Source organism: Nyctibius grandis, chromosome Z (assembly GCF_013368605.1).
Source record: "Nyctibius grandis isolate bNycGra1 chromosome Z, bNycGra1.pri, whole genome shotgun sequence".
Taxonomy (NCBI): Eukaryota; Metazoa; Chordata; class Aves; order Nyctibiiformes; family Nyctibiidae; genus Nyctibius; species Nyctibius grandis.
Window position 1 is genome coordinate 18485123 of NC_090695.1, and position 144179 is coordinate 18629301.

Here is a 144179-nt window from a genome sequence, read left to right on the forward strand (position 1 = left end):
AATTTAGTCAAATAACTATATTTCAAACACTATTTAAGATGTGATTGCACTTCTAGGTAGAAAATGGTTCCCTTAACTCTTTCTGCCTAGCTCTAATTAGCAGTAATGCATAGCATATATGTGAAAATCATAGCTTCAGATTAACTATGCCCTACATAGCATATAACATGGATGTTTGTACTTCTTGCTTTGGCTTTTTCCCTGTGACAAAAGAGGTGTCTTCCCAGTTCTAATAAGGCATCAATAATAAAATGAGTCTGTGGTACCTTTCCTGTCATCAGATCCTTCTTGCAAGTTAGTAACCTTTAGAAGTACTGAACAAAAAGGTAAGACAAAGGTTTGCAATTTTCTCCCTTTTCTTGCAAAGGGAAAGACAAATACCAGAATCCAGAAAGGAGTTAGGTATCATTTGTAACAGGAACTCACCTTCTTATTCATCTGTAAAACTGAGTTAATGACTGCGACCTATCCATAAACTGCTTCAGCATATGCTTATACATAATACAAGACTTAACAAATATAAGAACCTATTAATTCCTCTCCTTCCATAACAGATGGCCTGCCATAGCAAATCAAGCATTTCTATTTCTCTGAGATGAAGAATTTTACTAACTTGGCAATTCTGCAAGATCTCATCCATTCTCACGCCTTTTTTTCAGCTACTACAGGCCAATCCAAACGTAAGATCCATTGCATTCACACAAAGTTTAAAATTGCAGGACTGTTGAAATGTTGTTTGGAAGGGGTCTCTTGATATTATCTTGTCCAACCTCCTGCTCAAAGCGAGAGTATTGCCAGCATTAAATCAGGTCAGTTGTGGTGTTGTCTAACTGAGCCTTGGAAACGTCCAAGGATGGAGATGTCACTACATCCCTCAGGTTCCAGTGACAGAGGAAGAACATTTGATAGAAAAAAATATCCACCAGCAGCCCACTACCTGATAGATCAATGTTAGGACAGCATTACTGAAAATGTAAGCTAAGCTTATCTCTGCACCCTGAAGGCTGGATGCAAAATGAGGTGGTGTTTCAATACAATAATTTGTATTGCTTCTTGCTGTTTGTTAAATTTGTTGTATGCTTACACTTTGGCTGATTTATATTCTGCTATAGCACTGTATTTTGGCTGTTAGATGGTTTATTTATCATCTGAACATAACTTTGGAGTGAATTTTCTGTGGCCTGACTTTGATGGAGGAAGAGAGGCTCTAGACATTTTACAGATGCTTCCAACAATTTTTGCATGGCAAAAAGTAAGTTCTAGGAGATGGAGCCTCTGTTACAAGCTAACATTGTATAAAAAACACTTTAAAATACACCAAATAAGACCTATTATTTTGTATTTTTTTCAAGTTGATTGTGATTAGCATGAAATCACTGGTACATCATTACAAGTTTAGCAGAAATGTGATCCTCAAAGCACAATCATGGCAGAAAATCTTGGAAATCCCATGTGGTTTTGTGGCTGAAACATTGAATTGGGCAGACACAGGTTTTTATTCCCAGCTTTCTACTTGCCCACAGTAGGGAAATAATTTCGTCTGTTGCCCAACTGCAAAACAGAGTAAATAGCAGTGACCTACTTTATAAAGTGCTTTGAGATCTATTGATTAAAAAAACTAAATGAGAGACTTTGATGATACTAAATAAAAGGTCTTCTTTCTGGGAATTACTTAGAAGGGCTCCGAGTCTTCACACATGAGGATTGCTCTGATGTAAACATGTTCCTTTAGGAACCGATTCAGTTAAATCATTGCTACTACGTGGTACAGACAAGACCAAAGGAAAAGCCTGAGGCAATAAGTACAGGGGAAAGGGAATGTATTTGTAGGTCAAGTGCAGAGCAAAATTCTCTGAAGCAAGCACTTCGGTTGCAATCAGTTCTCACTAGCTTTCACCTCCTCCTGTTTTAACTTGGGATCACCCTATACAAATTAACAGAATAACAAACAACATCCAGCCCTTTTACCTGAAGTTCAACCACACATTATTCTGTACTGCAATATAAACTGTACTTGCAACTTTCAGTAAATAGTGCAGCCACGTACAACAATTAAAAAGAACTAAGGAACAACCTGTGCCAGACATGGACTTCCTAGTATATTTTAATGTAGAGATGATTCATTTTGGCAGCAGTCCAAAGCCTGGGGGAAGGACTTAGCCTGAAGGATAGATGGTGTTGTTGCTGTCATCCTTCCTCATAGTTTTGTCTGGAGCAGCTTAAGAGCCTTTTCAGCAGAGCATGCTGAATCAACTCATTCTTGGCCAGCTCAGTTTGCTTTTTGCTGAGCCCAGTGCAGGCAAAGAGGAGGGCGTGACCACAGCAGCCTCTTTATTCTGCAGACTTCCTAGCCCTTTTGTCATGGTTTCTGCTACATGGACCTAGTGAAAATTGAACAGTGTCCATTGTCCAATGTGTCTTGTGATAGGAGTTGTAATTTTTGTGCATGTTCTTGAAGCACAAAAAAGCTGTGTGATTCACTACAGTGCTGCCACAAATCCCCTTATCTGACTCATGTTATCAAAAAACTATTAGAGTTTAAAAATATTACTGTGGGGTTTTTTGACTGTAACAAGAAGAGGGAATAAGTGATATACAATGCAATGGCCTAGCTGAATTAATTAATCTGGGATTATGATGAATTTAATTCAATCCTGGATTACTTTCTATTAATTTGTGGGAGAAGTACACGTGTGTGCAGCAAAGAGAGTTAAATATATTCTGTTTTAGATGATTCTGTAAGGATTCCAGTAAGGGTATTTTGATGCTTGAACACAAGAGAAATAGTATCTAGCCAAACTACTATCTTGACTGCAGTCAATGGCATTTAGACTAAGAAGCACTGAACAGAGCACTATACCTCTCTCTTCAAAACATTAATTGCTGAGCCCAAGCCATGACATGGAAGCCCCATAAATCCTTTCTTTTTCCACAAGGAGAGATGTCTGTGCTTCATGACCAGAGCAGATGGTCTCATCCGATTTCACTTCCAGCTTAGGCCATGAGTTTTCCATGTAATGGTAAGTTGTTTCACTTGTCTGTGCTCTAGGAATTGCTGTTATACAAATAAAGTCTGGATATTCAAAGAATTACAGTGTTAAAGGTGTGGGGCAACCTTGACACTTTACCTTGTAATGCATGCTTTGCTTGAAGAGATCTTTGTATCAGTATTAATACAATATGCTACACACCTTTCATTAGACACATGGGAGGATGACACACGATATTTTGATTTATCTTTGCCTCATTTGGATAAAAATACCTTTAATTTTTTAAGAGGTGCTTCTAAACTTGAACTTCTCATGGGGGCAAGATCCAGAACCCTTAAAGATGAGCTCTGGGCAAGAGAGGACTTTAGGCAAATGTTGCCTTCACTGGGCCCAGGGACCTTAGCAGTAATGGTAACAGCATCCTTCCCCCATCACTGGAGTTGAGCCATCTGGACTGTGACTGGTGCCCTACAAAACTTAGCTGAAATTGCAAGGAGAAGTGGACAGATTTTGTTTCTTCTCTGTAATTTTGGAGCCTCCATATATCCTCTTCTAGACCAATGAATGTCAAAATACTCAGAAAATCATATGGCAAGTTTGGGCTTACTAGCAAAATTCTCATTCATACTTTCCCATCTCCTGCAGCAAGACTAGAATGTGAGACATCAATGGAATTCAGACCTACAACCTTACAAATATTCACAATGAACCCACTTTGAAAGCATCATACACTTCAATCTCAAGACAGCTTTTGTTGTCTTTGGTGTGGTACAATTACTAAAATAAGATGGTTGGAATGCCTTTCCATGTACCAACACAAACTACAAACACCCTCACACAGTTCTGCAACATGCATCTGACACTATATCTACTTTTGGTTGTGGTTTTAAACAAATTAATTGACAGGCTTATAAAGCTAGTCTTAAGTCTCATATATGAATCTTTATTATTCCAAATAGCAGCTATTTATCTCATGCTTTATTAGGGGCAGGGGAAATAGAAACATTTTCTTTTTATAGCTACAACTTTGTCTTTCATGACATCATCAAAATGCATTGGAATTCAGCTTCTCTTCTTTCAGTACTTTAAAAAAAGAGGGAAGGAGGAAGGAAACAGGAGTTTATGCTACATACCTTTCTAATATGCTGTCATTAGTAATGGCTTTAGAAAGCAAAATAAGAACTAAAGACAATTTTAAGGGGAAAAAAATTACATACAAAGAATTTTGCATTCATTGAGTGATTAATGCACATGTTCACATGAGTTAGAGAAATAGTCCTGTTTTATTTTAGACATACGTAAGTTGCTTTAAACCACTCATATTAGGGGAAATTCTGGGTTTAAAAAATAGGATTTCATCTTCCTGCAGGCATTTCCAGTTGGCCACATTCTTCCTTCATAACTTTCTCAAGTGATACTTTTCCAATAATCTTCAGCTTCCTTCAAACATTGGATAACTTAGAACGGTGAAAAGATCAGCTGTGATGTTCTTTGATATCTAGACTCTCATACAGTAATCTATATACTACCCCAAATCCTTCAAAATCTGAAAGAGAATCTTCTGGTGGACATGTATAATGCTCTATAGAAGTATGTATCTGACTGTTGTGTTGAGACTGAAGGTTCCCATAATCATAGTTGAGTTTCAAAAATCTGGGGGGATTTTTGAAAATGTGGAAAAGAACAGGGACTCTACTGGTCAGGGTGAGAAGAGAGCTATGTACTGATTAATGATGCAGTGAATGGAAATCTACTCTATTAAAATCTAATTGGCAGGATAAAAAAATAAAGGATTAACATGAACTATGAGGCTGCTTTAATACATTAAAAGTACCTTTTCTTAGGGTTTAAAGAGTTTAATGTCTGCCTGTAGCTTAACTGACATGGAGAGCTGGGCTTTCCTCATACTTAAAATAAATATTGCTGCAGTTATGTGTAAGTGCTTCCAGTGAAATAAATCCAAATAAATCTGAGTTCTCTGAGAAAAAGAAGTAATATATATTGTCACAATTCATAGTAAACCTGGGGAGCTGGAATATACAAAGGAATCTGGGAATAACTCAGAAAGTTTTGGGTTCAGGAACTTAAAAAATAAGAGGAGGTGTTATTTTCATTATTTAGCTTCTTCACGTCTCATTTTATTTTTACATTTGCTGTCTCTCCGTACTTAAAATATACATGGGTATGATCCAGAGGGTGAAAGAAATTATTAGAAAGGGGCTTGCAGTAGTTCTTACTGTAGACAGAAAGGTATGTTACCATTCTGAGAAGGATCCTTTGTTCTGGTTAAATAGAGCAAACAAACAGTTTTAATCTCAAGACTTCTGTGACTAATGTGTAAATGTGTTAATACACATTCTTATCTTGGATAGAAATTAAAAGGAGGATTGTTCTTTTCAACATAAAGCAGACAGTTCATGCAGCTTTATGATTACAATGTTAGAGACTACCTAATGAAGTTAATATAATGAAATTGGTGTTAACATTTGTAAATAAAATAACCCCCAAATCTTGTGTCTAGAGGATGGGAATCTAAAAGCAGCAGCTCAGTGGTGTTCATTTGTTAATGAAATTAAAGAAAAAATAATGACACGTATTTCTGAAGTGATCTGACTTGCACTGTTAATATCGTGCACATTAAACTTGATTAAGGCACCATCCTTGAAAAGCAGCTACACAACTCACTGGAAGTGGTTTGCGTGGTTAATACCTTCAACAGTAAGTGGTCAGTTGTGCTCTTGAGACTTGCAAGCCTTTGTTCAATTGAAAAGTGTTGGCTTAAATCACAAAGAACAAGGAAGATAGTCAATCTGTGAAAATAAATCACGTATCCTACCTTGGCAAGCAATAAATTAGTGCACCTCCCTTGCCAAATCCACATAAACATAATCTGCCGAGGTCGTTCTTTGCTTCTGGAGTCCTTTCACAGTGAAAACATGCAGAGCATGTGAAGTCAGCTCAGTTTTGTACCTTGACAATGTTTTTATGTTACATCAGCAGGATGAAATTAAATCATCAAAAGAAAGATTGCAAAATATAAACCCCATCTATTAAAGAAGCAGCATATATATGTTATACATATATTTATAATATATACATGTATTCATATCACATGCAAATTAACTTTGCAAAAGTCAAATATGATCAACAAATACAACATTTATTCTCTGTGATTTCAAAATCTAAGAGAAGGAAGGTAAGTATTTAGGAAGCAGAGGATTTATCTACTGATGATTTCTTGATAGGAGAGATTCATTAGTCTCTACAAACATCATAAGAAATGTAAATGAACTGGGTGTAGTAAAGGAAGCTATGATATAGAGCAGCAAGAGCCCTATGAATGATCAATAAACTCCAGGAACAGCAACCAAATTCAAGGAGTAGGTTTATACAGTGGAATAGATAGAATATTTTTTTTGAAATATCTTTTTATCAGTAAATCAGATCTCAAGAGAGGCAAGAAATTTGTTATGCAAAGACATACTTTATTTCATCCTATTTCTTTCGGAGCCAGCTGCTCATGCGATATAAATGTAAGATGTCTGGTTTTAATACCAACCAAACAGTAAGACTGAAAAGTTACTTTCCTCAGAATTCTCCAGTGCAATCTTTCTTTTTCCAGAAAACTCCCGGGAAACGTTTCTATGACTTCTGGGCTCTTAATTATTTACGTATGCACAGAAGACTGTTGAAGCAACACAATACTGAAAATATTTTATCTCAGGGTAGGCAAATGCCTACTACTCATGTTCAGATAATCTGGCTTTGGATGATTTTTAGTTTAGATGATAGCTTGGGACACTGTCATTCAGTGGCTTTGAAAACACCATTCTCAGGGACCGTCACTGGCACACAAGCAATAAAGTAGTTTTGCACTACTATAATTGCTGGAGGGAATAACTTAAATTTCAGAGTTTAGGAAAAAAGGTTATGCAGCCTTTTCTAAAAAGGTGGGTATGATAAAGATCTAACTGTTTGGACATAAAAGATCCTATAACTATTTTTAAGATCTGTGGACTCCCTGCCATCATTACAGCAAAAAGCTATTTGATTCACTTCTGCCATGGTGCCAGAAAATTGACAGGCTTGGCATAAAGGGATCACATGATGAACTAGGCATTAAAGTAGCTGCTGAGTTTTCTTATTTCCTCTGACAGCTATGAGGGCCTTGGCAGGTTCTGCCTGCTGGATTTAGGAAGAGGAACAGCACTGCCACCACTGCTAGCCATCGTGAACGAAAGCAGACAGTGTTACTACAGGGGCAGGGTGGGATGAACAGAAATCAAAAGGAAGGAGAGAATGTGCCAGGCTGGATGCCATTACTGCACCCAGAAATTATTATTCAGATATGCACTGGCTCTGGAGAAAGCAAGCAGGGTATCCTGTGGAGGGTGTTCTTGCCAGTTCCTTGCCCTTGGTGATTATTTAGGGAGGCAGTTATCCAGACGTAGCTGTCAAACTTCTTCTACAGGATCCTCGAATATCTTGTGTGGTACGCGCTGGATATACTGATCACATGAGACTGTTGGTTCGCAGCCCACAGCCATGCTGAGACACACCAGCAAGACTTGGCCTTGTTTTTATTTTTGCTGATGGTTGAATGTTTATGCTGTTGTCATGTTACTGTCCTCTCATAACTGCAGTTTATTGTTGGTACTGCATGATTCTGCTGCTGGCAGAAGAAGGGTGACAGAGCAGCAGGCAGAGGAAAAGAATAAATGTGGGGTCCTCTTTGGTAGAAGTGAGGAAGTGGTCTTCTTCCATCCTGACCCTTCACAGTCCCTTTTAGTAGGTTGTTCTGTTGTCCTTAGAGACAAAAATAAGACTGAAAATCTTGCATCTGTTCCCTTGTCATTCGGAAATCTATAGCTTCCAATGGAGAAAAGTTTCCACAGTTTATTAACAGCTGTGCTTATGCCCCATGTCTTTCTCTCACAGAATGGAAGGAATAATAAGTGCCTAGGCTGAAAGAGACATACCAGCCAGTAGTAGCAGCAGGGTAAAGGAAAACTAAGCTATTGCTGGTCTCCCGAGTCTGAAATGGTACAGCTGCTTTCTCCTGGAGAGGGAACAGATAGTGGTGCTTACAATAGATGTAACTGTTGATCCAGGTGAGAGCTATGTTGTTAATTTAGTAGTCTAGAAGAATATAAGAAAAAGAGATGACATTGCAATAATTTTGATAGCTCTCCACAAGTGATATAGGAGAAGAGGTTGAACAGGTCTTGCTCAGTTCATTACTATACTTCCTTTGAGCAAGGGTTCACCAGGAAACTCAAAACTATTAAATCCCTCGGCCTTGTGTCAGGCCTGAGGTAGGTAAATATATTTGTTATTTGTTAAATGTATTTGCAGTAAGGACTGCAACCTAGCTTGCTGATTGCTCCATTCTTTGTCTGTCTTTCATACTTAAATTGCAAGCTCTTTGGGGACAGATCACCTTTTTGCTTTGGATCATATGGTGGATAGACCAAAAGGCTCCCCAGTTCATGAGTAGATGCTACATGAAGAAAACTGATAACGATGATGAATGTGACTAGACAGTACAGGGCTGTTACAAGAAACGTTTTTAACAAGAGTTCAGTTCTGTGTGAACTGAAATGTGAGGGAAGAAATCTTTAAACACATTTTCCATGGAAATCAATGCTGAAATTAACAGGTAAACCAGTAAGAAAAACACTTAAATAACAGTGAGACTAGACATTCCCAGTGTCTGAACTAAATCCACAGAACTCCCTGTAATAGTTTCTGGTTTTACCTGGCTTTCTCTCTTCTGAAAAGTGATATGGCATCCTGATTTTCTGAGGTGGAATTGCTTCTAAAAGGCACACCTGTTAAGCTATGATGCAAGAACTGAGCATCAGCAAGATGGCAAAGCATTTCTACAGGCAACAGAGACACCAGAAGATTTTCAGCAGGTCCTAGGAAACAAGAATGAAAAGGACCTCAGACTCTACGTCCTCATTTAGTTGCTTGACTTCTCCATTACACAGAGGAGTAAACAGGACCCTAAACCTGGCTTAGGAGCAGGTTTGCATTGCATTAAGAGTGCGGATTGGACATTTGCCTGACAGAGCCCCTACAAGTACTTTCACCGCAACAGTTTCACGAAGTTGGAAATAGATAATCAGCATTTGTCTGTCAGAGCCCTCTCAAGGACTTTCACTGAAACAGCTTCGCAAAGTTGAAATAATGATTTATTAAAGCAACAGATATAATAAGTTCAGAACTGCCATTGATAAATACAATCACTGCGTTAGCGCTAAATATCCAAAGGCTAGACAATAACTAATTTAAGTTATATTAACAATTCACCCAGGTATCACCTGCAAAATAACGGACATGCAATTTTACCGAAAGAGGTGTCCCTGCTAACAGGGAAAGGAGAATGAGTCAGACCACCAGCTAATGGAGTGTCTCCTCTCTATGAGGTGTTTGCAGGGGACCAGATTTATACTCTTGACGAGGTGGGACTGGGTCATGTGTCATGTGCTGATAGGCTTCTAACACGGCTTGTTGTGTTGTAGCCAGTGCAAGATAAGCACGTCGCTTAGCTCACGTTCTTGCAGCAGCTCTGTGCCGACTCTGTATGGTCACTCTGTATTTCCACACAGCAAGCCTGGCAATTTCCCCCAGTTTTCTTTCCCTTTCTCACAATGGAAAGAATGAATGGAAGATCAAGATGGGGATAAGTCTTTCTACACAGAAGAACAAGATGGGGAGAATCTAGTTTGTATACAGTATTAAATCATTTTTTGCATGTTTAGTCAAGACCAGAAGCTATGGACTGTGTTATCTCTCATATTTACTCTGTTTGTGGATTATGATGCCTAGGTTATGTATTCAGGGGCATGGCAGATTCCTATCTCTAGCATGTTGAAAATTGTTGGTTATTCATGACACCATTACAGGTTTCGTGCAACAAGGAAACTCCTTGGTTTGCAAAAACTTAGTGTGTTCCCAAACAGAAGTTTCTTTGTTACAACAGTTGATGTTCCAAATGTTGCCCCATGCTAATTTGAGGCCAAAGGCTTCTGTTTCATAATAAACCCTGGGTGCTGTTACTTGTGACTTAGGGGAAACAGGCCCACTAAAAACTGCTAAAGTCTCATGTTACCCTCCAGAGCTGTATTTTAGATAGTCTGCTGAATAATACGTGCAAGAGGTAACTGAGTATCTTTCTGAGCTCTTCAGTAAGTTTTATGCTTTTTACAATGAGGTCAACTCACATTAAGTGCAAAAGGATTTTTAAGAGCAAATCATAAGAAAACAGAGACATCAGTCAGCATGTTCAATTACTGATATCAGAATTTAGTACTTCTAGTAGAGTCTCTATATTGTGCATAAATCTATGTTGCATACAGCCATTGCATTACCTAGCGTTCTGGACTGAGGCACGGCAGGCATTTTCTTGTTTGCCGCTGTGCTGCCCTGGTCAAGGCGGAGTGGAAAAACATCCATTTGAAATAATAAGGTGAATGTAAGGATCATAGGCAAAACGTAATTTATTAGAGTTAGATTTCAGCCAATAATCAGGGGCTAAACAGCCCTTATAAGGCATGCCATGTATTCTTTAATGACTATATAGTGAGTTTTTTCAACTTTCCATCTTATCCAAAAGTAACTCAAACCCTTGACAGTGCTGGCCTTACACAAATGGCAAAGTCGTGCCTTAACAGGGATGGTGACAGCACTTGTCCATGCTTAATGATTTCTTACAGTGGTGCCTCCCACTGTCCCTGGATTTCATGTTTTGCTCTGTTCTTTGCTGCTTTCCAGAAAGCATTTCACCTCAGTGCACATGCACATTCCTCAGAATCCCATTGCCACTCTGACATTTTGCCTTGAATTTCCCAAGTTTCCTTCTCCTTTAAGCCTTGTTGGAGCCTTGGCACTCTGGGAGAGTTGTCCTCTAGGAGTCTTGTCAGACCAAAAGGATGTGTACGCACACTTATCTCCTCGATTTACTTTTATTAGAGATTTGCTTTTTCTTCTCTGTATCCTTTTCTAACCAATTGTTATTCAAAGCTGTATTCCTCCTTCATGTGACAAGTGTTGAGTAAATTCCTAAAGCTGTTTTTTTTTTCTGTTTAGAATACTTTAAAAGCATAGGGTTGTGGGGTTTTTTTTCCTGTGAACATGATTTTATGGCAGAGAGGAATATTTGAAAAGATACAATTGTTCACTGTTCATTTTTTTTCCTATTGAAGACTAGAGGATCCTGTGTACATGCAGGTTACGCTGCAAACAACTGGTAATAATCTGAGTTCATTTCAACCATCTGCTTCAGAGTTTGCATGCAACTAATCTCATGCCACTTCTACAAAGCACATACTTCACTGTGTTCTTCCCTGTATTTAGTAACATGCTCACTTCGACAATAAGGCTTAGTTTAGGAATCTACCAGAAAACTGTTCCTAATTTATAGTAGAGGTTTTAAATAAGTGTCAAATACTATCTTTATGGAATTCAGAATTAATTTCTCTTTAAATCTACATCCCTGAGTTGCACGTTACAAGAGGATATTTAGATGACCTGGTTATCCCAAAGGTACCCAACGTACAAGATGACAATGAATGCAACTGACTTCCTCACAGCATCCTTCATTGAGAAACATTCATAAGGGTAGTTACAGTGTGGCATTTTGAGAAGCCACCTAAGTGATTCATGTAGTATGACCTTGAGGTCATGTGCATACTGATACTATTCTGCAATTATATGGAGTACCATTTGGAACAGTCTCCTTGGGCTTTTGTTCTTGCCAGTGTAGAGGGAAGGACCTCTTCTAATCTGTTCGTCACATCCTTCAGTGAAGACTCTACATTTAAGTCAGCATCTGATCACATACATGTAAGGCAAGAAAGAACCTGCTTCTGTTAGGAGTTACTTCACATTCAACCAGTGCTTCAGATCAAATCTGATCCCACCAAAGTGACCATACTAATAATTATTGTTGAGAAGCTTAGTTAATGTTGGAGGATACATTGTAACTTCTGAGAAATAAGCCTAAGACATGCAGCTAAAAAAAAGTGCTTTGTACTGTGACTTCTACTGTATCCAAATTCACACCACCCTGAAAACAACCTGGTGTGCATAGCGACATTTAATTTTCCTTTCCTCTTCTCAGATTAAATCAGCATTCAAATAGGCAGGCTTGTTTAACAGCCGCAAAACAGCACCTTTCTGACAACTACGTACGCTCTTCTGTTCTTGCAGAATTTTAAGTCCCTTCTCTGCAGCTCAGAGGCTGAAAGCAAAACCACCCAATTGTGGTCGAGTGGAAATCTAGACCAAGAGTAAATTTTACTTGGACCTCCCCAAGGTTCTGGTCATGTGATGTCTCCTGCCTTTCTGCCCTCTCCCAGCCTCTTGGGAAACAGCCGCAGCGGTAGGTACATGTGGCAGGCCATAATCTGAACTAGATGTGCGAACGTAAGCACATGGAAAAGGGTGTGCTCCGACAAGACATTAACGCTTCTAAGTAGTTACAGACATGGAAAAGCATCCGAGGACGGGTGAAGCGGCACCTGGCAAGTGAGGGCAGCCCAGAGAAGGACGCGTGAAGGCTGCAAGCAAAGATGCGCATTGAATTTCGTACTAATCGCAGAGAGGGATGAGCAGGTAAGCTCGGGCACAGCAGCGATTTCCCGGCGGCTGGCTGCAGCACAGGCATTTTGCTCCCTCCTCGGCGCCCTCCCGGGGCGGACGTCGCCTGGGGAAGTTTTGGGGGTGCTGGGGAGAGGGGGCGCACAGGCGGGGTGCTGCGAGCTGGAGCGCGAACCCGGCCTGAGTTTCGGGAAGGGCTTCACCGCGCCTCCGCTCCTCACAGGGCGGTAGCTGGCCCGCGCCGCAGCCCCACGCCCCGGGGCCGCCGGAGCCCTCTCTGCTCTCCCACATGCAGGAAGGGCCTCGTGGGGGCAGGGACGCCCTCCCCACCCGGCGCCTCCGCCGGCTCCCGGGCGCGGTGCGGTCCGGCCCGGCCCGGCCCAACCCATCCGCGGGCAGCTGGGCCCGGCCAGCCCCTGCCCCTGACAAGCGGGCGCGGCTCCCTCCACCCGCCAACACCTGCGCGAGGGCGGGCGGGGCGGGGTGCGGCCGCGCCCCGCCCGCACCTACAGGCCCCGCCCCGCCGCACCTACAGGCCCCGCCCCGCCCGCCGCCACCAATCCGTGCCCGCCTCCCGCCCCCTCCTTACGCCGTTTGCGCAGGCAGCGCTATTTCCGCAGTGGGTCGGAGTGCTGGCTTCCCCCGATGTGTGGGAGCCCGATGTGACCCGCCAGAGAAAATGGCGGCGGCGGCGGGGAGTCGCGCGTCGTCCTCGGGATTGTCCTCGGGCAGCGGCGCGGACGCGGCCGCCGCTGCCGCCGCCTGCGGGAACCTGAAGGGCGGCGCGGTCGCGGGGAGCGGCGCCGGCAGCGGCGGGGGGCTGCTGCGGGAGGCGGGCGGCGGCGGCAGCGTCTGCCGGGAGCAGCGCTCTGACTGGAGACGGAAGCAGCTGCGCAAAGTGCGGAGCGTGGAGCTGGACCGGCTGCCCGAGGCGCCCCTCTTCCTCGCCGCCGCCCCTGCCGCCTCCTCCTCCTCCTCGCCGGAACCCCCCGAGACGCTGCTGCTCCACTACCTGCCTGGGCCGCCGCGGTCCAGCCCCGCCAGCCCGGCTGCCTCCCCCAGCCGCTGCGCCGAGCTCCTGGAGACGCTGCCGGCGGGGAGCCCGGCCGGGACCGACCCCGCCGCGAAGCGGAGGATGGAGCCGTCCCCCCCCGCGAGGTGAGGGGGCGCCGGGGTCTGGGGGGTGAGCATGGCTCGACCCCGGGCGGCGGCGGGTGACAGCGGCAGTGGTGGGGCTGTTTCCGCGGGGAGGGCTCGGGGTGAGCTCCGGGCCCCCGTTTCACCCCGCGGGCGCCTGGCCGCCGCCTGGCCGCGGGCCGGCAGCGGATGCGGGGGTGGCGGGAGCTGCCCACGGAGCGGAGGGCTGGGTTGCGGTGGGCAGCCCTCGCCCGCCGTCTTCTGCCGGGGTGCGGGGGCACCTGGTGCGTGGATGAGGGAGGGGTGGCTGCCGGGCCGGGATGCCCCGCCGGCCGCCCGCAGCTGTCAGCTGCGGGGGGCCGGCAGCCGGCGCCGGAGGTGCGGGTCGGGCTGCGAGGGGGCCGAGCCGCGGCGGGTGGTGTGTGTGTTTGCGGGGGGTGCTTTTGTGTTTAACTTGTGCCGGAGTCCCGAAAGGCTTTGAAGTGTGAGCCCGGGGTGGTGGCGGGGGCCGGACGTGCCAGCCGTGGGGTCTCGGGGCGAGCGGAGCGCGTTGTCTCTGCCCGCGGCTCGGCGGCGGCGGGGCAGGGCGCGGGCTGCGCCGCGCTTCAGGCGGCGGCTGTGCTGCGGCTTCGGGTGCTCGCCGGGCACCTCACCGCTTCCTGCGCTGTCCTAGCAGTTTGCTTCACAAAACTGAGCGGTTTTGGTTTTTTTTTAAAAAGGACTTTTCCGAAGTCTAGTTCCAATTTGCAGCATAGTGATATTGCAGAACTGATTTAATTCTTAGTAAAGGGCGGGGGGGGGAAAGGCTTTCGAACGTAAATGTCCTCGTCTCTTTTTCCAAGAGAAAGTAATTTTGTGGTGGTTTAATCTAGGTGATACATTTTAGTGGTTTCATTTAGTGCCCTGGTATTTATAGCCCATATTTGCCTTCTGTATGTATTATTTGATAATTCCCTTTTCTTGAGGTTTTATAGAACTGCCCATATTTGACGTGTGTAGAAGTATTCAGGATGAAAGCGAACTCATGTCCATGGTGAAGCAGTTTAAGTACTTCAGAGCACATTTCAGCTTTAACATGCGCTTCCTGGGTCTAACTGGTATGTGTCTGGGAAGGCACTGCAGGTAGTGACGGTGTAATTTTGGTGTGCAGTTGACAATTTCATACGGATTTCTTGTGAGGTTTTGTATGATGTGGACCGTGTAGTTTAAGGAATTAGTATTAACATCCAAGGACCTGTTTTAGTGCTGCCTTACAGTTTGTCTGGCTAATTATTTAAACCTCATAAGAAATTAGTTCCAGTTTGGACACATGACTCGTGTATTCTTTTCAGTTGTGTTTTGTGTCAGTTAAACCTCAAGGATATTTTTTAAAGGTTGACTTATCTTGGGACTACTGTAATAAGAACTGTCTTCTAGACCAATGTCCTGTTTATATGAATTCTCAGCAATTCAGATGGATTTTGGTCTATTTTTAGGGCACTAAAAATACTTGATACAGTGTGGTCGTAACAGATAAGAAATGCCTCTACTTACAGAAGGATTAGTGGGAAATCTTAAGTGTTTTGGCAGGGGAAAATAATGTATGAATTTTAGCGAGTAACTTGTCTTTTTATGAATCTTAGTACCACCTTTGTCTTTATCAAGTAACAAAATTATAATGTAGTGTATCTCGTAATAGGATTCTAATCAGTTTCATGGCTTTCAAGGAAAATAAAGAATTGGTGTCAGAACATGTTTAAAACAACTCGGAGCCTCATGGTGATAGCAAATGGGAGTTAGGCTTGATATTAGAGGTTCAGGAAGGTCAATATATGTCGCATTGATGCTGAAACACTGAGTCCACCCTTGCTGGTCAGTCCTACAGCAGCAATGACAGAGCAGCTGTGGAATTTTTTCCTTTCACATGGACAGTTTTGCTCACTTTTAAATACCTGCATTTGGACAAGTCAGTGTTTTGAGTGTGTCTACAAGTTAAAACCCTTCTCCTAAATGCTGTCTGACATTTGACTAGGAATGTTAACAGATCATAGAATATACTAAATGCCAATTGCTTTTCTCTTCAGTATTTTAGTGAGATAGTCTACTTTGAATTTGTCATAAGTACAGTTGAAAATACATGGCAACATGAATAGTGATTGTTCTTCAGAAATATCCTATAAATGCTCATGTAGAGTATTTCAGTAATTCTGTATAGTGTGTTACCAGTAAACAGATGTTAGACAAAGTACTACTTTATCAGGCCATATCAAGAATTTAAAACATCAGGCCATATCAAGAATTTAAAACATCTCTCTGCCCTTATTGTAATATTAATTGACTTGTTCTAGCCAAAGGAGGGAGGTTAATTTGTATGTGAGTAACAGCGTGTTACACATTAAACTTGTGCATGCAGCTGTTGCCCAGACATTTTTTAAGAGGCAAACTGAAGGACATAATCAAAACAATGTATTATGTGGAGGTTTCCTATTCTGTTTTTAAATACGGTAGTTGTACTTTTCTGTAAGGATCTACTGTTAGTTAAAAGATAACAGTACTTGCTCCAAAGTCCCCCTATCAGCCTCTTTGGTATTACAGTTACTTTCTTTTTTTTCTGTTTATGCTGGAAGACCTGCATGAGGCTCGAATGAAGCTGAGTAGCGAAATTGACTCTGATGTTCAGTCCTGAATGTAAATATTACCTTTTTTCTTTAATCTTGTAAGCATTCTGCTTGTCATGGCAGTAAAGCAAATATTTTCACTAAAAGCTGTGAACATTGTAAGCTATCTTTTTATATCGCTGGAGGAGGAGGAAGTTGTTTTACTACAAAATGCATCTTCAACATAAAGCACTTCAGACCTCTTATCCCGTATCTATACTGACAGTGTATTGATTTGGTTTATATAAAAAGATCCAAACAGTGAGTTCAGTGGTAACTGTGGAATGGTTTCTTGTAACTTGAGGGAAATCCATGAAGGCAAAATGCACCTCCTTCTCTGTGACCTTAACAATATTCTTTTAAAACATTCAGACATTTTAAGTGATATTTATTTGTGTCTGAAATTGCTGTAGGTGATTTATTACCCCCAAGTACAGGATTAATTATACTGCCATAACCATGTTTGTATAAAAATGAAAAGCAGAATATGCTGCAATTCATCTCCGCTGCATACAGTAACCATGTAGTATGTGACTTGTGTGAAAATTAAGTGTTTGAATGTAGTTGTGGATGTAGTCTATCTAGACTTCAGTAAGGCATTCGACACTGTCTCCCACAGCATCCTCCTGGACAAACTGGCTGCCCGGGGCTTGGATGGGTGGGCTCTTAAATGGGTTAAAAACTGGCTGGCTGGCCGAGCCCAGAGAGTGGTGGTGAATGGGGCAAAGTCCAGCTGGCGGCCGGTCACTAGCGGTGTTCCCCAGGGCTCAGTTCTGGGGCCGGTGCTGTTCAATATCTTTATAGATGATCTAGACGTAGGGATTGAGTGCACCCTCAGTAAATTTGCAGATGACACCAAGCTGGGTGGGAGTGTCGATCTGCTGGAGAGTAGGAAGGCCCTTCAGAGGGATTTGGACAGGTTAGGTAGATGGGCCGAGACCAACGGCATGAGGTTCAACAAGAACAAGTGCCAGGTCTTACACTTCGGCCACAACAACCCCATGCAGCGCTACAGGCTGGGGGAAGAGTGGTTAGAAAGTGGCCTGGTGGAAAGAGACCTGGGGGTGCTGATCGACAGCCGGCTAAACATGAGCCAGCAGGGTGCCCAGGTGGCCAAGAAGGCCAATGGCATCCTGGCCTCTATTAGGAATAGTGTAGCCAGCCGGTCTAGGGAAGTGATCGTCCCTCTGTACTCGGCACTGGTGGGGCTGCATCTTGAGTACTGTGTTCAGTTCTGGGCCCCGCACTTCAAGAAAGATGTTGATGTGTTGGAGCGAGTCCAGAGGAGGGCGACCAAGCTGGTGAAGGGTCTGGAGTGTCTGACCTACGAGGAATGGCTGAGGGAGCTGGGGTTGTTTAGCCTGGAGAAGAGGAGGCTCCGGGGTGACCTTATTGCAGTCTACAACTACCTGAAGGGAGGTTGTAGTGAAGTGGGAGTTGGCCTCTTCTCCCGGGCAACTAGCGATAGGACAAGAGGACACAGCCTCAAGCTTCGCCAGGGGAGGTTCAGGTTGGACATCAAGAAGAATTTCTTTACAGAAAGGGTTATTAGACATTGGAATGGGCTGCCCAGGGAGGTGGTGGAGTCACCGTCTCTGGATGTGTTTAAGAAAAGACTGGACATGGCACTTAGTGCCGTGGTCTAGTTGACAGGGTGGTGAAAGGGCAGCGGTTGGACTCGATGATCCCTGAGGTCTCTTCCAACCTGGTTGATTCTGTGATTCTGTGAATTTGAAAATGTATATGCTAGATATGGCAGACTTGTCAGATAGTTCAGGTGCAAGACAGCCTTTGTAGATAGATATTTACACTCTATCTTCTGCAGTTGCTGTTTGATGCCTGCTAGAGACACCAAAGATACACAGTGAAACTGAAGTTTTGCCTGTATGTACAAGTGTCCTAGTAAAAGCTCATCAGTTCTAGCTCTGCTTAGCGATTTGTAGCACCTTTGACTTTCAAAGGAGGGCATGAATGCTTTAACAGAGCACTGGCCTGGGGCAGTGGGGTAGGAACGGAGGGAGAGCATGTACAGTGAAAGCACAGCGTGGCCAAGGTTTGACTTGCCTTTTTTTTTTTTTTTCCCCAACTGAAATGATGATAACTTTCTCTGTCTGTGTTGTCAAAATGTAGCTAAGGTAAAAAAATATAGTTTATTATTGACCTTGGCTATTCTTAGCTACGGTAAAATGTAATGTTGTGTTTTTTAACCAAGTCCATAATGCTGGATATTTTTAACTGTCTACTTAAATAAGCCACCAAAGTTTCTGCTTCCAGTTTGAGCTGGATACTACTGTGAGAGAAAATTCACTTCCTACTTCTTCTGTGCTCTGTGGCTTGAGAGTACTTTTGGAAGAGGCTCACCCTCTGCTGTGTCTGATTTTTATCACTCTTAGTTATTGCAAGTGGTAGGGTTCTGCTTAAATGGTCTGATCTGGTATGGCAGTTTCTTTGTTCCTATGCAAGGTAAATAGATTGTAACTAACTAATCTGGACCTTTCTGTCTCATTGGATTTAGCGATACTAAAGGTTCAGTCTCCACTGTCACTCAGTGGAGTCTAAGTACTGCTCAGTGCAATACCTGTGTGTAGACATGTGCAATTGTGCCTTACCCAAAGGTCGAACACGTGGAGTACAAGGTTTGAAGATCAGTTTTTCATTCTGTGTGATGGATTTGAACTTCACGAGATCTTTTACTGTGCTAATGCATTTGTTGTCGTATGAAGTTGGAGTGAAGGTAATGGTGCAGCTGTGCGAAAGTTTATCCTGGTGCAGGAGCGGATGAGGCGGGAGTTGGAAACAAGCGGCTGGGGTGGGGTGGCTGTGGGAACGCTTCTGTTGGCTTTCCCTGGCTTCCAGTATTGGTGAAACTTGGCTTGAGCTTGTTTAAAATAGAAATTATACATTGCTGTGTAGCTGTTCTTTAAACAAACTTGTAAAGCTAGTTTTCAGCAGCAGTGGTGATAAGACCACAGGATCTGGTTTGAGTTCTGAGTTTCTAATGCTAATCTCGGTGTTCTCGGAGGATTCTCTGCAAAGACCTGAGGGTTGTCTTATTTTACTTTTTATCTGCTCTGGTCTCACTTAGAACTCTAGAATTACAGTTCATTCTTTTGCTTGAGGCAAAGTGGACAGAAAGCCATTAAGAGGGCTTTATTACTCGTCTCTAGGTGACTGGGAGAACGTGGTTAAGTGGAAAGTTGCTTTCTGTTGCTTCCCTCCCTTTTTATCTTTATCTGGCGGCTGAGTCTGTTGCCTGCAGGACGCTTCTGATTTCCTGTCTCACCCTGCTGCAGAACTGGAGAATCCTGCTTGGTGGTGAATAGTCTTGATTATTTTTTTCCAATGAGATATGATTGGGGTTTTTTTTTTGTTTCTTGGTTTGTGGGGTTTTGTTGGGTTTTTTTGTTTGGTTGGGTTTTGTGGGTTTTTTGTTTTTGTTTGTTTGTTTGGGGTTTTTTCCGTGTTTTTTTTTGTTGTTGTTGTTTTTTGGGGTTTTTTTTAAGAACAGTTTTGTTGGATCTTGGCTGAAAAATGTCCTGGAAAAACAGCAGCTCTGTTTACTTGATACTTAAGAGTCATTTGAAATTGGGAAATCTTTACCTTCTGTCTGGAAACTGATGAAATACTTTTCAAATTGTCTTAATAAAAGCTGATAGAGACATCAGTCCCTCTCAATTTTGCTCAGAAATGTCCGATTTTTTGATAGTGCTCAGCATCTGATGACTAAGGATATGAAGGTGTTTGCAAAAAGTGTTTTTTTTTCCTTTAAACTTAGAATGTCATTGAATATTCTTGTTTCTCTGCCATGAGATTAAACTGGAATTCAAGCCACTCTATCTTTGTTTCACACTGCCTCCATACATATATTTCGTGTCCCTGAAGTGTAAACTTTTCACATAATTCATGGGAATATAACATAATACTGTTAGTTCTCATCTCTCTTGTCCTAATATTCTAATTTGTAGTGGAATGGCTGCTAATATACTTACTATGCCAGGTGACTTCAATTCTTCCCTAGTGTTTCCTATCAATAGATTTCACACTGCTGTTGATACTGCTGCTCCTTGTCACTTACCCAGGGTCACTGTGGAAGGTGGGAGTAGAGTGCTGGAAAAATGAGTTGCATTTGCTAGGCCACACTGACATCTGACCACATCTTGCATCTTGTTTTCTGAGCTCTTTTCCATCCTCTTCTTGAGCATCCAGGCATCTTGCTTTTGAGCAAACTGCAATGAATCTTTGCTCAGCTGTCAGCAATGATGATCAGGTCCTTTTGTGAGCTGATAGTTAACCTTCAAATGTATGCAACTAATACTCCTTGTTTTGGCCTTTGTGTATGCATTTCGTTTCACTGGTTATTTATCTCAAATACCTTCTTACACCTTGAGGACTTTTTGTATGTACTGTATGATGATCATGCTTCTATCTTCAGGATTATTCCTTTCAGATACTGAAAGGGCTTGTTGTAAATATTTTAAGTGTTGGAAAAAAATCTGATTTGTAATAATACCAAATTGAGAAACAGTTTTGTTTTTTTTAAACAAATTGCCAGTATTGCCTTCAATTCTACTGCCAATAAATGTCTGCAGAATTTTATTTAATAATTCTTTGTATTCTTTAAAAAGGGAGATTCAAAGCTCAGTGGAAAATAGGGTCTCCCCATTACCTTCAGGTAATATTTAACTGTTCTGCATCTGGAGAGGCATACAAAATGCAAATATCTGAAATGTGTGGTGAAACTTGCAGTGACCTCCAGTTTGCATTTCATGTAGAGTTTATTGAGCTTGTCATAGTAATACATTGTAGCAGGCAAGTGTTTGTTTTTTGACATGGTTAAGACAATATTCTTATTGCTTTGAATTATTATACCTTAATTTCTCGTTGCTGAATATGGACTTTGAAATTTCATGTGTAGTCAGTGACGGTTTTCTCAATTTATCAGTATTTTACACTTTTTTTTTTTACTTCTTCCATGTTAGACTGAAGAGTTGCCAGGTATGAACTAATACTCCTTTCAATTTCTTGTTGCAGATTTTAACTTTACCACCAGATATGTAATCAGTATCTTAAATGTTCCCATAAAATACATCTGAAATGTTTGTTATTTCAGTGAAGTAAATCCCTCTACAGATGCCTAGCCTATGACTAAAGACTTGTTTGCTTAATGTAGGAAAATATTGCAGTTGTGACTAGCATGGAAGCTCACTGAAACAGTGCTAATGTGTTCTTAAAAGTTTGGAAAGGATCTCCCACATTAAGGATCCATATTGCTTATTAATTTTGTTGGATTATTCATATAAATAAAACATAGGTGATGGCTCCTGTAGTTGTGTAAAGTTCTTAGCTAATTCAGACTTGAAATGGAAATGTGAACAGCTGGTTTTTAAATGGGGTGGAGCTGGATAGAATTTCTCTTAAAACTATATTAACATGCATAAGTTTATTTTTAAAAAGCTATTTCAATAATGTCTGCATGTCATTCCAGAAAATTAGCTCGTCTGTAAATATATAACAGACATTAATTTTAACTGTAAGTTCTGCCTTTATTTGTAATGAACTGCTCAATACAGTAGGCTTCCTGATCTCTGCAGGCACATGGGATGCACCAGCCTTTAAGAAGCACCTGGGCACTGGGGTTTCTATTAGATTTTCCACGGTAAGTGTGGAAACTGGTTCTTCTATACCGCCCAGCAGACACAGCCAGGCTCTTCAGTGCCTGCCCTGCAGTGGTGGCCGCTGGCTTCTGGCAAGGTCACTGTAACCAGCAGAATGAGCCTTCTCTTTGAACCGCCAAGGTTAGGGCCGGGGTCTCCTGCACCGGTACGTTCTGCTCCACACAGCCTTGTTCACACCTCCTTCAAACATCTTCCTAAAATTATCTGGAACTCTCAGTCTCTTGCCCTGACAAGAATTTGCTCTGAGTTGCAACTGCATGTTTCTTATCCCTCCCAGAGACCGTTGGGAGGAAGAGCACGGGTACATGGGGAAGAGGCCTTAAAGACGTGCAGATTGTTCTCTGTATTTGTTTTGAGCTGGTATTACAGGAAGAGGGAGGAGAAGGAGTCCCTGCCCGCCCCCACAGCCAGCCTTGTGTACAAGAAGGCATGAAATGAAACTCCTTAAGCCGTGCAGATCTCCGGCAGAGAGCAATGCAGATCATCGTCAGGGTTGTCATTTTAGACGTGAGTTGTGCCAAACTGATACAGAAAAGATTGACTGATCTGTTTGGTTTCTCTCACTGTGAAGACTGACATGCAGGCTGATGGTCAGACTGCCTTTTTTGTGGGAAGAAGGCAGATAATCCCCATCAGGGAACCAAGTAATAAAATAGTTTGGAGTAAACTAAGACATCTTCCATCTGTGCAAAGTTGTAAGGTACTTTTGTGTAAGGATGTGTGCAGTATTGTATACCAACATACACTGATACCCTCAGCAAGCTGAGTGAGGGGAAATATTAATGATTGGCAAAGTGTTTGGCTTAGGTGATACAGGACAATTTAGAGTTGCAGCAGTGTAATGCCTGACCATTGCTTTTGGCTTCTGCTGCAGGTCAGCATGCTTCCATTCAAAATGGTTATTCCAGACATATTGTTGGTAGTGAAGGATTCAATTCTTAAAAAGGAAGTTTTTGCCTTGTATAGCTACTTCAAAGCCGTATGGGTCCAAGTGACTCTCTTGGGAATGTAAAACATGGGGGAAAGGTTTCGAAAGCAGCAGATCAGTAAAATAAATATGAAGTGTTTCCTTGTACCTGGGGTGCTCATCATTTCAACCCCAAAGAATTTCTCAGGCTGAGCTTTTTTCTATCCATGAAAGAAGAGAAGACAGGGTTTGCAGACTGCACTCCGAAACTCTCCTGCAAATTCTGTTTTTTTTTTTTCCTGCAGTGGAAGGTGGACTTCCCTTTCTGAAGGAAAAAAAAAAATGTTGGAAGGCTTTGAGCTTAAAGTTGCCCTGAGATGTCTGTGAGAAAGGTCTTGATGGCATCTTACTCAAATATTTACTGTCTGTACAAAATACATCAGTGTCAGTAACTTTCCTTGGCTGTTGCTCTTAGGATAGTTTGTATAATACAAGTTTACTAATAACATCACAAACCTTTGTCAAAACTCTGGCACTTCTCAGAAGGGTACTGTCTTTAACCAAATCTGTCCCCTATTTTCTCTAATTAATGATATTAAACTAGTAAAACTGTTTGATGTTCAACTTTCTGCACTCTTTTGGAGTATAATTATACTTGGTCTTGAAATTACGTTATTTACATTGAAAATTTTGAAGTATAGATTAGGTCTTTAAAAAGTTTTGTGTACATATGGTAAGAGGAACAGAGCTGCTGTACCTTCAGTTTTGTCTTTTAAGCATGTGGTTAAGTTCCTGCATGTTCAGGTACAATGGTAAACCATCTTGTCCTGGTAAATATGCTTAAGTATATAATTCCTTTTAGTACCTCAGCAGAAAATTAGTATGCTCTTCTGTTTGCTTGTTCTGACCTGCTCTGAGCTGCATGTTTGTGGCAGTATTTTACAGTTCTGCCACTAGTGAGGATGCTTAGCAAAGCTGAGTGGGGAACGACAATTGTTTCAGCATTTTGAAATCAGCTATGTATGAGTTACATTTCTGTATTTTAAAATTGACTACAAATGGCAATATAGGTCCAGTGCCAGGGCAGGCCACTTGTAGACCCTGGGAATCAAGACTGCAGGGGAGAGCACAGCCAGAACTTCTAGGCCCTTGGCTTCCTTTCAGCCCACAGGGTGAATTGCCGAGGAGCTAGCAAGGGGAACTAGTAGGAAATCTGCCAGCTTCTACCACGTAGACAAAGTTCCACAGGAGCTTCATCAAAATGGGTCTCTGACTTTTTCTGAATTGACAATTTTTTTTTTTAAAGTATTTCTTTCCAGGCAACAGCTTAGCTGTATGCATAAGTATTTCCACTGTCTTTAAAGTACTCGCATGTGCATTAGCAGTTGAGACCTAAATAACCATAAATAGCTGGGACTTAAACAAAAATACAGCTTTTAATCTTGTGAGTGAGCCTCTAGTAAAACCCTTATGCAATGGTGGAACCTTACAGGCTTTGTTGGTGTTCTTTGTGAGCAAGTAGGTGAAACTTCTCTAATCTGTGTTTCGTTCAAAACCTGAATCCCAATTCAGAGGAAAATCAGGACCCAAATTACTTCTCTGCCCACCTTGGAGGTACAGGTGACTCTTGTAGGGGTTCTGAGTGAAGCTTCTCTGCTTGTCAGCTCTGTCAAGCTACTGGCAGCAGGGCAATACTAGAATAAAACCTGTTGTGCTTATAAAGACTGGGTAAGTGCTGTGCATCTTGTGGCCCTCAGCTACGTGAAACTTGGTATGGGACTCAGCAGGTTGGTGAGGTGGACCATCTCTGAATCTTCAGGCAGCAGGTGCCTATAGAGCTTGGGGAAAAGAGAAGGATGCAAGAACTGCTAGTGTAGTATGTGTTACAAACTGCAAGACCTTCTGGTTATAACAGAATCTCCACATGTAAATGTGTTTCAGTTAACATATGTTTAGCACTTTTAGGTTGCTTCTGCCTAGGCCGTGCTGGTAGTATTTTGGTACATGCTGATTTGTGAAATATCTAAAAATGGTGACTTTCTGTCATGAATAAAACTCCAGCTCAAAGGATATAGCAGTAAATGTTGTCTAAAAGTAAGAATATGATTGTTTTTCTTTTTTCCTTTTTTTTTTTCTTTGATATACCTAGGACCTTTTTAATTATAAATAGCTAAAATAGCTATACTTAAGGAGCCATAAGATTTTGAAAAAATACTCAGTTTGCATCTTCCAGTTTATTGGGAAATAATTAAGCTCTGTTCCAATTAATGTTTGTAAGGGGAAGACTACTGAACAAATTTGCCTTCTCTGATTGCCATTGGTATAAAACGTACATTAAGTTTCTCTGATTGTAGAGCCAAAGGGCTACACATCTCCCTGATTTGCACAACCAGTAAGTAGGTAAACTGCATTGGAACAAAGTCAAGAACAGATGGAGGACTGATTTACGCAATTGCAGCATTTTCAGATCTGTGAAACGTTGTCTGTGCAAAAGAGCTCTACTGGTTATACTAGTTGGGACCAGCTGTGCTCTGTCTCCCCTCTGTGGGGAGAACATGGCTTGTGCTATGGGAGCTGGTGCCTTAAGGACAGGCTCTTTTTTCCGTTAAGTATTTTCAGTTAATCTCTGGGTTAGAAGATACCATTGCCTCCAGTTTTCAAAACACTTTCTTGTGCAGCAGATGTGATGACAAATAAAGTTATGATTTGCTGGAGGCACAAAGCAGGCCTATGAATTTTGCCCTCAATAAATTTTTAAAACTTTTTTTTTTGCTTGAAGCAACAAAAAATTAGTATGTAACCATACGTGCAGTCAGGGTTTTCACTGTAGTTATAATTGGGCAAGGTTTTGGCATTTGTCAGTAAAAGTTCATCTGTCCAATCTTTCCTCAGGTTTCTCTGCAATCACTTTTGGAAAATAAAAAATACAATGTAAACTCACCTTCTCCCTCCTCTAAGTTCACTTTAGAGAACCAACATCTCACTTTCTCTCCTGAAAGCCCAATGTCTGCTTCATTGCATTTCTGAGCCTTATTGTGACAAGGCCTACGTTTTGATACCTAAAAGGAAATGGGAAATGAGACAATGCGGGTCTAGCACTGCTACTCCCTTTCCATGTTCAAATAAATGGCATGTTTTTATAACTGGGAGGGGATAAAGCTGGCTCTCACAAAGGAAGTGGTAAGTGTAGCTAGTTCTTGCCATGGTGACTTTTGATAAGGATTTGTTGGGTTACTGTATACTAATTTGCTATCACTGAAATAATTTATAATTACAGGATTTAAAATGTTTAACTCTTTCAGTTTAACTACATTTGTCCTTCAGAAGCTGCGAATGGGCAGTCAGGGTATAAGAATTGATAACAGTGCTATACCATATTTGTACAGCAGCTTGCTTCTAACTTTGTGTAGATGCGTGGCTGCTGGGTAATACTTAACCAAGACATATTGCGCAAGAAGATGGGAAGGCCGTCTTCTGAAAGTGTTGACCTTTCCTGTCTGCAGCATTCAGAGAAATACAGTTTGGGTCCTGTATCTGAATGGTCACATAGTATTTGTTGTTAGAAATATGACTGAAGCTGACTATGCAAATACTTCTTGTTTTCCAGGGTAGGATTACATCACAGTGTGTTCTTCACAGGTCCTGTGCAGTTCAGGCTGAAGTTAGCCTTGTTCCAACTCCATTTCAAAGGCTTGCCTTCCTGACATCTGCATGGACTTGGGGCTCCATCACCCTAGTCATAGATTGCCTGTCAGTTTAATGTAGTAATGAATTCAATGGGTGACACCAGTCTGCAGCTTCTAGTTCACAGTCAGGTCACTTCCAGTACCTAGTATAAGATTAACTTGTTGAGAAAAGTATTTCCATAAACAGTCCATTAGTAAGACACAAGGGCATGACTTGTTTAACACACAGACTTTCCCCCAACTATAGTTCTACCAGTGTTTCCTGGAAACTAGCTTTTATTTCTCGTCTTTTATATATGTGTTGTAGTTCCATAGTGATTTGAAAAGCACTCACCTATTTAAAGAAGTGAGACTGCTCTCTCAGTTACTGTCCCATTTTTGAGAGGCTGCTACTGTGATACAAGTCCTCATGGTAAGAAGTAAAATGAGTGTGATATCTTTAGTGATCACAAATGTTTGCTTAATCTTTGAATATTTTATTAAAATCTTATAAGGAACTTATCTCTGTGTTAAAGCAAATGCTTTTTTACATCCTCTTTTCTTAGGCATTTGTCTTGTAAAGGTCTGTCAGAATAGTATGGTTTACATTGACCTTGAAATTGGTGTATTGCAAATGTGTTTCAGTGATGGTAGTTAAACTTACGAGACATCTTATCATGCAGTGATTTGATGTAAGAGTCATTTTGTAATCACTTAATATGTGGCAATGCCATTAAACTAGAGCACCTTCCAGGGTTGTAAGAGGTGTGGAATTTTTTTCCCACTTTTTTCATTCTTTCAAAGTAAAACTTATATTGTGTAGCAAAGTAGAGAAAATTAAATTGGATTATGAATTTGTAATAATCAGACAAATTCTGGGATAGCTTTCTTACCATATCGTGTTAACACAAGTTGTTTTTAACTAAGGTTGAAAGTCCATTCAGGAGAGTCATAACACATAGTCATAACACAGTAGGGTGGTCACAAGCGGGACTATAAACCAGTACAGCTGCCATGCTGGTCAGACTGCTTGGCAATCACCTGTTTAACTTGTTGCTGCTTTATCCTTTCATATACTGAACCACAGCTGATGAGTAAAAGCTTTCTTGGTAGCACCTCAGGGAATTACTTCAGATTCAGGTGTTACCGGTTGCCTGTGGGTGAAAGATTTCCTCTGTAACAAAAGGGATAATTTTCCCTTTCTTAAGTTGGTTCAGTGAAATCTTGCATTCTTATTTCCCACATTTTCATGACTATTTCATTACTAGAGTAAGTATTACTGCTTCAAGTCACAGTCCTAGTTTGTGTTTTGTGTTTCTTGTCTTTAAATGCGTTGCTTAAAAAAAAAACGCACTCTGCTTTATATTATGACTGATTTTTATATGGATTCTGATTTTAAATCCTCAAATAGATTGTGGAAGTGTGGACAACATGCAACTTACTGAGATTCAGTTATGACTGTTTGTGCAAAAGACACCTGTGAAACTTTTAGAGGAAAGCTTTGTAAGGCAGATTCGACAATTTGATCTTTCCAAATAAGAATAAATGTTCTTCAAGATAATTAGCTCTTGATTTTCATTTAACTTAATTTTGAGTAAGATAGTTATGGCTGCTTGTAGATAAATGTAGTCAGTTTAAAAATTGTAGATTGGTCTAATAAGTCTGGTACAAAGAATGAGCAACTAATAACGCCTCAGAAGGAAGAAAAAAAATAAAGGCACAAAGATAGACACTCTTTTGAGCTGTGCAAGTTTAGACTTTTACAATGTGAAGATACTTTAACGTGAGTGTACAGAGAATTAAAGAAATCAGTTCAAATATAAATGAATTGTGCTTCATCAAATCCAAAAATCAAAAAAGGATTAGGTGAGTCGGGCCTCACCTGTGCCTTAAGTACATGCTGGTACTTGAATAGGATCGCAAACCATAACAGAACTTCTAGCTAGCAACTTCTTTGTTTATTTTTTTTTCATATCCATTTGGATTCTTATTCGTTGTAATCTCATTTTTCTCATTATTAGACTTTTTTTTTCCAAGTAACTATCATATCCCTTATTCAGTCATTTTTTTAACGTTGACGTTTTAAAACACATTCTTGTCTTCTGTTGCTGCTTTCTAGATTGATATACTTCTGTCTCAATGTTCATATAAAAAACCACTTTAGTTACTCAAATGTCTTAAATTTCAGTTAATAGTTCTGAATTTCTCTTGTTTGTATTTGATTTATATGTTTTCTGGAGATGAATGCATCTTCTGTTGTTTTCAGTTTACTGTGCTCTCTTTGATTAGAATTGCTTGTGCAGAAAGTGGAAGTTGGATTTTAAATACAGCTGAAATATAGAATTAGTTACTTAATTGTGAAGCCTAAATTTGCTAACAGGTTTGAGAGGCTTGGGATTTTTTTTAGAAGACCAAATTGCTCCTATGTATACTTCCATATAAATTGGGAAGCTTTTTGAAGGCAGGGAGGGGAAGAATCCAGAACAGCAGTCACTGATAGTCTTTCACCTTCTTCAGAAATGTAATGCCCTCTTTTTCTGAAGCTGGCAGTGGGAACAAGTTAACAGAAGAGTATGTTTATCAGCTACTTTGCTCAAAGTGATGTGGCTTATTCTGACTTTTTTAGGATTGAGTGCACAATATTAAACGTTATTCACATTATTAATTTCAAGTTGGAAGTGGTTAAGAATCTTCCAAGAATAATGCCAAAATTTTAGTTTTCTCGAATACGTAACTTGCTTGAGGTACTTTTTGTTAAATGTTTTTGAAGAGACACTAGCTGGCTTTTATCCACCAATTTGAAAACCAATAAGGTTTTTTAAGGTCGTCATTTTGATACACCAGATTTTGTTGTTGTATGAAGAAATTATAAAATGGTTTTGAACAGAAATACAAGATTCAGTCAACGTTAGTTTAACCTTCCCTTAGACCACTGAAATAAAACGAACTGGAAGAGCTCCGGAAACCAGATTAAGACACACTTGAAAACACAGATTCACTCAGTGCCTTTCTTATTTTAGGACATCATGGTGTTCAAAACTACTGGAGAATCTTCATGAGATGATAATAAATTGAAGTAAAAACTTGCTGCAGGAACGTATGCATTAGTTTCAGAAATTCCTGTTAAAACTGCAGTGCAGAAAGAGTATCTCAATTGGTGAATTCAGTGCTGTGAAGCGACTGAGGAACTCTCTTCTGGGTTAGTCCCAAAGTGAAATGGCAGCCCTTGCAAATGATCAGGCTTTTGGGCCTTTTGTAAGAGAAAATGATTTCTCAGCCAGCCTCAAAACTTGTAGTCTGTGTTGGTAGGGATTTGTGTCTGACAGTGGGATGTGGAGAAGAGAAGAGACAGGTCTTGACTTTACTGAAACTCTGGAGCTGGTTCAGCATTGTCATTTATGGCCTATTCTTCTGGGCTTGCCTTTGTTGTATGCGTATGTTTCAAGTATTTTCCATTTGTTGTTCTTCACTGTACTAAAGAATAAAGTGGAATTTAAGGAAAAAATATTTCTGTAGTTAGGTTCTGTACTAGATTTTGGGAGGTGGATTTCTGATTTTGGCTTTCTTCCTGAAAGCACAGACACTCAAGGAATGCTAATTTAAATAAAGCTGTTGTAGGTGCAAAATTATATAGATGGATTTCAAACATAGATTAAAAAATAAAGCACATTTTCTTCCTTAATTACACTCATATCTAGGTCTAATACTGTTGTTTAAAACCCCTTACATTTATGAAATATTTTTGAATAGTGTCTACTACCAAGGAGGTCCTACGAAGTAGGTTTTTTTCTTTTCTGGGATATTTTCTTAAGGTTTTAAAATTAGAGAAATTGTAGAATTTTGCAGTTTGCTTTCATTGCAGATGCACAAATCTTAACTTGCAGATTGGTATGAAATTTTCCATCAGATAACAATTTACATTGCATTTCATCTGTGAGTTAGAAAGGTGTCCTAGATACACTAGCATAAAAACACCTCGCAGGATTTGCTATGAAGTGAGAAATCTCCAAGTCACCTTTAAAGAGTAATAGTTAAAAAAAGTGGGAAACAAATATGGAAGTTATAATTTAAACCTGTTCCACAGATTCAGTCTAGTATTTAATCTTTTTTTTTTATCTTTGAAGTGCTATATTCCAAATGAAAGGGGAAAAAAATTGAAGCAGATCTCTCTTGCTCCCAGACAGTGACATAATCAATGTCAGTCGGGAAAATTTTGGACCCAGCAGAAGTAAGGATGCCTTTCAGCCTGTCATATAGATTGGCTTCACAAGTGAAATATTGCTGAGTAGTGTAGTTCCAGCTCATGGGAGTGAGGAATAGTGTAAAATTATGATAGTACAGCATAATTGCCCATATCAGGAATTACTTCACAAGAATGCCTGGATAGTGTCAAAGGATCATTGTCATGTCTGATTTTCATCGGTTCCTGGAAAAAACAGTGCTTCAATCTCCTGCCTCAGTTTATTTCATTGCCTATTAATAAGCAAGGAATTTACCAGCAAACTTGGACACGTACCTCTGTGGCACAAGTGTCAGTTATGAGATACTTGAAAACAGGGAATAAAGTGCAAGGAAAGAATATGTAGGTTGGTTTTGGGTTTTTTTTTGGGCAGGAGGGCATACAGATGTTGGAGTGATTTCTCTGATGTTTCAAGACTTTTTTGTTTGTATTTTTTCTTCCAGATTTAGTATTGTTTCCTTGCTTAGATGGAATTGCTTGATTGATTTGTGAGGCTGCCATTAATACCAGCATAGCTCTAATGTCTTTTGATCTGATGGCAAGGTAACAGTATGTTTCAGTGTGTTTTACATAGAAACCTTGCTTTTAATGATCAAATCAATTTGTGAAGCACTGAAGGGGTGTACAGTGGAATATTATCTTGTTTGCTTATAATTGTGCTGACTGGTGAATATATGAAACTGGAAAAAGATTCAGACAAGGATAACTGTTCCTCCCACATGCCCCTCTGCCCCCCACCACTAGTGGCACTTGTGCGTTGTGTTAAACTAGGCATAGACAGTTTTGCTTATTGTTCTCATACATTTGAATTCTACTGCCCTTCATAAAGGAGGAAAACTACAGATATTTTGCTTGATTTAAATTAAAATAAAAACTCCAGATAACTAACTTGTTTCACACATTGATTACGTTTGTTGTTGGCAACACTTTTGTGCATGGCCTAGGTTTCATGCTGTTCTTTCTTCTCAGTAAGAACACTGCTTTTAAATTAATGCTGTTACATAGATGTGAACACCGCTCTTTGCTTATTGGGTCCTGGACTGAGGGCAGAGTATGGTATGCTGTCCTATGGATAAGAGATTCTTCATATCCATAGGATATGGGTTAGTTTACTCTATAATGCACTGTGAAACTGAAGCTGGTAAGTTGTAAATGGAACAGCCAGCTGCTACTTATATAGTAACATCTCTCGTATTAGCTAACGTTGTCTTTACTGTACCACTTCCGACTAGATGTATTATATGTGAATGACACAAGATTTCTTTTGCTGTAAAGAATAATTTTATGAGAAATATTTGCATTTTGTGAAGTGTAAAACAACTCTATCTAAAAAAAATGGCTGACAAGAGTTTGTTTCTCCTAAATGAACTTTTAAAACTACTGCTGTAAGTCTTCTGAGATAAATTGCAGGTAACAAGTGCCTTGTACTTTCTTTTAACTTAACTCATGCTGCTGAATCTTTAGCGGATAGTGACGTTGCTGTGGACCTGACGCAAAGTGACCAAATGCTTACTGCAAAGAATTGTCCCAGCGAGGGTGTTCTGCAGTGCGAGGAAACAAAGTCCTGGTCTCCAGCGAAACGCTTCCTGTTGTGTTCTTAACAGCTCTGTCATAGTAAATTGTTAATTACTTGAACAAGTCGTCTAAGGAGAAGATGAATTGCAACACATCACGTAGTAAAATTCAGTTCTCTGCTGATCATACCTATTAAGTTTATTTAACTATTATGTACTTTAAATTGAGTCAACTGCGTACTGTGCTATTCATAACAATTCAGTGCAAAAGTCACGTAAGACACACATTTCCCTCTTCATAATTGTTGAAACAAACAGCTGTATTTCTACATTGTCCAACCATTTCGGTTTTTTGAATGTAATGATCCATAGAAAAGGAATTGCTTCATAAAACTTACTCAGCTGTTAGAACAGCAATTGAAAAATAACTTGTTTTCCAGATTTCTACCTCCTATGAACTGAGTTTCACAGATTTTTGCGTGCTACAACAGGAAAGAGGATGGTTTTTTCTTAGCCAGATAAGAGAAACTGAAAGTGTGCAGCTGACTTCTGCAAAATGTTTTTTCATTCCCCACTTCTGCAAGGGAAGGAGTCCTTATGAAGCCTTCTTTAACTTCCATTAGTAACTACCTTTGTCTTCATGCCATCTGTCTTATGGCAAATATAACTTTGTGTGTGTTGAAATTTCTGTCCTTTTTGTATTTATGTTTCAGAGAGAGCATGAGAATGCATCTTTCTTGACTTTAGTCTTTCAAGACTAAAGGCCTTGGGAAGAGATTGCCTTTTTGTTGTTGATGCCTTCAGGAATTTGAGGTTGTTTTCTGTTCTTGTTTGTCCTAAATTCTGCTGCCAGCTTTCTTTCATAGCTGAGGTACCATTTTCAGCATGCTATGAAACATTATCAACATCTAAGAACAGTAATCTGTTCCTGTCTGCCTGTTAAATGTTGAAAAAGTGACAGTCATTTTGATAGTTTTGCAAAGCAGGAAATTACAGACTACTTACGCTTTGTCAGAAACTTCAATGCCTAGAGCAGGAAGAGCTGCCGAGATCCCTAAGAATATGTTTCATAACAAACACACAGTGTTTCTGATTTAGCTGAACACTTTTTCTTTTTTTTTTTTTTTTGATAGCTTGTAGCAATTGATAATCATCTTCTGATTTGTTTAGGTATGATTTAAATTAATTTTTTAACAGGCAGACCTTGTGGTGCAGTCAGACCTTATTTCTAAGAATTGATTGCTACTATAGTTATCCCAGGGAAAGCCTTCATGACGTGTAACTTGCCTTCCTTCCTCTCCTCTTCTGGGCTGTATGTATGCAGTAACACCGACAGATCTGTTTGCTGAATGCCTGCTTGCATGGACTGCTTCTTTTAGAGTTTTAACAGAAACCATAGTTGTATGGTGTCTCTTTCTTCCCTCCCCAAAAGGTCAAGTAGGTAATTTTGAGATTTTCCATCTGCCAGTTTGATTTGAGTGAAACTTACTCAATGAATACATAAAGCGTTTTATGGCAATATGGGATGTCCTAACCTTAAGTATTATTTCTCTGCTTCCTCATCCATCTCTCTTCCTAAAGGGGAAAGAAGCTTTAAGGAAAACTAAGGTAGTAGGTTACATATATTGCTAGGAAATGCCATCTGTGTAACTCATGGTAATATATATTGGAGTCTGTAGTTCTCGGCATTGGGAGAATTATTTGGTTTTTGTACTTTAAATGCAGTTGCATATAATGACATTTCTGGTGTAAGATTTTTCTGAACATTGAAACAGTGGGATTTCTTGTATCACTCTTGTGTATTAATGCTGATAGTGTGACATGCAATCAAGGACATGTAATGTGTTCAACGTAGAGGAGTCAAAGACCTTCTTAAGATGAACTTATTCAAAGCAAAAATAAGGAAAGCAAAGCTTGTACTTTGTGGACCAATTAGTTTTCTCAATACTCGGGAGGGTACCTGAGTACCCTCCTGCTTTTTGACTTATCTACAGGAGCAGATTTGATGATTACAACTCTTTTAAACATGCCACAGGATTTTAAAAGAAAGGGGGGAGCTCAAGGGGGATGTGTGTGTATGTCTTTATGGGAATTCTTTTTTATGTTACTGCATTCCCGGGCCTTCAATTTTTCTGTTTTCTAACAGCAGGTTTTTTTCCCTGACCTTTTGTACACAAAGGTGGCATATAAATTGGAATAAGCAATGTGCATTTACTTCTAACATGTATCTAACGTAACTTTCTGTACTACAATTAATTTCAGCTGCCATCTTGCCTGTTTGTTGGGGTTTTTTTAGTGTTGTGGTGTGCTGAGTAAACATTTTTTCTTTTTCCCTGAGGTCAGCTCAACTTTTTTGAAACATCTTGGGTCATTTCGTGTGACATGCCTTTGGTTTCTTGAGTGCAGTATACATACAAACCAGCAGATGAAAGCTTACAGCAGATCAAAAAACAATTGGGCAAATTCATGCGGAGGCATCCTCCTCTGATTCCTCCCTGAAACCACGCATTGCTGGTGAATGTGGGGAGGAGTTGCTCAGAGGTTATTTCTGTAGTTTTACCACAGCATGCACAGGTAGTTGCTGTTTGACATAGGATACTGGGCTTGGTGGTCTTCTAGTTTGGTCCTATAAAGATGCTCTTACAGGGTGATCCTGTGGAGTGACAGACGATGCAGCTGGGAGCATTGTGAATGCACAGGGTCTACAGTTGCCTGTAACTATTCTTGTATTTATCTTCGAGTCATGCTGCCATACTTCCTATCTGTCCTGAAAATGTAGCATTTTCTCCATACCATAAATAGGAAGTAGTTCTTTTTGGAGAGTAACCTCTTGAACAGAAAAACAAAAAAAAAAAAGTAGTATGAATTGCTTTCAGAGTGTTAAGCTTTCTAATACATCTAATCTCATGGCTGCATGTCATAACCCCTGCTATCTTGCTGACTAAATTCAGGTTGAAGGAGAAGAAACTTCAGATTTTGAGGGCTGTAGTTCCTACTTCTGCAGCTTCATTTTCATAATAAAACTTTCTTCGTCCTATGAAACTGTGTAGTCTCCTGTGTGGTAAATTCCATTGCTGCATGTGGGGTATCATCTCTACTGGAATAAATCTGTATCACAGTGTATGTGTACCGTGAAAATGGAAGACCTTACTGTTATGTGGTAAAAGACTGACAAGCTTGTTCAGCAGAAATGTCATCCTGGAAAATTGTTGCAGGACCATGTTATGAATTGGATTGAAGATCAAATCCAGTTCAACAGTTTCCATTTTCTCCTCTCCAACTTCAAGTTTCAAAATGTGTGGTATTGTTTATTTGGATTTTTTTTTTTTTGTCAGATCCATGTCAGTAGGGAGGAATAGAAATGAATAATTGAGGTGGGGAGCAGGAACTCCTCAAACTGACATCGCTGCTGGGAGGACGGTATATGGAACTGTTTCAACAGGTTACCTACCCAACTTAGGGTAGCTTCTGGCCTCTTCTTCCTCTGTAGTGGCATATATAGCTGTTTATTCAGAGCCTAGGTATTTAAATTACCTAAGATGTTTCTAGGCTTGTTATCACTCTAGTTCTCATGTTAGTACTTGATCTAAGAGGATTCTAGCAGCAAATTCAGGAGCCTACTTACATGTAAATATTTTATGGACTCTTTGCTGTTTGATTATTATTTTTTAAATACTCAGTGTATTTTTTTCATACTTCAAAGCATCTTAATCTATAAAGCTTAAGTGTTTATGGCTGAGATTTAGATCCATAACCAAACTGAAAAACCCACAGCAGCAGTAACATGGCTTTTCTTTAATGGATATGGAATGGCAGATGGGGGAGTGATAAGAAATGAAATTTGGATGTCTTGCTTAAGGGGGTTTGCTTTCAGATGAATATTCTGAAAAACTTAACTTTTTTGCTTTTCATTCCTCATAAATTTTTGAAAGCTGCTTAGTAAAGGAAAAAAAAACTTGCAATTTTTACTTTTTTCTGTGTTGTCCCATGGAATAAATTTTCAGTAATCTCTCTGAACCTCCAGAGGTTTTTACATTTTACAAATGTTAACATTTTACATTTTACAAATGTTCTATATGACCTTCAGTTTGATAGCATCCCCTGGGATTCAGTTCAGCTTTTTTTAAAGACTACATTATAATGCTAAAATAACTTAGTATCTCTGTCACATACTGCTAGGAGATTGGAAGATTTTAGAACTTTGTTGCAGCCTGCTGTGAGCTGATCTATGTTGCAAAAAACCGCAGTACTTCTGATTTTTCTGGTTTATGATCTAATTCAGCTCTGGCCTATAGAGTAGACTTTACGTCTATATTTCCCTTTTGTTGTAGGAGTATATCCTTTAGTTGGAATATTAAAAATAAAGTTGTTGGCTTTACTTGTTTTTTCAAGTTAAAATTCAACAAATCTATTTAATTTATTTTGTGTTTTCTAATGAGCTAACTAGGGAAAATGTCACATCTTGTGTTTATCCGTGACAGGTTTTAAAACATGAATTACACAGGGTTTTTTCTTAATAGCCTAACATCAATATTTCTTAATAAATTAAACTTTAGGAAGTCAAATTTAAAAATTGCCATCAGGAAGTAGTTATTTTGGACCGAATAGCATAGAAAACAAAGCTTTCAATTGAGGCTTCGGTTTGAAATCTGCGTCTTTCGTGTAGTAGCTAGCTCTGTGCCGACAATATATCATCTCTAACTGTGCCTCTTCCCTGAAAAGGGGAGCACAGCAGTCTTCGTGAGTCTAAATGCCAGTCACACACTGCTGTGACTGTGTTTTCTCATTCTAAAGAAAACTTCTAAAGAAAACTTAATTCCTTGTAATTTTAATTTCAATATGGCCTTGCTTCTCCCCTGTAATAGTGGAAATATCATCTTCCAGATGGATGGTAGGAGGTTTCTTTTCTGTTTATGCAACTTTCTCAAACAGGTGTCATAAGAAGTTTGAGAAAACTAGAACTTTTCACATGTATGTGTAACTAAGTGATTGTTCAACCTATCAAAAATGTTCTCAATTATTTTAATTTTTTAATTTTGGCACATGGGTTATAATTTTTCTTTTATGTGTACCTTTTTCTGGTCTCAAGGAAGCAGTACACTGCTTTCACTTCACTGTAAAGCTCAGGCAGGCATTAATGCTTCGTGCTGGCCTGACCACATGTTTTATATAATTTTTTTTTTAATTAGTTCCTTTGGGTGGGGAGGCAGGGATGAAGGGAGGAAGCCTTGTCATTGCTGTACATGAATACTTAGGCACTGTGAACTTCATGTAGGAGCATCCCAGCACTCTTATATTGGGAATATTCATGAAGGGGCCTTGGTATTATTATTTTAGATTTCTTAATGTAAGTTTATTGATAGTGTCAGAATTCCAGAGAACTGCTCCATTAAGTTTCAGACTTGATTTGTAGAGGGCGAACACAGTTGTGGACAGAAGATGGATGTTTGAGGATTGCATTGATGAGCTTACATGAGTAGTCCACAAAAGCCTAGTGTATAGTATTGCAGAACAAACACAATCTTTGTCTTCTGGGCTATGTGGGAGAGCAATTTAAAAATCTGAAAGTACACTTGTGTGTTAATGTGTTTTTCTTTGAAGCCATGGACTTCACTGAGTGCTGCTATCTCAGCTGAAGCAGTGCTTGAGGGTACTGCACAAGTGATTATAACAGCTTCCTATGTATACCTTTCAGGGTCCTTTAGCATGAATGAACTGCATGGCAATTCTTAACTAAATTTTCCTTGGCTGCTGGTTCATGACTTGGAGTCTTTCTGGCAGTTCTGCTTTGACTATCTTAATTGAAAAGCTTGAGTGGGCCCCAGGTTTATTCTGTCAGCTACCTGAAGGATGTTCTGAGTAGTTGTAGGTCGTATGTGATTGAAGAAAAATTGCTATCACTGGTCTTAAATGGTAACTGGTATCATAACTGGTCAACAATATACAGGAAATCAGAACCTATGAGCTTGAATGCTGACAGTCAATTTCAGATGAAGAAGCTTAAATGGACAGTTTAAAAGAAGGATCTGACATCGTGCACTTGTAAAATACTAAATACTCTATTCCATTTCTGACGATTGTCAGTATTAAATATTTAAAACAAGTCCCAAATAAAGCCAAACTCAAATTTTAAGTCCATCTTTGTAATTCCATTTCTTAAGTTCCCTTTTTAAGGGAATCTTATATGTGTGTGAGAGAGAGATCTTGTCATTGAGAAGATGTCTCTTCTGCCTGAAGTATACTTATATCTCTATATTCCTGTGTTCCACGTAATTATCTTACAGATGTGCTTGGCATGCATACCACCGAAAATACCGTTGGTGCTTATCTTACAACCAACGCTGTTGAATACGTTTCTCTCAATAAGCAAGTAAATGCTTTTTTTTTGTATATATATACTAGATACTTACTTTGTAGCTTCAGCGATGTAAGACTACTTCCTCTTCTAAGACAATGGTAGTTTCTTTTTTGTGCTTATGTGTTAGGATAAATGAAGAAGCTTTCTTACAAGTCACTTTGCCATTGATAGGTATCACATTAATAAAGAAAACTACTTGAGTGCTGCTGTTGATATTTTTGAAATAAGTGGGTTTGAGATTTTTGACAGTTTCAATTGTTTGACTTTTTATACTTTTTTTGAACTCCCTGTATGTCCACAAAACTTGTGTACCGTGATTGCCTGTGCTTATTCCCGTTTATAAATTTCATGGTTTTCACAACTTTTTTCCTTCTTCCCTGATTCTTTTGGATCAATAAAAAGATGGCATTGGTAAATTTAGCTACTCTGATTTTGTTTGACAGTAGTATATGAAAGTTTGAGTTACTGTTGTAACTCCTTCCCAGACAAAACCCATACAGTTACCTTGGGGAGGAGATCTCAGAATGGAGTTATGAACTGGAATTACTCTCTTACTCAGTTATGCTGCTGATTAGAAAGCACAGTGAAAGATTAACTTTCAGTTCTGGAAAATTTTCCTCCATTCCTCTTCAAAGAGGTTTTTAACAGCAGTGAGTTGTTGTTCATTGTTCTGCCAAACAAGTACAGTTGGCATGATCATGGCAGAGTTCATTACTTACAATGAAAATAAGTAGCAATATTTTTAAATATTTTGTGGCCTCAAAGTCCCACACGAGGTTAGAGACAGATTTGTTCCAGCTACTGTATAAGTACATATACCAGAATATTTGAATAATGCAATAGTGGAAGACGGGTGAGTATCAGTGTAGATTTGGGGTCATTCAACAATGTGATTTATTTTGTCCCGTTGGTCATGTCTTTTAATCTTTCTGTACTTCCTTAGAATCAAAATTGCTTTTAGTGTTCAAAGTGGCATGGTGGCATAATCAGTACAGTGATGATATTTTACAAATTTTTACAAAACAATCACTTCATACAATCTTAGAATCATAGAATCATAGAATGGTTTGGGTTGGAAGGGACCTTAAAGATCACCTAGTTCCAAACCCCCTGCCACAGGCAGGGACACCTTTCCTCTAGACCAGGTTGCTCAAAGCCTCATCTAACCTGGCCTTATACACTGCCAGGGAGGGGGCATCCACAACTTCTCTGGGCAACCTGTTGCAGTGTATCACCACCCTCACAGTGAAGAATTTCTTCCTAATATCTAATCTAAATCTACCCTCTTTCAGTTTAAAACCATTCCCCCTTGTCCTGTCACTACTTGCCCTTGTAAAAAACCCCTCTCCCGCTCTCCTGTAGACCCCTTCAGGTACTGGAAGGCTGCTAGAAGGTCTCCCCAGAGCCTTCTCTTCTCCAGGCTGAAGAGCCCCAACTCTCTCCACCTGTCTTCATAGGAGAGGTGCTCCAGCCCTCTGATCATCTTTGTGGCCCTCCTCTGGACTCGCTCCAACAGCTCCATGTCCTTCTTATGTTGGGGGCCCCAGAGCTGAACGCAGTACTACAGGTGGGGTCTCACCAGAGCAGAGTAAAGGGGCAGTATCACCTCCCTTGACCTGCTGGCCATGCTTCTTTTGATGCTGCCCAGGATATGGTTGGCCTTCTGGGCTGCGAGCGCACATTGCCAGCTCATGTTGAGCTTCTCATCAACCATCACCCCCAAGTCCTTCTCCTCAGGGCTGCTCTCAATCCATTCTCCGCCCAGCCTGTATTTGTGCTTGGGATTGCCCTGACCCACGTGCAGGACCTTGCACTTGGCGTTGTTGGCCTTCTTGATGGAAGGAAAAGATGTCTTGTAGCATGGGAATCCTAAGAAGTGCTATCCGTGAATCAAAAATTGCTGTTTAATTTCAAAAATAAATGCAAGAAATGAGAAGTAGCCAATACATTTTCTGGTAGACTGCTGAAAGGCAGAATTGAAGGTACCACCCCCAGCTCCTCCATAGCGTTTACTCGATTTGAATTCAAAATGTTATGTGATGACTTGTTCGCAGGAAGTGTAGGTTTGCTTTTTTAATTTTATTTTTCACTTCCTACTTTCCCTGTAATGATTACCGAAGCCATTGGTCTAGAGAACTCGTGAGTGTGGTCAAAGTGGGGTTCAGGGAGCTGGCGTGTGGAGCTCTACGTGCTGAGCACTGGTTTTAGTAAGCAGAGAGATGTCAGGGTGCTTGATGGCCCACAAAACCTGCTGAAGGTTGGCAGTAGTCCACTGAAATCTGAAGGTAATGAAGGCATCTTTATTCGCTACCAGTGTCTCTAAACTAAGACTCTACGCTTTATGTCAAATACTGCTACCCTTTCATTAACCTGAGCTTGGTAGGCCCACATACATCCCACTAGATAAACACAAATTAATTTTGTTTCATGTATTAAGTTTGTTTCATGGATAGGAAAAATTATATCCAGCTGACCCAATAGCTCTTACTTCTCACATCCTCCCTCAAATAGTGTATAAATGCTTAGTACTGCTTCTAGTTGCTGTTTCACAGTATGTTTTGATGAAATTAGACTATTCCTCTTCACATATTAGCACATTTTGCATAAGTGTAATATCTATATCATTTCATGCTCATGCATCTTTATGCATAGGTGTGATGTTATTTTTATCTTTTTATGGAGGGGTGCCCATGGTTTGTGAAACTGTTTTTACAGGTGCTCACTTACAGGAGAGTATATTGTGCCTAGGAGCCTGGGAGGGAACGACTAAACTGAAAGGTGAATGCAAAGCCTTTCTGATCAAATTCTATTCACATGTAATGTTGTGTCCTTCCTCAATTCACTGGTGACAGGCTGGAGCTCTTGTCAAGTGATTCTCCTCTGGTGTTGTACTGTCACACTACTGTGTGAATGTGTGCAATTTTTATGTCAATTTTAAAGCAAATACTGAAGATAGCTCTTTTCCTTTATCCAGACCCATATCAAAGGGATGTGAGCTCACTGCATTTTGACTGTGACAGTATGTAATTTATAATTAGTGTCAAGAATTGCATTTCTAAAGTCGTATGCATTACTAGAAATTAAAAACTTAATTACATTGTTATAAGTGAGTTATGAATGCAGCGAAGTTCTTAAAGAAAATCTCAGTCAGGAATACACTGAGGATGGTAAGAAAAAATGTGTATTTTCGTTAAGTAGTCCATATACTTGCTGTCCTGTAATTGGCTTCCTTGCTTTGTTATCACAGACCTACTTGGTTATTATGGATTTTTTTTATTGCTTGCTAACTACATTGATTTTTTTTCACTAAATACTCCCCTTCTAATCAAATAAAATTCCTGCACTTATTTTCTCTTTATACGATGGATTTTATAGAAGCTGAAATGGGAGTTACTGAAAGTGTAACCGTTTTTAGCCATATGCTTGCAGAAGTTTTGAATGCCTTTTCCTGTCATTTTTTTGTTATGCTAGCTTTTTGTTATCTTACAAAAATAAACATTTGTAATAGTAGCTGCCATTGTCAAAGTGGGTGTAGTTACTGTATGCTTGGCTGGCGGCTAGATTAGTTGACAGATATCACCGAAAGGTCTCCTTGTTGTACAGGGAGACAGTGCTCTCCCGGTACAGGACAGAGCACTCTGTGTACGTCGGGGGGCGTTATATGTGTGAGAGTTAAGGAACTGAAGAGCCGAAGTCTGGGTCTTCGTGGTGAGAGCCAGTTCACCTGTGACTTTCTGCTGATAGAAAATATGCTGTCCACTATGGATCTGCCATGAGTGGGTGAAGGGTTCTAGTATGTTGCTCTAGGGTTCTATTTCTCCACCTAGCTGTTGCTCAAAATAGGCTTGCAAGGAATTTATTTCTACGCCACAGGAAAGCTTTTTATGCCAGAGTCAGCAATATATGTGGAAATATTTAGTCCTCTTTGGCTTTTGGAGCAAAATTCAGCGTATGCATGAGTCTTTGCTAGACAAGGATATTTTGAATGGATCTCTGAGTGTTAGTGAGCAAGACATAGCTCTCTAGCAAGGTTTAGTGGTTATCTAGTACAACTTATTATTCTTATATCATAAGAAATCATATTAGTGATACTAATTCCAAGTGTAGCTCCGATTGATAAATATATGGCCAAGAAATATGAAAACAAGAAAATACAAAGTAGTGCATAAACTTTAAAAAGATTAGTACCAAATAACAAAACCAGATACAGACAAGATATGTAATAAAACAAATTGGGATGATTAGCATACTGGGGGCCTGCTTCATGACTCCTAAATGCTACTTCACTACAACTAGGAGATGACAATAGTAATTTGTTATAATTGTCAGCAGTGTACACTAAAAAACAAATATAACCTTGGTGAGAAACAATGTTTTTTATCACAGAAGCATGACAGTAAAATCATTCTTCAGAAAAGAACAAGAGCAAACCTGTTAAATGTCTTTCTGGGTCTCTGGTCTCCTTCTGTAAGGCCAGAGATTGTTGGGTTTTATAACTTTCTGAATTTAGCTTTAAATCATTTAAAGACTTACTTGTTTTGAAAAGAGTTAAGTTTGGTTCTCCATTTGCCTTACAAACCATTTACTGCCTAACCAGTCATTAAGACTTAAAAATTTTAGAGTATTTTTCTTTGCTAGAAATAACATGTTTATAAGCCTTTAATTTTTTATTTGCTTCCTTATGTCATTTATTTTTATGATCATCTTTTGCTGAGAGAACTTTAAAAATAAAATTCTTTTTCAAGCAGCAATCTTGGAACATTTGGTTATCTGCTGATAATTCTACCGTTTTGAACTGTGCCGGAATGGTCTAAATTCCCTTCCTCATTTATAACTCCTCTAGAAATTATTTAATAGGTTGTAGCTTTTGAAATTCTACGTAGCTTATCCTGTCCAAGTTACTTGTTTGTATGCTATCTTATTTCCACCATTCCAGTTGGAGGTGGAGAATGTAGTATGCATGGTTTTATCTGCTTTATCCCTATTACATGAAGCTGATTCAAAGTATAATTTTTTTGTATAAAATATCTAATCTCTTCTTCTGGGGATAAGGGAGTTAAATAGTCTAAGAAACTCTTATCACATGCCGTATGTGTGGAGACATATTACTCTTCTCTGACAGTCATCCAATATGCAATAAGCAATTTCATCTTTAAAAGTAGGATAGGCACTTAACTCAAAATAGTGTGAATGTTCCCATATACGAAATATATGGACATAAAAATAATCTGCAATGAGAACTTTTGTTTTAGGACTTCTATTTTGAGTTGTATCATACTTTAAATCCTATCTTTCTGTTAATGGCTTCAGACTTCTACATCAGCAAGCACCATATCTATTCTGACTTGACACTTTCTACGTCTTAGCCAGTTGCATTTAACCTCATTCTCCTGTTTTGGGGTATAACAGGCTTAAAGAATCTGAATCCAAAGTTCAATTTGGTGCCTAAGAGATTAAACTGCATACTACAAGTGAAGAATTTGATTCTGTTAAAAGGGGAGTTGACTTAGGTGATATAAGACAAGTGAAAACTTGGTCTTGCAGTTCAGCAAGAGATAGAGGAGGGCTCTGGTGGGTTAACCTGGGGAAGAAAATCACTAACACCTGTGCTGGACATCCTATAACCTGCTGCAGATGAACTAATCACATAGATGATTGTCAGTGAGCACTCCTATTCCAGTCCTTTTCTTCTAAAGACATTACTGCTGTTCTTGGAGTAAGGCCCAGTAGTATGTTGCACCGGGACGGGGGCAGAACTTGTGTATTCTCTTCATTTGCCATAATGTGAACTGGGCATACTGGATCCTGTTCTATGTCGGGATACTGAAGTTTGTCATGCAGTAATAAACTTGGGAATCTTTGTGTAAGTTGTATTATCACACGTCAGATATATTAGTCCCAATACATAAAATTATGAAAATAATTAAGCTGCAGAATTATTACTAGCTTTGGGTCTCATTTATCAATATAAATTACCTACTTCCTGTAATTTCTAGAAATTCTGTTCAGTAATGGCATAAACTTCTAGTTTTCTGGAGATAAAATACCAGATTTCCTCTGCAAACCTTCTAGTGTGAAAGTGAAGAGTCTGAGAGATCATGTAATGTAACAGCTATTTTTACACCTTGAAAATACCACGGAATGTGTATACCTTGATGCACCTGAGTTGGTACTGGGAGACTAAATAACAGCAGGAAGGATTAGAGAGCCGTAGAAGCTTTTGTAATGCTTGTTTCAGATGTCTGATAGCCTCCTTAGGAGACGTGCAGAAGAGAGAAGCCCATTTCATTAGCTTTGTAGCAAGCATCTGTTGCAAACAGAGGCTGGTATTTCTTGGCTTGTTTTGAAGGAGGACTCATTTTCAGTGGCTACTGAACAGTGCCAAAATCCCAAAGTATGGCTCAGTGCCTTCAGAGCAAGCAATCCAACCAATGTTTTACCTGTTTCAAGTAGGTGGATTTGACTTCATAGGAGCTAGAAAATCCAGGCAGGTAATTTTACTTTGTAACTTTCAAATCTCCAAAGACTGATTTCTAACCTTCATCACTGAGGGAATGATCGTTCTTGACCTCAGGGCCTGTGAGGTTCCACTGAAGGTGATGGCTCAGTCTGTGGAGTTAGAGCTTTGGTTGTGAATATTGTCCTGTTAGCAGTAAAATACTCACTTTGACAAATGCACTTTTTGACATACCAGTCTTCAAGAGAGATGCTTGATAAAATGACTTTACAGCGAGAGAAGACAAGAAGTGTAAGAACTGGGACTAAATAACAAACTAGTTTGAGGTGTAGCCTTAGTAGTTCTCATTTTAGATCCAAATAACAGAATGGTTTTCTTTCATGTTATAACATTCTGTACAGGTTTGTTTCCCTTTTACAGAAAAATGCTGGAAGAAATAGGATATGTTTTAGCTTCTAAAACTACTTTGATGTAAAGATACAGTGGCTGTCACCTGATGGTGTTCTCCAACAGGGGCTCTCGCACTTCAGCATGGGATCCCCAGGGCAGCAGAGGTTCCACGGGAGCCTGCTGGGTGTTATGTTTCTCTGTTAATTACATCTGGGCACCATTCATGCTTTTTCTGTATTTTTATAACATATACATGTATTTATAGTTCATAAGTATGTTTTAAATATATGTAGAAGATACAAGCTTATTTGAGGTAAATAGAAGGGTGTTTCCAATGCAGAATGCTTGTTAGTGATTCATCTAAATGACCTAAGAAAGTGGCAATTTTTTAATGTGAGTGAAAGGCAAACAGTGGATGTGTAGGGTACCACTATATATATACTCCTTGTGAGCTTCAGTGGATAGTGTATTGGTCAAATGAAGCGAGGCCTATGTTATTCTGAATGAAGATGATGAAGAGCTATTGGAAAAGCTGAGGCAGCTAGAAAAAAGAAATACGATTGTTGTTTTCCCTTTTGTGTTTGTCAGGTACCCTAACAGAAGAATAGAACCTAATTTCACACTTATATAACATTTGGCTAAAATCCCTGTAAATATTTTTAGGAAGCCAGATTCATTAGTCTCTATGAAGTAATGTGTTCAATGCTGTCTTTAAGTGGCAGTTGCTGCCAGATAGTACGAGGTTGAGACGGTTGCCTGTTAAGTTTTTAATTTTAATAGAATGTGCCATACCTGATCTTTTGCTTTGTCAGGATGGGCACAAATGGTTAGATGGTAGATGCCAGCAGTAGTGGATCAGGAGGAGAAGGAATGGGAGACTGGCAGGAGGACAGACTATGCCTTGCCCATCTGGGTATGATTTTATTACTGATCTTGATATCACTAAAAATACTTAATGGCAAAAGAGAAACTGTGAGCACCACTGGCACTGTTAGTGGCAAGAAGTAACCTAAAACACTAATAGGTGACCTTCTCAATCCAGGGAGTGGCTAACTCCTGTGTCCCTGCACCCCACACTGAGCACTGCTCCTAGCATGCCTCCAGGCCAGCTGGCTGGCGCAGCATTCTCTAGACCTGTTGAGGCTTGGGTTGCTGGTGCCTATATTCTTAATTATTGCTTAAGGTCCCCAAAATGAGCTCTGTACATCCCATCTAAGCTCACCCCCGTGTTGGTTGCCACCATATATGAATCTGCACTGAGCAGAATATATATCTCCCATATTCGTTCCTTCACATTCAGTGCTTTTCCATCAAACCCTGGGCTCTTCTCCCCACAACCTGTTGTTGTTAAATGTATTGATTGTTCTAATAGAGCTGCTGTGTGACCACTTTTGTTCATGAATGTTTTCTGTGGTCACCTATGGTTTGACCACTGCTGGTATGCAGGTAACCTTTGCTAACTTGCTTCAGACAAATAACATGTGTATGCATACCTTGTTGTAAAATATTGACTCATTGACCCATAGAGAAATTGTTAATAATCTAACTATTCAATTACTGTTTGCAAGACTTCAGAATTAAGACACAGAAACAAAAGGACAACGTTTTGCCTTCTCTGTTGCACAAGATGTTGCAGTAGACTGTTTCCATGCAGTACATTAATCTTACTCTGTTCAGTTTTATAGTTCGTGAAGCAAATAATCCAAAGTGAATAATAGAAATTATTAATGTCCAGACCACTGAACTTATGCATTAAAAAACAGTAGTCATCACACTGTTAAGCTTGCTTAGTAGTTTAGAATTACAATTTAGATCTGTTTCTTTTTAATTTCTTGATGAATAATACAGGAGCTGATGTCTGTTGGTTTAAAACTAATAATAAAAAGACTTAAAAAGATCCTTAATGCTGCCTTTTTGGAGGGGCAACATTTAAAAGTTAAAATTTATCTGGAAAAAAACCTTGTATCTTTTTTGCTTGATTCATGAAAAGCTTAAACATTTAAGAGCAAACCCCTTGCTTCCTGATGAAGCAGAAGGGTGGGCTGTTGAGAAATACCAGACTCCCTGGTCCAAGCTAGCATGTTCTGAGATTTGTTTTTTAACCTGCTCCTTAGCTTTGTGACTGCTGTTCAAAGAAAGCATCACCTGGCAGTCACTTCAGCACACCATTACCTTGACTTATGAATAGGTTTTGCTGTATGAAGATCAGAATGCTCTGTACCCTGCAGGATCAAGTCCTTGATGGAATATGCTCTGGATTTTTTTTTTTTATTTTGTGCTGAGGTAGAGTGATACGGAGACTGGAAACCTAGCTGTTGTCATGTAGGAAAACTTCAGCTTGCATATAATAGGTGAGTGGGTTTGTTTTAGATTAAAATAGTAATAATAATAATAATTAAAAAAACTCTTCAGGTTCAGGGCCATAAAATGAGGATGTCCTGCAGTATGCAGGAGCTTTGTGCAATCACAGGAAAAATATTTTTTCCACAGACTGACAGTAAAAGAATATTTAATAAATATTCTTGCCAAGCTTGAGTTAAAATATGAAGTTTTCTTGAGCACTTCAGAAACTATGTTCTATAAAAATACACATAATACTTAAATTCTGCAAAAAGATAAGTGGTTTACTAAGCGAAAGCTTTCAGACTTAGTTGGTCTTTCCCACCTGCATGGAAGAAAAGCACAAGAGTCCTTTGTGCAGGCGAGAGTAGATCAGTTTAACTGTCACATGAAAGGAAGATAGTTGCTTCTGCTTTTTAGAGAACAAGCAAAGACTGTGAAGCCTCCACTGTTGTATTACATTGTTCATGAATTCAAGTCCAAGGGCCTCTAAAAGACTTTTTTTTTTATATCAGTTGGGAAGTTAATCATGGTTTTATGAACAAATAAAACACTGTGTCATTCTTTCACTGCTGGGATAGTGTTTTCTGTCTTTTTGTGGACAAAGTAATGCAATGGAGTATGTGTACATGCAATGGAGATGGTTCATGCCATAGAATAAGTAATACAAAACCAGAGTAACTCTATTTTTAACTTGCACCTACATTATTTCGGAGCTGTACTGTTGTTATGGAAAGATTTTTGTCTTTGAACTGATTTTTTTGACTGAGGAAACAATGTAAAGTTGACCCTTTTTACACAGTAGTTTTTCCCCTATTTTGAACTTTTAGGCACATTCTCCATTTGGACTCTACCTGCTGGTATAACATCTGTGTTTTTCATGAATTATCACTATTTTTCTTCTCTGTTTCTAGAAAGCAATAGTATGGAATTCGATGCAGGGACAAAAATAATTTTTATGTCACTTGCATTAAAGTTAAGCAAGCATTACTGCTTAACCCTGAAAAAACATTAATTCTTAGGTGGATTGTGTTTCTGTTAATAAACATTTTAAAGTCTTTAAACGCTAGAGACAGTACTGAGTGTATAAAATTGGTTATTAACAGTAGGTTTAGAAGTTGCTTGAAAGAAAATGTATTTTGTTTACAGTATCCATCTGCTTATTGCGTTTTAGCACTGAACAGGACGAGTTATTTCCTGCCTCAGAATACTTTGTTTCCTTTGTCTCTACAATGAGAGAGAAAAAAAGAGTACTCCTCCTGACCAGCAAAAACTTCTCATTTTTCTAAGTAGGGAGTTGTGATAAATGAACCTTAGTAACACATTGCTGTTGAAGATAGGAATTGTAATTTTAACATCATCTTATTGCAATGAATGTTACAGAGAGTATGTTGTAGGTCATCATACAGTACATAAATGCAGTTTTAACTGCATAGCTAAACCTTTTAGAAGCTGAAGACTGAATAAGTGAAAGCAGCGATTGTAACTAAATTATTATATCGCCTTATCTTCCACTTCAAACTGTGATTTTATTTTTTGAATAAAATTTCATGCTGAGAGTTGGCTTAATCAAGCTTACTTATTTTTAAAGATGGCTAACTTCAAGAAGATGGGTGGGGATCATGTGCTTCTGCTTAAGAATGTGGTTTTCTTGGTGATTTAGCAGGTAGCTGAACAGAATCAGGAAATCTTCCAGACTGTTCATACTTGTTTTTCAGTGTCTGACAGTATTTTTTGCTTTTTTTGGTTTTGCCGGCAATCACAAGCAACTGCTTTGCTGTAGGTCAAAAAAGTACAAGCCCAGAAGAATTACACTTTCATTTTACAGATATGAACTTGCTGTGAATTATGCTGTAATGACTTGAAGAGCTTTTGAGTCATCACTCAAAAAGCAACTCTCGAGGCCGCTAGCCTTACTTTCGTGACTTCTGTGTATAGTTTAAACATGCTTACTGTGTATTAGTTTACAAGTCCTCTTTTTTGAGGAAGAGTTCATGTATACAGAGAGACACTATGTATCTAGTTTCATGTCTGTGCATCCTATGAAGATGGAAAATTTTCACCATTAATTTATATTCATTTTGTAAGTTGTTTTAAAATAGAGATCACAAGCTTTGAATTGCCAAGGAACGTATGAACCATCACAACACTTGTGATACCTTTGGTGAATGACATGACATACAGATCGGTTTAATATTTGCCAAGACGTTCCTTTTTACTGGGTGTCCAATGTCACAAGCAGTATACATGTTTTAAAGAAATAGCCCTCAAAACAGGTATGCTGCAAACGGCAGACTAGCAAATTAGTCATAAGTCTTAAAAGGGTTGCCACAGTCAGTTAGAAGTAATGTTTTAGCATCTGCGTTGTGAAGAGAGGGAGAACAGGATGGCATGACGTTTAAGAACGCTGTGGTATTATACTTAGCTAAAATTAATTGTGTTTATGACTATATTTTTTTTTTCTTTGCTGTAGTCGTGACATGGAAAATAAAGAAACCCTCAGGGGGCTGCAGAAGATGGATGACCGCCCAGAAGAGCGCATGATCAGGGAGAAACTCAAGGCAACGTGTATGCCAGCCTGGAAGCACGAATGGCTGGAAAGAAGAAGTAGGAGAGGCCCTGTGGTAAGTGGCACCGATAGAAGGGTAATATCTGTAACAGCTATTACAAATAAAAATCCTTTAAATTTCTCTCTATTAGAAACTTCTTTCTCTTAACAATTTGCACACTCCTAATGATAGTCCTGTTCATTTTTTATGAGCTGTTTTAACAGGAAACTGTGGCTGACTTTCTGAAATGTATGCATTTATTAAGCTTTATTTTTAAGAAAAAGGCATATAGCTGTGCTGCTGCTTTGTGTATTATAAAATAATACTGTCGCAACACTGCCCTCTAATGTCAACAACAAAGTAGCTCCTGTTCATTAGGAAAAAACTAAGTTTGAGTGTAAAACTGCACTGTTTGAGTGCTTTGTACTCCCTTGATTCTTAGGAGTTTCATGACTTTGCTTTTGCTTAGTTTGAAAATGTTAATGTTTTCTATGTATTGTAATGGAAGTGTATGGAATTTTTGCTAGATGAAAAACCAAACTGCAATCTTACCAGAACCAGAAAAAAAAAATCACCTCCTTCACACAAGTCTCGACTCTGCTAAACGTTGGATGCCAGAGTATTCGATTAGCCTTTTGAGTAACGCTTTTGTATAAACAGCTCAGAAGCTGTTTTAAGAAACTGCAGGCAGATCAAACCTGAAACTTACTAAGCACAGGTACAATTCTGGTATAATGCTGGTTAATTAATACCCATTAGTTACCTAGAAGTGTAGTTGCGTTGGTCACTGTGACTGTCATGTACCACTTGATGGGAGTGCTAATTTAAAGCTAAGATCATCTGATGCAGTAAACAAGTGTTTGAGGACAGCTTTTGTAGAACAGAAATAAAAGGGTTCTGTTGGTAACTTTCTGTCATGAGAAAGAACATTGAAAATACTTACAAGTGCACTAAATAAATGCGTCTTGGTTATGTATAGCTTGAAATTGTTTCCCTGCTCAGCCCACTTCCCTTGAGGTTTCTCGGGTTTTTTTGATACAACTTTTGATGCTCCAGATTCTCAGTTACTACCATTTTACATTTTAAATCTTTTCAAGCACTAGCAGCTGGTAACTGTAACTTGTCCCTAGGCACATGAATTTGCATTCTGACCTTCCAGGAAAGAAAAAGCATTACGGTAATCAGTAGGAGGAAAAAAAAAAAGGCTATACTGCTTTTTATACCTCTCCTTTATCCTTTTCACTTTCATAATCAGATAGGAGTATATTTAAAAATAACGAAAAAGGTTTCTGAAAAGTTCAGGTTTGCAATACATGAAATATGGTGACTTCTTAAAGTAAAATGAGCAGCGCTTGGATCAAGGCTGTAAATGCAGATTTTTCTTTTCTTAGGCAGTGCCTGACTGCTAGACCACAGCCTCCTCATTGTCCTTTTCTCCCTGTAACCTGCTGAAACCGAAACACATTTCTGGATAGTGGAATAGCTTCAGTTGGATGAGTTAAATCCTTCAGTTTAAAATAGCATTTGACCTTGCGGATGCAGTCCAAATCATCACGTAGAAAGGCACACTGAGTCCGCATGTCTCTTCCTCCCTGTACGCTGAGCAGGGAAAGCCCCTTCCATTTTTTGCCTAAATCAAAGAGACCTATGGAACTTTCTAGGAGAGGTCTGCTCTGTTAATCTGAAATGTTACTTGGAGCTTCCTTCCAGCTTTGACTCTAGCCTCTAAGACACGGAAAAATGTAGAACTAAAACTGAATCTGCCTGCTGTGACTGCTTTTAATTCGATTCCCGGGGACCTTACTCTTCTTATCTGTTATGTGGGTCTGAGAGGCAGGCAGCTGAAAGTTGTCTTGAAATATTCCACACCTCAGTGTCAAAATTCAGTGTTCATACAACAAAGCAGTGTATTAGAAGTGTATGTACTCACTCTGCCTGAGCACATGTCTATTCATGTAGTGCAGCAGAGTGCACAGTGATTAGCTCAGATACCAGATGTGGAGTAGTTGTTTTACTTGTATGAGAGGCAGAAAACCTCAGTGTGGTTCTTATAGGGTGCAGCACACCTTAATTTTGCTGTGTTGCCTCTCGGTTTAAAGTAATTTTTACTTTGCAGCAAGTGTTGTGCTGTAGAAATAGCTACCCTAGTATTTCTCAACTGATACTGTATATAACAGATGGATCCACTGTTATAGCTCTTAATAAACAAGACAATGCCTGTAGAAAAAAAATTCTTTTGGCTCCTACTATCCAAGTGGGGGAATTGCTGTCCTTTGAGATATCATGAATGACAATTACAGAAGTCCTTTGAGAATCAAATCAGTTGCTGCCACAACTGACATCAGTGGCAGAAATGGACAGGTGAAAAGTTTCTTGCTTTTGTGTTGCGAATAGATTAACAAGATAGATAACCCCTATTAGATGTTAATATTAGGGAATATGCAGACTTCGGATGTCTGGATAATGGCTTAATTATATAATGCTAGCATTATATAACAAGTTTTGATGAATTTGTTCATCAAAACAAGTTTTGATGATTTTGTTTTGCTTTAGTGTAAAATGATCAATATGTAATTCTAACACATGGTTTAATTCCTGCAAGGTGGTGAAACCTATCCCTGGGAAAGGAGATGGATCGGAAGTGAACAAACTCTCTCTAGAACCTCAAGCTGAAGGACAGAGTACTGCTTCTTCACCTACACAGAAAGGAAGACGTAGTCCTTCTCCTAGTAGCTCCTCTTCATCGTCTTCTAGGACAGTTAAATCTGAATCACCGGGTGTTAGAAGAAAAAGGGTATCTCCAGTGCCTGTAAGTTGCAAGCTGTGATGTAATTTTTCATTTGCCTATATTCTGCAATCTTTTGCTTATAGAGGCAATTAATCCTTTCTGTGGAGGGCAAGATGCTGATACAAAGGGGTTATGACAGGGTATCACTTGAGTGAGATACGCAGAGCATATCTCATGTTTCTCATGTGTGGAATTTTATTCTCTACTCTTAGGTGTGCGTTTTCTTTTTAATTCAGTCCTGCTTTCAGTTTTTATTTCTAGGAAATAAATGAAGAAACATAGATACTCAGTCAGGAAGACATGTATATTCTCTTAGCTTGATTTGCGTGAAGAGGTGCTAGTAGTTTGTTTTTTTCCCTGTAGCTTTCCATGTCAGTTCTTCAGGCAGGTATATTCCATCAGGGATAGAATTGTTGACTGGATTAAGATTCCTGAAGAAAAGCATTACTGGTATGCTATTTGTGATCCTCTATTCCAGAACTGATCTTTATGTACAGATTAGGGAAGATTTAGGTATGTGCATTGTTAGGAGACTAAAATCCCTATCATTACATGTGAGAAGATCTGGAATAGAATGTTTTGAGCAATAGTAACTGGCTTCATTAAAGAAGATCAAGAATATAATGTTTTGAGCAGCAGTATCTAATGGGTTTGCTTGTTATAAAAATGCTCATCCACAGTTAGGCTTCAGTTGACTTAGACATCTGCAACTTTGTAGTGCAATTAGAGTAAGAATAAGATCTGACTGCTTTTGTTGTCTGTCCCATTGCTCTGAACAAGTTTTCCAAAACAAAAATATGTACTGCTGTTTCTCTGAACTAGGGACGAATATCACAAGTTACAACAGTGCAGCCCAGCTTCTTTCCTCTTAACAAGAAAAATTGAAAAGTAAAAACAAAACAAAACAAAACCAAAACCATAACAAACCACTGAACTATCTAATTTAGCCTTTGATCCATTTTTATTTGTTTTTCTTTGTTTTATATTAACCTTTCACATGAAAAACCTTAGAAGTTCAGGCTATGTTTTACTTAACGGATGGACGGTGAGTCAATTATAACAATTTTATGCATCATAACATAAAATTCAAAGTGGATATAAATCAAAGCAGAAGAATTTAAATTGGACAGAACCATTAATGCATCTCATAATGTTAGAAATGTGAAGAATTTAAATGAAGACAATTTTAATAAAAGTTTGGGCCATTGAATTTTTTGATCATGGGATAACAAAACAAAAAAAACATCTTGAGCTGAAAGTTGCTTTAATTGTGCAAAGGAGAAGAAACTGTATCCTTTTTCCTTTTCTTTGGAATTTCTTAAACTTTTGTTCTTCATTGACCGTATATTCCCTTTTGTAAACTGTAGTCATAAGATTTCTTCATTTACGAAATATATTAGTGCTATAACCTTATATAATAATTTCCTGTCTTGAGTCACAAGTCTATGATTATCTTCTGATTGAATTATACTGGCTAATTCAGTAGTAATATGGTAAGGCAACCAATGAAGACTTGAAAATAGAAGCAATTTAAAAGACTCCTTTTCTATCATAATGTGAGACAAAATTTCAGTTGTTCTTCTGCCCTTGAGTTCTGGGCGTGGAAGAAAAGTAATTCTTTTAAAGTCACATAGGATAAGCAGGTAGTAGTAGCAGTAGTTCAGGTTTGGGGGATTCTCTTACTCTGTGTCATTTGCGGTGGCGGGGTGGGGCTCAAAACCTGATTAAACTTACTGTTGTCCTGGAAATGCTTTTGATGGAACTGCTTACGTAGTTTCAGAGTGGACGAATAACACCACCTCGACGAGCCCCATCTCCAGATGGCTTCTCTCCATACAGCCCTGAGGAAACAAATCGTCGTGTCAACAAAGTGATGCGAGCCAGGCTGTACTTGCTGCAGCAGATAGGACCCAACTCTTTCTTAATTGGAGGAGACAGCCCTGATAATAAATACAGAGTGTTTATTGGGCCTCAGGTAGAGAACATTTTTGTGTTGTCTGTAGCTTTTATTAATTCATAGTTAATCTTGGAAAACTGTTCAAAACTAAACTAGATCAAGTTCGTTAGTCACCAACCCATGATAATGGTTCTATAAAGTAATGTTTAAAAGTTGTGATCTGTGCTCATGTAATATAATGATCAGCTTGTATTTTGTCAATTATGTAGTGAGTATATTAGCTTTGTCTAAAGTTTGTCTTAAAAAAAAAGCAAACCCTCTACTTTGGAAGTAATTACTATTGTCCTGTCTGTTTCTCATTCCTCGAAGTGGCTCCAAATTATCTATCTGAAGTATTTTTGGCTAAAATTTGTCCACTTCATTTTTCTGGTTTCTCATTCTGGAACACTTTATTTTCTCTATTCATGGGATACATAAAAATGACAACTATATGACAATTCCTTTATTGCTGTGATAATTTCATTAATATCCATAGTAAGGTCCTTTTCATAGACTTTCATAGTACTAATGTGATGCTGCATTGGGGAACATCTAGGTCTTTGAGTAAACAGAAGCATCTCATTTAAGTTTGATTGCTGTCATGTTATGGATAGATGATGATTATATGCATAAATTCCTTCTAGTATGAAGCATAGCAATAGCTTCAATTGACTTTAAAAAAATGAAAAAATGGAAAAAAAGTCAACTGAAAACTGGTATAATAATTGTCTGCTTTTGTGTACATATTCCTGAATAATTTTGGGAATAATATTTTGGGAATTAGCATTTTCTGTAAGGCGATATAAGAAGATATTTAAGGCTATGTATGAAATATTTTGCAAAAACTATTTTTTTTTTCGGGAGCGGGGAACAAGGAAGTGGTAATATATGTTCTATGATACACTTAAATGTGGAAAAATTATCTATGAAATTATCAATTCAGTAGAGCCTTACTATGTAGTTTTCTTTGCAGACTTGTAGCTGTGGCCGTGGGACGTTTTGTATTCATCTGCTGTTTGTTATGCTGCGAGTGTTCCAGCTTGAACCCTCAGACCCAATGCTCTGGAGGAAGACACTGAAGAACTTTGAGGTAATCGATTTCTAATAGAACTAATAGCAGATCTAAAATACATTCCACGTAAAAGTCTTCAGGATATTACCTTAAAAATGCTGAAAACTATTGCTTTTCAAAGCAACAAGAATATATGTTTTTTATTATATCTTTAATTCAGCCTCAAGAGCTATGCAATTATAAAAAAAATAGCTGCAAATAAAAGACATAACTAAGAGTAGTAGAGAGCTCTAGTTTAGTGAGTGACTCAAATCTTAGATTTTCTACTCAAATTTGTGTATCTGTCTCACTGATTAGCTAAAAGGTAAACAGAACGAGGGTTTCAGAAGTAATTGCGTGTATACTTAAAGCTGTTATTTTTAATAAGCAAATTCGTTGTAAAGTTTCCTGTGATCTGTTTATTAGTAAGACTTCTGAAATTGCTGCTGCTACTGTTAATGCATAATTGTGAAGGTGAATAGATTTTTTTTTTTCAGCAGTAGTTAAGCTTTAGTGATACTACTTTTAATTACAAGCTATACATAGCATAAATACGACTGTTGCTGTCTTTTTCTGATGTTAGGTTGAGAGTTTGTTCCAGAAATATCACAGTAGGCGTAGCTCGAGGATCAAAGCTCCATCTCGTAACACCATCCAGAAGTTTGTCTCGCGCATGTCAAATTCTCATACACTGTCATCATCTAGTACTTCTACATCTAGTTCAGAAAACAGGTTAGTATTTTTCTAAAGGAATTAAAAGTTTTATTCTGTAGTTTTCTTCTAATTTTGGAGGTTTAGAATCACCTACATTCTTTTTGTTCAAAGCTGCTTTCATTTCAAGCCACATTAAGTGTATGTATTTGCAAACAGTTGAGTTAAGCATACATTATCTCTGTCCTGGAGACAGAGGATAAAAAGAAGGCGGAGTTACTGAATGCCTTCTTTGCCTCTGTCTATACTGTTGGAGGCTGTCCTGGGGAGCCCTGGACCCCTGCGGCCTCAGAAGAAGTCAGGATAGAGGAGGAATCTGTCTTGGTTGATGAGGGCTGGGTCAGGGACCAATTAAGCAACCTGGACGTCCATAAATCCATGGGCCCTGATGGGATGCACCCGCAGGTGCTGAGGGAGCTGGCGGAAGTCATTGCTAGGCCACTCTCCATCATCTTTGCTAAGTCGTGGGCAACGGGAGAGGTGCCTGAGGACTGGAGGAAAGCGAATGTCACTCCAGTCTTCAAAAAGGGCAGGAAGGAGGACCCGGGTAACTATAGACCAGTCAGCCTCACCTCCATCCCTGGAAAGGTGATGGAGCAACTTGTTCTTGGTGCTGTCTCTAGGCACATCAAGGATAGGGGGATCATTAGGGGCACTCAGCATGGCTTCACCAAGGGGAAGTCTTGCGCAACCAACTTGATAGCCTTTTATGAGGATGTTACCCGGTGGATAGATGATGGTAAAGCTGTGGATGTGGTCTATCTCGATTTCAGTAAAGAGTTTGACACGGTCTCCCACAGCATCCTCGCAGCTAAACTGTGGAAGTGTGGTCTGGATGATCGGGTAGTGAGGTGGATTGTAAACTGGCTGAAGGAAAGAAGCCAGAGAGTAGTGGTCAGCGGGACAGAGTCCAGTTGGAGGTCTGTGTCTAGCGGAGTTCCGCAAGGGTCGGTACTGGGACCAGTTCTATTCAATATATTCATTAATGACTTGGATGAGGGATTAGAGTGCGCTGTCAGCAAGTTCGCTGATGACACAAAACTGGGAGGAGTGGCTGATGCGCCGGAAGGCTGCGCAGCCATTCAGAGGGACCTGGACAGGCTGGAGAGTTGGGCGGGAAGAAATTTAATGAAATATAACAAGGGCAAGTGTAGAGTCCTGCATCTGGGCAAGAACAACCCCATGTACCAGTACAAGTTGGGGACAGAGCTGTTGGAGAGCAGCGTAGGGGAAAGGGACCTGGGGGTCCTAGTGGACAACAGGATGACCATGAGCCAGCAGTGTGCCCTTGTGGCCAAGAAGGCCAATGGCATCCTGGGGTGTATTAGAAGGGGTGTGGTCAGCAGGTCGAGAGAGGTTCTCCTCCCCCTCTACTCTGCCCTGGTGAGGCCGCATCTGGAATATTGTGTCCAGTTCTGGGCCCCTCAGTTCAAGAAGGACAGGGAACTGCTAGAGAGAGTCCAGCGCAGAGCCACGAAGATGATTAAGGGAGTGGAACATCTCCCTTATGAGGAGAGGCTGAGGGAGCTGGGTCTCTTTAGCTTAGAGAAGAGGAGACTGAGGGGTGACCTCATTAATGTTTATAAATATGTAAAGGGCAAGTGTCAAGAGGATGGAGCCAGGCTCTTCTCAGTGACATCCCTTGACAGGACAAGGGGCAATGGGTGCAAGCTGGAGCACAGGAGGTTCCACTTAAATTTGAGGAAAAACTTCTTTACTGTAAGGGTGACTGAACACTGGAACAGGCTGCCCAGAGAGGTTGTGGAGTCTCCTTCTCTGGAGACATTCAAAACCCGCCTGGACACGTTCCTGTGTGATATGGTCTAGGCAATCCTGCCCCGGCGGGGGGATTGGACTAGATGATCTTTCGAGGTCCCTTCCAATCCCTAACATTCTGTGATTCTGTGATTCTGTGATACATTAGTCGCTGTGGTACCAAGTGGGCATATTTGCTTTCTAACTTCTGTTTGAAAAATATTAAGTAGAGTTCTGAAACGAATTTTTTTGACCCTTTATGAATTTGGGAAACAAACTTTTGAAATGTAAGTGCAAGACTGAAGCATTATTTTAACTTTGGAAACCTACTTCTGTGCATTGGTTCAAATACAGCACTTGTGCAAATGTTGACAAATGAAGAAACGTGATTTTTCTTTTTCTGTTGTCCTGCTTGGGAGAAATGTTGGTGCCTGTGGCAATATACTGAAAACATTCTGGGTAAATGCACTCTACTTGTGTAAACATATATTAAAAAGATATATAAAAACATAAGTAAGCATATATTTAAAAAATACTTCATGTAAAATGGGTGATTAAATTATTTTAAGGGAGCTATTAAACTATTATGATTTTCATAGTTTATACAATATTAAAAGATGCCTGATTTATCAATTTTAAGTGGTGCTTGATTCTTTGATTTTTTTTTTTCCTCCCCTGACTTCTACTAGTTGAGTGCTTCTGCATGTTCTTTTCCTTGATTTTGAAAAGATATTGGTTAATTTTTTTAAACAAGTGATTTGTGCATGCATTAATGGGTGAACTAGACATACGTAGAGAGGTCAAACCACAGAAGGCAACCTAAACTGAGACTTTCTTTTGTGTGAAGAGAAACCTGACTTAAGGAGTACCTTGATGTGTTACTTTGTGATAATAAGCATATAGTTAGATGAATATTTTCAGACAGGTTTATAATTCTTGTGTACAGATTATGACCTTAATTTCCCATCATCTTTTACTTATTTTTCCAAATTGCGTCACTGTAAATAAATTGCATACACAAAGCAGTTAAATACATAATCTACTCTGGAACTACTTATCTGGCAAGCCAGTTCCTTTAGTGTAGATAACTTGTGTAGGAAAATATTTTACTTTTTTTTTCATAAAATTGACTTCACTGGATTGTGAACTTCACTGCATTAGTTCTCATTTTTTAAAGGATGAAAGATTTTTTCAGTTGCTTGCCAGTACACGTGATGATTACTTCCTAGCATTACTGGCTCGATGAGATAAATTGCTGTTTTGTGCAAGTCTAATCTTGCATGATATAAGTAAGGCAGAGAACACTGAGCATCAGATTCATTTCAGATAAAAGTTTACTCAGTTCTGATAATTACTTTGATTTGCAGTTATTTTTGGTTTATTACTAATTCTTCAAAAGTAAGTTTTAAATTAATACTTATGTTTCTGTACGTGTTGTGGAAATGAATTTTTCACTGTAAGCTTATTTTTGTGGATTTTTCAAGGAAAAAAATAGTGTCAACCATTTTCAAGGAAATAAAAGTGAATATATGTGTATAGAAATAATGTATATACAAATTGATTTTATTTTAAAAATATATTGTTGGTGAGCAAATAAAGGGTTCCTTCAAACTTTTAGACACACCAACTATAACTTAAAGTTTTGCCATGAATAGTAAGAGTTCTACACATTTAATCAATACTACAGAAGACTAAAATCTGTTTTTTTCACTACACATTGTTTAAGTTCAGAAAAATTTTTCTGGCAAAATCTCTGCTTATATCCATTTAAAAATTAAGGTGGGGGTAAATAAAATGGAAGCAACATGTAAAACGGGGAAAACTTTTTAAAAAAATCTACATGTGACATGTAGGTATGTTAGTGTTCATTTGTGTCTATTGCATCTGTTCCTGTTAGTGTCAAAATTCTTCAGTGGCTGTTATCTTCTGTTAAATTTCTGAGTTTTACCTATGGGCGGGGAGAAATTTAATGAAATATAACAAGGGCAAGTGTAGAGTCCTGCATCTGGGCAAGAACAACCCCATGTACCAGTACAAGTTGGGGACAGAGCTGTTGGAGAGCAGCATAGGGGAAAGGGACCTGGGGGTCCTAGTGGACAACAGGATGACCATGAGCCAGCAGTGTGCCCTTGTGGCCAAGAAGGCCAATGGCATCCTGGGGTGTATTAGAAAGGGGTGTGGTTAGCAGGCCGAGAAAGGTTCTCCTCCCCCTCTACTCTGCCCTGGTGAGGCCGCATCTGGAGTATTGTGTCCAGATGAACTGGGCCCCTCAGTTCAAGAAGGACAGGGAACTGCTAGAGAGAGTCCAGCGCAGAGCCACGAAGATGATTAAGGGGGTGGAACATCTCCCTTATGAGGAAGGGCTGAGGGAGCTGGGTCTCTTTAGCTTAGAGAAGAGGAGACTGAGGGGTGACCTCATTAATGTTTATAAATATGTAAAGGGCAAGTGTCATGAGGATGGAGCCAGGCTCTTCTCAGTGACATCCCTTGACAGGACAAGGGGCAATGGGTGCAAGCTGGAGCACAGGAGGTTCCACATAAATATGAGGAAAAACTTCTTTACGGTGAGGGTGACCGACCACTGGAACAGGCTGCCCAGAGAGGTTGTGGAGTCTCCTTCTCTGGAGACATTCAAAACCCGCCTGGACGCGTTCCTGTGTGATATGGTCTAGGCAATCCTTCTCCGGCAGGGGGATTGGACTAGATGATCTTTCGAGGTCCCTTCCAATCCCTAACATTCTGTGATTCTGTGATTCTGTGATTCTGTGATTCTGTGATTCTGTGATTCTGTGATTCTGTGATTCTGTGATTCTGTGATTCTGTGATTCTGTGATTCTGTGATTCTGTGATTCTGTGATTCTGTGATTCTGTGATTCTGTGATTCTGTGATTCTGTGATTCTGTGATTCTGTGATTCTGTGATTCTGTGATTCTGTGATTCTGTGATTCTGTGATATGGTATTTACAGTTTCCTGTAATGGGCTAAAGACTACGTTGTGACTCGGTACTCTGAAAGGAGTGTGATGCAAAAGAAACTGTGGGTAGCTTTCAAAATAAAAGAATTTCTTAGTTTTTCAAAACTAAATGATAAGTAAAAAAGTGAAGGTTGGTTTGTTTAAAGAAGCCTTCAGGGGGGAAAAAAATGTAAGTGCCCAAGGCTGGGCCTTTCACTCTCTAATTGGTATGTGACCTAGTTTGAAAAGATGTCATGTGTTTTGTGACTTTCCCTTTAATTTCAATGAAGTGTTGTCTGTACTCAGTGCTTCTAAAAATTTGGTTGCTTACATATTCAGACGAAGGTTTAGGAGAATGATTCATGAATAGCCTATAGTTATTCAGAAGTGACTATTCCAAACTAGAAGTTAATCTTTTTTCACTGTTAAAGCCTGTTCTGAATTCTGATATGCCATTTTTACCATCACAAATATCTATTTTTATAGTATGAAGGATGAAGAAGAACAGATGTGCCCCATTTGTTTGTTAGGCATGCTGGATGAAGAGAGCCTAACTGTGTGTGAAGATGGCTGCAGGAACAAATTACACCACCACTGCATGTCAATATGTATGTTGTTGTCTTTGTCTTGTTGAGTTCTGGTGACTCTAAATATGCAAAAGTATTATAACTTAGTGTGGTTTTGTTGGTTTTTTTTGTTTGGTTTTAAAAATAAAAAAAAAATCAATCAAACAAACAAAAAAAAACCAAACAGAAACCTGTTCTTAAGTGATGACTGGTAGCTCTTTGTGAGAGTTTGGTATCATTCAGGTACTATTGATATGCCTTATTTTATCAGTTATTCACAAATCAAGTTTGCAATTTGATGCTTTGAGAAGGAAGTTAACTGCAGGGCTAGAGGTTTGAGCCTCTTTTACCTGAGTGAAAAAATTATGTCCAATTAGAGCAAGGTTAAGAACAGACTTTTAGCCCCCCTGTGACTTGTCATTAGAATGCATGAAAATCATCTACTATGAGCTAGGATTATGTAGTGAATTATGGCGTATGCTTACATACTACATTAAATAAAGTATATAAATAGTACAGTTTGTTTTAACAAATAAAATTCCATTTCCCATATTTTAATACTTTTGAAAAAGTATTACCTATGTTTAAGGTACAAAAAGGAACTGCATTTCAGTTCATAAGTCTTAATATTAATTGTAGTGCTAAACTGAAGCATTTCTGCATGCAAAAGGTGTTTCAATGTCCATATTTGTCAGGCTGCTGCAAATGGCTCAGTTCAGAAGTGTTTATCCTGAAACTAACATTCTTCAGTAAAAATTAGAAATAGTAATGCCGTCTTCTGGTTTTATACACTGTAAAACTAAAGTACTTGTAATCCTGTTGCTGTGTTCCAGGGGCAGAAGAATGCAGAAGAAACAGAGAGCCACTTATCTGTCCTCTTTGTAGATCTAAATGGAGATCTCATGATTTCTATAGGTAAGGATTCACTCTGTGTATAGCAAACTGTCTGTTTCTGGATCCTTAGTTGATGTTCCTAAATATGGTGAAGTATTTACTTCAGTAAATGTTTCACTTGTTAATCCATGTTATTTGTTGTTAATCTGTAGTCATGAATTGCCAAGCCCTGTGGATTCTTCTGTTCTCCGTGTGGTTCAGCAACAAACTCAGCAGCAATCTACAGCTGGATCACAGAGAAGAACCCAAGATAGTAATTTTAACCTTACTCATTATGGGGTCCAGCAGATCCCTTCTGCCTATAAAGATTTAGCTGAGCCATGGATTCAGGTAATCTTACTCTGTAAAAGAAGCTTCAAATGTAAAAACTGATTTTGAACTGTTTTGATAGATCTGTCAGATCAACAATTCAAAAAATTTGTTCTGAATCCCTTCAGCTTTACGGATGATTATGATTGGAAAGAATGATATTTAACTTGCATCAGAAGAGAAAGTTTTCCAGTCTTGTTTTAAGTGGGGTTTCAGTTTTGGACTTCATTTCAGGCCTCATATTAAAGGTCCATGGAATAAAATGTAGTATTCTTAACTCTAGTTTTGGTTGTGCAAGTGTCACATAAATACAAGGTTGTCACTTACTGTTACCCGAATTGTGTTGCAGGAGCCGAATGACCTAAACTCTAGAGTCTAGAGCTGGGTTCAACTGAGCAGGGGTCACACACTTAAAAGTGGCAGAACTTGTGTGGCCTATATTTCGGCTGTGATTTTTGTCTGGTATAGCTGGGCCTTGGTTTCAGGGTTGTTTATATCAATGTCTAGAAACAAACTCCATACTGAATAATTAAAATTCAAAGTGAATGAAACCATCCATAGAGTCATCCTTCCACTTCTCTTAACGGAGTTTTTGGAGAATTGATGACTTATCACTTAACGGTGTTTCATTTCTATCACAATCTTTTTTTTAAGACACTGTACCTTCTGACACATTTCTGCTGTCAGACTTCGTAGGGTGATTTTTCACCAGAAACATTTCTTTGCTCTTTTTTAGTTGCTCTTCTTGGGTACTTAGGTTGCAGTATTATTCAGTTTGACTCCTGTAACGTTGCTTTTTCCTTGGCAGGTATTTGGAATGGAGTTAGTTGGCTGCTTGTTTTCTCGCAACTGGAATATACGAGAGATGGCACTTAGACGTCTTTCCCATGACGTTAGTGGTGCTCTATTACTGGCTAATGGTGAAAGCACTGGAAGTTCTGGAATTAGCAATGGAAACAACACAAGTGCTGGAGCTCTGGGAGCAGCTAGTGGGTCATCTCAGACCAGTATCTCAGGAGATGTGGTGGTGGAATCCTGCTGCAGTGTGCTGTCCATGGTCTGTGCCGACCCTGTCTACAAAGTGTATGTTGCTGCTTTAGTAAGTAGTTGTTTACTCATTGTTTTCTAGTAATTTCGAAGTTACTTCATTTTTGAAGGGGAGGGGAAGGAAGGAGATATATATATATAAAGTCAGGAATCTTAGTAATTGTTGTTGAGCACCACTGATGACTTAACTTTCAACCATCATCTGAAAGCGGGATGAACAAAATCCTCTGCAAGAGTGAAATGGCCTGACTCCACTGGCCAAATATAAGGAAAAGCTTGATACAGTGCTAAGTATTTATATGTACTAGGTACTTGTATGACTTGTACATACAGTACTTGTATGACTAGGTTCTTTCCAATCTCAAAGAATACATATATAGCTTACCACATATTCATTGTTAGGATCGGTGATCCTTTGAACATTTCACTGATATTTTGAATGCAATTTATATAAAACTATTTACAATTCTTAAAAAAAAAAATCTAAATTGTGTAGTTAATTTTATTTAATATGTATTGCTTTTTCCTTTCTCTTAGAAAACTTTAAGAGCCATGCTGGTGTATACTCCCTGTCATACTTTGGCAGAGAGGACTAAACTACAGCGACTTCTCAAGCCAGTTGTAGAGACGATATTAGTTAAATGTGCAGATGCCAACAGGTATGGTGTCTCATGAACTTCGAATTCATTTTGGACTGTTACTGAAATGTCTTGAAGCTTCATTCGTTGCTATTTATGTGGAACTGGGAGACCATTTATAGTTGATGGGTGTGTGGATCATAAGTATAAATATGTCATGTTTTTATTAAAGTCTAATAGACACCAACAAACTTCTGGTTTGAAAGATGCAGGTTTTGAAGGCTGATTGTATTTTTCCAACACTTAGAAATTTTAAATGATACTTTGCTTTCATAAGGCCTTCCCCCATCCTTAAAATAAAGGAAGATGTTAGGTGCAGCCATCAACCATCCTCCCCATCTCAGTTGATATTGCTTTGGTCTAATTCTCATGACTTACCTTTAAGCAGTCAGCAAGTACCCTTCAGCAAGTATCAGTCATGTATGTTTCCTGCTTCAACAAAAGCTGTTGTAGCTTTTTTGTAACACTTCATCTGTGCTTTGAAGTGTTAACATAACACTTCTACTTTCTATGTCACAATACAATGTTAGGAGATGGTGATTCTGAGTGAATGGCCATGGCATTTCTGGCTTGCATAGGCCTTGTTTTCGTGTCCCGAGCTACTCTGTTCTGCCAGACTAACCATTTTTTCACCTGTACCATAAACTAGATGCGGAAGTCCACCAGCTTGATTTTTGTCACTTTAGGTTTAATTCCTAAGCAGCATTTGTTCTGAAACGGCAGCTACAGATGCCCCAGCAGTAGTCTAGCAAGAGAATATCTAAAGCTAAAGGAATAAATGAAATAGAACTGTTTCTCATATTGCTGGATTGCTGGATTTGGACTGTTTTTGCAAGAGGATGAGGTCTTACTTGGGTTTTTGTTTATTTATTAGTGATAGACTTACTTTTCTGCAAGTATCCTTGCAGATACCAGAACTATTGGTAGCTTACAGACAGAGGATTATAGAAACATATTGGAATAAAGTGGTGTGAAATCATTTTCCATGCACAATTCCAAGCTAATGATTATTGAAATACAGTGATTACAGTTTTTCTCCTTGAAAGCATCTCCTAAGAGTTATTTTTCGGTTTTAATTTCTTACAGTCGAACAAGTCAGCTTTCAGTCTCAACGCTATTGGAGATGTGTAAAGGCCAAGCGGGCGAGCTGGCAGTTGGGAGAGAAATACTTAAGTCTGGTAATAATAGGTCTTCATATATAACTGGAATTATAATTACAAGCAAATATACTGAAGTGTTTTAAATTTCATACAGGATTTATCCAGTATCAGCATGGCAAAGAGAACAGTATTTCTCTCAGCAGTTTGGGAGGGGGGTAATTTGGGCACAAAATTTGTATTTCTGTATGATAACAGTTCTGATTTTTATTTAGATCAGAATTTAGATTGTGAACATATCTAATCCTTATTTTATCAATTTTTTTTATAGGGTCCATTGGTATTGGTGGTGTTGATTATGTCTTAAATTGTATTCTCGGAACCCAAACCGAATCCAGCAACTGGCAAGCGCTACTGGGGCGACTTTGTCTGATAGACAGACTTCTGCTGGAATTTCCTGGTGAATTTTATCCCCACATTGTCTGTGGAGATGTTTTACAGGCTGATACCATAGTGGACAGGTACTTGTTTACGCTATGTGACTATTACTTTTCCTAGTTGGTGATTTCTTAAAAAAAAAAGTTTGCTTCTTGTAAACAAATTGTATATATGCAAAGTGCACTTACTTTATGGAGTAAATGGTTGCCTTTTTTAAAAACTTCTAACCTGTGAATCAATTTTGAAGCACCAGTGCAGCAATAAGTAGTCTCTTTTCTACTGCAGAACGGACAGCTAAATACATTATCTTGAAATGGCTTTCTTGGCACTAGTTAACTAGAGCATAACAGTTTATAAAACACCTCTTTTCTTTTTTTAGGTATAAGAAACTTCTCTCCCTATTAACTTTCGCCTTGCAATCAATTGACAATTCCCACTCAATGGTTGGAAAACTATCGCGGAGAGTATTTTTGAGTGCAGCAAGAATGGTGGCAAGAGTGCCCAATGTTTTTGTAAAGCTGTTAGAAATGTTGAGTGTGACGAGCTCAACTCATTATGCAAGGATGCGTCGACGTCTGATGGCAATAGCAGATGAAATGGAAATTGCAGAAGCCATCCAGCTAGGCATGGAAGAAGTGCAGTCTGGGGAATGTCGACACGAAGACTTTTTGCAGCTGCCCGTACCAGATAACTCTCCAGAAGCTACAGAAAGTAATACTCCTAACAATACTGTCCAGTTATCACAGAAAAGTGCAAAAGGTTTAAGTGATAAAAAACAGAGTGCCAGTCCAGAGGACATTTCTGAGACGCTGGCTGGCCTTGCTGTGGGACTTCCTGTTTCATCAGTAACCACTGAGCAACCAAAGCCAGCCATTCTAACAAAAGGAAAACCCCACAGTCAATGTTTGAACTCGTCTCCCTCATCCAGTCATTCCCAGTCACTATTCCCAACACTCCTGTCTCCTTCAAACCCATCTGTACCAGCTGGCACTGTAACAGATGTCTCTAAACTCAGACCTCAGGGATTCGTTCCCTGCAAAATCCCCTCACCTTCTCCTCAAACACAGCGGAAACTTTCTCTCCAGTTTCAGAGAAACTATGCTGAAAATAAAGAACCAGAGAAACTTTCTCCAGTTTTTACCCAAGCCAGGCCATTGCCATCCAGTCACATACACAGGCCAAAGCCATCACGACCCACCCCAAGTGATGTGAACAAGCAGGGAGAAACGTTAAAAAACAGTATGACACTTGACCTGAATGATATTTCACAGTGTGATGGCAATAGTACTAGTAGTAACAGTGCAGTTATACCAAGTGAAGAGACAGTGTTCACACCAGTAGATGAAAAATGTCGATTGGATGTTAATGCAGAGCTCAATTCCAGTATTGAGGACCTACTTGAAGCCTCCATGCCAACGAGTGATGGCACAGTTACATTCAAGTCTGAAGTTGCAGTTCTTTCTCCTGAGCGGGCAGAAAATGATGATACTTACAAAGATGATGTAAATCATAATCAAAAATGCAAGGAAAAGATGGAAGCTGAAGAGGAGGAAGCTTTAGCTATTGCTATGGCAATGTCAGCATCTCAAGATGCCCTGCCAATAATTCCTCAACTACAGGTCGAAAATGGAGAAGATATCATAATCATTCAGCAGGATGTAAGTATATGTGTGGGAATTCAGCATAAGTCTCAATTGAGGTTCACTGAATTTATAAAGCAGTGCTGTTATATTTCCAAAGTTACATAAAACACAAAGGTACTCAGTACCCTCTCGTAGGAGCCTGGAGTATAAACAGTTTGCCAGCTGAGGGTGCTAACAGAATCCTTCCATGATTATTAACAAGTTTAGAGAAGGTATTGGGAAGAGAAACATCTTGTCACGTACCAACTTTTAAAGTGGCAAAGAAGGAAATGTAAAAGTGGGGAAACTGGGAAATGAGAAAAAGGTTTTAAGCAGGAGTAGAACTTCACTGAATCTTAATGCTGATTTACTTTGAAGGCAGTTGTACAAAACCAAACAAGTTTCTGAAAGAAAAGGCAGAGTTGGAAGAGATCTTCTTGTCGGCACATTGTGAGAGAGAATGTGAGATACTTTAGAGGTCAGAAAAAAGATATTTGTTTGCAAATAGACAAAAGCACAAGAATAGAGAAAGGAGTATTTAATTTCTGATCCTTCGCATGAGGTAACAACATGTGAAGCATAAAATGGGAGAAACAAATTAAGTAGGAAACAATGTGATTTTGGCTGTGTTTACTATAGGTGCTAACTAAAACCTTAACTAGACATGAGATCAGAAACAGGAAAAAAGTCTTCCTCCTATTTGTGTCCTTAAATCTTGCTTTTTACCTTCAAGTAGTAACATAGAGGAGGCTCTCTGTTCTTACATAGAGTAGGAGCATGTGGATTACGGAATACTCTGGTGTTCTGGTCTCAGCTGAAACATGTATAACATGCAGTGCAAAGAACTGTAAGGGAGAGGAGAGGCACGTAAGCTTGGGTATTTCCTAACCTTCCAAGATGTCTACATTTTAGATGCATGCTAGTAAAGACAGAATTGATTTGGAATTTAATTTGCAGACACCAGAAACCCTGCCTGGACATACCAAAGCAAAACACCATTACAGAGAAGATGAAGAATGGCTTAAAGGTCAGCAGATTGGTCTTGGAGCTTTCTCTTCCTGTTACCAAGCTCAAGATGTAGGAACTGGGACATTAATGGCTGTAAAACAGGTAAATACTTCAAATACTTCACTTTCTTAAATATATTGTGCTTGTTCTTCAATATTTCTTTGGGATATTAAATATAAAGGCTCTTTGCTCTCACAGACTTCTTGTGTTCCTTGCTACCTCCGCTCTCTGTCATGTGTTCTCACATAATACATAATAAAAAGTCTTTAAGTGCATGGTATTAACATAGTATTTTCAGGTTTTTTCACTTCTCCTTAAAATGAAAAAATACTGTACTTTTTTTATATGCCAAATTTCTTTCACAGTCCTTCAAATGCATTTTTACTTTTATCAAGTTCATAAATCAGTGACAGAGTTAGGAATGGATCCCAGATCTCTTGATTCCAAATTAATGCCCTATTTGCAAGGTAGCTTTTGAATCATTTTCCATACTTGTCAAGATTTTTTTTTCTGAAACAGTTCAAGCGGAGGAGATGTAGTTTAATGCTTGTTTCCTCTGATCCAAATTTGAGGCAAGTATTTAATATTTAAATTAATAGATACAGAAGTGTGACTAAGAAAAGAGGCCCAAATGCACATGCTTCACTCAACATTTTTAAAGTTCTAGATGTAAATCTTTCGCACTTAATGTGCCCTAGGTCTGAATCAGTGATACCAACATAGAGAGAATTTTAGTCGTAACATTTTCTTATTAATTCTAGAATGAACTTATACCTATGGAATTGAGCATTTTCAAAACATTTAATCAGGGAAAGAGTATCTGTCATCAGGTATTCCTCCTTTGAAACTCCCTTGCTTGTGAAAGAGTAGGGCTGTCCATGTAGTCCTTGAGGCTCCTCCTGGAGAGATGATGATGATGCTGATACCCAGAGCAAATTCTTTGCAGCATACCATTATTTCAGATGTAGTGTGGATCAAAGCTGGGGTTGGCTCCAGTTCCATTACAGGACTTCTGATCTGCTTCCCTCCTGCTGTGCCCTATCCCCCCACCCACCTCCCCCCCCAATCAAATTTCTGTGATAAGAGATTTAGTTATGAAACAGATAGTATGGTTAAATTAGTAAAAATCTTACAAATAATACCACTGTTAGAATCCCCTTTCAGGCCTTATCTATCTTCCTTTTCTTCAACATATGAAAAAAAATTTTTTTACCTAGTTTAAGCAGAGGAGAGTGAAGAGGGAAGGTTCCCCACTCCATACTTGGAGAGATTTTTGTTGGTATTTCCCCAGAAGATCACTCTTAATTTTCTATGACTGTCTCACGTGGAGATAGTTCCTAGCTGAAGGGAATGAGATAAAAGAATACTTGCTATTTCCAGATGGTGAAAAGGGATGGAAGCCCATCCATTCTTGTTACTGTACTGAAGGGGGGGGTTATAGGACTGGTAATTATGTAAGGTAAGTCTGAATACCGTATTTCAAAACAGGTGACATATGTCAGGAATACATCATCTGAGCAAGAAGAGGTAGTTGAAGCACTGAGAGAAGAAATAAGGATGATGAGTCATCTGAACCATCCTAATATTATTCGAATGTTGGGAGCTACATGTGAGAAGAGCAACTATAACCTCTTTATTGAATGGATGGCAGGTAAACAACTACTGTGCCAAAGAAAATGAAAAAATCAGCTGAGTCTTGAACTATGTAGTTTCATACTGCATTTTGCATCACTTCAGTTTGTATATTTGTATTTTCATTGCTTTTGGTAACCAGTACGAAGGTCTACTTACGGAACAGTTCAAGTGGTCATAGCAATATTCCTACTGGTGCATCCTTTTTTTGATTTGGAATTTTCCATACCTAATCTGTCATACAGTTAAAGCAGCTGGAAGCCTTGAACAAAAATTGTACTACTTTTTCCTCAATTTCTGAATCTAAACAAGGAGTTAGAAGCTTTGAGAGATGGGCACTTCAGTTGGAAATACATCAAACTGTTGCATTTTCAGTGTACCTGTGTAAATTTAAGTTATTAAAAATAACTTTGCTAGAAAGTTTGGAGTACCTGACACTTTTTTTTTATATCTCAGACATTTTCATAAAAATTATATGAGGTGACATGCAAAGGCATTTAAGAACTTAAAGTAAATTTCTAATCATAGGTAGTAAGCAGGATGCTTTGGGGAAAAACATGTTCAAATCTTATATTAAGTGGCAATTTAGTAACAAATAGTGAAATCTTGTCCTTGCTCTATACAGTAATGAAAAGAGAGTCCTTTTTTTAAGAATGAGCTTCATTAATTTTATGAATGGGATTATATGTTGTTGCCATCCAGTTACCAAGACTAGATTTGGTGTTTTATACATCCTTATTTCTTGTAAAAGAAAGCATTGCATCTTGACTTACATTCTTTGGCAGAAACCACTTAGCGATACCAGAGTGCTAACAAGCAAAGCCCAAGTATGTGTTATTACAAGCAATAGTGCAGAAAATACCTTCTCAAAACCAAGAGTGTTTAACTTTTTTAAAGTATAATTTTTCTGAAATAATATTGTTTAGATAATGAAATGTCAGGAATTGTCTTTACCTCATTCAAGCCCAGGTTATATTAGAATACTTTGAGAGGCACAACGGAAATCCAAAATCTTGAGGATTTATATACCAAATTTGAGAAATAGAGGAAGATACTGCTTTTCCTTGCTTGTCTACTTGCTTCTATATATTGGTACTTGGATGGTAACAAAAGTAAATTAAGATCCTCAGAGGGAATGCTTATGGAAGGCTGCGCGTATCTATTGCCCCAAAGAAAGCTAGTGTTCTGCTTAAACGTTAATGCAGAATGCGGATAAATATGTGTAGGTTTTTATCAGCAACAGTACTTTGTACACTAATGGATTTGTACATTCTTTTAATGAAGTGTAAAATTATTAGGAAGCATGAAGACTTAAGTCTTCAATGTGTACAGTTCCAGGTAGAAAGTATTAAGTAACCAAGTATATTACTTTTTGCCTATGAAACTTTGTAATGTTTTTTTTGTGGGGGGGAGAAATCTAGTTGTAAATTAGGAATACCAATACCAAGTTCCATTTTCAGGAGGCAGTTCTGCATTCCACTAATACAAAATAGAAGTGTTGATAAAATGCATTTTTTATCTTCTAGGAGGTTCAGTTGCTCATTTGTTAAGTAAATATGGAGCCTTCAAAGAATCAGTTATTATAAATTACACAGAACAACTGTTACGTGGCCTTTCGTACCTCCATGAGAATCAGATAATCCATAGAGATGTTAAAGGTGAGAATTACTTAAAATGTCTTTTAAAAAGGAGGATTCAGAAAACATCTGTTTTGGCTTGAGACCTATTGCTTCTCTCAGATACCCTCTCAAGAATGGTATTTCAGTTTGGTTTGTCTGATCATTCTTAAGAACCTTTAATTAATCAGAATGTTCGTAGCATGCTTGGGGATGTTTCCTACCTGTGCCAACAGTTTAGAAAAATTGGTTTTCTCAGTTTGTTCAAATAAAATATGAAGTTGCCATATAGCTTTAAAGATTGCTAGTTAAATTAATGAAAAATGTTTCCACTGAAACGATAGTAAAATCTGTGAACAAGCCAAGATAAAAAGGTCGGGTTTCTAATGTATAGGAATATTGTGATGAGTTTTCTTCCTTCATGCTAATTGAACATAAATACAGTTGTACTGTGTTTGAGCAAAATGTGGACTTTATTGGAAAATACCAGTCTTACTAAACTTTGCCCTTTAGTGTCACTATAGCTGTCCATGAACTGGAGAGATACCCAGATAAGTAGCAACATGGTGATGGCAAATATTTGTCTTTAATATTTGTTCTTAAAATAGGAAAACTTTCAATTGCTCTGTCATTCTCTTCAAGACCACTCAAAGTTGCTTAAGGATGAAACAAGTTTAAATTGAACAAGGAGCTGCAGGCAATGAAAACTTCCAGGGGTTTAGGTCACCATTTTCTTTCATTATTCCATCTCCAGGCATTGTTCCAGAATCCTGTGTTTGCCCTACTTTGACAGTTTGATTGCTTCTCCAAATCTCCCAGACAGCCTCAAGCTGTGTGCAGTATCTTTCAGGCATAACACAAAAGTGACCTTATTAGAATTTGTCCTTGATTTTTAGATTTCCTTAATATTGGGGGTGGGGAATGTCAATCTATTTATAGTTTTGAAATGTTCATCCTTTTGCCTTTAATAGAAAGCCAACTAGCAGTATTTTTATTATGCCGTTGACAGGTGCCAATTTGCTAATTGACAGCACAGGTCATAGATTAAGAATTGCTGATTTTGGAGCTGCAGCCAGGTTGGCATCAAAAGGAACTGGTGCAGGGGAGTTTCAGGGACAGTTGTTGGGAACTATTGCATTTATGGCACCAGAGGTAAGAAACCAGTTTTGGAAGTTACTTCACGAAGTTTGTTTGAACTCTTCAAGCTAATTCACACAGCCAAATAACAGAAAATGCCTGTAAATGCTTCAAATATGTTTTAAATATACTTGTTCTAAAGAATAGGAATGATTCTAACATGGTGATAATGACATTTCTTTCTCACTGTCAAAGTTGTTTTAGGTGGTTTGTTACAAGATATGTCTTTCATAAGTATTGTTACTAAAGCCCAAATGACCAAAAAGCTAACTATTGCAAGGTACTTTGCTTTGGCCCTTGATCAGGTATTTTATTTATGAGCTCGCTACAGCTGTAGAAATCTTATGGCATTTACATCATTGATCACACTCGGAACCTGAAACGTTCATCAGAGTGTGCTTGGTTGATGACTTTTTTTTTTTTTTGCATCTAAATTAGTTAGAGTTAAGAGACTTTGAAGCTGGTCATCTGAGCTTTGGTCTTTCTGTCTGTTCAGGTTCTGAGAGGTCAGCAATATGGTAGGAGCTGTGATGTGTGGAGCGTTGGCTGTGTTGTTATAGAAATGGCTTGTGCTAAACCTCCCTGGAATGCAGAGAAACACTCCAATCATCTTGCTCTGATATTTAAGGTGAGGCGTTTTGTTGCTACCAATATGCTACAAAAGATGCTTACTAATTTCATATAGAGTGATGTGAATTTTAGAAAAGTAAACAAGTAGCAGGGGTTGTTGCAGTAGCTCTTCTATATATTGGAGCTGTTAATACAAAATCAATACTGATGCTAACATAATCATACTTGCTTGTTAAAAAAAAAAAAAGGCTACCAACACAACAATATGCAGAAAAAGGTCTGTTCTAAGATATAAATACATAGTGTAACAGGCTAAAAAAAATTTGGCAATAGAGTTGATCTTGACTCTAGGCAGAAGATTGGGATTTGAACTCTTTCTTACAATCCTGTAAGATATGGGAGCAAAAGAAGTTTTTCTACCATGGAACATTTGTGTGTGTATTCATATTTCATACTGGGGAGTATCCTTTGGTAAAAACCTGATGTTCAATGTTCAGATTTTGCTGAGAGATATTTACTGTTACGCATGCTGTACATGAATATTGCCCCTCCCTTTTCTAGGTCATCCATTTTGGCATTCATGTTTCTTACTAAAATCAATTAGGTATATTTAATTCTAAAAGTCTAGTTGAACTGTAGGCATGAATGAAGAAAACACTGCTGCAAGTGAAGGAAGTGATTATTAGCATTTTCACTAGCATGAGTGAAGAAAGCTTTTCCACAAAACAGAACTAGCATAGCAGTATTCAAATATGATCTAATTAAGTACAAATCACTTGTGATAAGAGATGTATTTGTCTTGGTTCTGTGTCTGTGTGAATCTGATGGTGCCACTCCAGTGTTCTCAATCATCTTGCTTAATTTGATCTAGAGAAGATCAAAATTAATTTGGTTGGGAGTTATCTGTGTCTATCTGAGAAAGATTGACCTTTTGGGTGGCAGCAGAAATACAGTAAAGACAATGCAAGAGAGCACACCTAACTTAACATATCATAATATAACACCGCTCAGCTTAATATATCTCCATGTTGGCTTATGCCAGTTAACAGTGATGGCAACTAGTAGACTAAAGAATACTCGTATGTATGGCTTAAGAGCTTTTCTTATGCCCTGCTCAGCAGATGGTTACTGCAGAACCTTGGTGTAAGAAGAAAATTTAGAGAAAAGTGTGAGGAAAGAGGCAGACTGTGAAAGGCAATATGCATAAGGGCAACTTAAGACCCATTTTATAAAATGGAAGCAGTAATGTAATCTTCAAACCGCAGTAGGAAATATGCTAAGTGGAGAAAAGCTCATAAATATAACTCGTCAGCTGAATGATCAGCTTGTGGAAGGTTTTTGGGGTAGGAGAGGGGGCTTAAGAGAATCACTGACTTCTAAAAAGTTATTTTCCCTTTGTTCAGATTGCTAGTGCGACTACTGCTCCACCAATCCCTACACATCTGTCTCCTGGCTTGAAAGATGTGACTCTTCGGTGTTTAGAACTTCAGCCTCAGGACAGACCCCCATCAAGGGAACTGCTGAAACACCCGGTCTTCCGTACTACATGGTAGCTACTTATGTATAAGGCTGATATACTGAAGATGCTACTGAATATACAGTAACTATCCTGCAGTGCAGTTAAGCACAGCAAATTGGATTACTCTGCTGGCCTTAATGATAGATACATCAAGGACTTGAGGCCAGTGGGGGACCGTACCTAAGTATGTGATTGACAAATCGAGATCATTACCTAAGCTCAGTATGCAACATTTCACAACTTGTGCAGAGATTTGTAAACTGTGCCTTTTCATACATCTGGCTCTATGTGAACACAAAAGCATTTTTCTTTAAATCTGCGTGATTATTTTGCAGATAAGTGATTTTTATTGTATTTGGAGCACTTTTTCAGCAATATTAGAAGCTGTGGGGCTCAGGATCTGTTTTAATATAGCAATCACTGTTCCATTTTACATCATGTAGATGTAAGCAGAGAGTTCTGCAATTAGTCAGTTTTCAGCACTGGTTAAAAGGAAGTTCTGTATCTGTCCCATTTAATTGCACAAAGTTCTCTGAGTTAACAAATCCAAACATTGATGGATACTTTAAAAAAAGATTTTGCCTTCCTTAAAGTCAGAGCAGGCAGTAGTGGTTCACTGTGCATTTACTGCTGGCCATGTAATTTCGTTTGAAATTAAATTTGTTTTCATTGTATTTTTAACTTTCAGGAAAAGGGGATATTTTTAAATAGTCTTTAGAAAAAGATGCAAGCTGTGTCATGGAACATCTTGCTGACACAAGAGTTTTAAAAACAGATTTGCTGGAAATCTGGAATAAAAGAAAATGCCACCTTCAACAAGGCGGTGTTGAAGTCTCTGATAGTATAGGTTATTTAAAAAAAAAAAAATATTTTTCTGCATAAAACAACTTAGGCTAAATCATGCTAGAAGTTCTTGAGCCTTCTTTTCACATAGCAGTTTCTTCTGGCAAATTGTGTAGAGAAGCTTCATGTCAAAGGCCTCAAACCCAGCTCCCATTAAAGTTTATGGGAGACTTTGTCCTGTACTTCAGTGGGAGCAGGTGCCAACTATGAGCAAATCTCATTCTTTCTGTAACAAAACTGAGGTCACATTCTCTACTGATAATAAGTTTTACCTGCTGTTTTCCTTCTGCCATACATCATCTATTTACTGTAGCTATTAGTGATCATTTAATATGAAAATGTTAAAAATATTACCATAAGAAAGGTATTTATTTTAACAAGAAATGAACTTGGACTTGAAAAGCAAGATAAAGTGAGATGTGAAGTAAAGCTTCACCTGTAGTGCAAAACTTGTGGTTTTTAGCAGGTGTGTTTTTTTAAAACAGGTTTTTAAAATTATTTTAAAGGCAGTTTTTTAGATTCTGTATGCATGTAATTCTGAAGGAAAATGGCAGCTTTTTTCTTTTGCTTTTTTTAAAAGGGGGATATTTTTAAATCAAATACTGATTGTGTTTAATCCATTTGGAAAAAAAATACTGTTTATGTTTTAACTCTTCAGAGCCAGTTGGATTGTTGGACTGAAATAGAATTGGTTATTTTCAAAGACTCAGGACGAACTAAATAAGCTATAGTACATTAAAAATGTACAGTACAAATTGGAAGTAAAACATCTTAAAGATAAGTTTACAGGAATGATAGTGCTCATACTAATCAAAAAAAAAAAAAAGCAGTGTCATTAGTTGTGAATGTGTTTCTTTTGGAAATTTTACATTCCTTTGTTTTGGAAGACTGGCAGACTTTGAAGAGTTAAAAAGGTAATACTGAAATGTGAAGTTTGGTAGCTCTGTTTTGTACTTGACTCTTTTTTTTTTTTTTTTTGACCACTGTAGAATTTCTCATTCTAATAAGATTGTTTCCAAGTCTTTCTTATGTGCAAGCTTTAAAGGATGCACTCTTGCCAATTCATGTACTGGAAGATCAGTTGTCAGATTAATACTGTTTCTGGCAGAAATGTAAACTGTATAAACTGATGAACCTCAGCTAATCAGTGTTACTTTGTAGATCACCATGCCTACCACATTTCAAACTCAAACTGCCTCTAGGTGTCCAAATGCATTTGTTTGAGTTTGTTGGCATTTCCTTCAGCTTGCTGGTAATTGTGGTGTTTTTAAAATGCAGATGTGATGTAATATTCTTATTTTCTTTGGATCAAAGCTGGACTGAAAATTGTATTGTGTAATTATTTTTTTGTGTTCTTAATGTTATTTGGTACTTTAAGTTGTAAATAACGTCTACTGCTGTTTATTCCAGTTTCTACTACCTCAGGTGTCCTATAGAGTTTCTTCTACCAAAGTTCACTTTCACAATGAAATTATATTTGCTATGTGATTGATTCCTAAGACTTCCAGGGCTTAAGGGCTAACTTCTATTAGCACCTTACTGTGCAAGAAAATTTTACAGAAATCTCTGGGTTAAGAAATTTGGCTTCATTGTATCCTTTGTTATTTTAAATATATCAAGATATTTTAATTAAAAGTTTTTACCCCATTGAACCAATTTTATATGGTATAATTTGTACCTATTTTGGTGGTTTTTGTCTTTATAGTAAATAAAAGTTTTTGAACAAATTTTGTCCTTTGCTTTTTGTAATGTAAACACATTCAGTTTCCTGATGTGAATAAAATCCTTCTGGTACACTTCACTGTTTATACACAATTCCATATGCAACACTTGATATATCAAGACTTAGTTTCTAGTACTACATGACACATATGAATGAGTATTGGCTGGTATATGTGTATTTTAGGTGTATCAATAAAGAATGCTTAAAGGCCAGCAACAAACACTAAACTTTTTTTTAATCAATAATAAGTTAGGAACGTCTCTGTGAACCTCATTTGCTTATGCCATTAGATCAACCATTAAATATTTAAATTTTGCATTACTGCAAATGTAACTATTAGTTACCAAGTCAGGAGACTGATTTGGCTAGAGCAATTCTGGACCATTGAGGTGTATCTTGGAAGTTAATCTGCCATTTTGTTTTCAGTGAAATGGTTCTGTTGCTTGTGATTTAAGTAGCAAACACAAGCCTTTCCTTATTCGGGCAATAAGAATATGTATTGCGAAGTTAGGGCTTGTTTCAGTTCCTTGTCTTTCTCCTGATTTTTTGATATTTTTAAAATTAATCATTTTTTTGATAGTTGAAAATTAAGTTCAAGTCTTCTGTAGCCTTTTTTGTGACTACTAAATTCTACATTTTGAAGGATCACTCTCTTTATAGTCTCCATGACATATGTGACTTTCTGCAAATAGGGGTGAACATATCAATTCACCAGCAAAAACTGGCAGCAGAAATCTGCAGATAAATTCTAATTACTAACTGAAATGTCAAGAAGGAAAATATATGACAAGGATTAAATAAAAGATAAATTGAGTGTAATGTATCTTCCTTTATTTGATTTACTATAGAACTCCTGAATCTTACAGTACTGTGTGGTAATTACAATGTTGCAGTCTCCTTTTTAGGAACAAGGGATGGCAGAGAGCACCTGTCCCCAGCAGCTGGCAGTAAATGTCAAAGACACCTACTTATGGAACCAAATGTCTTCACTTGCACAGGGCATGTTCAGTTCTTCTGCAGGGAAATAATAAGCTATGCCCATTCTGGTTTCTCTGGTGGGAATAACGTTACATTCTATGTTCTACATGACCGTCTTAGGTTGAAGTCTGACAGTGTTTCATCTTTTCAGGTTCTCATTGAAAGGTAGCAATTGCTTCCAGAACATGTTGGAGTGTCACGAAGATGATGTATTTCCTCTTCATCATCTGAGTGGGCAACTTCTATGCGTGGCTGTTCAGACCCGACTCTACCCACCTCCCAAGACACTGTATTTCCCTTATCAACTTTTCTCTCATTGCTTAGTCTTCCTTGCTGGCCTGAATCACTAATGTCATAGTCTTGCTTTTAAGAGCCACAATACGCAGATACTGTGGCAAACGTGCCTGTTTTCTCGTGTGGCACGCAGGTGCCAAAACCCAGAAGTTGTGAATTGAGACCTTTCTTTCCTGCCATTACCAAGAAAGACCAGAAGATGGCAGGAAACCGTTTTGAGGCAGCCACTCTGCCACTTCCTTTCACTTCTTGCGATTATTTCAGTTTGCAATGTATCATCACTCAGTGCCTGGTCTTGTGAAAGATGTGCAAGGCCAACAATAGAATTAAAGTGAATATGGAGTAAATCGAGAGGCAATTAATAAATACTTGCAAGGCTCTGAGATGGGAAGTTAGATCTGCTTCTTTCATTGCTTTGGTGGGCCCGCCTCACAAAATCCCAAACTCTTGGCAAGAGTTCAGGTCCAGACATAGGACTATAAGCCTTGACAGTGGTTTGAGGTTTGATTTCTGCATTCACCCCAAACCCAATTCTCAAACACTAGCTCCATATGACTGTTTTTAAAACTAGTTTCCTAAGAAAGTAAGATACATGCTGTCACGTTCTGTCTCATTTTCCCAGTAACTTGACTTCATTGGCAGATTTTAACTAAAACTGCAGATAAGGAGCAGCATCCAAAGAGAGCAGTTTTATGGAAGTAGGTACCCAAGAAGAGAAGGGAGAACAGTGGCCCAAGAGATGATAACATTACCCTTATCTTGATATGTCTTAGCTTAATCATTTGTAAAGAATGATTGGGGGGCCTGTGTTAACTTTTGAAGATCAGTTGCTGAACGATTGTTTTGTTAGCTAGATTTTTTTTGTTGTTTATTTTACAGACAATTGATGGTAGAATGTGGCAGCAAAAGAGCTTATACCCTCACCCCACATGTGCTTGAGTCATAAATGCTCATTATTTGTAATTATATCCCTTCTGCCTTGCTTGTTAGGTTTGCAGAAAATGCTGCAGACTGCTTCACGCCAGTGAGTGGGCTGCACCTTTCAAGCTGCAGTCACTGATGAAGCTACAAAGCCCAACTCATGTCTCCTTGTTGCCTGGGTCGAATAGTAGTCAAAAGCCAGGTCAGAAATGTAACAGATTTCATATTTGGGCTATTGATCCACTCCTTTTATGGCATGGATCATCTGAGGCACTAACAGTCTTCAGCATCACTAGAGGAAGGCACAACAAAATTTTGGAAGGGGATCTGGTAGTGCTGGGATTGCTCCTGGATGCAGAATTGTTGAGGTGGGGTTCAACTGCTGCTTCTAGATCATTTTTACATCTCCTTTTGGTATCAGATCCTGCCTTTTTGCATTGTTTAATAGAACACAGAAGGGGTAGGTAAAATCTTTTATGTAGGTATAGATATGTGTGTGTTTAAATATATAAATATATATGGGACATAAGGTTTCTTTTCCAGTGCCTGCAACTCTCCCTTTTTTGGTGCAAATATGTCATGCCTTTATATGTAGCATCCTATGGTTAAGCAGCTCTTCATATGCTGCAGCCGTCAAGAACACGGAGTCCCAGCTCCTCTTGAGTCCAGTTTCACTAAAAACTTTCTCTCTTTCCTTGCGAGCTGCCTCCTCTCCTCAGCTGTGTGAAAGCTGCACCCTGGACAGCTGTATGTCGTGCAGGACAGGCCCATCCATCCATGTTTCTTCAGGGAGTGACAAGATGGCTCCTCAGTCACCTGGTGGGCCTGAGCGACACTTCTATGCAGACAAGCGATTCTGGGGGCTGACTTGTACTTTGCTTTACTTTATTGACATATGAGTGGGGTATTATGGGGCATATTTAATTATGGGTGGGGTACTGCCTGTTATTACACCCCGCGTGGCGCCGAGAGCCGGCCGGCGCCCGCAACGGCCGAAACCCGGGCCCCTGCCGGCCCTCGGCGCCCGCCGAGCTCCTCCTCCCCCCACCGACCAATGGCAGTTCCGTACGCAAATACAGGCGCGCATCCGGAGCGGGGATTGGCTGGGCCGGTTTCGCGGGAGCGGCTGGCGAGAGGGCGGTGCCCGGGGCGGTCGGGAGGGAGCGGGCGTAGCTCTCGCGCCGCCATGTTGCGGGGTCTGCGCCGGCGGTGGGATGCCTACAAGTACCGCTTCGTGCCCTGGCTGGCCCTCAACCTCCGTCGCAAGCGCAGGTGAGGCGGAGGGGTAGGTCCTGGGCGCCATCGGGCAGAGGTGAGGCCGCCTTGAGGGAGACGCTCGCCCTGCCGCCCTTTCTGGCCGCCGGCGGGGTGCGGCGGCGGCAGCTGGTGCCGCCCGATGGGTTTTCCGCAGGGTTTTACGGCCTTGAGTAGCTGCTGTAGCTGGGTGAGAGCTCCCCTTTGGGGGAGAAGAGCTGCAGTGGCCGAGACCCCGCTTCCCCCTTCTCGGAAGTGACCGGGGCCGCAGGAGCTAACCCGGGGTTTTCTCTGGGAGGTGGCCGCTTTGCGGACGTGGTTCAGCCTGTGTGTCACTGCGCTGACGTAAAACTAATACTTGGACTCTTTAAAATGGTATTTAACGTTAAAACTAAATAGATTGGTTTTCGTATTTTTTCGTAGGATGTGCTTGCCCTCTTTTTAAAGGTAAAAGTAGTGCTTGAATTTAAATGAGTACGACGTTGTTATAAGTAGCATAAATTATAATCTCACTAGTCAGCATAATATTTGTCCTTGCCTCATTTAAGGTGTTACGAACTATATGTATATATATTTATAAGCTCTGACAATTACATGTGTTTGATTTCTGGTATGTTTGTCACTAAGAGCTTAGTGGGGTTTAACCTACTTCCCTTGCTGTGACTACATCAGATGATGGTTTTATAGTAGGACAGGTATGAAAAACTATTCTTTAGGGTTTGGGTTTGTTTGAAACAACAGAGCATATAAGTTGCTGCTGTAAAATGGCTCTTCTCTATTTTATTTTGGAAAAATATAATCTTTTTTTTTTTTTTTTTTTCACAGGACCCTCCGATATGTTCCCAAAGGCTCCCGAGACAAAATTGTCTCTGATGAAGATGTCTTTGAAACACTACTGAAAATATTTAAAGCTCTGTTCATAAATGACTTCAGTAGACAAACACATATTTTGGCCTTACTTCCAGAAGTCAAATGTAAATACTTGGAATTACTGACTGTTGAGCAGAAGCGATCAGAAGTAAATTCGTGTAACAATCAGAGTCAACATGTGTTTACTCCAGAGGAAGTTCTGTTCAATACACTGGGGTTTACTATTACTCGAGAGCGAAGTTCCCTGGTGTCTGCTGGAACTGGAGTCTTTATTACCAAAGGTTTTGTACCGAAAGGAACGGTTGTATCTATGTATCCTGGTAATGAAATGTTCTTTTTTCTGATTAAGTTAAATGTGATTTCTAACCGTATAATTATAGAATGCCAAAGTTCCAAACTCGTTTTTATTTTATGGGTTTTATTTCTGTCATTCCTTGACAAGATCACAAGTTACGGTGAATGAGAATATTTTTGTATAAACTGACTAGTTATTTTGGACGTAAGCAAAGCAGTATGTGGGGAGGTGGGTGGGATTTTGTTTATTAAAAAACCTTTCAGTACTCAAGGTCTGATTTTTCAGCTGCTAGAAAAGTTGTTCCAGGTTCTTTAAACACAAATGGATGGGAGCAATTTCAAGTAGATGAACAATACAGTGTAATTTTTTGGGGTTTCTGTTTTGGATAAGGATCTGAAAAATGGCGTTTTGAGATGTCCACACAGATCTGCAGACAAGACCATGAACTTTTTGAGAGCACAAAAATACAAATTGGAGAATGAAAATAAAACTCTTATTTAGCAGAACTCTCTTGCATAAAGCATGTTAGGGAAATTGGCACTTCTTTGTTCCTCCTCCTCCTCTCTTGGAACTGTATTTGCTCACATTTCTTAAAAAGATTTGTAATTCTGTCAGTATGGCTAAGCTAGGACAGCTCTGCTGAAACGTTTTGGATTTGTTTCTGTTTCATCTGTCAACAGAATCATCCCATGCATGCAGTCTCTAGCTTGTGCCAGCATTGCAGGATCAGGACCAGTCCAAGCTTTGGGCAGCAGAGCATGTTTTGCCATGTCAGAGCTGGAGTGTCTGGCCATTACCATTGACTGGTAAATTGAGTAGTTGTCAAATGACATTCACAGGGAACGAGCCTGCGACCTTGCAGCTTGCTTCAAATTTCAGCCACATACTAGATATGAGTGTAGGCTCATTGAGAGTCTCAAAACAAAAGGATGATCTGTTGAAATGCCTGCCTTTTTCAGGGCTGTGAAGGAAACTGCAGGGCTGCTGGCTGGGGAAGGGACCCTGTGGAGAGAGTGGATCAGTGCTGTCCTGCCTGTTGCTTGGCAGTGAGTGCAGCCTCCTGGTGGGGCCTTTGCCTAGCTCCTCCTCAGCTTGCAGCAAAGGATTTCTGCAGAGGGTTGCTGAAGATGTAGGGGGGCTGAGGGATGCAAGACTGCAATGTCATGAAAAATCGCAAGCCTGTCTGCTGTCACTTTTATGTGCTTGGAACCCAGGGCAGATTAAATCCTGTCGACAGATTTGGGAAATGGTCTGCTGAAATGATTTGTCTATCCTTGGTTTGGCCTTTTCCCTTTCCTCTACCAAACAGAATCTCTGGTCTGGGTGGTGGAGGGGGGGTGTTGCAGCTTCTTTGCTGTCTGTGTGTGTGCTTTTGAAAGAGTTCTGACACAGTAGTAACAAAACAGCGTAATACCTTCAGATGCACTTTCTTGAACAGATGTCACTTGAGGTTTTCCTCTCTGAAGCAGGCCAGTTGGCTGTGATGCTTTATCTACCTCTCACATCGATACTGGACACAGGCCCTCTCTTTAATGATTTCCTTCAGTGGCTTCTCTCTTTGGAATATGTTGGCTCATGTAGATTTATTTTGCATCCCACAAAGATGTGTTTAAAAGCTTGTAGGTTTACAAGTGTAAATATTGACTGAGCGAGGAGTTCTCTCCTACCCCCTCTGTCTCCTTTGAGTTTATGTGTGAAGGGAACTGGATGATACCGTAAGCCCATTCTGACAGTTAACTTTCTTCTGAAATAATCATATCTGTCTTGCAACAGGTACAGTATACAGAAAGCATGAGCCCATCTTTTTCCAGTCCCTTGGCAATCCCTTTATTTTTAGGTGCATAGATGGCGTCCTTATTGATGGGAACGATAAAGGACTATCAAGATCAGTGTACAGGTAAACAGTCTAAAGAAGTACGGGATTGTCATTCAACTGATTCAAAATGGTGGTACTAACAGTCTAAATTCCCTGTTGTCTTACCCTAAATTGAGTTATATTTGAATGTCATCCACCTATGCGTATCTTGTGATGCAAACAACACAAGGGTGAGAGCAGCTGGACGTGAACTTGTGTCTTCGTCTGTAATGCCAGTGAGATGTGTTTTGATGTACAGAGACTGTCTCCTGTAAAGAAAATAGTTTTAATAGGAGCAGGATGTAGCATACATTTTTTTTAAATGCTTCTGAGCTGTTACTCAAATCTGCTTAGTGAATTAAAAAAAAAAAAGCCTCCAATGGACTTGCTATACCAAAAGGGTGAATCTGGTAACTCCGGCTCTGGTCCACAGATAAGCAGGACTTAAGAAGGGAGCAATAACCCTTGTAATGATGATGATGATGATAATAACAACAACAACAATAATAATATCTCAAGTTGGAAGAGACTCATAAGGATCATTGAGTCCAACTCCCTGCTCGTTGCAGGACTACCTAAAACTAAACCATATGACTAAGAGCATCATCCAGACACCCCTTGGTGTGTCTGACAGGCTTGCTGCCGTGACCACTTCCCTGGGGAGCCTGTTCCAGTGACCCACCACCCTCTCAGTGAAGAACCTTTTCCTAACGTCCAATCTGAAGTTCCCACTCATACAGCTAGCCTGGACAGTTTTAGCTTACCTTAAAATACAATTTGTAGCAATTTGTGTTTAAGTGTGACATGAAAAAAAAATAAAATTAATAACAGGCAAAATGATCTAAAATAATACCTAATTTGAATACTAATACCTACTAATACCAGATTTTAATCCCAAGAGTGAATTTGAAGTTGATATTGTAATGATCCTTCACATCTGTAGAGGTGAATGAGACCTGTTGACTCTTCTGTAATGGTAATGTTTGATGTTGACTTCTGGAATTGTACATGGTGATTTTGTGCGGGTTCTTCCACCAGATTCTGAAAGACATCACATGGTAGTGGGAGGTTTAAATGTACTTTTTAAAAGAATCATCAAGGTGTTGGTCCATGCACACACACCCCCTGCCCCAGTGTTGTCCTGTCTCCCAGGTGGGTTGGGCAACTGTCAACTTCACCCAGCGACCGTGGCCATTTCTACAGGAGGAAGTGCAGATAACCTGTTAAATGAAGGAGCAGTGATTCACATTAAAGCTGTCGGTCATTTCAGGTCTTGCAGCAGGAGAGATCAACTTGGCCCATTTCAAATGAGCGATGAGAGCTGGCTCACAACGGCCCTGCAAAATCCACTGGCAGTGGGCCAGTATGTCAACAACTGCTCACATGGTAAGTTGCCCGGTAAATTTTCCACACTTGAGTTTGTCTTTATGGATATAAATTATTTTGGAGGTGACACAGAGAATCAGATACTGATTTTGGGGGACAATAGTGCCATTTAAAATGAGATGAGCACATACAGGAGAAAGAGTTTCTGAGACCTTTTGTGACAGCTGGGTGTTAAAATCCTTCAGCGCAGCAATGCTGCTGATATCCTTGTGCTTTTGTCACTGACTCCCCCAGATCCCCCAGTCTTCCTCCTGGTATGTAGAATGAAAGGCACACATCCCAAAATGTGAAATGGGAAAGGATATCTGGCAAAGGGCTGCTGGGCTGAGGCAGTACACAGAGTTGCAGATCAAGTTCCCCAGGATGGTTCCAACAGGCTTCATGAGAAAACCACACACAGTGACATGTACAGTAAGATTCTGTCACTGCCTAGTTTGGACTAAAATGTCTTTTTAGACTTCCTTACATTTATGCACAAAATCTATGAAACTGTTGGTATGATATAGCTGTTGGACATGAAGAGGGGAACTGTGTGTTTATTGTCTCACATAGTATGTGTTGGTCTTAAGGGTTAGGGGAAATAAATTACTCGTGAATGTTTGTGAGATACAGAAAGCTCAGTTGCTACCACACCTAGCTTCTAAGTGGCTTCCAGAGCCTGCATTACACTAAAGATGTCCTGCCTCCAGGTAGCATCCAGAAAGGTTGCTGGAGTAGCGACCCAGGTAGTGACTGGAACGGAGACAAAGGTCTGTCACATGAAACTGTTTCTTCCAGGTCCAATGTCCATGTAAAGAAAACGCCCTTCTTCCTGCCGGAGAGATGGTGATTTTCTCCCTGGCTGTATTAATGACTTATTTTGCCACCAGGAAATTATTATTCAGTATTTTTTTTTTTAACTGTAAAATCAAATGTTGTATATTAGCAACACTGAGCAATGCTGTAAGGTACCCCTGGTGCTATGCAAGTTGTGCCCCTTCATATACCTGTTGATAATCAGGTCATCCTGTTTAATGCAGTAAAGATGAGTTAAAGCTCCTATAGTTGGTTGTGTATCTCTTGTGTAAATTCAAAATAGGACTTCAGAGGAGTGCAGTAGCTCCCAACAGAGGCATGGTTTTCAGGCTTGATGAAGCATCTGGTACTTTTGCAGCAGTACATTTTGTATTTTTACACATCTCTAAACCCTATCTTAAGATTTTCTCAGTATCATAGAGACTTTTTTTTTTTCTTTTTTCTAGAAAAAGCAGCCAACGTGTGTTATCAGGAGTTTGATGTGCCGGGATATTTTCCAGTAGAACTGAAACAGTATCTTCCAAACATCGTCTACAGCCATGACATAGAGAGGTTAGCAGCGAATCAAAGAGCTGATAGATTTGTGTGATACAAAGCATACTGTATGTGTAAAAAAACGACAAACATGGTTGAAGAATAATATTATTCCATATGAAGATGAGTTGCAGAAAAGTGTGCACCTGTATGGAAGAGTTAGCTCTTTGAATAGACTAATTTTAAGTGATTCACAAGGCTATGTCTTTTTGTTCCTTTTTCCACAACTTCACAAATGAGATCAGCATAGCTCTGAAGACATGCTTTTACAAGCAGTGGTTACACTATGGTGTGATTCTTCTGAACCCCATAAAGCAGTAGTTATATTTTGCTTGTATTACAGTACTGAGGTTTTTCAGTATGTATTTCAAATGTAGTTAGCAACCCGTAACTAATCGAAGCCCTTCTAAGGTAGTTGAGATTTAGGCTTCTTGCTCTCATGTTCTCCACGTCTTCTGCCTTAGTGAGGAATATGCAGATGAATTTGCAAGGAGAAACCTAAAATTAATTTGTATTGAGAGAAGTGAAATAACTATGCAGTATAAAGGCATGTGACTTTTAGTTACACTACACAATTACAACGTCCTGATTATGACCTGAAAATCCACCTCTCTTAGAAATTAAAACACTTAGAAACCTTTCTCAGATTTTTGTTTGGAAATGCGGGAAAAGTGACAATTAGGTGAATATGTACAAGGAGCGATATGGACAACAAGGACAGACAGTATGTCTGAAAGTGAGTGTCTTGTACTGGGATGTAGTCAAGAATAACTTTGAAGCTGTGAGAAAGGAAGCTGTAATGTTGGTCCCAAATTTAATACACCAAGGAAATTGCATTTCTAGTCCAGTTGCTACCTTCAGGAATCAAATAATCCTCTCATCTAGAGGATGTATAGGGATTTTAGGGCTGATCATCTAGACTTTTAATGTAATTCTGGAGCTATTTTAAAACTCTGAAATTTGGTTGGAGAGAGTTAATGGTGCACTTTGGAAAAACAGCTTTTCTGATTAAACTTAGACTTTGTTGAGGCACGGTTAAAGATGCACTTGTAATCTGCAGATAAATAAATGCTAATAAAAGAAGAGGTAAGACTGAACTTTGAGGAAGCCTGGATGCTGTACTTGGAAGTCTGAAAGCATAGTGAGCAGAACTAAGCTATGGGACTGTTTCAGGAAGGGGGAATTTAGCTCTCTTCCTTGGGATCTGTCCAAGAAAATGCAGTCTTTCAGTCGTCAGTTCTCACAGTGTACAGCCACTAGACAAAAGATCTCATCTGCTTCTAACTGCCTGTTTTGATATTTACAGCACTGACAGCATAGGTAATCTGGGTTCTAAATCTTTGTATTGTAAAATATTTCTTAGTACTTGCTTATCTCTTTGTTGTTGTCTGATTTGTTTCAAAATGACCTCACACTAAATTTCTTCGTAGTGGGGACTGTTTGGGTTGATGCTGGTCTTCACTTCCATGTGCATCAGCTTCTGAAGAATGTGCTCTCCTCCCTAGAATAGATGTATTAGCTTTAGGGCATCGTCATTTACTTAAAGGAAGTTTAGGGGGTGGATTCCTAAATCTCGCTATAGGAAAACTGTTTGCCAGCCACTGATTTCAGCTTGGAGTTTACAGAGAATTCACCCGTTATTGTTGATTGCAGCAGGTCTCTGGTGCAGTTCAGAGCTGTCTTTCAGGATGTTGTTTGGCTGAAAGTGGATTTAGCCAACTAGCACCTGTGGGTAGGTGTGTCTAGAGGAATGATTTCTGCTCCATGAACTTTGCTGTAGCTTCTCCTCCTTTCTGTATAAGTGTCTTTTTCTCTGTCTTGACTAATTCTTCTCATTTCTGAATAATTGTGTGAGTGAAAACATTATTTGCATACCCACACAGGCTGTGCTTTTTTTGGTAATTATATTGGTTTTGCATATGTTTACTATCTGTATTTCAGTGTTGTTTTTCCAGGCTCCCTGGCCTGCATTATGCCTATTACTCCCAAAAGTAATCTAGATAGAGCCATTGTTTTAGCTCCTTGCCATGAAGAAATAAAAAAAAAAAAGGGAAATACGATTGTTTGCTTCTACATGTTTTGCTTTTTCTTTTCTTACAGCCACCTGAGGTGTGTAGTGCTTGTCACTCTCAGAGACATCAAGCAAGGAGAAGAACTTTTTTCTAATTACTACACTGTTGTCAACTGAATTAATAGATTGAAGACTGAAGAAATCTGTGTCATTAAAATACTTCCTCTGTGTGTATGTCAAGCTTCATGAGCATTTTTACATAACAGAGGGCCGTAGCTTTACCATTTAGAAAGCAAGCTGCAGGCTTGTATTTCCCTGAAAATACTCCACATTTGATGCAGAGGTAAAGGTTTAACTGTTTACATCATTAGGTTCTCAGCTATCTACTGGTGTTGATATTATTGCTTATTGGTGTTCAGCTGTCTATACAATAACTCATAAAATAAAAACCTAAGTTCTGGACATGCCACTTAATCTTCTAGTTTGCACAGTTGTCTGTAACTGTGGCTTGGTTTTAATATTTTGCCATTTCACTTCTTGTGCTTACAATAGCCAAAATTTGTAAAAGTGACTTCCCTCTCGTGAACTGTTCCTCAGATAATCCTCATAGCTCACAGTAAGTACTAGTTCTCCTGCTTTTCTTGGAGTTGGTCCCTTTGGTATCCGATTCCTTCTAAAAAGTGTAGCCAGTTGTCCAAATCTTTCATGAAGGCTTTCACAACAGTGCTAATATGTGCTTCAGATGTGTCTGCATGGTGCACTGTCATCAAGAGGCGAGCTTCAGCCACTGGCTTCAGCTATGCCTGTCTTGGGTAGGAGGAAAAACAGTATGTAGCCTGAAGCCCTGTCCAATCCTAGTTTGAATGGTGCAATTAAAGTTTCCTGGCATGTGGCAACTTTCATCACTTTTATTCTCAAAGTGAACTTCACGTTGCAGCGTTGCTGGAAGAAATAATGCCAACCAAGTGTGCTGTGTGTTTTTTTTAATGAGTTACTGGCATAAACAGAGCCAGTCATTCCCACATTAATTCTTGCTGCTGTCTGCAAACTGCCTTCAGAAAGTATACAAGAGACAGCTTGTCAGTCTTTGGGTCTGGCTAAACAGCTTGGGAAAGAAAAATCATCCCAGTGTTTACTGCAAAAGTCCAAGCAGGCCTTCCAGTGAATTTATGGTTGGCTAAGCTCATGAGAACGAAGGAGCTGGGAAAGGGTGTGCTCTAACGAATCTGGTAGTGGCTGGGGCAGCCAGGGCACCCTGCTTAGCTGCAGAAGCATCTAGTCTCCTTTTCAGAATGCAAAGCTTTTCGGTGTCTGTGTTACTTCGTCTCCTGCCAAGCTTGAACCTTGTCTTTCATATTCATCTGGAAGTCCTCCTCAGCCAGAGAAGGCTGGCTTTTTCAGGAAGATTTAAATAGCAGAGCTATGAGATAGTGGCATGTGGCTCAGCATGGGTTGTACAAGTTTTATGAAGGTGCTGGGGACAACTTCCAGTGACAGTCCTTGTGTCTTCACTGTGTGGTAACAGATGAGAGCAGGCAGTGATCTCCAGTCCACTGAAGAGGACGCTCATCCTCCATGACTCTGAGGACCCCTTCTCTCCTGAGCTGGGCATTCTCCCCAGCTCACGCTGGGAGGAGGTTTTTGGGCATCTCTCGATCTCTGAAGAGGAGGCTGGTTGTCAGGCCGCCTGCCATGTTGCTTAGCTCAGCAGGTCAGGGTTTATGGGTAGGTGGGAACTAGTCTCAGCATGCCAGGAAAGGCAGGTGCTGTTCATGTTCTCCAGGCTGAGATGCTGTCATGCGAGGGCAGAGATGAACTTCAGCTGTCTCATTATACACTTGTTAATACTTTTTAAATAACCGGATTTTAAAGTATACTCCTGTCTGATGACTGTGGAACTTAGGTTTACAACTCCTTTATTGAGAATGGTTTGCTTTACTGGACTTGCTGCCTCTTGGGTGTGAATATTGCATGGTAGTGGAGGATTGCAGTGCTGAAGTGCAGGCTGCCTGTCGCAAACTGGATACATGGGACTGGCTTCTCCTTCCTAAAACCGTGCTTCGTGTTGGTGGCTAGAAGGGTGCTGGTAACACACTGGTGTTTTGATGACTGCTGAGCTGTGCTTCTGCAGCATCAAGGCCATCCCTCCAAATCCCCCCTCCAAAGGCCAGTAGGCTGGGGGTGGGTGAGGGGTTGGGAGGGGACATAGCCAGGACAGCTGTCCCAAGCTGACCAAAGAGATATTTCGTACCGTATGATGTCACGCTCAGCAATAAAAGCTAAGAGAAAGGAGGAGGGGAGGGGGCATTCCTTATCAAGGTGTTTGTCTTCTGGACCAGCTCCTATGTGTACTGAGGCCCTGCTTCCCAGGAGTGGCTGGACATCGCCTGCTGATGGGAAGTGGAGAATAAATATTTTTGTTTTCCTTTGCTTCTGCACAGCCTTTGCTCTTCCTTTATTAAACTGCCTTTGTCTTGACCCACGAGTTCTTTTTCACCGTATTTTCTACCCCCTGTCCTGCTGAGGAGGGGAGTGATGGAGCGGCTCAGTGGGCACCTGGCATCCAGCCAAGGTCAACCCACCATACCAACATAAAAGCAAAACCAAGAGTGTGTGGGGAAAATGGCACAGGGAGTTTTAGGCTTATTTTTCCTGGATTTGTCTGAACTTCTTACCCCTGTGGTAAATGTCCTGGTAGTCAGGGGGCTGCCAGTGGGGGAGTCCCCTGATTGCAGGCACCTGAGTGCAGCTTGCCAACTTCTGGGGGTTGAAAGGCTGAGAAGCTTAGCAGGTTGGGCTGAATCCATTTGCCTCCTCAGCAGGAGCAGGAGGATAGGGCCCTTAACAGTACAGTATTGATTTGGAAACACTGAGGGGCAGCTGCTGCTGTTCAAATGGTGAAATCAGATTTTGGAATAAATGAGATGATTGCATCAAGAGACACTCAGCTGGTCTCACCAGGCTCTTCTGAAGAAAATAGATCTGCAAGGCTCTGACCCTTGACTTCTTGGCTCAAAAGGTGAAGGTGGTGGTAACAGTCAACTGTAATTCTCCAGGAGGTTAAGTTGTTAACTGGAATCCCTGTTGATTTGGCATTGCAGGAGAACAGAGGTGCTTGAAAGATTGAGATGAGCTAACAAACTTTGCAGGGGTGCTGTAGACGCCCAGAAAGAATAGAGGGATGGCCCACAGCAGGAGAGGGATGTGTCTGCAGGGGGAAGGAGCTGCCACAGGTCAGCATAATAATCAGAAACTCACTTTAAAAAAGCAATTCTTAATCACAGAATCACGGAATGTTAGGGATTGGAAGGGACCTCGAAAGATCATCTAGTCCAATCCCCCTGCCGGAGCAGGATTACCTAGATCATGTCACACAGGAACGCGTCCAGGCGGGTTTTGAATGTCTCCAGAGAAGGAGACTCCACAACCTCTCTGGGCAGCCTGTTCCAGTGGTCGGTCACCCTCACCGTAAAGAAGTTTTTCCTCATATTTAAGTGGAACCTCCTGTGTTCCAGCTTGCACCCATTGCCCCTTGTCCTGTCAAGGGATGTCACTGAGAAGAGCCTGGCTCCATCTGCATGACACTTGCCCTTTACATATTTATAAACATTAATGAGGTCACCCCTCAGTCTCCTCTTCTCTAAGCTAAAGAGACCCAGCTCCCTCAGCCTCTCCTCATAAGGGAGATGTTCCACTCCCTTAATCATCTTCGTGGCTCTGCGCTGGACTCTCTCTAGCAGTTCCCTGTCCTTCTTGAACTGAGGGGCCCAGAACTGGACACAATATTCCAGATGCGGCCTCACCAGGGCAGAGTAGAGGGGGAGGAGAACCTCTCTTGACCTGCTAACCACACCCTTCTAATACACCCCAGGATGCCATTGGCCTTCTTGGCCACAAGGGCACAATGCTGGCTCATGGTCATCCTGCTGTCCACTAGGACCCCCAGGATTAATCAAGCTACTGAAGTACTCAGTACTGAAGTACTCAGTAATCAAGATTCTGATCAGTATCATTTAGAGCAGGGGGACATGAAATAGCCTGTGTCAGCTTTGCTGCTTAGCACACTTGTGTTTGAAACGCCTGTTCACATGGGGAGTCCACCCTGAAGGGCTGGGCTGGGGGGCGATGGTGACGGCTTAGAGGCCTCAGGACTTTGTTCTTGGAGCTATCGTCTCTCTATCTGTCACCACTGCGTGTGGCCACGGAGAACGTGATCAAGGCAAACTGCATCTCCCTGCTGTGGCCTTCTGATTTGGAAGGACTGAGAATGAGTTTGTCAGGCACTGAAAAAAATATCGTCTGTTTGTTAAACTACTGAAGGGTATGTCTGTGTGTGTATATGTATTCATAAATATGTGTGTGTGTATTCATACATATACACAGGTGTGTTTCTATACAAGTATACATATATCTAAGTGGGACTGGTGTAGGGGCTACAGTTCCCCAGGCAGCTCCCATGGCACTCTGCTAGGAGGACAGGGGGAGAAGTGTGAGCATGCATAAATGCTGCTGCTCATCTGTCCCTCCTCCCTTGCTCTCAGAGCCACCCTTCCTTCCCGGGCACTGCTCATCAGACCCTACGGTGAGCAGAGCTGACTTGCTAAACGTGATACCACCACCGCCACACACCCCAGGCTTTCTCACTTGTTGTCTGCTACTGCAGTGAGCTGGAACAGCTCATGGAGGGGCTCGAGCGAGCCAGTCAGCAGGAGCCTGTAGGTGGTGGCTGCAAGTTGCCAATCTGACTCACCGATCTTACAAAGCCATGCTTTAGGACACTTATATTTTGTGTATAAAGGTGATGCTGTGCTTACCCGACAGCTCCTTGTTGCCTGCCGGTCTGCTCTGCTCCTGGGCTGCTTGCCCCTTCCTTCCCCGTGCTAGTTCTGGAGCTCACCCGGTGACACAGAAAACAGAGTCAGTAACTGCAGCAGAAGGGAGCGATGTTCTTCTGACAAGTTAATGAAATGAACTGCGTCAGATCTGTTTGCAGAGCAGGCAGACACGTGCCAGCGCTGAGGCAAAGGAGCGGCCGGGGATAAGCAGCCACGCTGCAGGGCAGGAGGAGGCAGAAGCACAAAGGCAGCAGGAGAATGTGTTTCTGCTGAGGCATCCTGGCCTCCTCCCGCCTTGGAAGGCCAAGATTTGCTGGGAGCTCTAAATTACTTTTCCCTACAGAGAGGGGAGAGATATCCAAGAACTAGTATAAAGTGTTTTAGCAAGCTGATCGCTGGGGTTTATGCTTCTAAGTCTTTGCTGCCTTGCATTTTGTAGACAAAACAAGGGCTTAGGCACCGAATAGCCAAGTACCATAAGGACTTCAGGGGCTGCTTATCTTTTTAGTGGCAGAAGCGTATTTGTCCTGAGATTACTATAATGGAAATCTAAGTAGTTAAAGTAACTACTGAGTTGGGGTAAGAGGTTTACATTATATATATACACATATACAAATTAAAACAATTTTTAAGACTCCAGCATCCCAAGACTAACAGTTACATCAGAACAAGGACGGACTAGATGGGGTCAGTCATAATGATTTGTTGTAACAACATTGATCTTTATGCTAAACAACTAGAAAAAGGGAGATGCAGCTCATCACCAAAGAGTTTTGGATAGGTATTTTGTTTTGTACCTTGTATCAACCATCATTACAAAGACACCTCGCATCTCTTCATCAGGGGAAGCAAAGCTCATTACATCACTTGGCAAATTACAACTTCTGCTGTTCAGAGTTGTATCAGCTTGCACTCCTATCTAATTAAAATGTAAGTAACCGTTTCTTTACCAAAAGCTTTATTGTGCCAGACATTTCAAAAACAGGCACACTGGGCCTAGGAAAGCACAGCACTAACTAATTCTGGCCTTTGACAGAATTGGTATGCAAGATCTTAGAAGTAATACAGTGCTTTTCAGGGTCCAGGATTAGCATCATTTTCTTGAGGCAAAGGAAAATCAAGACCAAAAGCATTTCAAATAGTATAACTTAACATTAAGGCCTAAGCCGAGTAAAATTTTTGTATTCACACCTGTAATCTAGCTTGACACGGATTTAAGTATTTGGGCAAGTTTTCTAACACGAGAGAACAGGAATGTGTTCCCCACACTTACCACATAGTTTGAATACTGGGTTATACTGCTGTGATGCATTACTCTGAAGCTACGCTTAAGTCCCACCTAAGATTTTGCTGTACTTAAGCTGTAACGTTTTAATGTTTGAGGGAAATCATTACTTACTATTTTAACTGCATCACTGCATGCTGCATTTTTCCCTCTTCTCTATGTAATATTATGTAGCATGGTAGCATGCACTTTAACAGCACACAGAGTTCTTAAAATGTGTTGAGTTATTGCTAAGTATTTCTGAAAATGAAGTAGCAAATGTAGTGCAGATGCATGAAAAGCTTTACAAGTAAATAAAGGTTTCCAGACATTTATTTCTGGAACTGTACACCAGGTATTAAAGTACAACAAATACAAAATAATGCTCAAAAAAATCAGTGTTTATGTACAAATATTAAAACCAATGCAACAATAGCGACTTCCTCTTGAATATCTGATACTAACACGTTCCGATTGTCACTAGATTTGTTGTTATGCACAGGGTACTTAATTTGAACTCAGAATAACTGGAATCTCTTGTTTTATTAGGACTACTACAACCATTTCTACTGTATTTTACAATTGATAGTATCTTCCTTCTTCTTTCAATTAAAAATAGCAATAAAAAAAATAGTAGTAACCTTGTCATTATTTTATAAATTACTGTATTTAGTTTCCCTGTCTGTAGACAATGTGCTTGTAATGCTGGGCAAATAGTGTCCCTGTTGGTCAGTTTATCCATTAGTTTACATTCAAAGTTGAAATATTCACTAGACTTTGGTTAAATTAAGTAGTATCACTATGTTCTACTTGATCTGAAGTTCTCCTCTATTTTTGACCCTCAGTTTTAAAAATTAAAAACAGGAAACAATTGCACAACTCATTGACCTAACTGAACACAATTTAGTATTCTTCAAACAGTATTGTACATCCTTCAAGTAAATTCAGCAGTTTGACCATGACAAGAGGAAAACTAAACAATTAAAAACCTAGTATAAGAAGATGACGTATGACTAACCAAAGTAAAAGTATTGCTATAATCACAGCACCAGTTACACTTCTAAATGAATCAGCTACCCTCTTCAGATTCCCTGTACATAAAAAGGATACATTTACCAACACTGCATTTGCCCATTATGGATTTTTTGGTTTGTTTGTATGAAGAAAAAGTGTGGCAAAGGACAAAGAATTCATCACAGTTTGTTACAAGAATTGTGCTTCACCATCTAAGAACTAAGGCAATGTCATTTCTTCCTATGGTTGCAATTCAGTTATCTTCATGCCAACTTTCAAAACGCAATTCTTTTAATAAACAGTAACAAGTTCTCCTTTTACATGTTTAAACTGAGAGAAAAATAAGTAAGTCCAGCTTTTAAAAGAAAAATTCAATAAATAGCTATTTTACATGGATAAAGTCATAGTGGTACAAATTTATGAATGTCACATCAAGCATGCACAAAAATGTTACTATACACAGAAGTAGTCAGAAAATATTGAAATAGATATCTAAAAAGATATGAAGAATTTACATATTTACAAAATCTTGCAAATTATTGCCTCATTTTAACAAGGAATTAAAAGTAAACGATACCAGCTAGCTAGCCAACAGGCTAAATAAGATCAGCATTTAAAAATCTATTAGACTAGCCAGAATTCATTTTTCTCTCGTATCATTTTCTGAATTTTGGTCAAAAGTCTTTATTAAATAACTAAAGTGTCCATTCAACTTGCTGACAACCCAAACTTTAGACAAGTCTCTGTCTACATTAAGAGCCCAGCAATGCATAGATAAACTGAATATACTACTGAATCAGCAAATGAGAATGGGCATGTTCATTTAAGTGCAACTGGTATAAGCATTCAGCCATCTTTGTATAATGATCTTTATACAGACCAGCCACTCACTGTAAACCCATAGATAAACTTGAATGTATAACAATGGAGGATTATGGCCAGTATTTTACAAAATTACATAAAATGTGTGGATTCATAAACAAAAGAAACAAGGTACAAAGTTCAGCACAAAACACAGCAACAAGAAGCTGATGGCTTGGCTAAAAATGTCAGTACAACACAGGGCCAAGGCTACCGGTTATTTACTGTGTACTTAGCAAAGTTACATATTTAGGATGTGTAAGTTAAGAACTGATTACAAAATTATCTCTACTTTTGTCCACTGTGCTAAACTAATTTGTTTTTAATATGGTAAATGTGCTATTGCATAAACACTTCAAAGCAATCTTCATTACAATGCTGCAAAGAAAACTCCATATGCTGCATCCAAAACTCAGGATGTCAATGCAGTTCACAGTATGCATAATAAATACCCTCTTCCCTTTCAAATATTAAAGTCACTACTTTCTAATTACTCAGCATAACCTTGAAGCAACAATTAACAAGTATCAACAATGCAAACTTAATCACTTGAATAATGAAAAAAAATTAGTGGCAATTAAATTTGTAACATAAACAGTGCAAAGAAAAAGTAGAGAGGGAAAGGGGTAATCCTACTGAAGTAAGGTTCAGATTCTCATTACAAAACCCTGCAAGCTGTATGCTACAACATGTTGCAAGCCAATACTATGTTTGGTTTGACTCTCCTGCAACAATTAGAACAAACATTTGCAAGACAAACTTCCTAGATGGCTAAATTGCACTCAATGTTCAAAACAAAAATTTACTGAAGTTAAATAGTTGCTTTTACGGGAAACATTTTTACTCATCCTTTCCTATTTGACCAAGGTAGTGAAGTGCCATTTTTGAGCCAATGACTTGCCAAAACAAATAAACGCAATCTACACTAAAGAAAAACTTTCAAATACATACTTCAAGGTTCCACTATTCTTATATAAACTAGATAGTCCCTCAACACTGTAACACTTTGAACTGCAGTGCTCCAAACAATGTAAGATGTCTTCCAAATGTAGACTGTTTGTTGGATGGTAAATCCTAAGTTGTGCAGATGGTAGCTTTACACAACATCAGGTGCCTTAGAAAAGTTAAGGTAGGCATTACATTACTCTTCAAAGTTGTGGACAAAACCCATCCGAATACAATATGGCCTAAACCGCATCTGTTTAAGCCAGAAACTAAGTCTGAAGTACACAGACACCTATGGCAGCATAATTACTTCTGTGTAAGGTAGCCATGGCCTATAATTTTGCAACAGCATCAAAGTGTAGGTCTTCACACTTTACTCATGTTAAGTCCCTTGCGCTAGCTTCCACCAAGATGAACTTGCTGTTTTGTAAACTGAAGTGCTCTAGTTTAGTATCACATGAGAGAAGGTTCCATTTAAAAAACATCCTTGTATGTTTGTGCAGTTTAAATTAAAGAAACTCATCCCTGCCTTTATAAGAAAAAAAAAAAATGCTACATTGAGCAGGGATCAGGATCAGTACCTGTAAACACTGTTATTCCACTGCATCCGTTACAGCAAAAGTAACTTAGACTAAAAAGCCACTCCAATCTGTTCAGAACTTCTGTGCTGGTTTTGAAACTGTGGCCTCCGTCTACAGGCTTTAACAAAAATTGAAGCAGAGCTTAAAGCTGTACCACAGAGTTCTCTTAGTCCCAAACTCTGCTGAACATCCTATGACATTTCCACATTTATGGACTGAAAAAAGAAATTACTCTTGATAAATCAAGATATAGTTCTATACATACAAAGACATCACTGATGTCATAAAGTTCAAACTTCCAGTGAAAGACTAAGCAAACCTGATAGCTCCCATCAAGTTTACCACTACTGCATAAAGTACCCACTGTTTGTTTAGTTTTCCACAGTCATTCTGAGTGAAGGGCAGCATGTTGGTGAAGAGTGTGGGTACTGATAAAACCATTTGTCTCATTTGCAGATAGACTGCTGAAGTCAGCCACTGAAACAGCCATTTTGGCACTGGTAATATGGTGTGTGTGGTTCTCGAAGTCCACAGCAAGGTTATTTACAGAGACATCATTCATGAAAGACTCTGGGACAGCAATTCCCATTTTCAATCTCTTTGCAGGTCTTTCTGTCTCCTCACTGCACATGTTCATTGGGTTTAGCTCTGAATGATAAAAGCCAGTCTCAAATAAATTAAAACAATCACTTTCACCATTGCTAGGCAAGTTAAGCAATTCTTCTGTTCCAACAGGCACATGGTTAACTGTTGCTCGGGGTAAGCTGTCCATAGGAGGAAAGGCATCATCCAGGCAGTTCACGTCTGAAGTGTGGCAGACTGTAGCTACACTATTTGTCAGTGCTGGAAAAAAGATGAACACAAATGCAAATGAAATAGTTGTTTGCGTAGTTACAACAAAAAAGATCTTTTTTTTTCTTGATTTACCTGTCAACTCATTGGCAGTGATAGAGTTCAGAATGCTTAGCTGTTGATCAGGAATGGTTTCTGTTCGACTATTAGATGTTAAGGCTGAAGAATGCACTGCTCCACCAAGGGCTTCTGCTTCATCCACCAAACGATCCATGTAGTCCCTAAAAGAACATTGCATCCACAATGTATTATTTAACCAGAAAACAAGGCCTAAAAATGGTGATGGATTTAATTTCTGTTGCCACAGCCACTGCAGCACTACACTGCAATGACAGAAAGAACAGATTTGCAACAGAAAACGTATTCCAAGAACATCTTACTTACGTAACTCCTGGATGATGGTTGTATCTCTTCTTTCCAAATCTTGTTTGCTGAGCAAAGTAATCGTAACGTTCTGACTTTTTCCACATGTAATAGAAAGCCACACACTCAGCAACTGTTCTGGTTCTTACCTAAAAGGCGGCAAGAAGAATTGACAAGATTAATGCAAAGACTTTATGTTTTGTCATCTCCTCAATTCCCATTTCTGCAATACTGCCAGTTTTATTGTTTTAGTATCTGGAACAAACGAATTAAATTAGGAGACTTCAAAGAAATCTACAGTTTCAAGTAAGTATTACATTTGTTCTACTGTATGCATTATTGGGTTTCTTTAAAACTAGATTGAAACTGTATCTACATCTGAAGCATTTATATATAAATATATATAACATTTTTTAAAACTGTAAGATAGACTCTCTCTTAAGATGGAAAAAGCTGAGCAAATCAATGACCTAAGAGAAGTCAAGCAGAAAAGACGTTGGGTACTTATTCCTTTTGGGAAAGTCCGGAACTGTGGAGGCTTTGACAACAGATAATCACAACAGTAAATGCTTAAACAACAAAATAAAATTGTAGCCTTGTTGAGAAGGTATAAAGGACTCAAAAGAAAGACTCATTTTGCTACACATTAACTGTTTGTCTCTCCAACCCAAAGTGGAGGTTGCTATGTGAAGGCAGATTCTTTGAGAAAAAGTCATTACTTGTACCTATATTTTTATAAACTGTATCAATTTGTAGATGCAGAAACATTTCACATCATCATCAGCTCACAGTGCCAGTTTAAGTTTTACAACTAGAATATACAACTCCATCCAGATATAGTCTGGCAGTAAACTATACTTGAGCTTAATCAAACTTACAGAAACATCAGAGGCAACTCCAAAATGCCTTGGGTGTAGTAGTAAACCTTGCTAGTTTAGACAAACACATACCAGGCAGAGGAGGAAATGAACACATGTCCATGTGCTAGTATATAAAGTCCCCATTAACAACACTTTGCAGTACAGTGATAAGGAAACATCTGTTGTTAAATTTCCCCACGCATTAAATCTTGTCTAACTGATATTTTCCATATACGAGTGACATCAGCTTATGCTGGGTCCCAGAACTTTCCCTAAAGTTTCTGGCATTTTACCTACTTGGAAAATAATCCGATGGATTTCTTAGACAAATTCTGGTCCATAGTGACAGATACATCAACGCATGTACTTTGTTGGATGTTGGAAAAAATTTTTTTAAAATTATTTCTTTGCATCTCTGATGAATTACTGTTTATTGGTAAGGTCCATTTAAAATCTGAACCACCCAAATATTATTTAGGACAGCTTAAACCAGGTCTTGAGCAGGACCAGCTGACTGTTGTTGAACAGCAACCACAACCCTAGAAAGCTACCTGAAATACAACAAAAGCACCAAACTCCTAAAGAAAAAAAGCCTTCAGGGTGGTATCAAAGCATGAAGGAGATAGACATAAAATTTTGAAACATCCGTATTGTCAACTGTTGCTTTTTGATAAAAAAAAAAAAATCCCTATTCTTCAGGCACAGAGATGTCCATTAGAAGCAATCCAGATCAAGATCAGAACTCCTTCACCGGCCAGAAAACAGAGTACTGATAGATGGCTACGCTTTCTGAAAACACAAAGAGCTAAGCCTGTTTCTGTAAACTTAGCACCTTCCTGGTGACAAAAATAAGTAAAGATGCATTTTCACCTCCCACAGCCATGGTATGGAAATACCGTACTCCTAGGAGAAGCAAACATTTAAACTAAACTATAATATAAATGCATAAATGGAAGTAATATCAACATAAGTCTATTTCAGAGATAATACATTGACTGATCTTGCAATGCCTAGCTTTTCCAATGACATCTGAGGAAAAATTATCACAAAAATGCCAAGCTGATTTTAGTACGTTGGGTTTTGTTTCACTCTTCTGCATGGCTTCTGACAAATGTATTGCTTTTACAGATTTTCAGCATCATATCATCTCCCAGTTCTTCCATTTAACTGTAAAATACTAACCTTGTTTTTCTGTATGAGATGAAAGTCTTTTCCATAAATTAGAAGTGCGTGTTCAAAGCTTCTGCATTCTTCTTCTGTCCATGCTGTCATCTCTTCTAAAGAATTACAAAAGTAGCATGATAAACTTGATTTCACTCACTAACCATTTACAAAGAATAAAATATTTGTTGCTAAGAAAGAAACAGTTCAGTTATTTAGATCCATGGTCTTTACCCTACTGTACAGATAGCCTACCTGAAATCTAAAATTCGTCTTTATAAAGACTCATAAAAGAGTCGGATTTCTGAAATCTTTTATCCTTGAGGGCAAAGGACATTCAAAAGATTTAATTTGTTATTTCTTAATAAGTTTGTCATCAAAAGAAACAAGGTTTGTTAACATCACCAAGGTATAAGGGAGATAATTTTCCTCAATATTTCTTCTCACACAGCAAAGAACAGTGGTTGTTGGAGAAAAGAGTGAAGGAACAGCCTGTTGTGACAGATGCCCCCGCTTTGACTGAGTGAGCAGTACTTTGATTCAGGCATCACCGACACGAAAGCCTGACTGGGATCAGCCCTGCTCTGCAAACCGTGAGAACTGTGCTAGCCCGTATCTTCTCAGGAACCAAGGAGTTTAGGCCATGTCTAATCAGGAGCTAGCAGTATCAGCCTGAGCTAAGACTAGACAAAACCAAAACTGCTACAGCTGCACACCTGCACCAAAGAGGGGGTTGACTATGAGTCAGGCACTTTACACTATAAATATCTGCAGCCCCCTCCTCAAGCCCACTGAGCTCTTCTGTTCAGCAGCAGGCTGCACAGAGGTGACCTCTCCTTAAGCAGGGAAGGAACACCTCTCAAGATGAGCCTTCAGGATTGAGATACCCCTTGCTCAGCTCCTGATGGCTGTAACAAAGTAAGTGACATTTTACATTAAGCCTAAAAGTGTATTGTATGCTAGCCACATGTATATATGTATCAAGCTATGGCTTAATTACTAGAAGTGTAGTAACAGTAGTGTTTGACCACATCCTAATTATTGATTAATTATTGTTAAATCATTGTTAAATCACTGTTTAGTTACTATTCAATTATTGCTTAATTACAATTTAATTGACAATAACCAATTAATTATAATTTGATCATTTAATCATTAATAAAACCTTTTAGTTAACTGCATAATGATGACTTTTCTTAATAATTCACCTGTGACAAAAATTGGCATAGTTGGCAGGACAGTGGATTCAGTCACTGACTGCTTAGAGAGGCACAGAGTTAACCCTTCACTGAAATTTTCAGATGACTGGGTGCGTGAAAAGCAGGATAATTGGAATAAGATAAAAGAACAATTGAACCTTTTAAGAGGGAAACTGAAAGATGGTAAAGAGAAGGTAATAACAATATACAAGATGTTGAAGAGGTATTTAGGAGCTGCTTATCAATATAAGGAATGTGAAGGACAAGAAATGAGAATGTTACAAGATGAGGCTGAATAAAGAAAGCAACAAGAAATGCTGTTACCTCTGTGAATAGACCAATTGCTTAAACAGCTGGGAGAGGAAAAACTAAAATATAGGGAGGTAGAGGATAAAGTAGAACTCATGATGATTTGGGTCCCCAAACCCCCCAGATCCTGTAAAAATTCATAAGCTAATAATTTCCCCAGAAGACTGGGACAGAGATGTTTCTGAGGACCCCAATGAAGAACTTAGCGATGACAATGAATTAGATGAATCAGAATTTAAGGTAGCCCCTATTATTAAAAATGAGGTATGTGCCGGACCTCAAGGGGGTAACTGGCGAAATACCATAATGACCACTCCATGGGACCCCCTTCAACTGGCCAATCTGCACAAAAAGTACGGGCAGAAGCATGGTGAAAGCAAGAATGACTATCTCGGGCATGTCTCCTTAACTGGAGGAGATTGTATTATGTTAGATGAGGATGGCTTTAGGGGACCAGGAGTGTACTTGAACAAGGGACCATCCCCTAACACTGAACCACACTCTATTACCTGCCCAGTAGCATACTTGGCAGGAGGCGTAGACCCTTGGGATAGAGGGGAGCCCACTGCTATACTCATAAGATCACTAAGTGAACTTTTTACTGCCCTTACAAAAGCAGCCTGCCTTCAGGCTACAAACAACAGAGGTGCCCATGGTGACTACCCTATCTCTGCCCCTGTAGACCCCAAAGACACGAAGCCACTAATAAGGGGAGCCCCAGCTGTTTTAAAATTGTACCTCATTGCAAAAAGGGATGCAATAAGACAAAACAAGGAACATAATGCTCAGGAGAGTCAGGATGGCCAACCCTGACTCTGACCCATCCCGACCTGGGCAGACTCGACACATGGCATTGTAAATCATAGTTGAGAAATGGGGTGGGATGAACCGACACCAGCAGGGTGATCCTGAGCTGATGCACACAGCAGACAGATCTGGCAAATAAGACAGACTCCCCAGAACCCCCAACACTTTCCCCAATCTCAGAAACTCCCTGGTAAGGTAGCGGACCCCTGAAAAAGGCATAATCAACTGTGGAGGAAAGCCTTAGTGCTAGGCATACCTCGGGTAGCCATACAGGGTCAGATGACTGCAACTATATTTAGTCTGATCCACCCTTTGAAAAACAAAGGGTATCAGGAAATTCCGAACAAACCAACCACACATCTGCTCCTAAAGATCCCACAAATAACCCTTTCAGACTTCTTAAGAAGGAACTGCAAATCTTTTTTTAAGATAAAAATGCAAATCTTTTTTAAGATAAAACCTGCAGTTTCTAAAACTGAATTTTACTTTTACAAACAACAACAACAACAAAATCACTAAAAAAGAGCAAGACTTTTAACAAAAGTAGCTCCAACTATTTGAATAGGTCAGTTTTGTCTCAAGTATTGTTGCCTTCCTATCTTGATTATGGCTTTGGGTCTATATATAATTAAGAAGGGATATTTCAGGCATCTTACATTCCTAATGGTGATCCAAAAAGTTTCCATTCAGCTGACATTTAAAGCCAATGGGGGGAAGAAAAACACATTTGAAAACATTTCTGGAAGCAGACACTGGAACCAAGACCTTTCTGCTCCTAGATGAAGGAGATAATCATTCCACTGCAAGGCCATTTTCTTTCTTTCTTGCCCCATTAATTTTGCACTCCTTACTACAGAGTTCTCAACCTTCAAAGAGAAGAAAAGATCCCCATGTAAAGTCTCACTGTTAAGAAATTATCTTGGGAGTGGTGGATTTTTAATTCTCATCTTGAGAATAGCAGCGAACTTCAGTGGGTAGAGTAGATCATAGCATAACAGTGACTCTAAGAGACAGGCACGGACAGTATTATCATCCTTTACCATTTTTAATGAGGGTATAACAAATCCCATCTGACCGCGGGCGGGACGGGGGAGTGTAAGTACTAGTCCTTAGAATAGAATTTTGGGCTCTGAACCACAAATGGGCAGGTGTTTTTCAATCGCAAAACAGGAACCTAAATCCTAGAGAGGCATGGGATTTAGGATACAACCCTGCCACTGATACTACCTTATTGTTTAGGTCTACACAACCTCTTCTTGTACATGAGCTTTTTGAAGCACTGCTCTGATAGTCCTTACTGTCCCCTTCAGCTTTACCTTAGATACTTAGCTTTCACAGCACCAAACTTGTAAATACTCAAGTTCCCTTTGGATCCAGTTCTGAGTAGGGAATATCTCCCAGAGTACCAATTTATACCAGGGCTCAAACTCCATTTCTGCTTTATGTAATAAATATGTTAAAACACAGGACAAAGAACTGTCTTTGCTAAATGATAAACGGATTTACATTTAAGGGAGTAACAAAGTTAGGGACAAACAAGATGGAAGCTCATTTTCCACTGTAAACTTCAACAAAGCTCTCCATGCTCTACCAAAGACCTATGGAACTATATGGTAGAACCAGTTTAGGGTTGGCATAGCACAACATTAGCACAGTGAGGAAGAGAGGGGGACCTATTTATATAGCCAGCTATGTTCTCCTGATTTTGGTATAAATGTAATCAGATTACAACTGATCATGATCTGAAAAAGACACTATAATGTGGATGAGAACTGCCTTATGGGAGCAAAATCACCACTCCTCCCACCCGTCTCTGCAGTCTGTGCCATTGTTACAACAGCAATGGAGGAAAGAAGGGAAAGTGAAAAGCTGATCCTCAACCTTTATACAAGTTGCAAACTTCTCTAGCAGGAATTTCCAACTGGCCCACAATCAGATTATACCTAATCTGTGCTAAAGACATCATGGAAATGGATGTGCTCATCCACCTGATTCTTACTCAAGGTTTTTCTACACAACTTTTTTTTAATCTCTTTTTTTTCAAACACACATTTCTGAAAAAACAGGTTCTCTCTCTTACCCTGAGATGCCTTTCCATTTGAGCAGTATCTCTCAATTGCTTCTTTAACATTATGGCTACTTTTAAGAAGTTCATACAGTGCCTATAAAATAGAAAACATCTTTAGAAAGAGTCAAAGTTTGCAAACATCCAATCTAGACCTCTAAAACTAGTGTTTCAGTGAGCACATCTAATGTAAAAAAAGAGGATTTATCTTTATACACGATGAAAATTTTAAAATAACAACCAAAAGCAAAACCATCCAAAAGTTGAGGCAAGGTTTAATTAAGTAAATATAAAACATTATATGCAATTATTAAAAAAGCTGAATTTGTCAGCATGGGAATCAGAAATATCACAGATCACAACACTGCCAGCATTCAAACACTCATAATTTTAAGCATGTGCTTAAAATTACAAATAAGATCCTGACCCCAATAACATCTAATTTGAAAAAATAAAGAAATTGAGTATTGCTGCCTTTATAACACAAGGCAGAGAAAGAGAACACATGTTAATTACAAAGCAATGTGTCACAAATGGAACAGGATATAAAACATACTTGTTCACTGTCCCGTGTATGTAGTCCTTCAGGAATTCTGCCAATCATTTTTTCATTTCCTGTTCTTAAGGAGGTTTCAAAAAGGTATTCTTTAACTTTACTTTCTGAGATCACATCAGGTTTCCAAAGTAAATGGTCTTCATTTTCATAGGCTGTTAAAACAGAAATCCATTAACGCCAGGTGTGACATTTTTAAGGCTGTAACATTAAAAGCTATTTCAAAAGACAAAGAACAGGAACACAGAAGTAATCAAATCAAGCATCATCACGCCACTTTTAAATTGCAGCTCACTTTTTCCCCAAAAGCCTCAGTTAAGTGACAGACTGCAGTGTGACACGGCAAAGAGATTCAGGTTCCGTGGGGATGAGATAAGGGACTGAACTCTTGAGCCGAAGAGTCTTTACAGAGGAGCAGCTTGGTGACAGTGATTCAAGTCAAATTACGCATATGTATTTATCATCTTCATATAAACAAACTACCAAAATCATTCACAGTTTTATTCAGCTGTTTCCAAAAAATAAACTATAGTTTACAGTAAAACAGTGTAGGATATTACTTTAATATTTCAAATATTACATGTCAAAAAGAAAAAAAAAAAAGAGAAGAGGTGGCTAACTGGTAATTTTCAACTAAAATTTGCCAAAAATTACTTAACAGAACGGAAATCTAGGTCTCAATGTGGTAGTTGGTTTTCCATTCACTAACAACTGAATGCTGTTAAGAACTTGTATGTTGCATACTTTACAAGCAATCAGGATGTACAGTCCTCCTTCACAGTATATTGAAATCATGTATGCACCTCTTAAGTAGCTTATTTGAAAGACAATATATTGGAAAAACCCAAGAGCTGGCCTGAACCTTTGTTAGTCTGTGCACATGTTTCAATTATAGACTAAACTATAAATCCTTTACTCTTACCAATAGATGTGATTAACATTGCACATCATGTTTCACGTACTCTCTTGGCGATACAAAATTAGGGAATTATTAAATTCAAACACACAAGCATAATGGCTGTTACAGTAGAAGAGATGAAGATTCTCAAATCTCATAAAACTGCAGAAAACAACATTAAGCTAAGGTGAGGAATAAAATCACATCTCCTCTGAAAGTTCTGTTACGGCTTAAGAACATGGAAAGCTTTCAAACAGACACGTTACCAGTATAAGGTTTATAGAAGAGCAGAACTGCCTTCTAGCACAATTCTGGTACCTGAGACTACACAGCAGAAATATAAGCCCCCGTTTGCCACCACAAGCTCTTCATGGAGTACAGAAGAGGCTTCACAGAATCCTCCACCTCTACAGCCAGGTCCAACCTCTCCTAGCACTCCTGTCGCTCAGCTTCGACCTCCTTCATCAACTAAGACAACCTACCACTTCTTGCTGGAGTCCATGACCGATAATCTCAAGAGGAGCTCCTCAGGCTCTCCAGTCTGGCAACTACCGCTTTGTTCTTGGCCATGTCAGCAAACAAGGCTCTCACTGGTTCTAACACCAGCTCATTACAGAGAAAGTTGTCAGATTAACCCCCTCCTGGTCATCCTCTGGTTACTGGCACTTCTCTAGTTCTTGGCTGACAAGAAGTCAAGATGTGTAAACAGTAAAAGGACTATACAAATAAATCTGGTTCTTACTCCTCCATTTCTTACAATCCCACAAGCATCATGCTCGAGTCTTAGAAAACAGGAGACTTCCCCAGGTCTCTTAAGCAACACAAGAGATGTTAACTTGCTAATGCTTCCAGCTCCATCCATACCAAACATTCTTCTTCTCTATTGCAAAGGATCATTCTTCAAAAAAGCAGCTGGTAATGGTGAAAAGAATTTATATACTTCACCAGAATAACATTCTCATGAAATGTTACAGTTAGAACACAGGAACTTACAGAATATTGAAAATTTACAGAAAAAAACAGAACGCCCTTCATTTATTAACATATGCCCCAAACTGTTCCTTCATTTCACAGCTGTTCCACCCCATTGTTTGCTTTTTGAATTCCACAGCTATATGTGCTATACTTTTCTCATAGTGAAGGTTTCTAAAGATACAAAATAAAACTCTATTAAATAAGTTATTTTTTCTACTCTAGCACAATTGCCATTTTTAACCTAATTTACACTAGAATAACATCATACTAAAAACATATTTTTTAAAAGACATTGTATCAGGAACTACATCTTCTACTTGTGCTATGGAAATTTAAAATACTTTATTGCTTTGTTTTCCATATGCATTTTGTAACCCACACTGTTGTGCTTGCCAAAAAACAAGCAAAGAAAAATATTGAAGATCTCCAGTGTAAACTAAGTTACATGCTTATAGCTCAGTTATGATACTGATGAAAATATTTCCCTGACCTACAATTTGTTGCCTCCTAATATTACTAGATACTTCAGAATTAACACTATAATCCACACTCAATGTTTCCTTGAGGATGTCCTCTCAAAGTTGAAGAATCACATTTCTGAGATATAATTATGTAGTTGTGTTACTTCAGTTTTCTAGTGCTTTTGGGTTTTTTTTAAGGTCTCTGAGACTTTAACTAAGCCACTGAATTTACCTTACAAATTTAAGTAACTTTTTTTCTATCAACTTCTATGTATAAACATAAAAGAAAAAGTAGAACAGTGAAAAGAACTTACGTTTTTCATCATCACTGTATCTGCCAAGGTAAGGTGGAATTTCAGCCTGGTACTGTGAACCAACCATTATTTCCTGAAGATGTAATAAAAATGAGAAGAGAAAGGTATCAACTTAGTATTTGTGTACAGAAGCATTAAAAATGCCATTAACCTGGCATTTGGCAGAGAATTCCAGAATTAAGGTACTATTTTAGATAAGTACTATAAATCTTAATGCATTTTCTTAACAATAAAGTTTTTTAAACTTTTTTTTTAAAGATATAATTATTACCTTTCTCAGATCTTCAGATGAATTACCATTGTCTGCCTCTACATCTTCAGCATCTGATTCCTTATCTCCATCACATGTAGTGTTTGCTTCAGAGACAAATAAGTTAGTTTGTTTTTAGCTAAGAAGAATTTTCAGTTCAAACACAGAACAAGATATCCTTTACTTTTGAAAGGAGCACCTCCTTTTATTCTGGGAGACACTTATCATGAATCTGTTGATGTACACTTCTATCAGAAGTCTGTTAATCTACATTTCTATCAAACTAGCATGAAGTCAGAAGGCACTCATACTTGTATACTGCAGAACTGAAACATTTATCATCACTGTAACTGAGATAATCTACTATATTCCTAACAGTCAAAAGGGAATGAGACCATTTTTCTTCATCAATTTTCTCAATAAAGGCTTATACCTTACAGAAAAGGTATGAGAAAAACAGAAAACTTTCAGGGCTATGACTTAGCCTCAGGTTAATCACAAAGAAAGTAAAGTTCACAGAATCACAGAATCACAGAATCACAGAATGTTAGGGATTGGAAGGGACCTCAAAAGATCATCTAGTCCAATCCCCCTGCCGGGGCAGGATTACCTAGACCATATCACACAGGAACGCGTCCAGGCGGGTTTTGAATGTCTCCAGAGAAGGAGACTCCACAACCTCTCTGGGCAGCCTGTTCCAGTGTTCAGTCACCCTTACAGTAAAGAAGTTTTTCCTCAAATTTAAGTGGAACCTCCTGTGCTCCAGCTTGCACCCATTGCCCCTTGTCCTGTCAAGGGATGTCACTGAGAAGAGCCTGGCTCCATCCTCTTGACACTTGCCCTTTACATATTTATAAACATTAATGAGGTCACCCCTCAGTCTCCTCTTCTCTAAGCTAAAGAGACCCAGCTCCCTCAGCCTCTCCTCATAAGGGAGATGTTCCACTCCCTTAATCATCTTCGTGGCTCTGCGCTGGACTCTCTCTAGCAGTTCCCTGTCCTTCTTGAACTGAGGGGCCCAGAACTGGACACAATACTCCAGATGCGGCCTCACCAGGGCAGAGTAGAGGGGGAGGAGAACCTCTCTCGACCTGCTGACCACACCCCTTCTAATACACCCCAGGATGCCATTGGCCTTCTTGGCCACAAGGGCACACTGCTGGCTCATGGTCATCCTGTTGTCCACTAGGACCCCCAGGTCCCTTTCCCCTACGCTGCTCTCCAACAGCTCTGTCCCCAACTTGTACTGGTACATGGGGTTGTTCTTGCCCAGATGCAGGACTCTACACTTGCCCTTGTTATATTTCATTAAATTTCTCCCCGCCCAACTCTCCAGCCTGTCCAGGTCTCTCTGAATGGCTGCGCAGCCTTCCGGCATCTCAGCCACTCCTCCCAGTTTTGTGTCATCAGCGAACTTGCTGACAGCGCACTCTATTCCCTCATCCAAGTCATTAATGAATATATTGAATAGAACTGGTCCCAGAACCGACCCTTGCGGAACTCCGCTAGACACAGACCTCCAACTGGACTCTGTCCCATTGACCACCACTCTCTGCCTTCTTTCCTTCAGCCAGTTCACCATCCACCTCACTACCCGATCATCCAGACCACACTTCCACAGTTTAGCTGCGAGGATGCTGTGGGAGACTGTGTCAAACGCTTTACTGAAATTGAGATAGACCACATCCACAGCTTTACCATCATCTATCCACCGGGTAACATCCTCATAAAAGGCTATCAAGTTGGTTGAGCATGACTTCCCGTTGGTGAAGCCATGCTGAGTGCCCCTAATGATCCCCCTATCCTTGATGTGCCTAGAGACAGCACCAAGGACAAGTTGCTCCATCACCTTTCCGGGGATGGAGGTGAGGCTGACCGGTCTATAGTTACCCGGGTCCTCCTTCCTGCCCTTTTTGAAGACTGGAGTGACATTCGCTTTCCTCCAGTCCTCAGGCACCTCTCCCGTTGCCCACGACTTAGTAAAGATGATGGAGAGTGGCCTAGCAATGACTTCCGCCAGCTCCCTCAGCACCCGCGGGTGCATCCCATCAGGGCCCATGGATTTATGGACGTCCAGGTTGCTTAATTGGTCCCTGACCCAGCCCTCATCAACCAAGACAGATTCCTCCTCTATCCTGACTTCTTCTGAGGCCGCAGGGGTCCAGGGCTCCTCAGGACAGCCTCCAACAGTATAGACAGAGGCAAAGAAGGCATTCAGTAACTCCGCCTTCTTTTTATCCTCTGTCTCCAGGACCCCCACCTCATTCATTAGTGGGCCTACATTGCCTCTAGTGTTGGCTTTACCTGCAATGTATTTGAAGAAGCCCTTTCTGTTGTCCTTGACCTCTCTTGCAAGGTTTAATTCCAAGGAGGCCTTAGCTTTCCTAGTTGCCTCCCTACATCCTCTGACAACAGACTTATATTCCTCCCAAGTGGCCAGCCCCTCCTTCCACGATCTGTACACCTTCTTCTTCCACTTGAGTTTGCCCAGCAGTTCCCTGTTCAACCATGCAGGTCTCCTGGTCCCCTTCCTTGACTTCCTACCTGCTGGGATGCTCTGATCTTGAGCTCGGAAGAAGCAGTCCTTGAATGCTAACCAACTATCTTGGGCCCCCTTACCTTCTAGTACCCTGTCCCATGGGATTTCCCCTAGCAATTGCTTGAAAAGGCCAAAGTTGGCCCTACTGAAGTTCAGGGTTGTGATTCTGCTAGCTATTCTGTTCCTGCCACATGAGATCCTGAACTCTACCATCTCATGGTCGCTACAACCAAGGCTGCCCTCAACCTTCACCTCTTCAACCAGACCCTCCTTGTTAGTGAGGATCAGATCCAGCAGCCCTCCTCTCCTAGTTGGCTCATCCACCATTTGCATCAGAAAGTTATCATCAATGCACTGGAGGAACCTCCTGGACTGAGAATGGCTGGCTGAGTAGGCCTCCCAGCAAATATCAGGGTAGTTGAAATCCCCCACAACAACCAGGCCCTGTAATTGCGAGACTGCTCTCAGCTGCCTGTAGAAGGCCTCATCACCGTCCTCATCCTGATCCGGTGGCCTGTAATAGACACCCACAACAGTATCACCCCTGCCAGCCTGCCCCTTAATTCGCACCCACAAACTCTCACCTCGCTCCTGATCCGCCCCTGGACAGAACTCAATACATTCTAGCTGCTCACTCACATAAAGAGCAACTCCACCACCTCTCCTTAGCGGCCTGTCTTTCCTGAACAGGACATAGCCATCCATGACCACATTCCAGTCATGCGAGGCATCCCACCAAGTCTCTGTAATTGCCACTAGATCATAGCCCCTCGACCGAACACGGATTTCTAACTCCTCCTGCTTATTCCCCATGCTGCGTGCATTGGTGTACAGGCAAAAGTTGAAGGCATGTCTTTATTACCTACTAAAAGCTTTCATCAGCAGTTTTAAGGGGCATTCAAAACATTCCTTTAAACAAGGCTGCCTCAGCATACAGTGAAGATACACGAGAGAGATACAAAATGGAATAAGCAAAAGACAGCAAAAGACCACTTATTCCACTCTTGTCCTTTTTTTTTTCCTTAGGAAGAAATATAGGAGAGTACTCCAAGCAATTCAAATACAGTACTTCACAGAAGAACTTAGATTTTAGGATCTCGAATGCTGTGGTACTGGGTTCTGAAGTAATTCTATTTTTATAGTCGTACAATCCCTGGCAGAATGGAATCTAGAGCTCTGATATGATTAAAGTTATTTTGTATTCTTAAACTTCAGAAACAACGTATACATAGGGTTGCAGTTTTAGCTTCATCAGAACTAAAGAGAATCAACATCAGAGACAACATCCCAGACTATAGGGACTGAGGCTCTTCTTTAGTCATTACTACAATCACCAGCCTATCTCTTTTTGTTGTTAGAAGTAGCAAGCAAGAAGCTAACCTGAATGCACGAAATAACAATATGCCTGGATAATCAAAGGCAATTATTTTTTCCAATTAATGCAAATTTAATAAAATAACCTATGTTATGTATTAAGACATGTTTATCTTAAAACTTAATGTTATCTTCGTATCTGAGAAATGGACAGAGATCAGAAAAAAACACGAAACTGCCAACAGCACAGCGAACTGACATCTCCCTCCCCGAAATGGTGGATATTCAATTTTAAAATCTCCAGCCAAAAGTTCTAATAGAGAAAGTAACATTCTGATAGAAAACTGTAATAGCTGAAAACAAGGATAGCTGTTTTTTAATCCTCAGTAAGACAAGAGTCTAATCATTTTTCCTATAAAGCTGCCACACTTTCAGTGTCATATTCATTAACAGTTCACAAGCAATGTTTAAGTGCCAGCAAGTTCGGGGTTTGCTTAACTGAAAAAAGGGCATTTTAATTTTTAAGGGTTTTGTATCTCTTTCAATACAAATGTCTTATACTTATTACACAATCAGCAGTATGAAAAGGGCTATGACTGCTGATGAGTGAGGCAGCACATCCCCTTTATCATCCCCCTTCTCTAGAGGGATGAAATCCCCCAGGAACAGCTTAAGATACTTGCCAAATTAAAACTGTGATAAAAATCCTCCACACTAACTCTAGTACACCAGTGAACAAATGAGCTGCCATCAGGCAATGAGGAATAGCTCATCCAGGTTGGATAACTGAACCACTGGTTCTCAGTTCTTTCCCAAAATATCTCCAAGGGTAGTGAAACTTTGGTGGTCATGGGTTTATAGGCCCTATTCCATATAAAACCACTTTGGCTCACCCCATGAAGTCCTATGGAAAAGTGTTTAATGTGTGAAGGTAAATAATCACAAAGAAACCGCATCCCAGTTCACATCCACAGGCTGCACAGAGGAGTCACTGGCTTAAAAGCTGCAGCAAAAATTTTAGTAGAAAAACACTTAATTTAAAAGAATGGATTACATATTCATGTAATTCACTAACATATTGAAAATCATGAAGAGTGTTCCTCAATACCACATTAACTATTAATTATGAAGTTACTGTATTTGTGGAGAAATTTTGCTTGTGCTTTGAGCACAGTATCAAATCTAAGCCTTTTAGGTAATCAGTAATACCAACCAAATAAACATTGATGTACAACATCCCGCAAAGCACTGATTCTCAGTTCCCAGTGATTTCAGCACTACTCTGCAATTTTGATATTTTAAGCTAGGAAGCTATACATAATGCTAAGACTTTTTGAGTACTATTATAAAATTAGGTTTCCTACATCTTAATGGACGAGGAAAGAAGTCAGTAGCCTCATGTGAAGTAACTGATGGTGTCAAGTCATCAGCAGAGGACTGTGTTTCTTCATCATCACCTGACAAGAGGTCTTTAGCAATTTCCTCCTGTATCATAAAAATAAAAAAATACAACCTCAGACTGACTATTAAGTATAGACTGGTGAGCATTTAGATTCAGCAAATTGTAAGTCTCTAATAATTAAAATAAATTATTTTACTGTAAGTAAATTTAGCAGAACATACTCCCTTAATTAAAAAGCTAGTTTGCTCTCCTAAATCTAAGAACAAATATAACTATTCATTTCACAGGGGTTCATTTCCCCTTTGTATTCTATTAAAATAAATGCACAAGAAGTAACTTCCGCAAGCATCAATCTCAGATGTTCCTCCAACTGCTTCCAATCAAAAATGCCAGTGGAAACTACCTGAAATCTTTAGAATTCTGTCATTCTTTGCACCACAGATATACTGAAGCTTTTAAAGGCTGTTACCCCTGAAACTCTGGGAAAAAAAAATAAAACAGCCAGGCACTTTTGTAGACTTTTGCTGAGAGGACAGTTACAGATAATAGACAACCTGTTAACTTCCCAAAACACAAAAAACCTGATGTTTCTGTAGGTTAAAAAAAAAGGATATTAAGAAAGAAAAAACACACTTCCTCCACTAGCAGAGACATGTTTAAACCCCTCTGTATAGAGGTTAGGAAGGGAAAGAACTGTATTAGACAACAAGCCGACAACATTTTTGTAGCCTCAACACAATCGTGAATTCTAATGAGAGTCAGATGTGCAGAGCCATCATTATACCCTCCTTTCTGTGGAGTTTACCATTACATCATACTTACAGAAAGTAAAAAAAAAAAAAAACAAAAAAACATATACTTACTACATACATACTTTATAATCCAAACTACTAGCTACATATGCTTTATAGACAAAGATCAGATTAAAATCTCAGAATTCAAAGCTAGTTTGCAAACTACAGAAAGTGAAGTTTCAGGTTTTTACATCAGCAATGCAACATATATAGTGACTGCACATAAAACAATCTCTCTCCACTCCCCAAAGCTGAGACCTTGAGACCTTTCCAAATGATATAGATTTGAAAGCAACATTCCAAAGCATTCAGGAATGCATTTTCAAGTTATCCACAAACTTTTTGATACTTGACATGTGTCCTGGAAGCCAGAATTATTTCTGGACATTGCATACATTATAAAAAAAAATCCCACTTCTATTAAAAAAAACCCACCTATTTAAAGTTCTTTAATGTGTTTTAGAAGATCTGTTAACTTACTCATTTCTCCTTTGTAGTCATATAGTGCCACTAAAGTTGTTATGCATTGGTACATGTGATTATTAAAATTAGAATCAGATCCTCAATATCCTTGAAAAAGAATGAATTCAGAGTAATATTGTATACTGAAACTGACAAAGATTCATATTTTGTAACATCAACAGATAGTGAAATACAATTTAAGGTCATGTGGATTTCTGCTTTTAAACCGTAATACATGGGAAAACGGTTCTGACTTACTTTATCTAGAGTCATATCCGGAAGTTCATCTGCAAGTTCACTTGGAGAGCTATCTGCGCTGGAACCTGCCATAACTGGAATCGTGGGTTCATAGCCATAGAATGCCAGTAAATCTTCCAATGGCATGTTTCCTTCCTAATACAAGAAGATTCATAAACATTTCAACATATTGCCAAATACTTGTGAACAGTTCAGGCCTAAAAGGATAAGACGTATTTTGAAAAACAAAAGTAAAAAAACAAACAAAGAAAATTTTAATTGAAAGCAGGAATCTTGATTAAAATGCTTTCAGGCACACGACTGAAATAATTCCTAACCATGTCTCTTGGCATGTAGTGAAGTCTCATCAAGCCACTGAAGAAAACTGTTTACTGGATGAAAGTAAAGAGTAATTATTAAAAATTTGGTCCTTATCTGATTCATACTGTACAGCGTGATTTGCCTACATTTCCTCAAGATAGAAGATATCCTAGAAACACTAACAACCCCCCTACAAGAGAGAAATACAGAAAGACTTTAGTCCTACACAGTTACAGCTGCAAGTGTGCAAAACCCCATAAAAGTAAACCAATATAACAATTTTTAAGCCCTCCTTTCCATCTCCCACACAATGTATTTTATAAAGATCGCTGAGAGGTAATAGGAGAAAGACAGCTAATGATAGAGAAGGCAAAAATCAAGAGAAAGGCTTGGTTTATAACTTGTTTTTTCCAACAGCTTTTGACCAAGTGATTTTAGTAAATATCATCATACTTGCATCCTAATGCAATTAATAAAACAGTGGAGATTTTTTTAGTTACCTGATTCAAGTCATCAAAATATTAAAAATATTTTCCAATATTTATACCTTTAGAAGTTGTATTGCCTTTAAAAATTTCTTGTTGAACTCACATACTGATTAAATTACTTGTTTTCTTTAGTCAGCTAAGGTCTTAGTCCTGCAAAGACTTTCACAATGGGTAAACGTAAACTCATGTCCAAGTCTTTCCAGGATCGGGACCTAAAGTAATAAGTGTTTAAGATAAGTAGCTCTCAGTTCTTCTTCCTTCTATTACAGAAGTAATAAGATCATTTTGTGGAGTAACAACGCCATTTTAACCACCAGACTTGGCAAGCTGCTTCACTATTATAATTGCAAGTTCATCATCAGCAAAAATGTAATGGTAAAGGTAGCAGGATCAAAAAAAAAAGACCAACCAGGAGTATAAACAGTGCCAACTTGTGCCACCTCCTCATTTAGAAAATTGGTTTTTACATGGACTACAAAAACACAGCTTCATATTTGATGCTAAAAATTACACTTTCCTGGAACACTGTTGACCAAAATCTACAGTTATGCTGAGTGGCATAAGTGGGTCACCGAACAATAATGCAAGCAGCACCCGTTTGTGGGTGTTCAGCATTCAGCAGACATTTAAAATGGTGATGCACTGCCACAGATGAACAACAGGTGTAAATAGGAAAAACATGTAATTAAAGAGCGTAAAATGGAATAGGAAAAGCCAGAGAGCACACTGGTCATTTTGTACACCTACCGAATGCCAAACTGTTGAAACTAAGACATAGAACTACCATTTATGTAGCAAATTAACGTGATCCATCATGCCTACAACAGGACTGTTTGTTTGCATACTGGAAAAGCAAAACCTGACCAACAGAATGAAATACAGCTGTCACTTAACAGTACAAAAAATGTAGTTTCAACTTACATCCAACTTACAAACTTAGAAGTAATATTAGATGACAGGATGAAGTGATATTAGATGACAGGACTCTCAAACCTGCTTCAGTGGTTTCTCTACCAAAGTGAAATGACTACTAAATGAAAAACAATATGAACATAACATTAATATCTTTCAGAAGCTAAGTTGAGCCTTTTTGTGATGATGCACTGCTATATCCTAACCAAACTTGATTTTCTTTTTTTTTTTAAACAAGCTGCAAAGGCGTGTTGCAGGAACTTGCATTATACAATACAAACTGAAGAACAGGTCAAGTGTTCTTTTCACTAGAAAAGTTACAACATGTATGGACATTAACGAGAGAGCAAGTCACTCCTACCTTTTCTAAATCTTCAATTTCAGAGCTGAAATTTTTGCTTTCTTCCATCATTTCCTCTTCTTCAAGAGTTCGCTCATCATCATAATCATGTACCAGCATTTCAGCAGATGGGTCAAAGTCATGATCCTCAGAAGATAAAGAGCCAACTATCAAAAAAACCTCATTTCAGTAATTTTTTTCTATACCAACACATGAAATTACGTCACAGAAAAAAATACGTTTGCCTGCATTCCTTTACATATAGAGTCACAACTCTCAATGGAGTAACTGGAACAAATTCCTAACTATTTGACAAATTCAGCTATTTTAGCTGGCCTTCCCTTTACGTATTTGTAAGTAATAGGTTCAGTTTTCTCTCTTGCAGTATAGAGCACTTGGCAGAAGTACCTAAACTACTGAAACAAAGTTTCAGGAAAGACAATCCCAAATCAATATTTTACTGAATAAAAGATTTTTCAAAACATCCTTGGAATCATCATTAAGGTACAAAGCACACACGTCACAAGATTTCAGATGCAGCAAGACTCTGATTTATAGACTCTGATTCTATGTATGTGATTTATATGGTAACTAGCATAGTTTTTCACTGGTAAACAGCTACTTTAGGTTATGAATCAGCTTCCTACTAACAGCAAAATAAAGTGAGACTTGCTTCAGACTAGTTTAGTCTCACAGATAGATGTTTTATTAACTTCGCAGTTGATCTAAAAAGGAAGAATAAACACAGCAGAGTTTCAAGAAATAGTGAGGAAAATATACTGGAAATAACAAAATGCTTGTAATGGATCAATTAACAAGCCATTGTGACAGCTCTGTGGTCCAACAGACACATTTTCATTACTCAAGAGGATAGTCATAAGTCATCAAAAAAGTAGTTGTTATTTTAAGTGCATTTTGTCAACTGCTAGAAAGGTTATCATTAGATTCAACAAGTTTTAAAGATGCAAGTATTCTGCACTGCTAAGTGTTTTACAACGAAAATCACTGAACTACAGGGTTGTTTTGTTCTTTAATGTTCACTTTCTTACAGCTTTCAGGATGGAGAGAAGAAACACATTAGGATATTTCTCTTTTACTTCTGGTTTTCCCTTCTAGTTCTTACATACCAGTGCTCTGTTGTAATCCTTGGCTTACAAGTAGCAAAGAAAAGGTTTATTAAGAATTATTTCCATGTAAGAACTTCTTTAGACTTTTGAAGGAAGTAGTCACAGATTTTCAATCCTTTTCAAAAAAATGGACCAGTATCCCTCTTTGCACTGCTTCCAGCCTTGAAAGAGACAGTTGTATATACTAACAGTCCTGAGTCTTAAAGCACCTAATTAATTTTTCAGCAATTATGCTAAGTGTTCAGTCCTTATATGCAGGTAATTAAAGTAAACTTTGTCTGTTTAGCTTGCTTAAGACAATACTGTGAAAGTTTGTAATATCATACTGTAGAGAAACACTCAGGACAAAAATGTTTTTTATTCACATGCTATTCATATTATGGTCTCACAGAACTTTCAGTATAGCTTATAACACTACTCCAATTACAATAATGACATTATGTGTTGAATTTTCCTGCTGTTGGCGATCGCATCCTGATCCAGTTGTAAACAAGTGTCAACTGCCTTAATCTAATATACATTTATATACATATGTGCTCACGATTATTGCTTCTAATCACTGTTCTAATTCATTTTATGTTTGAGTAACTCAAGTGGAAGTTTTATTCCACTCACAGACGTGAGATAAAAAAGTCCCACTTCTTTCGTAACTCTGAATACTTAATATCCCATTTAAAATATTTAAAATCATATAAAAAAATAGAAGCTCAATAAATTTCAGAAGAGTAGTTAAAAAAAGATGACAAACAGCCAAGACAGAAAGCAGGTACACAGAAGCAAATACATTCCCCAAATACTTCTTCCGAGAGTAGCCCTGTTGATGTTAACTATGCTTGCTGGGGTAAAGTATTCCAAAGAACCCTAACAGCACTTAAAGCCTTCAAAATTACTTATCATTACGATTTTAAACATTTTCTGTTATTACCGAGAAGTCAAAAATTTACACAAGCCTGTAGTTATCAGCAGTAGAGAAGCAGTCTCTCTCCAGGCTACGTGGCTTTACTGAGATGCTGACTTAAAAGTGCTACAAAACTTTGTTTTCATTTTGGGTTCCAAGCAGCCAATTACTAACTGCAACCGGAGTTAAGGGAAGGACTCCACAGCGCCCATCTCCTTCTCTTAAAAATCTGGCAGGCGGTTAATTACGTGCACATGAAACGTTAGGAAAGCTACGAGTGGATAAATTTGGGAAGGAGCAAGAAGCAGAGAGTGGCGTGCGGGCGGCAGGCCAGGTGCCGGAGCAGGAGGTGGGTGAGGACGCACCTGGGCTCGAACTCCCAAAGGAAGCCTGTGGGGAGAGGAGAGAGCGAGGTGAGAGCGGGCTCCCGCCGGCCCGGGAGCAGGCAGGGGTCTTCGTTTCACGCTCCCTCCGCCTCCGGAGCTGCCCGCTTCCCCCGCCGGCCTCGGCCCCTGCGTCCCGCCCTGTTGGCCCCTCCATCCCGTTCACCCTCTCCCATCCCTCCTTCCCTCGCTCGCTCCCCGGCTGCCGCTCTCCTTCCCTGCTCCTCCGCTGGCAGAAGCCGCCTCTCGAGCCGCGCCTGGCCCGGCCGGTGCTCCCGCTCCCGCTCCCTCCGGCCCCGGCCGGGCGGGACATGACAGGGGCGGGCAACGGCGGAGGCAGCCGGACCGACCGCCGCCTCTTCCCCGCTCCCAGCCCGGGGCTCGCTCCTCCTCCCTCCCGCCGGGCACTTCTCCATCGGCGGCGCCGCCGCCAGCCCGTCCCGCGGCCCCCGGGGCCCGGCGCGGCGGCCGCGCCCCCCTCCGCGCCCGGCCGCGGCCTGTCGGCCGCCCACGGGCTGAGAACCCGGCACCCTCGCTGCGCGGCGCCCGCCGTTGCGGCCTAGTCGCGCAGGCTGCCGCTGCCCCAGCGCCGGCGGCTCCGCCGGCTGTCCCGCCGCCCCGCCAGCCCCTCCGCGCCGCCGGGCCGCCCCAGAGGCGCCTTACGGGGATGTCGAGGCGGGCGCCGGGGGCCTGCCGGCGGCGGGGCCCCGCGGGGAGCCGGCCGAACCCCGGCGCCCCAGCCCGCTTTCCCCGCTCACCTCCGCCATATTGGGACGATTGGGCTGAGGAACAGCGCTGCGCCGAGTGCCCGGATGGGGCCGCTAAGCCAATGGCAGCCGCCGAGCCCCAGCCGGAGCCGGCCGGGGAGGGAGCGGAGGGGCCGGCGGGACCGGGCTGGGTCGGAGGGGGCGGTGCCGGGACCCCACTTCCCGCGGCGCTGTAGCTTCGCGCCCCGGCCGGTGGGAGCGCTCTGCCCGCCCCGGCCCGCCGTGCGGCGGCCCTGCCCCGCCCGGAGAGGGCGCTCGGCGCCCACCGCCCAGCCCAGGCCGGAGGGGCGCGGCGCCGGCCGCCGCCCTCCGCCCGCCCCACCCAGGGACGCCTGGGCCTGGGGCGAGGCGAGCGCGCAAGTCGCTGCGCTGCCTCAGGGGCCCCGAGGCCGTCTGCAGCCCGGGTAAGGCGGACGCCTCCCGTCTGGGTCAGCGTGTCTGTGAGTGCCGGGGTTGCCGGCGGGAACGGTACCCGGCGGTGTCACCTGCGCTTCAGGCGGTGTCGAGCCCTTTCCTCGGTGCTGGTGCGGAGGAGGGCTCTCAGTTACACCGGCACCCCGACAGCCGAAGTGTCCGGAGCGGAAAACAAGATGTCAAAGCCTTCGAACCGTGCTGTTGCTGGTTGCCTGGTGTGGCTTAAACAGAGAAAGTGAAATTTACTTTCAGTGGGTTGTTCTTCTAAAAGTTGAGGTGTTTTCCGTGCCCGTAATCTCTCTTCCATTTTTAGTGGTGTTTGTTTTTTTTTTTTTTGTCCTGGTACACATGAAGTGGAAATTGGGGCGTTTTCAGCTTGATTTCTTCATCCCAGGCTATGAAGACTAATGCTTTTAACTTGGGAGTCCCATGTTTCTGCTTCTGCCCAAAACAGGGCCTGCCACGCTTGCTGTATCGAATATTGCTCTGCTGGAGGGGTGGCGACACTCGGGTGCAATAGTGCCGTAGACTGTGTCCCACCTGGGGAATTTGGGAGGCTCAAGGCTGTATCCTGAAGTGAATGGCTTCTTTGGATGTGTCCTAAATTGGGTTTGCAGACAGTGTAGAGATCCCAAGCCAGTTCAGGTATTTAAGCAGTGGAGCTCTATACTGTTTGGTTTATTCTGCTGGGACCTGTTGCTCTGAGAAACAGAGCAAGTTAACTTCTGTCAGGTGCTGCACTGCTGAGCCTAGTCTAATTCCAGTATATTAACTGTTTGTGTACCTCCAAACTACACTGCAGCCTAAGTTATAGACATACCTGTTCTTGATGTACCTGGGGTAAGATGTTGACAACAAAAAAAATCCCAAAAATTTGCAGAAATGCATTTTTTTAGGGAAGTTGTTACAGCCACAAGCAGCTTCAGCAGTGCCTCACCCTCTGATACCTGTATAATTTTTGCTTTTTTTCCAAAGTTGTATACACACATTAGGGAGTTATCTGGTAAAAATGATCAGCAACAGACACACAGGCTACGTCAGAGCACACTGCATGTACTCAAAAATTAAGAAGGAAGATTTAATCCTTTCCACCTTTGACTGGTCTGGAATGCTGTTATAACCTGCTAACGCTCCTTAGCCTTTTTCAGTTTGTTGCCTCTGCAAACACCAAACCCAGTTCCTATCCCTGTTCCCTTGAAGCCTCAGCTCCGGTAAGGCAAAATAGCTTTTCAAGAACACAGAATGTGTAACACATACACAGACCTGTTCATCTTATCAACAAAGTAGCACAGGAAGTGCTGGAGGATACTTCCCAGTTCAGGGAAGTATGTATTTGCTACTATATACATTTTCTTAACAGGAATTCTCCCCCATTTGGATGCAAGTAGCAGTTTCCTAACTTCTGAAGTAGTTTACTTCAGAGACTTTCAACTGTTCAACATGATTAGGTTTTTCAATTGTGTACAATTTTACAGGAAAATCTTCTGTTGGTAATTTGCCACTTAAAATCTTTTATCAGATTTAGATCTGAGTTTTTTTAATTATAATTTAGACCACTTGGGTAAAATAATAGGAACTCATAGCTCTACCACAGCAGCTTATGAGATGTGTTCCAGAGCTGTCCTACAGCAAGGATTCTGGAAAAACTAGTGCTCAGAGTTGTGGAGAGGGGGCTGCAAGAGGGGGGTGGGGTGGGGGGAAGTAAAACTTACTGGGTTCTAAAACATGACAGTGGAAAAAAAATCAAGCATTTTCTTTTCCTGTCTTTTCCTGAGATTCAGTTTTACACTTGGAAATCGCAGCTATACAGAAAAGCTTACAAATATTTGCAGATTCCAATACCTACAAAAAGTGATGGTGAAAATCTGGATTCCGGAGATTTGAAGAGGGCTGCTGTGATCCTGTGTCTGAGTGGGGGCTGGACTTTGATAGCAATATCTGTAGTGCAGTTATGTTCTATGCTGTTACAACATGTTTTACCTCTCAGTGGTTTCCACTGAGTACAGATCAAGATGAAGAGTGAGGATGGTGAAGTTACTGGGGTAAGCTCGTTTGAAGGGGATGGAAAGGAACAAGGATGCAATTGCACCACCTCTTTCTCAATTACCATTTTTCTCCAGAAATACGGGTGAGGGCATGGTATGCTTTTAAAGTGTAGCTTGGAAACCAGACTACCTTGTGCTTTTGTGGAGTCTGGTATGACACTGGTATGCAGCTTCCACTGGAACCCAGTGCTTTCACGGGTGTGCTTCTGCTCTCTGCCTCTCCTCCCTGAGCAGAAAAGCAACGTGAGATTGCTCTTTCCATTTTACAGGGACTCAGAATTAGAGGTGGCTGAACAAAATACGTGTATGCCCGCGGCGGGCGGCAAGGAAGGCACAGACTCTGAGATTGAGGATGCAAGGGCCTGAAACCGAAAGGCCTAAGGCTTTTTACTGTTATGCTACTACCCTATTTAACTGCTACAATGCAGGAGCCAGACTAGGCAGTTCAAGATAACGTCAACATTCACATGCTAAGCACTCATCACCCATTCTGGGAAGAGCTGCAGTGTCCTGGGCTCAAAACATCAACAACCATTCCCTGTTTTCAGCTCTGTGTTCAGAACTGACCTTCAACACATGTTTACTTCTTTCATGCCTCAAAAAGCCCTGTGAACTGGTCTCGGCTCCTTTATCCTAGAAGCAAGCAAAAACTATTCTCAGTGCAGTGTTCCCAAGCAAATCTTATGCTCCCCAAGTAAAGCACAGCTCTTTGCAGGCTGAGGGTCTTCCACATTTCCCCCTTTTTTGTTTATTTGATGACAAGGGTGGTCATGATGTAGGCTTCGGCTTTTCAGAGTCCTCTGATTGCAGACCACGTAAAGTGAAGAACTTGCAAACCGAGAGATCTCTGAAGCAGCACTAGCGGCAAAGGCACACAAGCAGGGATGCAGGCACCGCGGAGTTCAGTTCCTGCTAGAGAGAGAGCGAGAGAGATTCCGGGCCTGCTGCCTTCGCCTGTATATTAGGGATTTCTGGCAGGCGGCAGTTTTCCACTGTGCTTTGATCTTTCTCACAGCAGGGCAGGAATCTCAGGCATAAACAATTAGGTGCCCCTGAGTCTTATCACAGGCCTATGTTATCTGAATGCAGATGCTCTGCTTGTCCAGCACACAAGACTAAATAACAGTTAGTAGTATGATATACGTGTTTTTTGACACCCCAGGTGCAAGTCACTTGAGCGTGTTTACAATCCTCCTCGCCAATCTTCCGTTATATTCCCACATTCTACCCTCTTGCTCAAGAGACTGCTTCTCCTGTGGAGTGCAAAGCTGGACGTGTACATTTGGCTTGCGGAGTGTAGAGCAGAGTAATATACAGAGGCACGCAATAAATACATATAGAAAAAGGAATAAACATAGATATCTATACAATAATGCTGTAGCATCACTAATTACAAAGAAGGGTCAAAGATAAAGAAGACTGTGAACAACATCCCTGTAGTGTCCAAATTTACTTGATTCACACGCTCTAGAAGAGATAACTGCTGTGAGAACCAAAACAGTATCTTCTCCTCAGAGCCACCTGCATGTGTCAACAGAAAGGCCTTAACCATGCTTGCGTGGAAGCGAAGTCACACAGCAGACAGCACAACCATGGGGAGACCATGACCACCAGAGACCACCCAAGACCCCTCGCAGCATGCTACTTGCGTGCTCATCCAGTCATTTCAGCATTCCTCAAGTAATGCCTGGTGTCGGGTTGACTGTTCTACGTCGCTTGTGTGGTCCCTGTACTTTCAGCGTCTGCATTTCTGGTACCGGGTTCTGGTTGTGGTTTCTCCAGCTCATGGTATGGCTTCACGCATGTCGCAGGCAGCCAACGAGGACCTGTTGGGAGTAAAACACAAGCATATCCCCTCCCCCATGTCAACAATTCTACTGGTCCACGCCAAGCAGTTGGGCCTGGCAGATCTTTATACCAAACCTTAGGATTTTGTGTAAAGGGAACTTTACCCTGAAAATGTCGTTCCACTGCCGTGGTATCTAATCGAGAAGATGACTGATTTAGAAAATTTAAAGTGAACACAGCCATATCTAATTGTTCTTGAGGAGCTGTGGCTACACTCCCCCTTTTTTGTTTTGCAACATGTGTTTCAAGTTTTGATGTGTCCGTTCAATTATGGCTTGTCCGGTGAAAAGGAGAGGGAAGGTAAGGCTTGCAAGATTTTATTCTGTGGCAAAGTAAAATGGATATCATTCAAATAATCAGCCAGAGCAGCCTGAAATTCAAGACTGTCCCTCATCAGAGTAATGTGCGTTTCCTTATGAAAGGGTAAGTAAATAATGTCAGGGTCTCGACCTGTCAGCTGCTGTATCCTGAACCGTCCTTTCTGAATCACCATAATGACCATCTCCAAAGGGGTTGTAATTGTTTTTGTAAAGGTGTGTGATAAGAAAATCCATTCCAGGGTAACTAATTGCTGTGATTCTGTCAATTGAGCAAATAGCCCATAAGGCTGGAATTTCATGTGAATCACAAAAAAATAGAAGAGGAAAATGTAAGATTATACGTCCTGCTTGGGAAGTTGTAGGTTTTTGAATTACCAATGCCAATTCCTGTTTTGCTTTGTCAGAAAGGATTTGAGGCGAAGTTAAATCTGAATCCCCCTTCAAGGTGTTAAACAGGGTACTTAACTCTTCAGTAGAAATACCCAGCACAGGACAAATCCAATTAATTGTCCCTAGTAGTTGCTGCAAATCATTGAATGTAGAGATATTGTTTACCAAACAAAGTTGTTGTGGCCGTAAGGTTCTGGTAAACAGTACCCATCCCAAATACTTCCAGGGCGGTTCTGTTTGTATTTTTTCTGGGCAAATATGAAGCCCAAATTGTTGTAAAGAGTCTTTTAGATGATTTACAGTTTTCATCAGTTCTGTCTGTGTCAAAGCTGCAATGAGAATGTCATCCATATAATGGTAAATAAGAGACTGTTTAAAAATACTTCGAGTTGGCTCTATTGCAGCAGAGACCACTAACTGACAAATTGTGGGACTGTTCATCATGCCCTGTGGGAGAACCATCCTTTCTGCTCATCTTTTTTCTTTACTGTTGGCTTTGGGCAGTTCTTTCTAATATGTCCCATTTGATTACACTCAAAACATTTCGTTTCTGCTCGTCCCACAACGAGTTGCTGAGCCAAGGCACTTGCAAGTAAAGTAGCTTTATGCTCTTCGGAACCCACGTTCTGACAGGCTTTAATAAATTCTGCTATACGTTTGTAAGAGTTTTTTAGAGGGCCCAAAATTCTTTGGCAATCTGCATTTGCATTTTCATAAGCCAATTGTAATAACAGCCTTTCTACTGTATTTTCATCATCAATCTGCCTGCTCATTGCTGTTTGTAAACGATCAATAAATGTAACATAGGGTTCTTGAGCTCCTTGCCTGACTGCCGCAAAAGAGGGCTGGTGTTTCCCTGCCTCCGGAATGCGTTTCAGGCACTTTAAAGCCAATGCAGAGATCTGTTGTAAACGCTGCCGAGGTAACCGTGCCTGTACCTCTGGTGTCACATACTGATTAACTCCCAAATATTCTTGCCTATTTTCCAAAGTGTCTGCAGAAGCAGCCTCCTGGTACTCTGCCAGCCACACTGAATATTGTGCAGGTGTTAAAATCATCCATAAAAGTGACTTCCAATCATGTGGAGTCATAGTATAGGATTCCCCAATGACTGTTACTAAATTTGAAGTATAGTTACTGTGCAAACCATAGTCTCTCACCGCAGCCCGTACTTCCTTAATCATTTCATAACTGAGGTAGCGATACTCAGGAGAATGATTTGGACGATAGATTACCGGCATCGCCGTCAGCATGGCAAAATCTCCTTTACGAGCAGCTTCCTCTCTACATTTTTCTGCCAGCGTTTTGTATTTCGTTACACGAGACTCTGGTGCCTTTTCAGCAAAGCCAACAGGTGGCTCGGCAGACGCAGGATACGGAGGAGCTGTTGGTGTTAACTGTGCTCTGCCCGTAGCCGCTGCCGCTGCTGCTGCCGGCTGCGAGACCCCCCGTACAGAAGGGACGGCTGCAGCCGTTTCTTTTACCGATGTTAATGGTGGGTATAAATTGGACTGTATGTCTGGATCTGTGAAATCAAGATCGTAAGTGATACAAAAATCGGAGATCTCCAAACCCCCTTGCTTTCTAACTTTCCTCGCCAAAGTGGGAAGCTAGGTGCGGCTGGGTAAGGAGTCCGAAAGAAAACTCAATAACACCAGAGTGTGTTATTAAGCAGGCATTCTTTATTGCAGTGCTGGGCAGCACTGGGGATTATCCACCGTGAGTGCTCCACCGGTTTGGCAAATTTTCAGGGACTATATACCATAAAGTTTTAAATAGTCATAAGATTTCCGAGAACTCATTTACATAACCATGAGATATGTAAATGTTCGCTCTGCATGCGCAGTTGTTTTCTCTGGTGGTCGTCAGGGGTCTCCAGATGAAGGCTGGTAGTCTTCCTCAATGTGTTCACTGACCCCTGTTTTCGTGCAAACTCAGTCCGGAGATCACGTAGACCATGTAGGCCACGTCCTTTGATGCAGCTATTGTAACTCCCTTATCTTTATGTTTCCGTGCCTCTGTTTTCCCAAGGCCAAGATGTCTGAAGTGAGATATGGCTTCCCTTTGTTTATTTATATAACTAGGTTAGTCGAGTGTCTAAGGTATTTACAACATCCCTTGTTCTTGGGGCCCCCCAACCGTTTCATTCCCCCCTTTACTTGTTACTTGTAAATTCTTTTACAAAGGTTCCAAGTTTTCATATTTCATTATCTTAGGTAGGGTCCAAATTTTCATAGCTAATTTCTTCAACTTATACCATAAAAGGCAATTGAAAGCTGTTAGTACAATGACAAACACTAACAATCTCAGGAGTAGGTGAATTAGGACATGTAAAGTTTTTTCTGCAGAGGATGAGTATCCTGAGAAGATATCCCACCAATGGTGAGCGGTATCATCTTTAATTTGGCTTACCAATCCTACTAATCTGTCTCGAGTTATTACTGTTTGAACTATGGACTCAGCGAGTGTCTTATTTCGTTTCTTTAAATGTTCTCTGAGTTCCCAAGATTGGTTCAGGATTTTGTTCAATTTTTCCAAAGATACACTCACATGACTTACATTTAAACTCTCGTAATGCCAAAACATTGCTATTTGTTTTTCTGTATATACGAAAAACAAGTATGTTTCTCCATGCCAAGTTAAATGGGTTACATTCTTAAGACATCCTGTAAATGGGGTGGTTATATAGTATTCTTCAACTACCGATCGGTTGTTCGTCACTAAGCACACGTCTAGCATTAATTTCTACAAACATTTCAAACACATCAGGAGATAGGATCATCCATTTGCAGCTGTTAACAGAATGTTCTAATAAGCAGGGTTCATATGATTGAGATTGTTGTCCACATAAGATTCCATCAGAAGTGGTTTCACAAAGATCTAAATCGTACGTTTTGTTATTGTTCCCAATATATTTTCCATGAAACTCTGGTAGCCAATATTCTGATTTTCCCTCTCTCGGAAAGAGTGTTTGGAATACTAGAAACTTACACATTATTTCAAGGTTGGTTATATTGTAGTATATTAATTTTCCAGCACACCATCTATCGTGGCATTGTACAAATTGGGAATTAGGTCTTATCCAGTGTTCAGGGTGAATCCAATGTTCAAATAATCTCCTCCCCATAAATTCATTATTACCCATCAAATAGGATTGCACCTTATCCTTTTGTTCCAATTGCCACATAGCCTGCAGGGTGCAAACAGTCCAATTCATGAATAGTGTCAGATTTCATAACAAATGCACTTGGGTAATTATGCTTCGATTAAAGAAAGGTAAAGATTCTATATCATATTCTAAAGCCTGTATCTGAGGGTTAAAGGTGGTTGGTAGCCAATCAGCCTGAATCTTAATTGCCTGAGCTACATCAAACCCTGCCGTTTCGACTTTGCTTCTTAAAGTTTCTAAATCTACTGAATTTAGGAGTCCTATCCCAGTTCCTACACCTCCAAGCAAAGTGTCAAACCATGCTCGTTTTGTCCTACAAGGAGGGGAGGCTGGAAAGGAGAGGTTAAAGAATAACACATGCTTCTGCCTAATTCTTGCCACATCTGTGCAAGTGGAAGGTAACCTGATTAACTGATCCCAGTTTATGGTGTGTCGGGGATTTAGAAATGTTACAGTAGCCACCCACCGAGTAGCCCTATTAATAATTGAGCTTCCATTTCCACAGATCAATGTCTCCCAGTCACTGGGTTCCCAAGTGTAAGTTCCATTTATGAGAGTATTGGTATCATTATTCTGCTGGCATTCTGTTAACTGCTGTGGGGTTCCTACTCCCTTCACTGTACAACATTTTAAGGTGGCTTGTGGTTTTATAATAATATTTGTCAAATTTGGACACAATGCGAAGGTCATTCCCTGCCATCCAGTTAATGTTACTTCATATGTGGATTGTTCCTTCTTATTGTAGGGTCTCCATAGAGTACAATTCACAGTAAACCAAATGTCGACGTAAAGGCACGTCTTACCACTTTCACATGTAAAATTGGCTTGGCGCCTTGTCTGAGGGACCTCTTTCCACCACCATGTGAAATTTGCAGTAGTTGGTCCTCTTTTCAAGGGCCAACTGGGAGTGAAGGACATTACTATGCTAAAGCAAAAACAAAACCACAATATAATCATTAACAGTCTTGAGTTAACTTTATGGATGTGGGTCCTGTGAGTTGGGATTTCCATGGTCCTTCGGGTGCCTTCTTGATTCTCGAGTAGTGGATCCAGGCAGTGTGCTTCTCAAGTTTAACCGCTGTGTAGGTCTGTCAAGGTTTAAACCTGGGCCAGCTATTAACCTGGTGGCAGACGCTGTCTGTTAACCCTCTTCCCCCCCACCCTAAGGGAAAGGGAAAAGGGAGAGAGACTTACTGGTTGGAAAGTTAAAACAGTTTTAATAAACTATAGTAATGAAAAAGAGTATAATAAGAATAATAGAAATAATCAAATATATACAAATATATACAAAACCAAGATCAAGAGCTTGGAAATCCTCCTCAGGCAGAGTTGCTCCCCCCAGCACAGGTAGAGGGGAAAATGCAGTAGCTCCCCCTGCCATCACACCTGCAGGCTTTTAACTGGAGAATTGGCAAAGCTGGTACCAATCAGTGGAAGACAGGAGGGCCCCTCCCTCCTGGGCCCCACCTCCAGGAGGCAGTGGGTTAGTGATAAATAGGAAAGTGAGAATGACGTGTGTGGGATGGAATACCTCGTTGGTCAATCTTGGGTCACCTGCCCTGTCTGCTCCTCCCTGCAGGTGCGACCCCCCCTTCGGCTCTTCACTCATAAGCAGTGAGGAATTTAGCAGTGACCTTGGTTTCTCTAAGACTAATTGGCCTGGTTTGGGCCAAACCAGGACATTCCACCCCTTATTCCATACCATTCACATCATACTCAGATCACCACTACCTTTTCATTTTCAAATATATATACACATATCACTAGTTTATGATTCATCTTTATGCAAAAAAAAGTTCATCAAGTTCATTTAGTTCAGGATTGTGGGTTTCCATCTGGCTAGCAGTCTCTCAGGGCAGGAGACATGGTATGAGTTTTGTCACGGTTCATACCTGTGGGTTGCAGGTTCAAAATGTTAGTCTCGAGGAGGTTACTGAACGCCACTTGCAGCTAGCTCTTGTCTCATCACCACTGTCTTAACCTGAAAGACACTTATGAACACTATTAGTAATATGCAGCAACAACATACAGTTCAGAATGAAGTATTCTCACCCAGAATCAGATCACCTTCAGGGACACATCGGACTTCACCATCTTGCAACATCACCCACCAAGTACATCCAGGTCCCTGAGCAAAAGCAATCCCACGAATGGGTTTACCTTTGCCCATTGCAGGAAGAACCCAGACAGTTTTTCCCAACAGATTCCTTTCATGCACCACAGGGACTTTATCTCCTTCTACTGTATGTAGAAGGTCTGACTGAGCAGGGCCAGCTCGATTGATAGATCCCCTGGTGTTAACTAACAAGGTAGCTTGTGCCAGATGCTTATCCCACTCTTTAAAGGTTCCACCCCCCATTGCTTTCAGGGTAGTTTTTAACAGCCCATTATACCATTCAATTTTCCCAGAGGCTGGTGCATGATAGGGGATGTGATATACCCATTCAATGCCATGGTCTTTGGCCCAGTTGTCTATGAGACTGTTTTTGAAATGAGTCCCATTGTCCGACTCAATTCTCTCTGGCGTGCCGTGTCGCCACAAGATTTGCTTTTCAAGGCCCAGGATAGTGTTCCGGGCAGTGGCATGGGGCACAGAGTATGTTTCCAACCATCCGGTGGTCGCCTCCACCATGGTAAGCACATAGTGTTTACCCTGGCGGGTTTGAGGGAGTGTGATATAGTCAATTTGCCAGGCCTCCCCATATTTATATTTCAACCACCGTCCCCCATACCACAAAGGTTTTAACCATTTGGCTTGCTTAATTGCGGTGCATGTTTCACAATCATGGATAACCTGTGCAATAGAGTCCATGGTTAAGTCCACCCCTCGGTCACGAGCCCATCTGTATGTTGCATCTCTCCCTTGATGACCTGAAGTGTCATGAGCCCACCGAGCTAAAAATAGTTCACCTTTATGTTCCCAGTCCAAATCTATTTGGAACACTTTAGCAGCTTGATCCGCTTGTTGGTTGTTTCGATGTTCCTCAGTTGCCCGACTTTTAGGTACGTGAGCATCTACATGACGTACCTTCACGACTAGTTTCTCTAGCTGAGCAGCAATATCTTGCCACAATTCAGCAGCCCAAATAGGTTTACCTTTGCGCTGCCAGTTGCTTCGCTTCCACTGCTTTAACCACCCCCACAAGGCATTTGCTACCATCCATGAGTCAGTATAAAGATACAGCCTTGGCCACTTTTCTCATTCAGCAATGTCTAAAGCCAGCTGGATGGCTTTTACCTCTGCGAATTGACTTGATTCACCTTGTCCTTCTGTGGCTTCCGTGACTTGTCGTATGGGACTCCATACAGCAGCTTTCCACTTCCGATGCTTTCCTACAAGACGGCAGGATCCATCGGTGAACAGGGCATACTGCTTCTCATCCTCCGGTAGTTCATTATATGGTGGGGCTTCTTCAGCACGTGTCACCTCCTTTTCTGGTGGCATTCCGAAGTCCTTGCCTTCTGGCCAGTCCATGATCACTTCTAAGATTCCTGGGCGATTAGGGTTTCCTATTCGAGCCCTCTGTGTAATTAATGCAATCCATTTACTCCATGTAGCATCAGTTGCATGATGGGTAGTGGGAACCTTACCCTTGAACATCCAGCCTAGTACTGGTAATCAAGGTGCCAGGAGAAGCTGTGCTTCAGTACCAATTACCTCTGAAGCAGCTCTAACTCCTTCATATGCTGCCAGTATCTCTTTTTCAGTTGGGGTGTAATTGGCCTCGGAACCCTTGTATCCTCGACTCCAAAATCCTAGGGGTCCACCTCGAGTCTCCCCTGGTACTTTCTGCCAGAGGCTCCAGGTAGGACCATTGTCCCCAGCTGAGGTGTAGAGCACATTTTTAACATCTTGTCCCATACGGACTGGTCCAAGGGCTACTGCATGCACAATCTCTTGTTTAATCTGTTCAAAAGCCTGTTGTTGTTCAGGGCCCCACTGAAAATAATTTTTCTTTCTGGTCACTTGATAAAGAGGGCGTACAATCTGGCTGTAATCTGGAATATGCATTCTCCAGAAACCCACAACGCCTAAGAAGGCTTGTGTTTCCTTTTTGTTAGTTGGTGGGGACATAGCTGTTATTTTGTTGATCACCTCTATCGGGATCTGGCGACGCCCTTCTTGCCATTTAATCCCTAAAAACTGGATCTCCCGGGCAGGTCCCTTGACCTTGCCTCTTTTTATGGCAAAACCAGATTTCAGAAGAATTTGGATTATTTTCTCCCCTTTGTCAAAAACTTCTGCTGCTGTATCACCCCACACAATGATGTCATCAATGTATTGCAAATGTTCTGGAGCTCCACCCTTTGCTAGCGCAGTCTGGATCAGTCCATGGCAAATAGTAGGACTGTGTTTCCACCCCTGCGGCAGTCGATTCCAGGTATACTGGATACCTCTCCAGGTAAAAGCAAACTGTGGCCTGCACTTTGGTGCCAAAGGAATAGAGAAAAATGCATTAGCAATGTCTATCGTGGCGTACCACTTGACTGCCTTTGACTCCAGTTTGTATTGAAGTTCTAGCATGTCTGGCACGGCAGCACTCAGCAGTGGCGTAACTTCATTTAGGCCACGATAGTCCACAGTTAATCTCCATTCTCCATCAGACTTTCGCACTGGCCATATAGGACTATTAAAGGGTGAGCGAGTCTTGCCAATCACTCCTTGGTTTTCTAATTGTCTAATCAGTTTATGAATGGGGATCAGGGAGTCTCGATTGGTGTGATATTGTCGTCAGTGCACCGTGGTAGTAGCAATTGGCACCTGTTGTTCTTCAACCTTCAGCAACCCCACAACGGAAGGATCTTCTGAGAGGCCAGGCAAGGTAAACAGCTGTTTAATGTCCTCAGTCTCTACAGCTGCTATACCAAAGGCCCATCTATACCCTTTTGGGTCCTTAAAATACCCTCTCTTGAGGTAGTCTATGCCAAGGATGCACAGAGCATCTGGGCCAGTCACAATGGGGTGCTTTTTCCATTCATTTTTAGTTAGGCTCACTTCGGCCTCCAATACAGATAACACTTGAGATCCTCCTGTTACTCCTGAAATACTGACAGATTCTGCCCCTTTATGATCCAATGGCATTAGGGTGCACTGTGCACCAGTGTCTACCAAGGCTCGATACCTTTGTGGTTTTGATGTGCCAGGCCATCGAATCCACACAGTCCAATAAACTCGGTTGTCCCTCTCCTCCACCTGGCTGGAGGCAGGGCCCCCCTAATTAAGAAATGGATTCATGCTGCTCACAGGGACTGGACCTTCATTTCTCCTATTCACACATGGGAAAAAGGGATTTGAGGCCCATCTACCCTGAATGGGGTCCTGCTCACTGGTGACTGGAGCAGCCATCCTTCTAGAAAAATTCTCTGGTATTTCTTTTAGCTTGCAACTCACATACTCATGCCTGTAGGTTACTGGTAGGTTGTCCATGCCATCTGCTCATGTCCTCCCCATAACCACGCAGGGCAAACCACAGGATACCTTGTGATGTGTTCTGTTTCCTTTGAGCTGGTCCTGTAGGAGGGCGTTTTCTCCTAACAGCTGCAACGTGCGCCTGTGTAGGTAGAGAGTCAAGTTTATTCTCAATCCTGGACAGTTTGTCTGACAGTTGTTTAAATGAGTCCTTGTTTTCCTTAGTCAGTTTTTCCACAGCTGAGATGCGGGCCTGCAGTGGGGAAGAAATACTATCTTTATACTGTCGCATGCAGTTAGCCATTTCACCCACACTAGGTCGGGCCATAGCATCTTCTCCCCAGACTAATATTGACAATGTATGGGTATATGTCGGTGGAGCATTCTTCACGACCTTCCGGAACATGGATCGGTTGCATTCCACTTCATCAGGATCTACAACTTCCCATGGGTGTCTATAAATAATCTCTTGCACAGCTAGTTGTCTAAGGTAGTTAATACCTTTTTCTATAGTGGTCCATTTGCTTAGGTGGCTCATAATATCATCTTTATAGGGATACCTGCTCTTTACAGCTGACAAGAGTCACCTCCAGAGACTGATAGTGTTTGACTTTCTTGCGAGCGCCTTATCAATACCACCATCTCTGGACAGGGATCCCAACTGTCTGGCTTCTCTGCCATCTAATTGCATGCTATCTGCCCCATTATCCCAGCATCGGAGCAACCAGGTAATAATAGGTTCACCATCATAACGGCTGAAGTCTTTCCTTATACTTCGCAGTTCTTTCAGGGATAAGGAGTGGTAGGTTATCTCTACGTCCGAGTCCTCCTCTTGTGATAGTTCTGCTTTAGAAGGACCTTTCTTCTGTGATGGCTCTGTTTTAAAAGGACGATCGAGGAAACCCCCATCTGTGTCGGGCCCTAACTCTGCCTGAGAAGGGCCCTCACCTGGGTCATGTGATGGCTCTACCTTAGAAGGCTCCGAGTCATCATCCTTCTCTTCACGAGCTGATTTCTTTTGGTATTTCTTCCTGGTTACAGGAGCAATTGGTACAGATTCGATAGATGCTGGGGTCTGAGTAGATGCAGTGGCTGTCGTGGGAGTGCTGAGACTCGTTAGAGTCTGAGTAGCTGCAGTGGCCATCTTGGGGGGTGTAGCAGCTATGGTGCAGGCTGCCAAGGTTTCAGTGGATTTAGTGGCTGTAGTGGCAGCACACGCTGTAGGATCTGAGGTGGCTGCATAACACCTACAACTGTCCCTGCACCGATATTTGATCTTATCCCACATCAGAAACACATTCAGGACAACTAAAAATAAAAACATGCCACCTAGACAGCACCATCCTAATTTCGCAAAATCTAGTGTAATCAGCTTGGCAGAAAAGGAGAAGGTACTATTTCCCGAAGTAAAACTGGAAGTGTAATCATTAACAGAATCAGCTAAAGGACGCCTGGAGCATGCAGATGAAGTCGCTGCTACTGATTCGCGATTAAAGCTGCCCATCATTGTGTCATAGAGATAAGAGATCGGAATATTAACTGCCCAGTTTATCACAGCATAAATCAGTATCAAACCCCATACCAAAACAATACATTTCGACCAGCGCCCACTGCTAAACTGCATGTAAACATTCATAAGAAGCAAGCAATAACACAGTGCCCATGGCAGGTAAGGCATCATTGCAATACTCAATTGTGAAAGAAACTCCATAAAAAGACGAGATAACACAGCATTCAAAAATGACATCACCATCTTCACTATCTGTTTTAATTTCCAACCCCTCGTAAATCTCAAAGGAAGAAATCTGTTACTCTCTCAGCTGAGCTCTCCAGGTCTCCTCCCACCAGAGCCAGGATTCAGCTTATCAGAGCAACCTGTTGGAGCTTCTCTCGAGCCCTACGTCAGGCACCAATAAATCTGTCATGGTTTAAAGCTGGGCCAGCTATTAACCTGGTGGCAGACTCTCTCTGTTAACCCTCTTCCCCCCCACCCTAAGGGAAAGGGAAAAGGGAGAGAGACTTACTGGTTGGAAAGTTAAAACAGTTTTAATAAACTATAATAATGAAAAAGAGTATAATAAGAATAATAGAAATAATCAAATATATACAAATATATACAAAACCAAGATCAAGAGCTTGGAAATCCTCCTCAGGCAGAGTTGCTCCCCCCAGCACGGGCAGAGGGGAAAATGTAGTAGCTCCCCTTGCCATCACACTTGCAGGCTTTTAACTGGAGAATTGGCAAAGCTGGTACCAATCAGTGGAAGACAGGAGGGCCCCTCCCTCCTGGGTCCCACCTCCAGGAGGCAGTGGGTTAGTGATAAATAGGAAAGTGAGAATGACGTGTATGGGATGGAATACCTTGTTGGTCAATCTTGGGTCACCTGCCCTGTCTGCTCCTCCCTGCAGGTGCGACCCCCCTTCGGCTCTTCACTCGTAAGCAGTGAGGAATTTAGCAGTGACCTTGTTTTCTCTAAGACTAATTGGCCTGGTTTGGGCCAAACCAGGACAAGGTCGTGAGCAGAACTTGAAAAGGGCCTTTCTATTTTTCTTCGAGAGGGTTACCTGAAATATTTTTAACATAAACCCAATCCCCAGGTTTAAACAAATGCACTGGTGAGTCTAAATCACATGCTCTAGTAGAGATTACCAATTTGTTTACTTCCTGTAATTGTTTTCCCAGTGCAATTAAATATTGTTGTAAAGTAATTTCTCCCACTTGGGTAAGATCCTGCCCTTGATATCTAGTTTGAAATGGCCTTCCGTATAAGATTTCAAAAGGACTCAGTTTTTCACAGAATCACAGAATCACAGAATGTTAAGGATTGGAAGGGACCTCGAAAGATCATCTCGTCCAATCCCCCTGCCGGGGCAGGATTACCTAGACCATATCACACAGGAACGCGTCCAGGCGGGTTTTGAATGTCTCCAGAGAAGGAGACTCCACAACCTCTCTGGGCAGCCTGTTCCAGTGTTCAGTCACCCTCACCGTAAAGAAGTTTTTCCTCAAATTTAAGTGGAACCTCCTGTGCTCCAGCTTGCACCCATTGCCCCTTGTCCTGTCAAGGGATGTCACTGAGAAGAGCCTGGCTCCATCCTCTTGACACTTGCCCTTTACATATTTATAAACATTAATGAGGTCACCCCTCAGTCTCCTCTTCTCTAAGCTAAAGAGACCCAGCTCCCTCAGCCTCTCCTCATAAGGGAGATGTTCCACTCCCTTAATCATCTTCGTGGCTCTGCGCTGGACTCTCTCTAGCAGTTCCCTGTCCTTCTTGAACTGAGGGGCCCAGAACTGGACACAATACTCCAGATGCGGCCTCACCAGGGCAGAGTAGAGGGGGAGGAGAACCTCTCTCGACCTGCTGACCACACCCCTTCTAATACACCCCAGGATGCCATTGGCCTTCTTGGCCACAAGGGCACACTGCTGGCTCATGGTCATCCTGTTGTCCACTAGGACCCCCAGGTCCCTTTCCCCTACGCTGCTCTCCAACAGCTCTGTCCCCAACTTGTACTGGTACATGGGGTTGTTCTTGCCCAGATGCAGGACTCTACACTTGCCCTTGTTATATTTCATTAAATTTCTCCCCGCCCAACTCTCCAGCCTGTCTAGGTCTCTCTGAATGGCTGCGCAGCCTTCCAGCACATCAGCCACTCCTCCCAGTTTTGTGTCATCAGCGAACTTGCTGACAGCGCACTCTAATCCCTCATCCAAGTCATTAATGAATATATTGAATAGAACTGGTCCCAGTACCGACCCTTGCGGAACTCCGCTAGACACAGACCTCCAACTGGACTCTGTCCCGCTGACCACTACTCTCTGGCTTCTTTCCTTCAGCCAGTTTACAATCCACCTCACTACCCGATCATCCAGACCACACTTCCTCAGTTTACCTGCAAGGATGCTGTGGGAGACCGTGTCAAACGCTTTACTGAAATCGAGATAGACCACATCCACAGCTTTACCATCATCTATCCACCGGGTAACATCCTCATAAAAGGCTATCAAGTTGGTTGAGCAAGACTTCCCGTTGGTGAAGCCATGCTGAGTGCCCCTAATGATCCCCCTATCCTTGATGTGCCTAGAGACAGCACCAAGAACAAGTTGCTCCATCACCTTTCCGGGGATGGAGGTGAGGCTGACCGGTCTATAGTTACCCGGGTCCTCCTTCCTGCCCTTTTTGAAGACTGGAGTGACATTCGCTTTCCTCCAGTCCTCAGGCACCTCTCCCGTTGCCCACGACTTAGCAAAGATGATGGAGAGTGGCCTAGCAATGACTTCCGCCAGCTCCCTCAGCACCCTCGGGTGCATCCCATCAGGGCCCATGGATTTATGGACGTCCAGGTTGCTTAATTGGTCCCTGACCCAGCCCTCATCAACCAAGACAGATTCCTCCTCTATCCTGACTTCTTCTGAGGCCTCAGGGGTCCGGGGCTCCTCAGGACAGCCTCCAACAGTATAGACAGAGGCAAAGAAGGCATTCAGTAACTCCGCCTTCTTTTATCCTCTGTCTCCAGGACCCCCACCTCATTCATCAGTGGGCCTACATTGCCTCTAGTGTTGGCTTTACCTGCAATGTATTTGAAGAAGCCCTTTCTGTTGTCCTTGACCTCTCTTGCAAGGTTTAATTCCAAGGAGGCCTTAGCTTTCCTAGTTGCCTCCCTACATCCTCTGACAACAGACTTATATTCCTCCCAAATGGCCAGCCCCTCCTTCCACGATCTGTACACCCTCTTCTTCCACTTGAGTTTGCCCAGCAGTTCCCTGTTCAACCATGCAGGTCTCCTGGTACCCTTCCTTGACTTCCTACCTGTTGGGATGCTCTGATCTTGAGCTCGGAAGAAGCAGTCCTTGAATGCTAACCAACTATCTTGGGCCCCCTTACCTTCTAGTACCCTGTCCCATGGGATTTCCCCTAGCAATTGCTTGAAAAGGCCAAAGTTGGCCCTCCTGAAGTCCAGGGTTGTGATTCTGCTAGCTATTCTGTTCCTGCCACATGAGATCCTGAACTCTACCATCTCATGGTCGCTACAACCAAGGCTGCCCTCAACCTTCACCTCTTCAACCGTCTCCTTGTTAGTGAGGATCAGATCCAGCAGCCCTCCTCTCCTAGTTGGCTCATCCACCATTTGCATCAGAAAGTTATCATCAATGCACTGGAGGAACCTCCTGGACTGGGGATGGCTGGCTGAGTAGGCCTCCCAGCAAATATCAGGGTAGTTGAAATCCCCCACAACAACCAGGCCCTGTAATTGCGAGACTGCTCTCAGCTGCCTGTAGAAGGCCTCATCACCGTCCTCATCCTGATCCGGTGGCCTGTAATAGACACCCACAACAGTATCACCCCTGCCAGCCTGCCCCTTAATTCACACCCACAAACTCTCAACTCGCTCCTGATCCGCCTCTGGACAGAACTCAATACATTCTAGCTGCTCACTCACATAAAGAGCAACTCCACCACCTCTCCTTAGCGGCCTGTCTTTCCTGAACAGGACATAGCCATCCATGACCACATTCCAGTCATGCGAGGCGTCCCACCAAGTCTCTGTAATTGCCACTAGATCATAGCCCCCCGACCGAACACGGATTTCTAACTCCTCCTGCTTATTCCCCATGCTGCGTGCACTGGTGTACAGGCATTTCAGGGAGCGAGCTGGGCACACCGATTTCATCCCAGATTCACCCCCTGATTTCACCCCAGGGGGATGGGGGGCCTCCTGGTCTACCTCAACACTAGAGCATTGCCCCAGTGGTGCAAGCCCAGCTACCACCCCATCCCCCTTCGAATCTAGTTTAAAGCTCTCCGAATGAGCCCTGCTAATTCCTGTCCCAGAACCCTTTTGCCCCTACGACATAAACCTTTCCCATGTATCACTGTCTCGCCTGTTGTCTTATAAAACCAGCCATTATCAAAGAAGCCAAAGCCCTGCCTGTAGCACCAGTCTCGTAGCCAGGCGTTAATAGAGAGAATCCTACTATTCCAAACAACGTCATCACCTGAAAATGGAAGGAGGGAGGAGAAAACAACTTGTGCTCCAGACTCTTTCACCAACCGCCCTAGGGCCTTGTAGTCTTTCTTCATCCCCCTCAGACTACGGGATGCAGCTTCTTCCCCACCTGTCTGGAAGATCAGCAGGGGGTAGTAGTCTGTGGCCTTCACCAGGTTGGGGAGTTGCCTGGTGATATCCCTGATTCGGGCTCCAGGCAGGCTGCAGACCTCCCTGTGATGGGGGTCAGCTCTGCATATTGGGCCCTCAGATCCCTTTAGGAAGGAGTCTCCAACCACTAAACTTTTCTAAAGTTTAGAAACCACTAAACTAAACCAACCACTTTTCCTTGGTTCTTGGTTTAGTTTGAAGTCTTAACAACGCAATATGGAGGGCTTGATCCCATCTTAGATTGGTTTCCTGGCAAATCTTACCCAACTGCAATTTAATTAAATGATTCATTTTCTCTACATGTCCACTTGCTTGTGGGCGATAAACCGTATGCAATTTCCAATTAATTTCCAAAAGTTTACTGACTTGTTGAACTACTTGTGGCACAAAGTGCGAGCCCCTGTCAGAGGATATTTCTTTTGGTACCCCAAATCTGGGAATAATTTCCTTCAATAAGACTCTCGTTACCTCTCGGGCTTTGTTTGTTCTGCAAGGGAACGCTTCAGGCCATCCAGAAAAGGTATCAGTTAGTACCAACAGATACCGATACACTCCTTTTCTAGGGAGTTCCGAAAAATCTATTTGCCAAATTTGGCCTGGGACCTTTCCCTTACTAATATTTCCAAAATTCACACGATGTTCCACTTTTGGATTATTCTTTAGGCATACCTCACATCTTTTAACTATGGCTTTTATAGTTTGATACAATCTTCTAGCTGCTATTTGCTTGATAAGGGATTCATATAAGGCTCCAGTTCCCCAATGTGTTTTGTCATGTTCTGCCTTTATCAATTTCCATAATATCCTAAAGGGAACTACCACTCTATTGTCTCCTAACACTGCCCATCCCGAGGGGTCGATTTTAGCCCCCAGACCAGCAATTAACTTCTGATCCCTTTCATCATATTCAACCTTTTCCGGTAGAGGCAAAGATTTTTCAGGAATTAAACTTAATACCTCACCTTGTTCTGCAGCTCGTCTTGCCTCATAATCAGCCAATTTATTCCCTACTTCCCTGTCAGTGTTACCTTTCTGATGTCCTTTGCAGTGCATGATTGCTACTGCTGACGGCAGTAGCACAGCATCTAGAAGTCGCAAAATCATATCAGCGTGTTTTATACCTTTCTCTTGAGCAGTTAAAAGTCCCCGTTCTTTCCAAATTGCTCCATGGGCATGGACTACACCAAAGGCATATTTTGAATCTGTCCAGGTGTTCACTCTCAATCCTTTAGCAAGCTCCAGCGCTCTCACAAGAGCAGTTATCTCGGCTTGTTGTGCCAATGTGCCCTTAGGGAGTGAGTTTGCTTCCACTAGGTGGTCTGTGGTGGTCACAGCATATCCAGCCATTCGAACCCCATTCTTTACAAAGCTGCTTCCATCAGTATACCACGTATGGTCAGCTTCTTCCAACGGCTCCTCCTTCAAGTCCGGTCTACTTGCATACACAGTCTCAATTGTCTCTATACAATCATGCACGACTGTCTCCATTTCCTGTTTATCACTCAGGAAGGAAGCAGGGTTTATGAGGGTAGATGTAACAATATCTATATCATCCTGTTCCATTAGCACTGTCTGATATTTTAAGAATCTCTGTGGTGAGAGCCAGTGTCCCCCTTTTTGTTCCAAAACCGAGGTTACAGCATGGGAAGTGTGCACAGTTATCTTTTGTCCCAAGGTGAATTTTCGAGCTTCTTCAATAATCAGAACAACGGCGGCCACTGCCCGAAGACACCCGGGCCATCCTTTGCTTACTTCATCCAATTGTTTGGAGAAGTACGCCACAGCCCGTCTATAAGGGCCTAGTTTTTGTGCCAAAATTCCCAAAGCTACTCCTTGTCTCTCATATGAAAACAACCAGAAAGGCTTTGTTACATCATGCAGACCCAAGGCTGGGGCCCTCATTAGTTGCAATTTCAGTTCTTTGAATGCTTTTCTAGTTTCACTAGTCCATATTAATTGTGTATGGTTGTTTTTCAATAGTTCGTATAGGGGTTTAACCAAAAGTCCATAAATATAAATCCATAATCGGCACCAACCTGTCATCCCCAGAAAGGTTCGAAGTTCTTTTACCGTGGTTGGTTCTGGGGTCCTGCAGATGGCTTCCTTTCGGTCACTCCCAAGCTGTCTCTGTCCCTTTGAAATCACGAATCCCAGGTATATTACTTCTTTCTTCAGGATCTGGGCTTTCTGTAATGAGACTCGATAACCACTTAGTCCAAGAAAATTCAACAAACTCACAGTCCATTCTTTGCATTTCTCCTCCTTTTCTGTAGCTATCAGAATGTCATCCACATACTGTAAAAGAGTCCCATTTCCCGGAGGCCTTACCCAGGCTTCTAATTCTTTTGCTAATTGATTCC

The 144179-nt window shown here is 40.6% G+C and overlaps 3 protein-coding genes across 5 annotated transcripts; 2 read left to right on the forward strand and 1 right to left on the reverse strand.

Annotated features, from left to right (window-relative positions):
• The first annotated feature begins 13254 nt into the window (after positions 1 to 13254).
• MAP3K1 (mitogen-activated protein kinase kinase kinase 1) lies at positions 13255 to 78234 on the forward strand. The gene is made up of 20 exons (XM_068423660.1): positions 13255 to 13754; positions 50389 to 50539; positions 53067 to 53273; positions 55027 to 55227; positions 56162 to 56278; positions 56823 to 56971; positions 62145 to 62266; positions 63058 to 63139; positions 63271 to 63448; positions 64236 to 64526; positions 65012 to 65133; positions 66199 to 66290; positions 66541 to 66730; positions 67027 to 68305; positions 69227 to 69379; positions 70766 to 70928; positions 72436 to 72567; positions 73535 to 73677; positions 74159 to 74290; positions 75636 to 78234. Exons 1-20 carry the CDS (start codon positions 13276 to 13278, stop codon positions 75783 to 75785), a joined length of 4533 nt encoding a protein of 1510 aa, XP_068279761.1. The 5' UTR covers positions 13255 to 13275; the 3' UTR covers positions 75786 to 78234.
• Positions 78235 to 81661: 3427 nt separating this feature from the next.
• Positions 81662 to 89984, forward strand: SETD9 (SET domain containing 9). Of its 2 annotated transcripts, none has more exons than XM_068422714.1 (6): positions 81662 to 81795; positions 82590 to 82954; positions 84703 to 84826; positions 86055 to 86170; positions 87412 to 87517; positions 89600 to 89984. In XM_068422714.1, exons 1-6 carry the CDS (start codon positions 81725 to 81727, stop codon positions 89685 to 89687), a joined length of 870 nt encoding a protein of 289 aa, XP_068278815.1. In that variant the 5' UTR covers positions 81662 to 81724; the 3' UTR covers positions 89688 to 89984. The 2 variants fall into 2 exon arrangements, with proteins under 2 accessions (XP_068278815.1, XP_068278814.1); XM_068422713.1 differs by having other exon boundaries at positions 81662 to 81782.
• Positions 89985 to 95924: 5940 nt separating this feature from the next.
• Positions 95925 to 121316, reverse strand: MIER3 (MIER family member 3). 2 transcript variants are annotated; one of them, XM_068422305.1, is made up of 12 exons: positions 121277 to 121316; positions 118908 to 119053; positions 116847 to 116981; positions 115295 to 115415; positions 110099 to 110184; positions 109828 to 109900; positions 107183 to 107334; positions 106642 to 106723; positions 102268 to 102359; positions 100247 to 100374; positions 99938 to 100083; positions 95925 to 99853 (listed from the first exon to the last, which is right to left on the reverse strand). In XM_068422305.1, the coding sequence occupies exons 2-12, from the start codon at positions 119004 to 119006 to the stop codon at positions 99396 to 99398; spliced, it is 1572 nt and encodes a 523-aa protein (XP_068278406.1). In that variant the 5' UTR covers positions 119007 to 119053; positions 121277 to 121316; the 3' UTR covers positions 95925 to 99395. The 2 variants fall into 2 exon arrangements, with proteins under 2 accessions (XP_068278406.1, XP_068278405.1); XM_068422304.1 differs by having other exon boundaries at positions 102268 to 102362.
• Between the last annotated feature and the right edge of the window lie 22863 nt (positions 121317 to 144179).

Coding starts and splice junctions, on each gene's coding strand:
- MIER3 (XM_068422304.1), bottom strand. CDS start 119,006: ATGCTGGTACATGATTATGATGATGAGCGAACTCTTGAAGAAGAGGAA. Junction 102,363..106,641: donor AAATGGAAAGGCATCTCAGG/GTAAGAGAGAGA, acceptor GTAATTCTTTAG/AAGAGATGACAGCATGGACA. Junction 100,084..100,246: donor AACCATCATCCAGGAGTTAC/GTAAGTAAGATG, acceptor ATGTTCTTTTAG/GGACTACATGGATCGTTTGG.
- MAP3K1 (XM_068423660.1), top strand. CDS start 13,276: ATGGCGGCGGCGGCGGGGAGTCGCGCGTCGTCCTCGGGATTGTCCTCG. Junction 53,274..55,026: donor AAAGGGTATCTCCAGTGCCT/GTAAGTTGCAAG, acceptor CTGCTTACGTAG/TTTCAGAGTGGACGAATAAC. Junction 56,279..56,822: donor AGACACTGAAGAACTTTGAG/GTAATCGATTTC, acceptor TTCTGATGTTAG/GTTGAGAGTTTGTTCCAGAA.
- SETD9 (XM_068422713.1), top strand. CDS start 81,697: ATGTTGCGGGGTCTGCGCCGGCGGTGGGATGCCTACAAGTACCGCTTC. Junction 82,955..84,702: donor GGTTGTATCTATGTATCCTG/GTAATGAAATGT, acceptor GTCTTGCAACAG/GTACAGTATACAGAAAGCAT. Junction 86,171..87,411: donor TGTCAACAACTGCTCACATG/GTAAGTTGCCCG, acceptor TCTTTTTTCTAG/AAAAAGCAGCCAACGTGTGT.